We start from the raw sequence: 144,179 nt of genomic DNA, 5'->3' as shown, positions 1-144,179 counted from the left end.
AGAAACAACGGGGGAGAGAGAAACGTGGCAGGGGGACCGGGCACACACGGGGGTCAGGCACTCGGGTTACACTGGAGAAAACGGGGAGAAATCAATCACTCAAGCCAGTCACACGGGGCCAAGCACTCGGGTTACACGGAAGAAAACGGGGAGAGATCAATCACTCAAGCCAGTCGCACGGGGCCAAGCACTCAGGTGAAGGAGGCACCAGTGGGCAAGACGGCAGCTGGAGCGGAGCTGAGAGGTGGTGAGAGGAGGCAGACAGGCACTGGTGGCGCTGCGGAGGTGGGGGAGCGACCTACCCTGGGGTCAAGGGTCGCTACCTCCGCCTCGCAGCGGCGGCCATATATAGGGTAGCTGGGGGAAGAGGGGTCAGCTGGGAGGTGGGCAGCGGGAGGGTAGGCGGGGAAAAGCGAAAAACGGCGGGAAAAATCGGCGAGGCCGGAGAACGGCAAGGGGGCCAAAAGTGGACAAAAGCTGTGGAGAAAAGAGGCAAATAGCGAGGCGAGGGCCAGAGAACAGCGAGGGGGCCAGAGAGAAACAACGGGGGAGAGAGAAACGTGGCAGGGGGACCGGGCACACACGGGGGGTCAGGCACTCGGGTTACACAGGAGAAAACAGGGAGAAATCAATCACTCAAGCCAGTCACACGGGGCCAAGCACTCGGGTTACACGGAAGAAAACGGGGAGAGACACCACCTCCTTAGGGAACCCCACATGGATATTGATTCCCATCAGTGCACTGGCTACTGTGGGTGAGGTCACTGTCCTCAGAGAGATAGCCTCTGGGAACGGGGTGGCATGGTCCACCAAGACCAGGATGAACCTGTTGCCCATGGCTGTCTTGGGGGCCAGAGGCCCAATGATGTTGATGCCCACTCAGGGGTGCTGTAGTTGGCTTCACTGTATCTGTGTCTGCCCGCTCTGGGGAGTCGGCAAAGGCTAGGTGTGCAGCAGTGTGGCTGAGAGACCCCCAGTCAACCCTAGTGCCTGTTGAGGACAGAGAGAGGAGATCGCCACTAGACTTAAGCTAAAGATATTGGACCAATGGAAGGTAGGCACGATAATAATGTTTTAAAACTTGAATCAGACTTTGTTCCAGCCTGGGATCTTGTTTAAATAAATCTGCCTGTCTCCTAGTAGAGCCAAATTGATTGCCTGATATAGGTACTGAAAGACATTGCAAGGTATGCAGGCTTCTAATGGCCTAAACATTCAAATTAATGCAAGTAAATTGTAAAACATTCTGTGTTGGAAGTGGAAGCTGAAGTGAAATTGTCATGGTTCGTCTGCTGGCCCACCTTCCCCTCCCGTCTTTGTCACTGAGTGCCTGGAGCGCTTGTGTATTGCCTCATGCGGTATGCAATCCCCTCACTTCTGTCTCCAGACGGTTAGCGGTCCAGCACTCCTTGCCGGAACCCCCATGACGTCACCAGCGCTGCCAGGAGGAATCCGCATATCAGAAGCGGCTTCCCCCGGTGTGGCGCTTCGCATCGACACCAGTCCCGACGTCCGAAGCCTGTCTTGCGACCTGGGTACTTCAGGAAATCACTGCGCTGGAGCGCTTCTGGGTTCGTTGAATCGCCACGCTGGAGCGCTTCTGGGTTCGTAGAATTGCAGCACAGTAGCGCTTCCTGATCCATTGACCTACCGCGCTGGAGCGCTTCTGGGTTCATGGACTTGCCGCGTTGTAGCGCTTCCTGATTCATTGACTTGCCGCGCTGGAGCGTTTCTCTGCTGGTAGCCTTGGGTTGCTGCAATCCCCAGTGCTAGAGCGCATTTGTTTTATGTTCCTGACTTGTGTAGCCTAGTGGTACATCGCTGGAGCGCCTATAGGTGCCTGTGTCTCTGCCTGGATTACCTGTACGCCATTATTGATGCCAAGCCCCAAGCGCTGGGGTTCTTGTTATTTTCCTTTGTCCTTCACTTGCCATATTGCGCAGAAGCTCTTATTTGCTTTGGGTGTATTTTATGGAGAGCGCAGGAGCGCTGATGATTATGGCAAGACTATATTCGTGACTCTTAATGGGGACAGACCGTGATGTCCACGTTTGAGGTAATTGCTGGCTCCCGCATGAGTGTGTGATAGTGTGTGGTAATACGGGTGTTGTGCTGTGGGTAACAGGTGTTCCCTTGTTTCCCTATCCAGCTGGGGGCCCAAGGCGATTCCAACCAGAGCGACATCTGCTACCATCTTCCTGACATCGTCCAGCCATTTTCTAGGCTACCCTCCGCGCTTCCATCCCTATCCTGGCTTGTTGATCACTCCAGAGTGGGATAGGGTGGGCGTGGGGGTGATAGCTTATGTCGTCTCTGTGAGATCGCTCCGCAAGAAGCAGGTAACTTGTGGGGCACCCGACAGATCTTAAACTGGGGAAATGTAAAAATGTTGCAATTGTGGAAGAGTTGGACTATGTCATAGCACCCATCTCCGGAACCTTGAGTGAAACTAATTGGTGCCATCTGGTACTACACTGGTACTCTAGCCACTAAGTAGGGTAGCCGTTCACAAGAAAGTACACCCAATGATAAGGTGGTGAGGAGGGTGGATATTAATTCGGACAACCGGAAAAGAAGACTTACACTCCTGTTAATCTTACCTTAATTATTTTAGGTGGTCAGGATGCAGCTGAGCAAAACAGGAAGAACCGTAAGAACCGTTGTAGCTGGGAAGAAAAGGAAGGGTAAAGTGGCCAGACTCAGCTTGAAAAATCTTCACGGAATGGTATAGGAATAACAGTCTTAGAGGTATTAGGTGACACAAATAGAGTAATAGCTGTTGAAGCAGAACCATCTAAGGGCTTACCGCTAATAAAATCCATAAAATATGTTGTAGGAAAACACTTTAGGTGTAGAATGCCAAGGAATGAATGCTTAAATCTGTCACTCTCCATCCAAAAGGCTCAGGATGCATCTTTAACTTCACTGGATGTGGCAAGGGTACAAGCTATAATGGAGACAGGTGCACATTGCTTGGAGCCGAGATTATCATCCTTGCCCTGCTTATTTAGGGAGTTAATGGGGAATTAACCCTATGGTTATATACAGGACAGTAGGGTCAATAATTCATGCACAGCATAGGTGAATTTAAATCTATAAGAGGTTCTCTGAATGTGAAAGAAGGCCTCAAATACCACCCCAGTGAACTGAGTGAAAGTAACTATGTCACCATTAATTACTGAAAATACTTTCCACCAAGACGTGCCCCATAATTCTGATATCAACCTGGATAAGTAACCCAGTTAATCTTCTTCCATGCTGGACATAATGGTCCTGATGCAAAAAACATTGCAAGGCATCTTTGAAGCCATAGTTTTAAATACTGATACCCTAAACGCTCACATGTCCTACTTACAAACCAGGTATAGAAGTTGCAAGGGTTTTACTTTTTTTTAGGATTGGTCAGAGACACCTTACTTAAAGCTGAAAGACAACTGAAAATTCAAGGAATAAAATTATTGCCAAGAGAGGAGTTTGAACATAATGAAACCCCCATGAAGGGATTTTTACGATGCCAGGGCAGTCTGAAAAACAAGTCAAGTTAGACTGGATTACCATGGTGCTCAGAAAAGCAACATGTGCACATTAAATGATAGAGAGGATAACATGTGAATTACTTTTGCACAAATAGAATGCTGTAAGGGGGGACGTTTAGGTTAGGATCAAATAAGTATCCATTCCCGAGGCGGCAGGAGGAAGATAAGGAACAATTAACAATTCCATATCCTCACTAAACTTACAAGAGCAGCCGGCCCAGACAACCTATCAACAGTTATAGTGAGAAAAAAATTGGATTGGTTGTCTAGCTTGCTCTACCCAAAGTTCCAACACATTTTAATAACAGGAATCTTTCTGGACAGCTGGAAGGGGGCAGTGAATAAACTCCTATATAAAAAAGGAGACGCATCAGCCCCCCAAAACTATAGGCAAATAAATTTGCTAGATGCTGGTGGGAAAATCATCTTGAAAATCCTCTTGGGGATATTGTAAGATTGGGCAGAAAAAACAGACAATTCCTATTGATCAAGGCGGTTTTAAGGAGAGACACTCCACAGCAGATCATTGCTTAAGCTTGATGGCCAAACCGAAAAAATCATTAGAGCTAAGAGGGGAACTACATTGTTGTTTTGTGGACTTCCTCTTGACATTCAATACTGTTGATTGGGCCATACTGTATGACTACCATACAGTTTACTTCTGATCCTACAGGAAATACATAGAGAAAATTGGGCACAAATTAAATGAGATACGTATGGGTCTCCTTCACGGAGAATTTACATGAAGAACGGCCTCAGGCAAGGCTGCGTTTTGACACCACTGTTGTTCTCCTTATACCTAGCTGATCTGCCAAAAACCCTAGGCATACCAAATGGCCTTAGCCCCAAAATAAATAGTGCACACGTTAATTGCCTTCTTTATGAAGATCTAGTCAATATGGATCTGACCAAAATCCAACTCCAGAGAAAGCTAGTTGTCTTCTCAAACTACTGTAATATGAAAAGAGTTAGCAATGAATATAGAGAAACCTAAAGTACATACATTTCATTTGGGAAAAAGAAGGTAAGGTTTAACTGGTTCCTAGCCGCTATATATATCTGGGGGTGTAGTTTGTGAGGAACTTGTCATGAAAAGAGCACTTTGAAGCCTTGCAGGCAAAAGCATTATCATCTGTTGGGGGACTCAAGAAACTTGATACATTGTATGGAGGACCCTCTCAAAGACCCATATTGGCAGATCATCAGGGAATGATTCATCCATAGTTCCGATACGAAGCTGAAGGACTCTGTATAAATGGAAAAACAAAATGGGATCTCAAAGAGGGCAAATATTGAAAAAAGTTAATGTCGCTGCCGCCATCCACCTTGATCCAGGCTTTTAGGATGGAGACTGGCCTAACAGCATGGAACTATATGTTTTTGCAGGGACAATAAAATTCTGCATGAGAATAGGTAATGCGGATTCCCCTAAAATATCTACACTATATAAAAAGGAAATCGCAAACAGCAAATTAAGTTGGACAAGATCTGTTAGGCTAACAATGGATGACCTATGCAATAAACTAACAGTATGATAAAATGTCCCACACAAAATAAGAATAAGCAAAGCCGACCTTAGAATGTTGACAAAAAACACAGACAGGGAAGACAATTTAAGATACCTGAGAAACAAGAAATCTGAATATCCTCTGAATATCCTGAGATCATCCATCATGGGTGGAGGATTGATGTCGTTTGTGCTTAGGGGCAATTTATATGATCTGTGAATGAAGTATTAGCAAAGATCTGAGGCTCTTGATGTAATATATGTCTAGAGACATTTTATTTATGTACAGATTTCTGTTTTTTTTTATCTTGAATAATGGTTTTACAATATTTTTGCAATTTTTATTTGAGGTTTTTACTGTGCAGGTGTTTTAAAGACCGGGGTCTAAATAAATTTAATTTTGAATGACTCTTCCCTTCAATTACTGTTTCCCACTTTAACTTGTTTTTTTTCTTTCTTTTTAAACTTTATTTCGGCTATAAGCCATAAAAGCACATGGAATAAAACACCCATAAAATATTTGATATTTACAGTATAAATGTACAACATTGAATACGATAATATTACCAGTGAATAGCGTAAGAATTTAATGCAATTTGTTTGAGGGTGCTTAATACCTCCCTAGGCTTAAATTAATTGTTAACATAATTGCAAATCCAGCCATTCTAAAGCTAAGGGAATGTGGCTTTCTAGGCAATAAAATAGGTTATTCGCCTGCTAAAAGGTTAAAAGAAAATACAACTCTAATCTTAATCCTATTATACAACAAGTATTACCTTTCCTATTCTGCAACGATTGTACAGCTGCCATGTTACTGTTCACCACTTATACAAGTTTCTTATAAGGGATGCTTAACTTGTACCTTATTCTCCATAGACTCATCAGAAAACGAGAGAGAGCAAAGATTAACATTCTGCAAGTGTCATATCCCAGAATCCTTAGCACTTCCTTATGTTCCCCTAAACCCCACTTTCTGACAGAGCGGAATAATCCAACACTTCCTTTGCTACACATAGATTGGGCAGAAAAAGATAATGTGCTCAATGGTTTCTTTTTGATCCCCACAGGCCAGGCAATGCCACTTTTTTGCCCATAGTACACGCTCTCACTTTGAAGTAAAAGCCCGATCAGGTAAAGTTCCATACCAGAACTCCAAGTAGAGACATCCGGCTGGAGGAGGTTCTGTTTCGTCCAGGAAGTCCTCTATCTTGAAGGAATCCTTAACTGTGAGTTTTTTTTCCAATACTTTTGTTCTCCCTTAATCTCTTTAAAGCTGTTTTCTCTTTCTTCATTTTGTAATCTATCTGTTTCCAATCTTTCCTTACTTTCTCCAAATCTTGAATCACCATATCATGAAAAATACCAATGTTGTTTCTGATTGGAAGAGTTGGGCAACATTTTGCTTTGGAGTTCATCTGACTTAGTCCTACTCCCAACATCTGTGTTCCTTCATCCTCTAACAAATAGTGGCGGTTCCTTTATTACTTCAGATGATTCATTCATCATTATATCATTCAGTGTGCAAAATATTCCTTCATCATTGATTGGCAACTTACTGGTTGGTTTCTGTACTCCTAACTTCTGAGCTGGGCCTTTCTTTTTATCATAAAATGTTGCTAATTCAAATTTTCTGATGGATTTGAATATTTAAAATCATGTGTTGGCATAATCAAAATGCAAAGTTGGACAGAAGGGCATCCCTTCCTTGGTACTGGTTTCACCACATCGTCAAATTTGTGTGTTGATAAATGTATTATCTTCATTTTTCTTTTTTTGTCACTTCTTTCTCTGTTAGTTTGCTGTTCCTCTGTATCCGTCTGTATTCTAGTACAACCCTGCCCTTTGCTTCCTCAACTAGTTTCCCTCTTCTTCTGTCTTCCCTTGCCTCAAAATGTGTTTCCTTCTTTAAACCTGCCCCTCAAATGTTGATCTTGATTTGCTAACCTTATCTCATCCAAAAAAGACTGTTTTTATGTTTTCCTTAAGCTGTCTTTAGATATCCTTTCACCTTCTCTTGAATCTGTTTCTGATAATCTTCAATTTTTATCCATTCATCAGATAATATGATTTGATCTATAAATTTCAACAAAACAACATATATATGCAAAAAGATCAGAAAACAATCCTGCAACTTAATTTTAAATCTAATACGTGGCATTTATGCAGTTCCAGTAGTATACAACTGATACAGAAAAGCTAACCATAATACGTTTCCTCACTCTGGGAAGTTTGCATACACTTTTTTCTACTTGAGCTACTGCATTGCACACTGTATCTACCTACAAGTATATGAAGTTCAGTAATCAAACATCAGTATGTGGTTTACAATTGTGTTTGTCAATTCAAATACATAAAATATGGAGCACAGCTATGATTACTATTGACAGTGTTGCATTTCTTTGAGTACTATAGATTGCATCTATAAGCCTTGACTCAAGGAAAGACCCCAATATGGTCATCTAGCTGTATCAGTCATAACCGCATGAGTAAACAATTCATTAAAGTGCATCTACCTCAGCTCCTTTATGGAAAGCTTTGGGGTGTTCTAACATGCAGGGAGCTGTGAGAAAGGTCATTGTAAAGCTTCCATTTTGCTTCCATTGTTGTCCTCTTTTTTAACTTAGCATCTTTTTTCTAATGGTGGTTTGCATATGTTTTCTCCTAGTAGAAGAATGTGCAACACCCACATTTATTCCTGGTAGGCATTGTTGCTCTGTAGTCTACTCAATTAGTTTCAGGGTCACACGTTTAGAACACAATGCCCTTGCTATATTTTTATGCTCATGGGAGACAACTCTTTCTTCCCAGACTAGCTAAAGAGGCTGTTCTGCACCTCTGGCGCAGTAAGATAAGGATGATGCTTTTATTTAAACAGCATCCATGATGATTAGGTGAGAGACACTTCACTTCAAAGCTATTATGGAAACTGCTGTGAGCTTTGACCTAGATGCAGCCCTGGTGGCCCGACCTTCATCCTAAAAAGGAAGATAGCAATGCACACTTAGTTGGGTGCATTTGTTAATGTACTGAGGCTGGCTTCCTGACACGTGATACCAAGAGATGGGGTTAGTTCATTCCAATAGGTCTGGGAAAAGTGTCCTCTTGCTATGGTTAGGGGTTTCGATGTGGTACTGTGAGCTAACCAGAAACCAACATTAACAGATGATAGTAGAATACTCAGGGGCTAAATTAGAGTTTTCCTGTTCTGGAGTTCGCCGCCATGCCAGCCCCCTGCTCCTGGACTGTCAAACTCGACTGCCAGCCGCCTACCAGATTATCAGTAACCTTGTGGTGTGGTGGGTGGTCCTATAGCGCTCCACCGGCGATGCCTGTTAAAAAGGCAGTGCAATGGGAAAGTCAAAGCTCGTCCCTGCATGGCATGGACTGCAAAGTCCATGCTGTGAAGGAAAAGGCGTGCACAACATGTGCCCCCCTGCATGGACCCCTTGGTCATAAGGCAACTGGGGTCCTGTAGGACCCCCTTGTTTCTTCACCACCACAGTGTTAATGGCAGCCTCACTGCTATGAAAACTGTGGCAGTGAGAAAACTCCTAATATTCTAGGTGGTGCTGCAGACTTTAGTCTGGCTGGGGCCCTGCTATTAAGGACCCCAGACTAGCTGCTTCATCTCTAAATTGATTCCTAGTACCTTAGGTACACAACAGATTGGATTCTGAGGTGCCCTTATAAGTTCCTAGTATATGGTATACTATGTACCCAGAGCATAGGTACCCCAAAGGCCTACCTGGGGCTGCAGCATGTATTATGCCACCCCAGGGAAGCCCTCCAAAATGACACCACAGGTCTGCTACGGCAGCCTGAGTAAGGTGGTGCATGCACCCCATACAGAGATATAGGTTCACTATATCTCACCTATCACTGCACATATAAACCTATCAATCACTCCTACGGCAGGCCTTTTCAATCATGAAAGCAGGGTGCTTGGTTCTGTGTGAGAGGGTGCCCATGCATGAGCAGAACCCCTCTGCAGCCTTCGGAATCTCTTCTCCGGGGTTGTCTGTGATGCAGCCTGACCATATACTATTAAGTGCATTAAAACCAAACGGTAAATGCCAACTTTGGACTGGCTGCACGGAAACATGTTGTGTCTGGTGTCAAACACCTTGGAATCATCCCCCCCACCAGTAACTGGTGTGGGAGTATGATCCCACCCATCTAGAGGGAGAGACATGACAGCACCGGTATACCCGGTACCAGCTTAAAAGAGCCCTGGCATCACAAAATGGATGCTGCAGCAACAGACACGGGTCTGGCCTCCTACTGCTGACCGAAACTCCGGCAGGGGAGGCCTGGACAATAGGTTTCCTGTCACAGGGAGGTGTTACCACCTCCCAGACAGGCCTTAGTGGATTAGGGCTGGGTGGGAGCACTCCAAGAGTGCTTGGAAGTCCTGCACTGGGGGCACATTTGGTGTCCCTGTGCATAGTCCAGCTCAACCCGGTTGCAGGGGCTATCAGCCCCTGCTCTGGCATGAAACTGGACAAAGGAAATGGGTGTAGCCACCCCTCTTTCCAAACCCTCCCATAGGTGGGTCCCCTGAGTTAATCCAACCCCTTCCTTGGGTATAAAGAAGGAACCTCTGTAACCAGACCTTTAGATATCCCTGGACAAAACTCTGAAACTGAATCCTGGAACTTCGATGATTTGTTCAATGCCAGATGACTGAAGAATCTCCCTTGGGGTAAAGGAGTTACTTCCCTGCTTGGCAGGCACCAAAGACGCATCTGTTCAGTCTGCATCTCCAAAGCTCCTGCCGGATGCCGAAGACTTTGCAACACCAGAGTGGATTTTCAGACTTCCCAGAGGCTGTACCAAGTCCCCAGCAAAGCAGAGACCTGTAGCCCTCGTGGGTACCGTGGAACCGGAACCCCTGGATGCCGTGCACATTTGCAAGTGCATCAGCTTCCCAACAACTCTCAAGGCTGTGCATTGGTTTACTTGTAGCCCAGACACCGAGCACCTTTTGCACCAAAGATTGCGGGCCTACACTCCACGAGTGTTCCGTGTGCCCGCTCTTTGCATTCTCACTTGAGGTACCTTTGCGATCCCTGGTCCATCAACTGGTGGGTCCCTGTGAAGGCAACTCTTACTTTAATTGTTCTTTTCTGGCTGCTCCAGACATGCCATGACTCTCCATTGCTTGGGATGTCCCCAGGACCTTGCTGTTCTGCACCGAAGCATCTTTCTCCTTTCTGCGTGGGTTGCTGTTGCCAAGGCTTGTTGTGTCCAATTCGGACACCGACACTGCAGCACTCGACACCCTTTGTGGGACAGCTTGAATCCAGCTCCTGGTCATCCTAGATGCCTCCTGGTCTACGTGGCTGAAGAGTCAAGCTTCCCCTCTTCGCACCTGAAACACCCAACATTGGTGAGCATTCATCTATCATGCCCCTGGTCACTGGCAAGTGACCCAGACTCTGTCCCCTCTGCTTTCAGGTTCTTCACATTTCCTATCCAGGCTTGGATCCCTTGGGACACTTCGCATCTTCCCGGCAGCAGCACTTCTTCGCAAGCTGCCATTGAAAACGACGACTCGACCTGACACCATTTTACACTTATGCACCCGGCTTCCCTGGGTGAGGTAACTCGAGTACTCCGGTGCTCCCATGGGTGTTGACCCTAGAACTGTCTACTTCCAAGAGGGTCTGGTCCGAGTCCATTTCTAAGCGTCCTTTAACTTTAAAAATCTAACCGTGACTTTCCCCATAGAAGCTAACGGGAGCTCGCAGCTGTGTTCTCACACTGCACACGTCCCCCGTGGGTGCCCTGTGTCACTACCTTGGGTGGTTCCTTGGGGTCCCAGCAATTCTACAGGCTCTAGGTCTTGTGTCTAGTCAAGTTGAGGTCCTTATACCACTTTCTTAGTATATGGTTTGGTCCGACCCTAGGGCCTAACGTGTATTGTGCTATTTTACTGTAATATTTGAAGTGCAACTTATGTGCTTTTACCTCTAGCCTCATAAAGAGACTAGTAGGGTGTTTTTAGGAATAACTACATATATTTTATATATATACCTGGTGTGGTCTCCTTTCAGTTAGCCACTCAAGAGATTATAGACTGGTAAAACAAGCTGCTTTACATTACTTCAAGACTTAGCCTGAAGACTGCTCTCCATAGCTACCACTAGGATAGCTTTCAATAAAGGTTGTCTTTTACCTATTATCAATAAGGGGTTGTTTGGACTGGTGCAAGGTGCCCACTATAACTAGTGGACAGCATATACCAGGCCAACTTCTCACAACCATCAGCATATTAGGGCCTCTGACTGCCATGCCACCGCCTCGGGATCTATGATCCCCGACAGTTGCAGTGATCCTGTGGCTGTACCACCGCCATAATCTTAATATGGCGGACTGCCAATCTGGAGGTCCAGGAACTGCCACCACAGGTACTAGTAATTAGGCCTTTAGTCTCTATATAGTGAAATTGTGTTGTCCTGATACACCATCTCACTAAATTAGTAGGAATCATATAAGAAGATGAAGGGTTCCAAAATATGTGTTTCCCAAGCAAATTCCAGTGTGAAATTTAGGAAGCTCCGCCCCCTCTTAACAATAATAAATATGAAAGCACCATCAACAATGATAGCAACTAGCCCATTTCCCACTGTACATCTGCATAAATGATTTATGCCCTGATATTTTTTGAGGAAACAGGCTTTATAACAAAGGCTGAACAAGTAGATTCCTTTACCATGATGACATTACAACGGCAATGTTTTTATAATGCCTGCCTTAACAAAAAAAGATTTTACGTGTGAGACTTTCTCATTTTCTGTGGGATCGGCGGATCCCACCAAAAGTTTCAAACAAAACAAAGCGCAAGCTCCCATGCTTCATTAATTATCACCCGCTAGTGGGCTAGGTCCCAGGGGCATTTTTATAACAAGGGAGGAGTGGTGCACGGACTCCCCCTCCTGGGGCTTATTAATGCCCAGGGGACCATCACCTACCTGGGGCTTACTCATTTTTAAACGGGGGAGCTCTCAGACCACCCAAGGCACCAGAAACCACCACCTCCCCAGAGCCACATAAAAAAAGTAATCTGGGGCATCTTGGACCCCCCGTGCTCCAGGGACCACCACCTCCCCGGGGCTTATATATTATTATGGGGGGCCACTCAGATCACCCCTGATCCCGGGGGCAACCACCTTGCTGGGGCCATAAACAAGTTTTAGTGGGGGGTTTCAGGGACCCCCCCCCGGGCCCTGGCGACCACAACCTCCACAGGGCCAAGTAAATTGCCGCCTTTCACCACCACTTTGCAAACGAAGCCCTCTGATGCACAACTCATTGAGGAATGAAGTCCCATTGGCTTCAGAAGGTCTTTGGGGCCACAACCTCTCCTGTTACCTCCAGTGAGTCTCACACAGGGGGATTCCTGAGGTGTTATCAGAGGCCCCACCCCCTTTCTCCACCACTCTGCAAACATGTCTCATGGAGCACTACTGTTCGAGGGATGAGATCACCTTGGATTCTGTAGGTCCTTGGGGGCCAGGAACCCCTTCTGTTACATCAATACGTCCCACACAGCGGGATCGCTGAGAAGTCTTCGGAGGCTACATCCTCTTTCTCTATCACCCACCTCTTGGTGAACTACTGGTTGGGGGATGAAATCCACTTTACTCCTGAGGGTCCTTGGGGCCAACTATTGCTCCTGTTATCTCCAATAAGTTCCACACAGTTGGATTGCTGAGAGGTTGTCAGAGACAACACCCTCTTCAAACGTACTACCTGGCGCACTACTAAGTGGGGGAATAAGTCCCCATCGTTCTTGAGGGTCCTTGGGGGCCAACTGCCCCTCCTGTTACCTCCAGTAAGTTCCACGCAGTGGGATTAGTGAGAGATTGTGGAAGGTCATATGACTGGATTCATGAAAGCTGGCTAGAGGCTCGTCCCATTTCTCCACCACTATGTAAACGCAACTACTAGTTAAAAAACAATGGAAATTCACTTAAAAGACCAAAGGTTACAGGTATGCTATAGTTAGACTAGCATTTCACTCATAAACAGTGAAATTCAGCAGTTATTGTTATCTGAGCTAACTATGACTTACGTCCCCGCTATTCACTGCGTATGACCACACATATTACATCACTCATGACATGGTCAATGATATCACTGATGACATCTGAAATTACATCATTAATAACATAATCCATAAAACCACTCATGCACCCATACCCCCACTCACATACCCATACCAGTACTTACATACCCACTCACTCCTCCTTAGAGGCACTCACACACATACATACATCAAGACACATAAATACATTAAAAATGGTTTATACTTACTTGTAAAATACTTACAAATTTGTGGTAAAGGCATTCCTTGTAAAGGCATATTCATTGTAAAAAACATAGTTGAAAAGACTTTTGATGTAATGCCTTCGACGTTGTAAAAATTCAGTTATAAAGACATTAATTGTAATGCCATTTAGAATTCCGTCACACATCCCATTTTGTATGTGTAGATGACTTAACAAAGGGTTTTTAAAGAAAATCAGGCTACAAGGAGTTAGATTTGTGCATTTTTATTTATGTGCATGATGTATGTTATAGAATCTTTTCATGTGTATTTGATTTCTCAAAAGGTATTTAATCAAAATCAGGATATAAGTGGATACATTTGTACCATATGGTAAGCTTCCTGACTCTAAACAGAAATGTTTCCCTGTTCAATTTCTGCTACACACAATTAACGTTTTTCTCAACATATCACATTTCTGATGATAAGAAAAGCTATATTATTTCACATTAAAATATTTTTATGCAATAAATGTTAACAGATTTTGTGGCTGTTTCCCATTACGTGTGTGCTCAAAGTTTTTGTGTTAGAGTTTTTATCTTCCTTTGTCTAGTGCATACACTTGCTTCTTTTTTTGAATTTTCTAATTTTTGTCACTTATTCTGACTCTTGCTCTCCCTATGCTCATGTCCCATCCCCTGTTATTGTCTATTGTGGATTATCATTAAAAAAATCTATGTGGGCTTGGCAACATGTGTGTAGGGATGAGATGCGTGTTGTACTATTGGTTTATTGCTTGGCTCTGCATTTCAAGATAATGAGTTCCTTGATGGAAATTTGGAAGCCAATATTGTTAACAAATTCCTTCACATATTCATACCTTCTCTGTTCTTAAGATAATAATGGGGGGGAGGTGTATAAACTGTACATAATTGATTCTACAATATATTGTAATGCAAAACAAAACAATTTCTCCAATTAATATTGTGCAATGAAAAACAAGACAATTTATTAAATGCTGCTGTGCATTGTTTGAACGATTCTAGTTTAATAGTGAGAAAAGATAAGATAAAGGATGGTCTCTGCACCTATTAATCTAGGTGCAATCTAGAAACTGCACTATCTCCACACAGAGGGGTATTTTCTCGAACTGAGACTGAAATAACAAATTTCTTAGCATTTCACTGACAGTAGAGCAGATTTTTCCCTACAGTAACGGCAATTAGAAATAGATTGCAAACCATGAAGGTTTATCAACAAATCAGCAAACATAAATATATTCCAAGTGGTACAGTTGATAAGGCAGAGATGTTCACCAATTTAAGAGCAATATGTCCAAAGTGAAGCAAAGACTCACGTAAATTGTAAAACAAAGTTGTAAGTAGATCAAGCGACTTCAAAGCAGTTGATTTCAGCAAATATTTAATTGAAAGAGGACCCAGAAAAAGGTTCCTATCAGAATCAGAAAAAAGGCCCTTACTCTCGAAAATATCTCTGTGAGCAGAAAAATAAAGTACTTTGAGCCATGTGCACAAAATTATCTGTTTGCAGTTTCCAGATAGTGATTAAATGGAAATCGCTATTTCGAAATTGCATAATGATATGTATGAAGGTAAGCATTATACTATTAGCTATCACATCAAATTTGCAATCAAAATAGGAAATGTCCTATTTGTAAAGTGCAGTGATTCAATTTCCAAATAGCAAACTGCAATTTGGAAATGTTAGATTTTGGATACAGATTGATGATGTAAGAACCAGGAAGTTTAGAAATAGAGTGTGCGGCCACATCTCCGAAGCATAGGAAGATGCTGGAAGAAATGTGTGCTACAGTGTGATTGCTGAGAGTGACATTTACATTTCCTTAGAACACCATGTGGCATACTTACAAGAGTTTATCGCCACAGGAACACCACTTTTCCTGTGGCAATAAACCCTTCGCCTTATTTACAATGCAGCGTTAAGCCAGTTAATGTGGCTTGACGACGCCTTGTGAATAAGGTTCCCTTTCATCCATCATTTAGCGTGAAAGGGGCGAGCAATGGGTGTTGTGGTGGGCGTTGCGCTGCAACACCCATTACTTTCTTACGCTGCCCCCAATTTAAGAGAGAGACGTAAATATGGGTCAGCGCCACAATAAAGACCAAAAAAAACCTGGTATTAACATGGTGAAACAAGGAGAAATTATTAATGTCTCCTCATCTTTGCTGTTTCTATGTGCAATGCATTGTGCAGCACACATAGAAACAGCAAACCACCATGAATTATTGTTTATGTTCAGGAAGGGACACCTTTCTACACAGATACAATAATTCATGGCGATTTGCAACTTCACAGTGCAGCATACATAGGAGTGAAAAATCATCATTAGTGATTGTTTATGTGCAGGAAGGGACATCTTCCTGCACATTGCTGCGCATAAACAATCATTCCCTCAATGCAGGCACCCTTGCAATATGGTACAAGGGTGCCTGGGTTGGCGCAAGGCTGCTGAATTTAGCACCAGCAAAAACGCAGGGGTGCGCAATATCATTGTAAACATGGCACATCCCATGTGTTTTCAGAATGGCGGAGCGCAATTTTAGCAATTTTGGCTTAACTTTAAACTCCGCCAATCTCTTGTAAATATGCCCCTATATCTAAGGATGATAGGGATACAGACCTTGGCAGCAGAAAGAGGAAATTGAAATTTTCTAATAAAGAGCTGGAGGTGTTGACAGGGGGATGTGTGGCACACACAGAACAGCTGTTTGGCAAATCATCTTTTTCTGTACATAGGGACCAGTTAACAAAAATATGCAAGAGCATCCTTGAAAAAGTGAACTCACTTAATGTGACCCAGAGCACCAGAGGAGAAATAAGGAAACACTGGTATGACCTAAGATCCTGTACAAAGGAGAAGGTGGACAGCAGGATAGATGAGGCTCATGGCACAGGTGGTGGTCCCTCTAAACATCCTCCTCTCACTCCAATGGAATCACTTATTGAGAGTACATTAGAAGTGTGATGGGGTGTCCGGCATTGGCACCTCCAATCTTTCAGGCTCTAGCCAAGGTACATTTATTCTTGTAGTAAATTTTCTATAACATAATGTTTGTTAGTCTTCAAGTATAACACATAAGCTACAAAAAACCCATTTAAAAGTTTGCTGTAAATTGCCAATGAATTATGGGAGTTGTAGTACAACCAAGTTATATGGTGTACTGCGTGTTGCTGTATAAACTACATATAACTATGTATAATCTTCATGCCAAAAGCACATAAATCACATTGTAAACTATATTACGTGAACTTAGTAACCATTCATTTACAATACCTATATACATGCATGTCAACAGATCACACCAAGGACGTGTCTGAAAACATAGAACCTGATGAAGCATCTGACACACAAGTGGAAATTGATGAAAGCACAATTGCTACTCCTACACCCATAATTCAAACTCCAACAACTAGGAGAGCAAATGTGGCATTTGTACCAGTTTTTGAGGAAGGTGATGAAGAGCAATCAAAAGCAGGATCACAACTTCATCTTTGCGCAGGTCACACAGACAACATAGAGTTCAACAACATTCAGTTCACAATGATGATGTCTCTCATGGCATGTTACACAGTTCACTATTGCTTAGTGGGCTTGAGAAATCAATTGTTAAAGTACAGTGCCTGCAAGCCAATCAGATAAAAACCCTAACTTGGCATCTGCAAAGCAAGTCATTGCTGAAACTGCAGAAAGGTCAAGAGTGTTGGATTGCTGGCATGGAAAAGGAGCAACGTATGCAAACGCTACATGTTCAAGCAGCACATGGCATGCTACAATGCATTTACCAAACAAATAAACCAATTGGCAGTAGCCACCACAACACTATCCAGGAGAACTGTGAACATTCAAAATGACATGGGGCACTGCTGCCAAGATACAGCATGTGGTCTGGTCCACATGACCACTGCTCTAGATAACATACAGACACATAACCTGTCAGTCCCTAACATATTACCACCACCTGAAAGTGAAGATGGCTCTAGCTTCAGTGGCATATATGTCGCAGATGGATGCTGTACAAGGCGGACACGCCAACACACATCTGGCACAGGTATGTCCCCAACTCCACAGCCAAATCCTGCTGAGAAGGCAACCAACACCAGAGGTTGTAAACCAATAACTTTTGTATGCACTCAGATGTAACTAGATTGCTATGTTTGTGTTCTCAAACTTAATTCAATGTTTGAACAATGGCATCCTATAAGAATACATTTGAGGATACACAATTACAAAACATATTTACAACCTTAATAAAAGGTTATCTTTCAGTAATTAAAAACATTACTAACTTGTGTGTTGATTATTTTTTAGATGTGGTCATAATTCTTACTTTAAAAATAGTTGTTTGTGATCTCTGTGTGTTGTGCTCAACCCTCTGCTTTATGTGTTGGGTCCTGCTGAATCTCCAATGGCAGTAGTTTGTCATCTGAGTCCGATTCTGGCACCATTTTGACGTTGAGAATAGCACATGTACCAATGATTTTGCAACAGGTCTCTGGCCTGTGGAGTAGTGCTCCACCAGTTTTAGTTAGGTAGGTATCTAAAACATGATTTCAGCATTCCAAAAGTCAGTTCAATAATTGATTGCGTTGTAGTATGTGCCCTGTTGTACTGCCTTTCACTTCTGGCTCTTGGTGTCTGTACCCAAAGGCCCAAGGCATATGCACTGTCTCCTTAAATAGTATGAGAAGAAGAAACATTTAGATCATTTTACAAACGTGCTATTGAACACTGTATGAACTAATTTTTTAATCCTCTTACTTAGTAAAAACCATTGCCAATTTCTCCCTGAGACAGATGTTTATTTATTCCACTTTGTCGGAACAGAAAGGAGTAATGTGCGCTGTGGAGCTGGATTCTCTGCGAGGAGGATGGCAGCATCAGGCTGGATTTCAATCTCCTTCCGAACTTGCCGTGGCGAACCGCGTAGTCTGGGTTGGATCGAATTCTCCGGGAGCCGCCATTTACCAGGGCAAGTGCTGGTATATTTATACCTTGAAGGTGTCTAGGAATGCCAGTATTGACAATAAAGTCGGGCAGAGGAACGTCATGAATGAACCCCTAAGGAATAGATGTTCATGCATACTTAATGAGTTCTTGGAGAAATCAATATTCAAGCTGAGGGAAATTCCTAAAGGCTTAAGGGTCTGGTTTTCCAAGAATTCGTTGTGACGTGGATGGACGGATGTAGGTGGCCATGCCTGTATTTGGTTTGTACGGACAATGTCTCAATAAGGGCCGGATTTCTATGTCCAAATAAGGGAAATGTGAATTGTACCTATATAAGGGCATAAATCGGGAGACCTATATACGGAACCTAAATCTGCACACAACAGCTTCTGACTGTTGGGGTTTATAGATGAGGATGTAACTCACCAATTAAATCCACAATATCCTCACTACTCAGTCTACACTTCTCATAAATGCCCTCCTCAGTCTGTTTAAACAGGGTGACCCTCACCCTAAATGTCCTCTCCTGTCTCCTTCTCTGCCTACCAACCAAAATCCTCGTCCTCTTCACCAAGACAAACCGACCCCCATTCTGAAAGAGCTCAATGCATTTTGTGTGACGTTTTATAGTTTGCACCTGATTACCTCCTGAAACACGGAGAGCAAGATGGAATTGCCCTGAGCTCGCGCTGATTGGCTGCTCACAGTGGACGTGTAACGATCGACTAGCTGTCCTGCGGTTTTCACCGGGATGTTGGATTACCGCGCTCGCCATTCTCGGGATACAGGAAGAGTGTTAAGGCTGTTTTCAAGATTGCTACCTCACGAGGGATGTCCCATTCTGGATACGGTCGCCTGGGTTAAACGTGCCCTCTGTAAGACACCGGTGACCTTCTCGTGGGCTGTGCTGCATTTCCCCTCTTCGTACCTTTTTGCAGCGGCAATTCTCTCCCCGGCCTCTCTAGCAGCCTTAAAATCAGAAATCGAGTCCTGGAACCACCGGCTTCTTCCTCTTAACGGAAATCAGGGTGAGAGGCTACACGGACTTAGTAGAAACATTATGAGTGCCCGGGGGACACGGAGCGGCACTAAGCAAAAAATGCTTGCAGCTGCCAAGGACGCCAAAGATGTTAAAGGGGCCGCCTGTAATCCTTCAGAAGAAGCTTCAAAGACAAAGCCTGAGGTTAGTGGGGACAAAAAAGTGTTGGGCAAATTATGGAGTAAATCCGGGGTAGGGGGATACATCCGGAGAGCCTAAAAACATTAACACTGCACACCCCCTCCCGCAAAAAATTTCCTGGGATCTAAAAAAACTCCTTTAAACCCCAGCACTAAAACTCTTATTTCCTCCACTAACCACCCACGAGCAGAGAGCCCAAAGACAGGGGCAACCCAACAGGGGGGACACAAGAGAGGGCTGGCCCAGTTACACCATGCCTAACAGCTCAGACATCGACACTGTTAAGATCTCTGAACCCGCAAGAATTCAAGAGGGGGTCCCCCAAAACCCTGTTCTTGTACAACTTCGCACCGATGCCATGACCCTTTTGACTCAGCCTTCCCAACAAACACTGGGCTCAGACAATCTACACAGTGATACTAGCCTTGGGACTCCGCTGTTCACTCCTGACACTGGAGAAGCAGGGACTAATAAAGTCATTCAAAGTCTGGTAGTGCCCTCAGGCTCCCGGAACCCTTGGACCCCGGAGGCAGGAGCAGAACACTTCTACTCGGTCTCTGATGGTACACCTACTTCCTCTCTCGAGGATGGATTTGAGGATGCCAGTGAAGGGGACAGCGAGGATTCACACAAGGATACAGGCACGGTTTTGCACCACAAAATATCTCTCAGCAAACATAAACGTCGCAGCCAGCTTAAGTGGGACTACTCCGACTCCCAGATGTCATACTTACCTGACAAAGATGAGCTAAATGCTACTCAGTGGGGAAGCACAAAGAGTTTGCAAGCAGACTTCTCCGAGCCTTCTCTAGCCTCCATCCTAACATCCATCAAGGAGTTCCGTGAAGAGGTACGGACGGACAACCGTATAGCTAAGATCGCTGCTAAGAAACTACAGGGTGGGCTGAGGCGATTGAATAAGACTTTTGTTGACAATTGTGATAGAGTTACTATGATAGAAGCACGAACTGAACACCTTAAAACGGAAGCCCTGGCCACCAAACAACAGGGGGAGTCCAATACAGCTTGTATGATGGACATGATGGCAAAGATCTAGGAACAGGAAAATCGCCAGCGCCGGAACAACCTCCGCTTACTTGGCATTCCGGAGGGGAAGGAAGGGAGCGATCCAAGGCGCTTTATAGTTAAACTATTACAAGATTCCTTCCCCGACCATCCAGGCTGGGATTGGGACCATGAAGTACAGAGGGCGCATCGATTCCCCTTCCATCAAAAGCGACAACACAACAGTGGCAATTCATTAGGGGGACAACCAAGGGTGTTCCTCGTTTATTTCGGAAATTTCCTTCTCAGACAGATGATATATGACCAGGCCCGCTTCAATTCAAAGAAAGGAGCCAATGGGATAGTATTCTTTGCCAAACCTGACTTCTGCCATCAGACTGTTGAACGAAGATGGCGTATGAGGCAGCTAATTTTTCCTTTCCAACAGCAGGGTGCGGAAGTGTACCTTATGAATCCTTCAAGGCTCAAAGTGATCTCCAACGGAACTACCAATATTTTCCTTTCTGAGATCAAAGCTGGGGAATTTTTGGAGGAACTTAAAATCAGAAAGAAATAATATTTAACTATTTTGTTGATCACTAAACTAAGCATATGATGCGAACCCTTTTGACTGTATATGACTTCACTAGATAGTGACTTCTGTTTGCTTTCTTTTATCTGTTTCTTTTCAGCCTCTTTCCTTTCCACACTTTCTTTATTTTCTTTCTCTTTTTTTTTCCAGGGGGGGAAACGATTAACCCTCTTGGGGAAAGAGAGGGAGGGAAGGGGTGGGGAGGGAAAAGGCAGGGGGAAAAAAATGTAAGAGGGGGCTCCTGGCTGATTCATCAAACTAGAGTAAAAGTTTTTTTTTCTTAGTCCGTTGTGGCTGGCAGTCGAGCTTAGGCTGATTACCATCATTCAGGCCTTTCCTGATTGCTCAAAAAAGAGGGGGGGAGGGGGGAGGGCTAGGGATGGCACCTCAATGGGAAAGTTTGACACAGAAAATGTAAATTCTAGTTTCTTATCTCTTTCTGCGCACACACATATACACGTAAAATTCACATGTTCCAGATTAGGACAAGAATTTGAGAGTTTGATGTGGTATTACTTATTTTCTTCTTCTCATTTGTTTTCCTTTAAATGGCTAGCTTAGATGTATTAAGAATCGTGTCTGTTAACATATGCGGATTAAATGATCGCTCTAAAAGGCAAAATGTTGCACTGGGGCTTCGATCTCTGGGGGGGATATTTACTGTATACAAGAAACTCACATAGAGGGCTCCCAGAAGCATCTTCTAGACTCCTTGGGCTTCCAAGTCCTGGGGGCCACCACTCAAGGCTCTAAAACCAGGGGGGTTGGAATTCTCGCTGAGAGAAGACTCTCTATTTCTTCACCCCGGGTCAAGTCTGATCCCCTAGGCAGATGGGTTATCACTGAGTGCCACCTTTCTAATAATACCCCTTTTACCCTTTGTTCAATTTATGGAAGCAACATAGATGATCCTGGAATCATCAACCTGGTCCCAGGGGAATTAGCACACTGGCCCACCCCTATTGTTTTATGCGGCGATCTTAATCTGCATCTGCCTTGCAACTGGAAATCTGATAGCCATTGGAAATACAAAGGCAGAAAGCCCCTCGTGTTTCAGGCCTTGACAAATCTTGCACAGATACACGGTCTAAGAGATTGCTGGGCTAGACTGAATCCCTCTCAACCCGGCTACACCTTTTTTTCAGCCCCACATCACACCCTTGTGAGGTTAGTCTACTTTTTTCTTTCTTCCTCAATTATCAACAACTGCAACATTGAAATAGCCCCACGCTTCATGTCCGATCACAGTCCCCTCATTGTTAACATCAGAGGGCTAGGCAAGTGTAAAGAGGTCTCTGCTTGGAGCTTCGAGAAAGCTCTGCTTCAGGACCTATCATATCAGGCTCACATGCAGGGATGGCTAAAAGAATTCTGAGAAATTAACGTTGGGTCAGCCTCTCTTATGATGGTATGGGATACGTTAAAAGCAGGGATTAGGGGGGAACCCCTCGGCTTCTCAGTCCGCAAAAATAAAAAAGAGAAGATGTTGATAAATAATTTACAGGAGAAGCTAAGGATAGCTGAAACTAAATTAGTCTACTGTATTCAAACAGGGCAAGACATAGAGACCGTGCAAAAAGAGGTAGCGCTGGCCAGAGCTGAAATTGGGGCAATCTTCGCAGAAAAAAACGCTGCAAAATGGGCAAGCTCACGTGAAAAAAACAACGAGTATAGCGACAGTATTGGACATCATCTGGCTGTCAGGACTAGACAACAGGTTTCTAAAAGCAAGATACATACAATTAGACTTCCATCGGGAAATGAGACCAATGATATTTATCTCATACGAAAGGGATTCCAGGAGTTCTATTCTAAATTATATACCGAGGAGAACCAGGGCCCCAATGATTTAATCACAAGGGAGACTACTTGCTATCTTAGCAAGATGAATCTTAGATCTCTTCCCCCAGACAACAGGGTCTTATTAGACTTAACTACTACCTGGGACGAGATACTGGAATCTGTTAACAGTCTTCCCGACGGAAAAGCTACCGGTCTCGACGGCATCCCAGTAGAATTTTAAAAGATCTTTGCCCCACAAATCAAAACAATCTTTACAGAAGTAATAACCTCTATATTTAACGGGGTTCTGCCTCCTGCTTCCTGGTCTATGGCCAGAATAGCTATTTTTCCAAAGAAGGATAAATCCCCCCTAGAGATGGGCTCCTATCGACCCATCACGCTTATTAATTGCGATTCAAAAATCTACTCTAAGATATTAGCAAAGAGAATCTCCTCTGTGGTTGACTCCTTGGTCTCAGAGTGGCAGCACGGGTTCATCCCAAAAAAAGGAACAACGGAACACGTTAGACGAGCTATTACTCTTTTTGACGCCGCACAGGCCGCCGGAGACCCGCCGGAGACGCTGAAAAAGCTTTTGACCGGGTTTCCTGGCAATACTTATGGGCAGTCATGAGTAAAATGGGCTTCTGACCAAAAATCTTACAGGCGATACAAGCTCTTTATGTGAAGCCAACTGCGTGTGTTACTATTAATGGGCAATTAACTGGGCAATTTGAGATTTCCCGGGGCACCAGGCAGGGTTGCCCTTGTTCCCCTCTGTTGTTTGCCCTCTATTTGGATCCCTTTATCAAGCAAATTCAGGGAAATAATGAGATCACTGCAGTCAACTTTCAAGGCAGCTCTACTAAGATTATGGCCTACGCTGATGATCTGGCTATCACCTCACCCGATCCCTCAACTGCTATTGTGGCCATTGAAAACGAGGAGGCTAAATTTGGGAAGCTCTCTCGTTATGCCCTGAATCAAAACAAAACTCAAATAATAACAAACAGTCAAATACCTTGGATTGATTGCAGGGTGGTCTCTAAAGCTAAATATCTAGGAGTCTCTATCTCATCAAATATGGATGAGATTGTTGAAGACAACTTAGCTCCATTGGCCACACATACCAGGAAGGCTCTGAAACAAATTGACAATCTACACCTAACCCTTGTTGGCAGATGTAATGTCATAAAGATGACATATTTTCCTAAACTTTTATACTTCTTTCGAACCATACCTCTGGAATTTAACAAAAAAAGTCTACAAAAATTCCAACAAATATTTACTCAGTTTATTTGGTCATATTCTCAATCCAGGAGGGCTTTAAAGCAATTATGCCTACCTAAAGAACGAGGGGGGTGGTCTTTCCCTAATATTACTCTTTATTATTGGGCTTCGGTGCTTCAATATAGTTCAGTACTGTTAAAAGAAGCTCCATTTCCTCAATCAACTGGGCTTTCCTAGCCATTTCAGTTACTGTTGGGTGAACAATCCTGGGGCTGTCTCCTCCGAGAAACCACCTACGGATAATACAAACGGGTGAGATTTAAGACACTACTGAACTCTTTTAAAGTCTTCCGTAGTGTCAGTAAAGTTTTTGGGCTGGGCAGATTCAATCATTATACTCCCACGGTAAATAATGGCAATTTACCTGCCATTTTTGACTAGGCTTACTTTTCAAATTGGCATAAGGCCGGTATTTTGAAATTAGGAGATCTCTTGACCAGCGAAGGAGTAATACCCTTCTCTGATTTATTGACCAAATTTAAGCTCCAAAGTGAAGACGCTTTTAAATATATCTCTGTCTCTAACTTTTTGTCTAGGAAGGTCGGGGGCGCCTCAGGATTCAAGGAAATCGACTTGTTAAACATGCTACGTAATCCACTAACCCCTCGAATTGGCCTTCTATATGACACTATAAACAGACAGACCCCTGATGACTTACAAAAGATAGCTGACAAATGGCATAATAAACTTACTTCTCATAGCAGCTCTTTTTTTAATTCACTTACATTATCACAGAATATCTTAATCTCAGCCAAATTACAGGCGCAACACTTTAAAACTATCTTTTTCCTGTACTTTACTCCTAGTAAGATTGCAAAGTGGGGGACTGGTCAAGGCACATTTTGTCCTAGATGCTCTGAGTATGCGGCTGATTCAATTCATGTGTTTGCCACATGCCTAAAGCTTTCATACACAATAAACCGCATACAGGAATTTCTAAGGGAAGTCACACTTCAGCCTATAACCTTAAATCCTACTATCATAATGTTAGGCACACAGACTGAAACCTCTTGGTTGAAAAGAGATGGTCTAACATTCATTGCAATGACAGTCTGGAGGATCTGTGTGGCATCTGCCTGGCTTGATCCAGAGCCCCCTTCTTTCTCACAATGGTTAGCCAGATTTATTGCAATTTATCACCTAGAAATCGCTGTCTATGCCAGAAAGGGTAGTAAAGGCCGGAAAAAGGGGCTCGAGGTGTGGGACAATCTAACCTCTTGGTTGGCATAGACAGGATAATCACCACGTTTTTTCTTACCACTTGACTCTCAATAACTGCTAGTTTTTTTTATTTTTTATCTCCTGTTGTCTCTACAGTATATGTGTGTTGCTTCTGCTTTTGCTGTGTCTTCTATTCCTAATTTATACGTCGTTTTTTTCTGTCATTGAAGGGGTGGTTGGTGGTGGGGGGGGGGGCGCTCCAATGAATTGTTTCTTTTGCTGTTTTTTGTGGCTTTTGTATTTTCTAAAAAATAAAAAAATACAAAAAATACAAAAAATGATTACCTCCTGAAACACATTGATGTTGTATTTCCCAAAGAGCCATTTTGTAACCAATCGCAATTTATAAACCCTATGTAGATGGTGCTAGCAAATCCCTATTTGGTGAAACCAATTTGCAATTTGCAGTTTCGAAATTCAAAAAATGAGATCTCAATATAATGGAAAACACAAATTGCACCATCGAAAATTCCTTTTGTACATAAGCACACACCATTTTGCATTTCCAAATAACCTGAAAGAGCAAATCGTAACTCTTGGGAAATACAACATGACTTTGTACTTATAGCTCTTTGGTCTCAGATAATGAGAGAAGATGTCTGTAGTGATCCAACTAACTAGTTTTGCACTGTTAAAAACACAACATTCCATCCAAACAATACAATCTTCAGGTTTCTCACCATACAATGACCAATCGAAGCCTAACCTTCTCACTGTGCTTGGTGTCCATCTCCTCCTCACATCAATCAAAGCCCAATGTTCTCACTGTGTCTGGTGTCTTTCTCCTCCTCACATCATTCAAAGCCCAATGTTCTCACTGTGCCTGGTGTCGGTCTCCTCCTCACATCAATTAAAGCCCAATCTTCTCACTGTGCCTGGTGTTGGTCTCCTCCTCACATCAATCAAAGCCCAATGTTCTCACTGTGCCTGGTGTCGGTCTCCTCCTCTCATCAATCAAAGCCCAATGTTCTCACTGTGCCTGGTGTCGGTCTCCTCCTCACATCAATTAAAGCCCAATGTTCTCACTGTGCCTGGTGTCGGTCTCCTCCTCACATCAATCAAAGCCCAATGTTCTCACTGTGCCTGGTGTCGGTCTCCTCCTCTCATCAATTAAAGCCCAATGTTCTCACTGTGCCTGGTGTCGGTCTCCTACTCACATCAATCAAAGCCCAATGTTCTCACTGTGCCTGGTGTCGGTCTCCTACTCACATCAATAAAAGCCCAATGTTCAAAGCCCAGTGTTCTCACTGTGCCTGGTGTCGGTCTCCTCCTCACATCAATCAAAGCCCAATGTTCTCACTGTGCCTGGTGTCGGTCTCCTACTCACATCAATCAAAGCCCAATGTTCAAAGCCCAATGTTCTCACTGTGCCTGGTGTCGGTCTCCTCCTCACATCAATCAAAGCCCAATGTTCTCACTGTGCCTGATGTCAGTCTCCTCCTCACATCAATCAAAGCCCAATGTTCTCACTGTGCCTGGTGTCGGTCTCCTACTCACATCAATAAAAGCCCAATGTTCTCATTGTGCCTGGTGTCGGTCTCCTACTCACATCAATCAAAGCCCAATGTTCTCACTGTGCCTGGTGTCGGTCTCCTCCTCACATCAATCAAAGCCCAATGTTCTCACTGTGCCTGGTGTCGGTCTCCTCCTCACATCAATCAAAGCCCAATGTTCTCACTGTGCCTGGTGTCGGTCTCCTACTCACATCAATCAAAGCCCAATGTTCAAAGCCCAATGTTCTCACTGTGCCTGGTGTCGGTCTCCTCCTCACATCAATCAAAGCCCAATGTTCTCACTGTGCCTGATGTCAGTCTCCTCCTCACATCAATCAAAGCCCAATGTTCTCACTGTGCCTGGTGTCGGTCTCCTACTCACATCAATAAAAGCCCAATGTTCTCATTGTGCCTGGTGTCGGTCTCCTACTCACATCAATCAAAGCCCAATGTTCTCACTGTGCCTGGTGTCGGTCTCCTACTCACATCAATCAAAGCCCAATGTTCTCACTGTGCCTGGTGTCGGTCTCCTACTCACATCAATAAAAGCCCAATGTTCAAAGCCCAATGTTCTCACTGTGCCTGGTGTCGGTCTCCTCCTCACATCAATCAAAGCCCAATGTTCTCACTGTGCCTGGTGTCGGTCTCCTACTCACATCAATCAAAGCCCAATGTTCAAAGCCCAATGTTCTCACTGTGCCTGGTGTCGGTCTCCTACTCACATCAATTAAAGCCCAATGTTCTCACTGTACCTGGTGTGGGTCTCCTCCTCACCTCAATCAAAGCCCAATGTTCTCACTGTGCCTGGTGTCGGTCTCCTCCTCACATCAAATAAAGCCCAATGTTCTCACTGTGTCGGGTGTCGGCCTCCTTCTCATAGAATAACACAATGCCATTGCCAGCTCTTTCTCCCACCACAACCTATATGATATCACACGAAGCAGTATCTGCTCCTCAGCTTTCTCATCCACGGCAGGTGTGCTAGCTCTGAAACTCAGCATAATTGTCGCTGTCCTAGTTAGGCGTTATTTGACTATTTTTGTCAAGAGATGTGACAAGAGGGAGCTTAACAAGGATGTAGTAAATGTCATTGAGGCAGAGCTCTGCCTATTGCACTCAGGATTTGTGGGAGAACCACATCAACTCTTGCATGACCATGATATGAACGTGCACGCACACACATACACACATGCACAGACTTCTTGCTGATCATATCTAGTGATGGAGTAACATTGGGAGACTTGCCTCTTTTTAACATACGCTCCTATCAAAGACTTTGCAGTCCAATTGGGAATGAAGTAGTCTGCTCTTAATAACATAGCAGAAGGGCTACTATGGCAAAAAAAACGCATTCTTTTCCGACCAGGAATAAAGCAGGGAAAGCAAATAAAATGGCTATTGGACCTGTTTAAATGTTAGTAAACAATTACTTTTTGGAGAGGCGTCTTTGTCAGTACATAGATTCCCTGTTTACAGTTGAGAGTGAATTAAACTCCTTAGTGGCAGACAAGGGCATTTAAACCAGCACGCCCTGATGGATCGCTGACAGATTTTTTAATGCCTCTCTTCTGTTGGCACACACCAACTATTCATTTTTAATTAACAAGCCTCTTCTGGGATCTCCCGTCCTCCCCCTTCCTCCCCCTGTGTGCATTTTCCTGCACTGCAAGAGCATTTTTATATTGACACATTACAGGAATGAAAAGGACTAAGACCCTGTGGGTAGATTCATAATCATCAGCTCCTTCCAGGCACTTAAACAGCCTAAGCCCTGCCGCGTCCTACGGGCTGGGAATATAAAGGCCAAACAAGCAGGTCTCCAGCATCCCTTGGCCTGCGCGGCAACAGGAGCTCGAGCGTCGCCTCTGAATACAGAAAGGTCGGATTCCCTGCGCACTGCATTGCAGAATGACCATCTGGCTCATCCGTTCGGTGTCCTGCAGCTGATGCATGCCGAGTGTGTGAAGCTTGTCACACTCGTGGATAGAATATAGGCTAACTCTAACCCCTGTGCTAATTTCAGTAGTTTTTTCCAAATGTTTTATAAATAACTTGTTTTCATATACTGCCTCATACCACACTTCTGCTCTTTATGAACAGTCTGAATACGCATTTTTACTATTACAAAATTTAATTGTACTAAATTGTATGACATTTAGAAGGAGAGAAGGTTTAGGTGGCCTTGACAGTAATTGAACTCAGGCACTCTGGATTACAGGCAATTTTTTGAGGCAGCGCTACAGTGCCTTTCAACTAGGTTTACACAATGCAAATACTACATGCATACATTTATACTAACATGTTTCAGCAACACACTTTTAACTTTGTGAAACCAATGCACATTCCTAACCCTGGGCTCAGAGATTCCTGGCAGTACATCAGCAATGATTATGACAATGATGTTACCACAGGGTTGCCACTTTTCTGTGTTGTTATCTCCAGACTTTTGGTGATTGAATTTCTGAGATGTTATATGTTATTTTTACATTACTGAATATATATATATGTGTTAAAGCTGAAAAGGTGTATCAACGGTGTTGCTGCACTTTTCTGCCTTGTAGTGCTGGGTAGAATGAGCCTGCACTTGCTTAGGTACAGCAAATTGGCTTATTGAGGAAATACATAAACGTTGTAGCCTTATTTATGATTTTAAATTCATGCACTCATTGGTTCAAGGATTTCATATGATTCTAGTTCTTCATCCTGTCAAAGCCCAATCCTCGTTCTAGAGTTGGCAGATGGCTTTCTTCAGTTCATTGTGGTTAGGTACTTAGGTAAACCCCTCCAACACACAAGGAGTAAGGATCCTAAGGGTATATTTACAAGGGGATAGAGCTACCAGACTGTCTCTTTTCGGGACATTCTGGTGATGCTTCATATTTGCAAGGTGGCGTTAAGCGAATTTCTGTGGCTTAACACCACCTTGAAATAGGTCCCTTTACACACATCACTTTGCATGAAAGGGGCATGTAATGGGTGTTGCTGTGGGCGTTCCACCGCAACACCCTATATCGCCGACCATGTCTTTTCAGTGCATTTGGATCTATGGTTCCTGTCTTGTGGCTAGGGACTTCTAACTAGCAGGCATGCTCCTGTTTCTATTTTGGAGGGGTATGGCATGGTGACCAGACTTTGGAGATTTGAAAAACCCAAAAGAGAGAAAAGAAATGCCACTGGGATAATAAGAACATGGGGAGCCCAGGGCTAAGGCCAAGATCCCTCGCCATACTTTGCCTAGAGATGATGACCGGACTGGGACTGCCTCACGATTCTGGGATGTCTAGCTAACCTCACGAACATCCCGGTGGACTCGACGCCATGCGGGCACCTCACAACTTATTGGTTCTTGCATGTGTACTGCGGAGGTTATGGAATATTTACTATCTGAGTTGTATGGGAATCCTGGCTCCCGTCACATGAGGACAGCTCTGTTTTAGAACTGAAAGGGGGCCTCCTTTTGGCCGGAGGCTTGTACTTTTTTGGGGGTGCTGTTGGGGCTTCACACCATGAAGGAACCATGGGCCCCAGGCCAGATGCCCAAGAGTGGAGACCTTTTAATTTGCTGATTTGAACCCATCCCATTGGCTTGGAAATGGACACCTGAGTGCCTGGTTTTGAGTACTTCTGTCCCGCAGATTAAGTAGAACTTCCAAACAATTTTGGTGTCTGCTTACCTTTCTTGATGCACGACTATGAATCCATCTGTGTGGGATCTCCTTCTTTTACTGCAGTATTGTGTGAGGTACCAATCGCCTCTGATGTTGGCTCTCCAAAATGTTGCTTGACCATGAAACACCATGAAAAAACCTATGAATCAGCTTTAAAAAAAAATTATCAGCAGAGCGCAGTATTTTATTAATGTATTTCTTGATAATGATATACCTTGAAAAAACACGAGACAAGGGTCCTTTGGCAAAACAGGAGCAGTTTGTTTATCTAAACAGTGCTGCCTGTAGAACAATTACAGGCATAGGTCTGAGGAATGTCTCAACTTACAATCAATATGGAATGGGTTTTTATACAATTCATTGAATGCCGTAAAATAGTTCCGGTGTTCCTTTTTTGGTAAGGAATGTGAACTGCTGTATTTGGAAGCATAATTAATGTATTCAATGAGGACTCCAGGAATCCAGACTCAACCTTGTGTGGACGCAGTGTGGTCAGTGAGTAATAGGTCCAGATGTACAGCATAGGGAGTGCATGATCACTGCGTGGACTGTGTGTGCTGTGTCCTGATTGGCTATGTGTTTCTAACTTTATGTGGCATCTGACTTTCTGAACTTCGCCATCAAACAATTCTCCAACCTGACAGCCATAGAGTATACCATCCACCCCTCCCAAGGAAACTGCGACACCATCTCAGACTACTTCCACAGCAAGATGAGCAACATTCACAACAATTTCAACATTCAACCTGCTGACCTCAACCCCGATGACCTCAACCAACCAGCGAACACCAGCCAAACCATCATCACCTGGTCACCACTCACTGCCCTGACCACCTCAGCCACCATGTTTTCCATCCACTCTGGGGCACCCACCGACCCCTGACCCCATCACATCTACAACTTTGCAACAAACCCAATCAGCCTGCAACTCAGCAGCATCCTCAACACCTGCAGCTCCAAAGCAACCTTCCCGTACAGATGTAAAAACGCAGAAGTCAGACCCTTCCTAAAGAAAGCCTCAGCTGTTCCTAATGATATAAAAAATAATATATTGTCCAAGCTCACTGCTCCCCTACCCGGCCAAAGTTCTTGAGAAAGCCATCAACCAGCAGCTCACCAAATCCCTGGAAGAAAACCACTGACTAAATGTCTCTCTATCAGGATTCCATGTCAATCACAGCAATGAGACTACGCTGATTTCTGCCACAGATATCATCAAACCACTCCTCAACCGTGGAAAAACTGTGCCCCTGATCATCCTTGACCTCTCAGCGGTGTTCAACAGTCTTCCACAACACCCTCATCAACAGACTCTACAACATAAGCATACAGTTTGATGCCCTAAAGTGGATTGCCTCCTTCCTTACAAGACACACACAGAGCATCTGACTTCCCCCCTTCACCTTCGCAACCAAAGACATCATATGCGGCGTGCCACAAAGATCATCCCTCAGCCCCACCCTGTTTAACATCTACATGACCCCCCTCATAGACTTCTTCAAATCCCATGGACTCAAAATAATATCCTATGAGGTGACAGTCAACTGATCCTCTCGTTCACCGGGACCCCTCCATCGCCAAATCCAACTTCTGCAATGCCATGACCAATGTAGCCAATTGGATGAAAGATAACTGCCTACAACTCAACTCCAACAAAACTGAAGTTCTGATCTTCAGAGAGAAAGGCTCTCCACATGAGAATACAGCTGATGGCCTGCAGAGCTCAGACCCATGCCCACACTGACCGCCATGCACGGAACCTCAGCATCATCCTCGACAGCCAACTGACCATTAAACAACAAGTCAACGCAGTTGCCTCCATATACTTTGCATGTTCTGCAGAATCTTCAGATGGATCACAACCAACACCAGAAAGACTGTCACTCAGACCCTCATAACCAGCCACCTCGACTACAGAAATGCCCTCTATACCTGCATCTTCACCCAGCTCCTCACAAGACTCCAGACCATACAGATCACTGCAACAGACTCATCTTGGACCTACCCAAATGAACTCACATTGCCCCCCCACCTGAGAGACCTCCACTGGCTTCCCATCCAGAAAATATACCAGTTCAAGTTCCTCCTGCATGCCTACAAAGCCCTCCATGACCTAGGAACTGCCTATCTCAGTCATCGACTGAACTTCTACCAACCCACTAGACACCTGTGTTCCTCTTCACTTGCCCTCACACACACACCTGCAGCAGCCACAGCCTTGGCCGCTCCTTGTCCTACATCTTTGCCAAGACCTGGAACGACCTTCCCCCCAGCTCCATACAGCCCCCTTGCTGGCAAACTTCAGAAAGAGACTCAAGACCTGGCTCTTCGACCGAGATACAGCATCCATGTACCCCTAGGTGTGACAGTGTTGCACTTTAAAAATGCTGTTGGATTGATTGATTGATTGTGTTTTGGACATGCGTGTACCCCTCCGGCCATTTGTGCTTTATTGGGGCCAATCACCCTGGACGGTTGTGGTGTCACTGCTCCTATCTGTGGGATTGATCTGGGGTTTCCTGTCTGCGTGTTTGTCTGCCAGCTACGTGCCACCCCACTTGTGACCTGTCAATCAGTGACCTTGGGCCTGGGTCTCAGCGCATGCCTTACTATGCATTTTTGAGTCGGGTTGATGGGGAGCTCATTACAGACAAAAGCACTCAAAATTACCACCCATATTTCATTTGGTCACTACTGCCATTAGTTGCATACTTTGTGAAGCTTTATAAACGTATTTCAGCACCTCAGAAAACAAAAGCTAATACAGCACACCCTTAATCTGTGTACATAGGTCCCACTCGATAACCAGCAATAAGGACCGATATTAATTCAAGATCAAAGAGACAATCTCATAAATCATAAAATCATATATGGGAGTCCAAAATCCAACAAGAAATGATGAACAGACCACGTGGTTATAATACAAGATGTTCTTTTTATTGCTTTGAGAGACCAATTTCCAAAGTAGAACACAGCCAACACGTGTTTCGTCAGTACTTGTAGGTACTCAGACTTTCTCAAGGCTATCGAATAATTCTATAAGCTCCAGAATCAGACAAATAATCCTGGAAAGTTGGTACGTATTGGATAAGAAATCCACACCATGTAATAGACAATAGTCCGGATAGTCTACTATAACAGGCAAACACCCAAACAGTCAAAAAAAGCTTGTGGGCGAGCGTTATCACGCGCTGTGATTTTTTTGACTCTTTGGAAAATCACGAGGATTCAACGCATCATGATCGTGATGTTTGTGCTGTGACTCTTATTTCTTTTCAGTATATACTTGCCTGTTATAGTAGACTATCCGGACTATTGTCTATTACATGGTGTGGATTACTTATCCTATACGTACCGACTTTCCAGGATTTCTTGTCTGATTCTGGAGCTTATAGAATTATTCGATAGCCTTTGGAAAGTCTGAGTACCGACAAGTACTGACGAAACAAGTGTTGGCTGTGTTCTACTTTTTGAAATTGGTCTCTCAAAGCAATAAAAAGAACGTCTTCTATTATAACTACGTGGACTGTTCATCATGTCTTGTTGGATTTTGGATTGCCATATATGATTTTATGAGTTGTGAGATTGTCTCTTTGACCTTCAATTAATATCGGTCCTTATTACTGGTTATTGAGTGGGACCTATGTACACAGATTAAGGGTGTGCTGTATTAGCTTTTGTTTTCTGATATTGAAATTGGCAGGTTTTCTCTTTAACTTGCTTATTAAGCACTCTTGGGTGGTGGGTGCTTTTAGCTAGCTAAGCACCCCGCTGTACTTACAGCACTGTTTCATTTATTGTTTTACGCCATTGACTTTGTCCATATATTAACTTTTGTAATGATGTGCAGGTTTTTCCCTGTCAGGGAACACTACTACTCTCTTGTGTAAATTCTGTATTTCAGCACCTATTGTCAAATTTAAGTGCATTCGTCAGGACTAAAACACATTGAACTTGAAATGGCTCACACGTTTTTTTTATTTTACGGAGTTTTATATAGCACAAACTTGACTCGAAGGTATCGGGTATCAGAGTGCTTTACATAGCACCAATTACATTACATGAGGACACTTTCATTTTTTTTGTTAGGCACGGGGAGATAGTGTTTTGCCCTGAATCACAGGATGTTCAGTGTCATTGCCAAGACTCAAACCCGGTTCCCCAGATTCAAGGTTGACCGTCCTAGCCATTAGGCCAACTCCTCTCCCTTAATCCCACTTCACATCTGTATTTATTAAAGGAAATGTATATGATCCCCAATCAGAGATGTGTCTTAAAAACAAGTCAGAAAGATTTGGAGCCTGTTTCACAAAGGTAAACGTACACTTGTGTACGTTTACATTTGCTCTAACAACTTTTCCATTTTTTGTTATTCATAAACTACGAGCTTGATTCACAATGGTAAAGTTACACGTTTGTGTAAATTTATGTTTTTTTTGGTATTAACAGACTACAAATTAATAGCAAGTTTGCGACTGCAAAAACCTCACAGTCAGGGCAGGGAACTCCACACATAAAAAGATAAGACACGCCTAACTTTTTATGTGCAGTTCTAAGCCACTACTGCAGTGTCTCCTCACTACTAAACATACTAATAAATTGGAGCTTGTGAACAGCAAAAAATCGAAAACCTACACAAAAGTGTATGTTTACCTTTGTAAATCAGGCCTGTAGTTTGTGAATCTCAAAACAGCAGTAAATGTACTAAAGCAAGTGAAAATATACAATAAAATGTAAGTTTACCTTTATGAATCAGGCCAATAGGGTTTTGAGTAAGTTTACACTGTTTAGTAGGTTTTAGTACATTTTGGTATTCACAAACTGCAGTTTTGTAGTAACTTACAGTTTTGTAGTAACTTACACCTGTGTAGTAAGTAAAGCACTAAACATAGCCAATCACTGGTATTGAAACACCCTCCCAAGAACAATAATGGCTACAGAAGTCCAGTTTGTGAATACTGAAAACAAATAAACTTACTCAAATGTGTAAGTTACTATAAAAGTGCAGTTTGTGAACAGCACTGGGTAGTATCATTTGTAGTACTACTACTTAAGTACTACAAAACATACTGGACAGTTCAGTTTATGAATGAGGGCCATAGTTATTTAGCCCATGCATATTTGTAAAGTAAGTAGTTGTCTGCAATTTTCAAATGCTTACCAAAATATTAATTAACATAACTTATCCTGAATTTAAAGGCCCTCCCCTCTCCATTTTGATACCATCATTAAATGGATATGTGTATCTTTTACTTTCATTTCGTTTCAACTTGTTCACAGTGTTGCCTCACAAGTTGGCTATCGCTACCTGTAGAAACGTAAATAATTCAATGTTTCTGACATATTTTGTTCATTGCACTACACACATGAACCCTTTTTCAATGGACATGGATAATGAAGGGACTTTGCCTATTTTACCTCTTGCATGAATATGTAAAACCCATGCAGCAATGTTTTAAGTCATGAGGAAAGTGATCAATTGCACAGGGCCCACTCCTTCCAAGGGGACCTCTGGGAAAGTGAAGTTTATCACTTTCTAGCTCACTGCTGTCTATTTCTATATCTGAACCCCTCTTCATTTTTCTACCTACCTCTACTTCTGTCTAGCAATTAGCACAAAAGTAGGGGATAAAACAGTCCCAAACTATGTCTTGCCCAGGGGCCCAAAACTCCTTAAGACGACACTGAACTAATGATCCTCTGATCACGATTAGAACTTTTTTTCATGAGTGAAATGTCAACTGTGTCTGTGTCAACACATCTGGACTACATAATGCTGCTGCATAATCTTGTCCATATGATGACATAGCATCTCCCTATGTATCAACCTGATATATTATATTCTTTTGTCTATGGTTTAAGCTACTGTGTAGTCACATCCGCATACCTCCACTCTATCAGCCTGCGAAGAGCTAATCTTTTATTTTACCTATTGAGTTTTATATAGCACGAATATGATTCTTGCACGTATTGGAGCGCTGTACAACATGGAGGCAAACAGATGAGCATATACAAGTGAGCCTCTCTGGAATCACTGTACATCAGGCAAAATGAAGAGATTGGAGTATACAATTGCAGAAGCACAGCAAACGTGAGTATAAGGATGAACATAGGTTGATGTCTGTAGAGTTATGATTCGGGATGGTCATTAAAAAAACATATGTAGTGTCATCATAGAAAATAACAAAGGGTATGTAATGCGGCCCAGTAGTCTTGTCGGAGGGCAGGAGGGGGAAAAAAATAGAAAAGTCTGGGAAGGTTGCATCTTCATTGGGGAAAGAATCTGATCATTAGTACTTGTTTTACTCTACGTTTGAATAGGGCAGTTGAGAGGTCGGTTGTGGACTCAGGAGGAAGGTAATTCCAAAGTTTGGGGGTGATTACTGAGAAGGACCACTTGTAGGATTTCTTTTTTTTTATTTGTAGGGCTTCATCAAGTTCTATTCTCGATTGATAGGACGAGTTTCTTGGCCCTGTAAGTTTGAGTGTTGTGGTGAAGAGCTTTATGAGTCAAACAGCTAATTTTTAGGTGGATATTTGCCAGTTTTGTGTCTTGAGATCTGGAGTGATGTGATCACTTTTTTTTTGTATGTGATGAGTCGAGCTGCTGCATTAAAAGTTGTCTTCCTAGGTGCTAGTTTTGCTTTTGATAGATCCACGAGGGTTGCACTACCATAATCTAATTTCGAGATTACTAGTGCTTGTACTGCTGTGTTGAGATCTGCAGTCGGATTTAAAGGTTTTAAATTCCTTAGTACCTGCAGTTGGTAGTTGGTGCCTCTAGTGGTGGTGCTGATGTGATCCTGCATAGGTTTTGTCCAGGATTTTTCCTAGTGATTTTGCTTAGGGTATAATGTGTGGGGTACAGTTGAAGGCTGTTAGATCGGGGAGGCATTCTTTGATGTTCGAAGTGTGGCTCGATGGAGTATGGTTAGGTGGAGAGATTAAGAGAAATTACATCTTTTTATTCAGTTTGAGGGTGTTAAGTTTGAGGTGGTTATGTGTCAGTCCTAAGGAGTTTTTTGTCAGTATGTTGTTGAGGGTGCTGATGTCTTCTGGAGAGACAATTTTGGAGGTAGAGTTGCATGTCATCAGTGTACCTATGGTATAAGATGTTAGAGAGTTGAAGGGTTTCAGTCAGGGGTTTTCAAGAGCAGGTTGAAAAGGGTGGGAGAGAGTGAGGAGCCTTGAGGGACTCCAATTTTGAAGGTGTCTGGATGGATAGAGTGTGGCTGAACATACATCTTTGAGTTCTGTTATGTAAGAATGAAGAGAACCATTGTAACATGGTACATGATAGACCCATCTTGAATTCTAGGAGGTTCAGAAAGTTCTCATGTTTAATGGTGTCAAACCCAGCTGACAGCGCAAGCAGGATTAAAAGGCAGGATTCATTACGGTCGAGAAGTCTCAGGGCATCATCGACAATATGGACCAGGGCAGTTTCGGTACTGAGGCCCGGTTTGAAACCATATTGCCATTGGTAGAGGAGTTGATATTGTTCTATGTGCTTACATAGCTGTTGATGTATGCATTTTTTCAGGAGCTTAGCCAGAATTGGGATGTGAGAAATAGGGCGGTAGTTGTTGGGCTCAGAATGGTCATCATTGTTTTTTTTAAATATAGGTGCAACCTGGCCACTTTGTAGACAATCTGGTATGGAGCCTTGTGTTAGAGGAGTAAATAATGCTGGTCCATAAAGGAATTAGGGAGTGTTTGATCTCATTGCTACATATGTAGCAGTCACTTTCTTGCAACTTCTAGAAATACAGGCTCATCCAATTACATAAATCATATTATGTGTCTTGTAACATCCTAATTTTCCAAGGGCGTCCACCATTGTGTTTGGGCTAAAGCAATGTTTGTATCTATTGTGGGCATTTAAACATTTGAGTTTTGAACTGAGCATCCTAACATTCAGAACCTTACTTGTTCATTTCCATATCAGCTTCTTTTTGACTACCAGCTCAAAGATATTGAAATGATCAGCACTCCTAATGTGCATACTATTTGGTAAATTGACCCTTTAATTTCCAACTACTTCATGCCAATAGCAACCACTCATCTCCATCTTTTGGCCCAACTGAATTTGCCTAACCTTTTGAATGTTAGTCCATTTCAAGGATGTGTTAATAGCCTTGTTAAAAGGTCTGACCATATTGGTTGTCTTCTGGAAACCTGATTTAATACATGGGAGTCTGCCATTCCTGTATTAAAAGCCTGTTTCTAACTTCTTTATAATCAGCAAATTCTGACTCACTCAGCCACCGATTATATAGAAATGAGTTCAGAACCCAACTGTAATAACTTATTACAGTCCAGTTCCTACATTACAAGTCCTGCCGCCAGAGCCAGCAGATAAATGGAAAGGCATGTCAGGTCACAGAGTATAAAATGTAACAAGGTTTTCTTTCTTCTGCTCTGTTTTTATAACTCTACCTTGACAAGGTAACATATTTACTTTTTGTACCACAAAGGTAGGTATAGAAAAGTTAGAATCTTTCTGCATGATTTGAGCTACTGCACATTTTTTTTTTAAAACTGACTTGTATTAAACCAACTCTAATATCTTTTTCCAACAAATACTTATGAGCCTTTTTGATGTGTTTAGTTTTGCACTAAAAATCTATTTCTTTTTCTTCCTGTTTGCAAACAGGGTCCTTCTTTCTTACGAACAAGTTACACACCAAGGATTTAAGTTGTCTGTGGGAAAGGTGATGGTATGACCATATGTGATAAGGAATAAAGTATTCCCTGCAATACACGGTAAGGATATTGCAAGGCACCTCAGAGTTTCATAACTGTATAAAGGATGGTCATGGAACTCCTCTGTGACTTACAATATCCTTTTAATGAAATGTAGGGAGCACTTTATCCAATATATTATGCTCTGCAATTTGAATTGTAATTTTGCAGGATGTCAGATATACACACATTTAACTCATGTTTAAGACCAGTAGAAATCAAGATTAACAGGAGGGTGCCCACAATTCTTCTCACACTTTGTTGTCCCACTATCATTTGTTCAGATGTGCTTAAGGGATATTAGAGTTCAAAGCAAATCCCTTCTTTAATCAGAGTTATGTCTATTCTGACCTCTGCAAGTCATGCAGATTCTTCACACGCATACAGACATGGTCTCAGAAATCATGTACATATACTAAGTAGCAAGGTGGTAGGCATTTCAAAGGTATGCTAAATGAAAAAATAAAGCAAATGAACTGGCGAGAAAGACAGGAAGGTGGCCATTGCAGATGTGAGCTATCCACAATCTAGTCGTGAGTTGGCATTTTGTTGTCTGTTGAAGGTTGCAACTGTGTCAAGGGATAAAAATCTTCATGGTTATAACTGTACGTTTATGTGCTTTACAAATTGATGCTATATGTTACAAATGGGAAATCTGGTTGGCTAGGGTATACAACCAGGCCAGGGAGAATCCACCACTCTATTGAGGGTAAACAAGATGCACAACTAACTGTGCTGACCCTTTGGTAGCTTGGCCAGAGAAGTCAGGCTTATCTAAGGATGCAATGTGTACAGAATTTGTGCAACACACACACAATGAATACGCGACAAAAAGACTCCACACAGGTTTATAAAATAGGGTATTAAATTATAAACAAACCAAGACCAAACCGACAAAAATATAACGTATACTTTTCAAGTTATCACATGAAATGCCCACGGTAATCACAGGGCTAAACAAAACACTTTTCCCAGTCCTTAAGGTAAAGCCTGTGCTACTTGCACATAATATCGTGTGGTTAGGTTACTGAAGAGTATAACTTCCTCACCGTGGCGGCGCAAAGCAGTGCACAAATGGCACCAGAGGTTTGTTGTTTTACGGGCCCCTTGTGATTGGGGAAATTCAGCAAAAGGTGATCCATCGGCGAATGTTCAGGTTGGTGACTGCACCTTTGGGGATCTGAGACTTAGTACAATACCTTTCAATCAAGTTGTCGGCGGGCATCGTGATCTGGGTCACAACAGCATGCACACTGACGGCTGATGAACCTCATGCCCTTGGACACGCCCCAGGTCACCCAGGCAATGCATAGCAGTAGAACTGTGCCGGCAGGACTGCAGATGCTGGGAGTGCAACAGTGACATAGATGGGCACAAGCACAGCCGTAACAACTTCAGCCTCGTAGGTGCTGGTTGTAGAAAAGCGTCTCCAATGATCCTGAGACCCCCTGAACAGGGGCAAACAAGCAAGCCTGTGGAGGACATTTGTAGTTTAGCACAACACAGGGGTAGCAGGCAACACACCAGCACAGCCAGGCAGATCGCAACGTGTCATTACCTTCTGCAGCTCAGCAAGCAGCAGCCCAACCCACCAAAGCATTTAGCAACTTATCACTTCCTCCTGGCAGCCCAACAGTCCTTCTGGCAATGTGCAGATGTAGAGCCAGCAGTGTCTGTTTACAGGTCCCACGAAGAATCTTATTAGATGGAGTCTGAGACACAGTACTTATACTCAAAAGTGCCTTTGATGTGGGGTGACTTCAAAATACTCTCTGAAGTGCACAGGTTCCCTTTCAACCAGTCCTGTCTGCCAGAGTAGGTATGGGGTAAATAAGTTCATTGTGTGGAGACAGCACAATACCTATTCGATTGAAGTATTACCTCCTAACCTCCCTCCTGCCGAGGATGACCCATCAGTATGCAGATGAATGCGGATATAGTTGAGTGTCCTTTGTTGTGGCTCTCTAGAGAGAATGCACAAATGTAGCTGCACACCCAGCCCAAACGTGTATTTGAGACAGGCTGTCAGTGAAGAGCAGTAAGTGAAGAGAAATGTCCACTTTGTAAAAGTAGTTTTTCTACAATAGTAAAGTTAAATCCAACCGTACGAGTAAGTAGGAGTTATCAATACCATTCCAAACATATGAAACATTAAAAAGCTACTCCTCTCTGATCAGGAATTACAGCTTAACAGATTATTAAGAAATTCCCAATGCTACCATATGAGAGGAGTAGGCCTCCCAGTAGTGTTTGTCACTGCCGGGACATTCAAAACATAAAAGGTCCATGTCCTACCTTTTACTTACATAGCACCCTGCCCTTAGGGCTACCTAGGGCCTACCTTAGTGGTGATATATATGTAATGAACAGGAGATTTAAGGCTTGGTAAATAGGTTTCAAATGCCAAGTCAAAGTAGTAGTAAACTGCACACACAGGTCCGGCAATGGAAGGCCTGAGACAGGTTTGAAAGGCTACTTCTTTGGATCGCGCAATCAGTTCTGCAGCCTACTAGTAGCATTTAACTTACAGGCCCTGGGTTTCTGGTATAGCACCTTACAAGGGACTTAAAAGTAAATTTAATATGTCAATCAGGTATACACCAATTGCAAACTTGTTTAGGGAAGAAGCACATGCACTTTAGCACTGGTTAGCCGTGGTAAAGTGCTTAGAGACCTACTGTCAACATAATGGATTCAGCAAAAGAGGAGGAGGAGGAAGGCAAAATGTTTGTGGTGACTCTTCAGAGAGGGCTATTTTCCAACACCATGTATACTATAATTGCTACTTTCAAACAGTTTGCACCGTCTCTATTATCATAAGCAGACCGAAAAATGTGTAGTCTTCTGAGTGTATTTACTGACTGAACGTGCATGCTGCTGGCCTACATATATGGATGATAATGAAATAGGCATCAATGCTATGCTTATGGTTTATAGCGGGAAAGATAACGGTGGTGTTTGACTGCACTAACATTGTACAAACTTGAATATCCACTACGTGCACTGAAATGGACTTTTATCTCAAACTGAGGCTAAAATCTAAAATTCAGCAACATATCAATGATAGTGAAGCAGAATTTGCCCCACAGGAACAACAGAGAAGGGTCATTTTGAAAACCATTGTAGTTTAGTAACCCATTAGTAAAGTTAAAATCTCAAATCAAATCAGTTATGCATAAATCAGTAGTCACCTGAATGCAGAACCAAGAATTATGCACTTAAATTTGGCAAATGCAAGTACATGTTATTAAATATAGCACATCCAAAGTGAGATGAAATTCTGTTCCCATAATGTGAAACTTCCTAATAATAAGCTATGGTTAGGGTACATCAGAAAATTTTGCATCATAAGTAGAACCCGATTAAGGTTCCAAACAAGAAAAGGATAAATGTGTTTTCTCTAGAAAGTAAGTGTGTGAGCAGAAATATAAGGATCGTTGGGTCGAGAGGGAGAGAGGGAGAGAGAGAGAGAGAGAGAGAGAGAGAGAGGACGTCTGCCTACAATGTGGAAAGGGCGAAGTCTCTCTAACTAAAGTCAAAGCATACGATTTAATCAACAAATTCAACAGAAGATACATTTCCCACAGTTGTCGCCGTCATAAGAACCAATCAAAAACAAGCATTGGCATAGCCAATAGGTCTCGCCTTTGGGTCCTTATAAGTGTTTAGCCATGCAACAGTTGCATAACTAAATACTTATAAGGTCCCAAATGCGAGACCTATTGGCTATGTAAAGCGGCCGCAAAAGTGATCGCGATCAAACATCAAAGCGGTCGCTTGGCCGTGAAAGTAATCGCGGTAAAGCATGGCGCGCGTGCCCGCGCACATGCACTGTAGCTCTAGGCTGGCCTGGTAGCACTTTTTGGAGCCCTCTCAATAAAATGAGTGTTCCTGAAGTACTTGGTGTTAGCTTCCTTCTTGTGAATCATACAATCAATGCCAGATTCTTACATTTTTGCAGCCTTCGTGACATCTCACAAAAGAGTATTTACCTCCTCTGCCTCCCATCCTGTGTGGTTGCTGAGAATCATCCTCCGGCCAATTAACTGCAACAAATGTGACTTTCTCACAAGAAGATAACAGAACATTTTTAATGAGAATACAGTGACTCTGGTACCTCAAACAAAAAGAAAGTTATGCACACCAAGCAAAAATACAATGTTTACTTTAAAAAGGGGTCAGCCACCTAGATCCTCTCATGTCAATATTAAAAAGAATATATTCCAACTAAAACGAAAACATAAAAATCTACTGTTTCATAAAAACAAAGTGTAAAATAATGGACGTACACATATAAGTAATGTTTAAGTATGTTGCAAGTTAACATATTATTAAGTGCACATAAATGATGATAACTTTGCATCCCCATGCTAATGAGAGCCTGGCAGCAGCAAACATATAGAGCCAGGAAGATTGTGGGGAAACAGAGGAGAGATTGGCTATGGATAACCTTTCAGAAGCATAGGTGGAGAGAATTCTTTAGGCTGCTGAAGGAGAATGTATAGTAACAGCACTAAGTGGGCCAATAAGAGATCGCTTCATCAGTGGACAATGTGTAATTTGATTACATGAGCGTCTGAAAACAGCATGCCTGAACGAGGAAGGGATGGCTATGTTAACTTAGAAGCACATTTATCACCAGATGTAATAAAGGAGCCCATTAAGGTGCGAGAAGTGGTAAAAGGTTGTAGTGAGGGAAAACATGGCTATTTTAGGATTCTGGCACATGGAGAAGTTTTGACACTATCAAAAAGAGCAATTTGTGGTTGAAATTGTGAGATCTAAACCAGAACGTGAAAGGATGGCACAAGCACGAAGCAAAGATGTAGAGTGTCTGTCTCTTATAAGACCACAAGATGGAAACAATCAGGAGGGGCACAAAAAGGACAAATGGAGTTCCTATTATCGTAGAAAAAAAGTTGCATTTCTGCCGAAGGAAGGGTCAGAGGCAAGGAAAGTGAAAGAGAGTATATCGAGCCCATCCCAGTGCCAGGGATTAACAGGCTTTAAGATGGGTTGAATTGTACAGAGAAGGAGCGCCACAATCCACCACTAGTATAACAATCAGTTATTGAAGTCCTTCAAAATAATAAGTCCTCAGGCAGCTGGTTCTTTATAAGATTCTTCTTCTTTATTAAAGATCAAGAAAAGTTCATTTCGGGGAGGAGCCTAGCGCGCATCCAAGATGGTCGCGTGAGCACAGGGCTCCCCGGACCCTCTCTGCTCCTCGGAATTTATCCTGAGAATATCCTGACGTGGCTTATGGAATCTGGGAGATAACGACCAGCTGGGCGTATATCTCTTTTCAAAACTCAAATCGGACCTGGGAATCCTGAGTTGTTGTCGTCGGAACTTTTGGGACCCACCCGACGGAGGTGGCCGGGGTGAAGGAGACCCGAGGGACCGGGCTGCAATTGAACAACAGCGGCTTCAGCGCGGTGCCAGCTGCCGATCCACCACTTTCGGTTTCGGTTTTGCACTTCAGGAGACCGGCAGGGAGGTGCGCTCGGGGTGGAGAGGTGCTTCCTGGGCCTCTGCATGAGGTTTTCTTTCACCTGCCACTAGAGTGCCTATCGCCTCGGACCCCCTATACCGACAGTTTGTGGTTTTCTTGCTGGTGCCCTTACACCTCTTGATTGGAGGTCCCCTCGGGTGACCGTGTTCACATGGGGGGCAAAGGGGGTCCCGAGGGCCGCAAGACCAAGGCTTCCCTCCGCGGGGGAGCGGTCCAGAGCAATAACATGGATCGCTACACCCAGGGCAGGGGGCCTTCTGGCGCTGCTGGCCTCCCCTCGGACACTGCGGAGGGAGGCGCGACCGTCACTACGGAACTATCCCTGCAGGACATTATGGGCGCCATTGATGGCATCAGGGAAACCATCGCGACGCAATATGAGGCCCTGGCCCGTAAGATTGACACTGTCGCGATCGATGTCACCCTGATCCGGGCCGACCTCTCCAAAACTAACGAGAGGGTCCAGGCTCTCGACGCACGGACATCCACCCTCGGTGCGGAGGTGTCGGATCTGCGGGCCGCGCTTGGAGACATCAGGGTGGTTAACGATCATATGGCCCGGCGGCTTGAGGACTTCGAGGGACGGGCCCGACGCAACAACATCCGCGTCATAGGTGTACCGGAGTCCTCTGACGGCCGCCCGGTTGACCTCGTGGTCGAGGAACTTATCCTGAAACAGTTGTCCTCGGCTGGCCTAAGTAAGTTCTTTGCCGTGGAGCGGGCCCATCGAGTTCCGGGCGGTCGGCCACGGCCGGGGGCCCCTCCGAGGCCTATCGTGGCCAAACTGTTCTACTACAGGGACCGCGACGCTATTCTGCAGGCCTCACGGACCCACGGCCCGGTTCGACATGAGAACTCGACCATCAATTTTTACCCGGACTTCACGCAACTGGTCCAGAAACAACGTATGGGATTCCAAGGGGTGAAGCGTCGTCTCCGTGAGCTGGGCCTAAAGTATTCGATGCTCTACCCTGCAAAACTCCGAGTGGAACACGGGGATCGGACAGCCTTTTTTGACTCTCCTGTGGCTGCAAGTGACTGGCTGGACTCTCTGCCGGACGGAGGTGACCGTCCCGGACCCTCTGCGGGCACCGCAGGTGTTGGGTCCCCTTTAGAATGACTTTTGGTCCTTGATTTTGCCTTTTTGCACTGTACAGTCGGGTCTTATTTCATTTGCACATTGTGTTTTACCAGGACCAGTGAGGGGGGCGGGCGGGGACGGGTCCCTTACCTCCTCTGGGTTCTTTCCGTAGAATGGGGTTAGTGGGGCGACAGGCACACTGCAAGTTGGGGGGGTTTTTTGGCCCGCAGGGGTGCAGGGTGGGGGGAGTTGGTCATGGGGTGGGGTTGGGGGGGAGGAGGGTTTGTTTTGCTGTGTGTTTTTTGTTTACAGGGCGAGGTACTGATTTTTGTCCACATTTGGGAACTGTGCTGCAGGCTGGGGGACCCTTGATCTATTGGGGGGGATGGGGGGGGACGGGTTGAGGCTTATGTCATGGAACGTCAATGGGTTGGGGGACCGTATCAAGCGGGGTGTAGTACTGCAATATTTGCGTCGTTTGACTCCTGATGTGGTGTTTCTCCAGGAGACGCATCTGGTTGGCAATGTTTGTCATGCAATGAACAGGGGGGGATACCGCCTCGTGGCCCATTCTGGTTTCACAACTGGTTCCAGGGGGGTGGGCATTCTGCTGCGAACCTCACTTCCGGTGGAGATCACTAAGATAGTCTCGGATGACAGAGGGCGCTATGTGTGTTTGATTGGGAGGTGGGAGGGGCAGCCCCTTGCCCTGGTTTCAGTTTACGTCCCCCCGGGCCTCCAGAACTCCACCTTCACTGACTTGGGTCGAATGCTGCTTGACCTTCCGGACAGCCTCCTGCTCATGGGCGGGGACTTTAATTCTGTGGTTTCGGGTGAACTGGATCGTCACCCACCGAGGACCCTCCCCGCTGCCCAGGCATGGCTGGGTGGGATGCTGGAGACCTTCGGCCTGGTGGATAGTTGGAGATTAATGCATCCGACCCAATGTCAATTCACCTTTCACTCGGGGGCGCATGGGAGTCTCTCTAGGTTAGACTACTTCCTTATGCCCGCGGCGCAGACTGGTCGGATTCGAGAGGTCAGGCATCTGGCGCGGGGTATCTCCGACCATTCTCCGCTGTGGCTTCTTTTTGACACCGGGCCGCGGTCTGCAGGACGGATCGCTCCCATTAACCCATGGTACCTGCGAGACCCTACGACTCGTGACAGCCTGGTTAAGGCTATGGACCAATACTTCCTGGATAACGAGGGGTCGGTGTCTTCTGCAATGTCCCTGTGGGAAGCCTTTAAAACCGTGATCCGCGGACACGCCCTTTCCCAGATAGTGGTGACTAAGAGGGTCAGGAGTGAGGCAGTGGTGAGGCTGGAGACTGACATCTTGGGGCTGGAGTCGGCCTTGGAGGCGAATGTTACTCCGGACGGGCTCCATGCCCTCAGCCTGAAACAGTTTGAATATAGGTCCCTGGTCACTGACGCGGCCAAAACTATGTATAGGGAGCAGCAGGGTCGACTGTACGATGCCGGGGACAAGGCGGGAAAGTTGATCGCGTGGCTGGACAGGAAGGAGAGAGTGAATCGTGTGGTCCCGGAGTTGCGTGCGGCGGATGGTGTGTGTGTGACGGAGCCTGACGAGATTGTGGAATGTTTTGCCGACCACCTCCGGGCTGTGTACTCCCCAGTGACTGACAGGGATGAGGACGACTCTCGCCTTCTACTGAGGGATATCGCCTTGCCCTGCCTGTCCGTTGAGGACCGTGAGCGGCTGGACGCCCCCTTGTCGGCGGATGAAATAGCGACCGCGATCCGCTCCCTTCGCTCGGGCAAGGCTATGGGTCCCAACGGTCTGCCCATTGAGCTATATAAATTGCGCCCCGACAAGCTTGCGCCCTTCCTCAGTCGCATGTTCCGTGAGTCTCTGGCGGCGGGTTCCCTCCCGGCCGATCAGCGTTTGGCCACGATAGTCGTTATCCCCAAGGAGGACAAGCCGCGAGATCGCTGTACGTCTTCCCGGCCTATTTCATTGCTAAATGCGGAGCCTAAGATCCTGGCGAAAGTACTTGCCAATCGTCTGTTGAGCGTCGTGTGCGATCTGATTCATCCGGACCAATGCGGATTCATCCCGCATCGTAACACCGCTCTTAACTTGCGGCGTCTTCATGGCGCCCTTGCCAGGGCGGAGCTCCTCTCTGAACCGGCCGTGCTGGTTTCTTTGGATGCCACGATGGCCTTTGATACCATCGAATGGCCATTCCTCTGGGCTGTCTTGGCTCAATTTGGCTTTGGGGAAGGATTTATTGGCTGGGTGAGGCTTCTGTACACGGGACCCATGGCTCAGGTGGTGGTGAACGGGTGGGTCTCTCGGCCCTTTGCCCTCGGCAGGGGCACGAGGCAGGGATGCCCGTTGTCCCCTTTGCTCTTCGCTCTCGCCCTGGAGCCACTCGCGGCTTGGCTCCGCTGGGAGCCCTCGCTTAGGGGGATCCGGTGGGCCCCGGGCTTTGAAGACCGGGTTTCGCTGTATGCGGACGATATTCTCCTATATCTCACCTCACCGCGGCAGTCGCTCAACGTCCTCTTTGACGTTCTGACTTCCTTTGGGAATAACTCGGGTCTCACGATCAATTGGTCTAAATCCTGCGTCTATCCGATCTCCGGTGGTCCTCCACTCCTACCGCCTCGGCTTCCGATCCAGGCATCTCAGAGCGGCTTTAAGTACCTGGGGATATACGTTTCGCTGGACCCGGTGGCTCGCTATGAGCAGAATCTCCTGCGTCCGCTCCGGCGATTGCGAGAGGATACGGCCCGGTGGTGCAGGCTGCCCCTGTCCCCGCTGGGTCGGGCCGCGCTGTTCAAAATGATGTCCCTTCCCAGGTTCCTCTATGCACTCCAGAATTCCTTCGACGTCATCCCAGTGGCCTACTTTCGGGAGGTAGAGAGCCTGCAGAGGAGACTGGTGTGGGACGGGCGGGCGCGTATTGCTCTTGCTAAGCTTACTCTCCCCTGGTACGACGGGGGCATCGCGCTTCCTGACATTCGCAGGTATTATTGGGCCGCGCAGCTTTCGGCCATCAACCATGCCACGTATGCGCCTGGCCCGAACCCGGCGTATGAGATGGACAAGTTCCTGCTTCCCGGCGGGGACTATAACAGGGCGCTGTACTCCCGCTCGGCTGGCCGGACCCTTACGGGTCCTACTAAGATTGCGGTGCGGACCTGGAGGGCCGCCACTGCGGCCACGGGCTGGGGTGAGCGACTGACATGTGCTACTCCTTTGTTTGCCTCCGATCGCCTGGGGAGCCTTTGGACTACGAAGGGGTTTGACCAGTGGGACACGATTGGTATCAGCAAAGTGGGAGACCTGTGGCAAAAGGGCGCGGTTAAGACTTTTGCGGCTCTTCAGGCAGAATATGAGCTTACAGACAGGGAGTTCTTCCGCTATGCCCAGGTTCGACACGCCCTGCTCTCGGTCTTTGGAGAGGGGACCAAGATCCCGGTTTCCTCGCCCCTCGAGGACCGCATACTTGACGGACATGTCCCGGACAGTACTATTTCTTTAATTTATAAGAAACTGATTAATCATCGGGCTGACCTCTTGGTGCGCCTTCGGGAGGCTTGGACGGGGGATGGGGTGGAATTGGACGACGAGGACTGGCAGTCTGCACTGTCGTCCCCCAAGGAGGTCGCCATTCCAGCCCGTCTCCGGTTGGTACAGCTTAAGATTCTTCACCGGGTGTATGTGACGGGTCCTCGCTTGGTCTCGATGGGATATTCCGACGATGGGCTCTGTAAGCGGGGTTGTGGGCTCAGTGCCACCTTTCTCCATATCCTGTGGGAGTGCCGCGAGGTGGCGGACTACTGGCGCCGGGTGCATACGGTTATGGGACAGGTCACTGGGGTTGTGCTGCTGCCGGAGGTGCGTCGCTGTGTCCTGAATGTGTGGGAGCCCAATGATTATAGCGCGGCTCAGACTCAGTGGGCGGCCCTGGGGAACATGATTGCCAAGAGAGATATAGCGCAGCTTTGGGGTGCCCAGCGGCCGCCCGCCGTGTCAGTATGGAAGGAGAATATGGACTGGTGTATGTTCAGGGAGAAGACTGTGTATGTTGCCCGTGGTAAGCCGGGGGCATGGGGCAGAATCTGGGGGCAATGGAATGCATATCGCGGGGGTATCTGTACGCCCCCCCTGGTGGACACCGATATCGCCATGTCCCCCTGACCCTTGACAGTTCCGGGCACTTTTTGTAATGACTACATATGGACGTTCATTTCCCTTGGCCCCCCCCCCCCGTCCCCAGCCTCCCGGTACTCCTTCCTTTCATGTGCTGCTTAATGGTCTGACCTGGAGTTCCCCGGAGGAAGCCTGACCTGCGCCGTTAGTCTTTATGCCTCGCCTTTTGTTTTTCTTTTAGTTTTCTGTGTTTGTTGGATTTAAGTCTCCTGTGCCTCTAGAACGATCCGGGCTCACTACGGGGCCGAACCCCGGGAACCGACTGCAGCTTTGATAAATGTATATCGCACTCTGTACTTAGCGGCCGGCCCTGGTGGTTGTAGGCCCGTGCTTGTAATCGAATTATTGTTCAATAAAAACTTTAAAAAAAAAAAAAAAAAAAAAAAAAAAAAAAGAAAAGTTCATTTCATTTCTAGCAGCTGGACTGCCATGTTGGACTAGCCATGGCTGATTTAAATTGTGGAACTAAACTAAACTACAAGTCCAACTGCTAGAAATCAAATGAACTTGTGTTGATCTTTAATAAAGAAGAAGACTCTTATAAAGAACCATCTGCCTGAGGACATATTATTTTGAAGGACTTCAATAACTGATTGTTATACTAGTGGTGAATTGTGGTGCTCCTTCTCTGGACAATTCAGTTTTCTACAATTGTGGTAGATGAGCGGTGAACCACGAGGAGTGAGCACCAATACCTTACTAAATTTCCTGATCTACTAATCAACTAGTGCGCTAGTGTGCGAAGCCTTCACCACTTGCACTACATGATTTGATTTTAAGATGGAAGTGACTGAAGAATGCCCAGGAAGCAAGGTCCATTAGGAGCTGATGTTAACCAGCTGAAGAGTAGGCCCGCTACAGCCATAAAAGTCTCAGAAATTGAAAGGCCACAAAATGAATCTGCACAACACAGGAGGGAGCTGGGAGGTGGACGGATTTATGGAGAAACTGGAAATTAAAATTAGAGAAATCTAGAAAGGACAACCAGATGAGGGAAATCAAACCTGAAGTGAACAAAACTGTAAATTTCTCAAAAAAGGTAGCAGGAGTGTACCACTCCAAGGAATCTTAGTAGTAGTAAAGCAAGGTGGAAGTTCAAAACCATAAGATGGGGACAAAATGCACAAAGGTGACTACAAAGAAGACGTTAACATTGTCCTTATCAATTTATCTCTGACTTGAGCCAAACTAGAATTGTCTTTGCTAGTTTTACTGTTAGTGACTGAAAGATGTAGCAATACCTGCATTGGATAGCATACCCAAAACCGAATTGTTGGACTTGGGGGAAATGGGGTTCATCTTCTGGCCAATCAAATGCATCCTTCAAAGCAGCACCATGCGTGAAAGCTTTTCTTGAGGATGCATGGAAATTTAGTCAGAAGGCCAATAAAACCATAAGAAACGCACCAGAGGTGGGGGCATTTGCACATCATTAAACATTGCGGGGCAGATTTATGAGGTTTTGCCGTAGGGAAGCGCAGCAGGCCTTCCTGCTGCGCTTTCCTACGGCAAAAGAAAAGGGCAGGGATGCGCCGTATCTAAAAAATGCGGCGCATTCCTGTCCTTTTCCCCTGCGCCGGCGCACAATGGGCTGCCTGCGCCAACGCAGGCACCTCTGCCCCATGGTGCAAGGGTGCCTGCGTTGCGGAGATGAATATTTTTGTACAGGAAGGGAAACCTTTCTGTACAAAAATAATCACAAGAGGTTTTTCCTCTTTGTATGGGTGATGCAGAATGCAGCACACATAGAAAAAGGAAAAACGAGGAGAAATAAAGATATTTCTCCCCGTTGCGCCTCCCTTACGCCTTCCCTGGGGAGGCGTAAGCTTTTGGCGCTGCCTCAGATTTACGATTTCTCGTAAATCTGGGGCAGTGTCAACAGGCCATGGATGTTGCTGGGAACGCCCCCAGCAACACCCATTGCACGCCCCTTTAACGCAGAACACTGCGTCAAAGGGACTGATATTTATGAGGCAGCATTAAGCCACAAAAAGTGGCTCAGTGCTGCCTGATAAATATCACGCAGGCTTCTGCGCCACGGAACGTCACAAAAAGTGACGTTCCGATGGCGCAACGGGCCTCATAAATCTGCCTCTGCGTTTGAAAAAAATTCAATTATCATGAAGTGACAGACTAAGCAACTAAAACAACATTCAATTAAAAATGAAACTGTCATTTGTCTCTTTCGATGATGAATACAGCTGTGCAGTGCCTCAGAAAATGACAAAGGAAACCATGATGACCAGTCATCGACACAGCCTTGTTTCCAAAATCTTGACAGGCCACAAGTGGTCAATGAATAAATGTTTGTGTTCCTGCTACAACATAAGGACATTCCAACCTTCCCTTGAGTAGGAACTTTCTGCAACTGATTACTGCCTCGGCCAGATCCTTCCTTACTAGGTGAGCATGGATCAGAAAAAATGCAGAATTTTTTTAAAGGCATAAGTTATGTTATGTTAAAAATATATGTAGAGCGTGCATGGCTGCGCCAGCGACGGGCGTCCTAGCGCTAAAAGCCAGGTACGTTTTAGAACATTAAACTCCGTTTCATGTACTCATGGCTCATCTACCGCACTTTGAAATATAAGCATCGTAGCAGGTGTGCCATTACAAATTCATGGAGGGTTGAAAGTCGAGCTGACATCCATTTTAGAAAGCAGCTCTCGATCTCATCTGCCGGAAAACATCAACAGGTCACCGTACTACATGTGCTTGACTAGCAGGCAAATTACGCCAGCTGATTCTGAGAACATATCTATGCTTCAAAATAATTTCCTTCCTCTGTCATCAGCTTTTCCCCTACCTCCCCATGGCTACCAGTTTCCAAGTATAAAACCCCGTGCGCCACAGAAAGCCAGTAATGGGCGCGCCGCTGGGCCGAGTCCCGCTCGGTGCCTATGGGGCAGGAGGACGCGCCGCTCCACTCTTTTTCTGGCAGCCTTCAGGAAGTCTGCGATAAAGGCACAGAGTAATTTCAAAGTCATTTCTCCTACCTGCATGTTTCCGGGAGGCTCTAATCAAAACCTTATATTTATGTGATCAAAACGAGAGGCGAGCAATCTGTCGAGCTGTGTGAGCTCGCGGAGAAATTCACCTGACTGAAAATCTCACCGAGAAGCTCCAAATCGTTTCCACTTAATCTTGAGACATTGTGCCGTTCATCTCCCTACCTGCATGGGCTCAATGGCTGAAATATAGAACATGCTGTAAAAGAAGGGCAGCATCCTTTAGACCACGAGGCGCCAGAAGGTTAGAGTCGTCACGCGCTCTTAAATTGACCAGGAAATACTATATACAGTCCATCACTGTGGGGCACTTTGCTCTGGGTCCGTTGGGGCCTGTGTTTTTCATGTTTTCATCAAATCTCCAAGTATAGGCATGGATAAATGCGATGCAATTCCACACGCGTTGAATTTTTTGTTTTGTTTTAAGTTTTGTGATCCGAAGAATAATATGGCTACCACAATGCAGTTGAGAAAGTGAGGGAACTAATATACTGAGGGGCAGATTTACAAGCTCCTTGCGTCACTTTTGCACCGTTGTTGCGTCACTTTTGTGACGCAGTGGCAGCGTAAAAGTTGCGGCCCATTTACAACGTGACGCATCTAGTGAGATGCGTCACGTTGTGAAGCCCTGCGCCAAATTAAACCTGCGTCAGGTTTAATGTATGCAGGGTGGGCGTTCTGTCGCAGGAAGCCCCGCAAAAGTGACGCAGTGAAATCTACAAGATTTCACTGAGTCACTTTTACATCCATGATGCGTCAAAACCCTGCGCCTGCTTGAAGCAGGCGTAAGAATTGACGCAGCATGTTAAGCATAGGGCGGCCCTGAGCATTGCTGGAGTTGCATCGTGCTTACGACACGACTCCAGCAATGCGTGACTTTTCCGTCAACAGATGCGTCAGAATTTCTGACGCATCTGTCAATCCTTGCGCCTTGATGCGCCGTATTGTAAATAGGGCGCATCCATGGTGACGCAAGGATTTGGCAAGTTGGCGCAGGGAAAGTGACGCATCTCTACAGATGCGTCACTTTCTTGTAAATCTGCCCCTGAGTTTGTGGGGGGGTGTAGGTTAGATATCAGGTTGTACATCTTATCATGCCGTCCTTCCAGGGAGCATGCCTGTCAACTTTTCACCACCCAATTCAGAGTGAAAGTTCAGCAGGATTGAACATGTCCTTGGCAAGCAGTGGCTTTGTGTGGATCACCTAAATTTCAACTACCCACAATTTACCTCAGTACCTTGCCAACGTATTGATGAATCAGAGATGATGTCAAACTTCAGTTTCACGAGGCAGTGAGTTCCCAAGTTCAAACACCTCCCAACATATGAAAAATTCAATAAATCAAGTAAGGGACCACTCAATGATTGAACTCTATACCAAGAGAACACATTAAAAAAATGTATTATAATAATTCAAAAGATATGGTAAAATATAAAACTGGATGCAGTTCATCAAGCGTGTGTACTTGCACAAAAGTTCTTTCGAGTTTTTCACCAGGTTGGTGCAGATCAATGCTGGCCATCTCTAAACACGTGTTTCTGGATTATTATCCGTCATCAGTAGAGATTAGGCATGAAAATATTTGGGGCAAGTACACACGCTTGATGAACTGCAGCCACCATAATGCTTAGGGGCGAACCCGCTGGGCGGTGAAGCAGTGTGATCTCACATTTGTTTCCCGTTTAAAAGGCTCCCTCGTGCCATTTGAGCTGACAAGCTCGTGGAGAGGCACCTGCGCGCCTGGAGAGGTACTGTGACCTGAGAATACTCTGGCAGCCTGCTCAGCAACCCAAAATATTTTCATGCCTAATCTCTACTGATGACGGATAATAATCCAGAAACACGTGTTTAGAGATGGCCAGCATTGATCTGCACCAACCTGGTGAAACACTCGAAAGAACTTTTGTGCAAGTACACACGCTCGATGAACTGCATCCACCATAATGCTTAGGGGCGAACCCGCTGGGAGGTGAAGCAGTGTGATCCCACATTTGTTTCCAAATTGTACAGTGCTTCAACTTCAGGCCCTTTAAAGTGGGTGCTTGCCCAGTGTCTTGCACTGCATGCAGCATCAATTTTGGAAGAAAATGTTACAGTCAGCCTTTAGGAAGCACCCACAGCTGCTGCCTGCTATCAGTTATGTAGGAATTTGTGCAGACAGGTCTTTAAGTGAGATGAGAAAGTAAGGGGTCTCTAAAAGAGAACATGTCAAATACAGTTCTGTGATTCCCATAGTGTGCCATCCGACTAGTATTTTGTTTCTCTCTGACGCGTTATTGCATCCAGATATATAATGCAACTGACATACACCTAAAACGTGCCAGTACATTTGGCTTTGTCATTGGTTGTTATCTGTTTACAATAAATGAGTAAAAACAATTATTTGTTATGAGTTATTAACATTTCATTCTGAAATTGTGAGACTGTAAACTAAATATTACTGAGGCCTGTGGAAGGAGTATTAGCCTTCAGTTATAAGTGCATTATGTCAGCCATGTATGCTCAATTCTCTGCACATCTTGTCCATCTGCACATATTCAACCTCATCTCTTTTCTCTGTGTCTGTATGCCCATTGTCCAATTCGGGTAGTTTCGGATTGGAAGTAGAAGGTGGGTAAAAAAACAACAGTCTAAGAACTCATGCCGGCGTCCCCCCTTACTGCCTGTTGGTCTGTCAGTGCTGCAATAGATTCTACCCCTCTTTTAATCATGCAGGCAAAAAAGTAATGTTCTCCCGCCACAATTTTTAGGGGTAGAAAATGAGTGGGCGCTCAGTGTGACTGCGAGTGAGAGCCGATTTGTGCAGGTGTGCGGGTGCTCAACCGTGAATGCAGGGCACAGTGACACCCACACATATTACAGGTGACTGGACAAGTATTCAGGGAGCCAAGTGTACGTTTTTGATCCTGACTGCCAAATTCAGTTTGCTTGACATGAGAGAAAAGGCAGATTGGAAAACTGAGAGCAAAAAGGAAAGTAGTAATTAATATGTGCTCAACTGTTGCTTGAGCTCGTCATCAGACCACAGCTCAAGGTATCTATGACACTTGAGAAATTCCAAGGTGGAAAACTGCTGCTTGTTTATGGTGTGGACACCGGAATCCATACATGACAGACAGCACAGAGAAAGCCAGACTAAGTAACATTGCACGGGTGGATTCAAGAGCATTTTTTTCACTAGCATTTGCATCAGCCAACCAGTGTCAAAAGAACATTGGCACCAACAGATGTGAAAAGTCAGTTTTCAAACTGACCAGAGAGTTAATTTGAAATGTAATTCTGAACTGGTATTTCTGTGCAAATTGTTAGGTTGGTGACATTTTGCTTATGCTCTGGTCGGTCAATTTATGTCTCGGTCCAAACTTACACTGTTACTCAGAAAGCACAAAGGGGCATATTATCAAGGCCAGGCGATAATTATCACTCAGCGCTCTTAGCACGAGCATAATTATCGCTGGCCAACTCAGAATTTTATCGCGGAGATAGCGTGCTATCAGCAATGCTTATCTCCAAAGCGATAAAATTCAGAGTGCAAGCTGCCAACTGTGCGATTAACGCTGGAAATACAGCGATAATCGCACTGGGTTTGGCGATAGCTTGCTGATAGGGCAAGGCATACTTAGCCCTCATATCCACCTTCCATAGGATATCATGGCTAAGTCAGTTTCAAAGCAGGCATAAGGAAAGTAGCGATAACAGAGGTTATCGCTACTTTTCTTGCCGCTATGCTTCTTAGCGTGAGGCTTGATAATAGGAGAAATGTCGCTTAGCGACATTTCTCCCGTTATTCTGAGGAGGAACGCCCACTTTGCATCTCATTAGCGATGCAAAGCTGGGCGTTATGGGAAAGGACGAAGGAGCATGAATTCACGCCTTAGCGTGTCCTTGCTAATAGGACGTTCAAATTATCGCCACTTTTCGTCCAAAAACAGGCGCAAAAGCAGCGATCATTTTTTATCGCCTCGTTGATGATATGCCCCAAAGTGTGTGTAATCTGATCCCCTTTGCTCCCTCCACCTCCTTTCTTTTTTGGAACACAAAGAGAAAGCTTACTGTCCCCCTCGGTTCTCCTTTGTCAACATCATCGATCACATGATCCAACACATGGAACAACCTAGGGCTCCATATAGGAAAAGGCTAAATGACAGAAATGAGCAAAGATGGAAACACCATGACAGATATAGACACATTTCTGTATTGGTCTATGTAACTCAGTCTACGTGCCAAACAAACATGGCAGCACAGAAACCCGCTAGCTCCTAGAACCCCACGCCTCCCGTTCCCCCCTCCGTACTTTGCGGAGTTTCTCTTGTGATTACAATTTATGTACAGCTGTCGGCTGTGGGAACGTAATTAGGGGTACTTTTTCCTAAGGATAGGGTGTAGTTCTGAGTCATATATTTTTCTGACCAGAACAAGAGGACAGACCTTTCTGTGCCTGCCCCTCAAACTTAAACAGTTTTTTCTAAGTGTGGTAAATATCACACTTTCCTTACCCAACTTGCACCATGGACACTGAACTTTCGTTCGGGGACGTGATCCTAGCGGAGATTCTCAACACACCATCCCTATTAGCAGAAACTATAGTCACCAACACGGTAAAAAACTCGGATGAATGGGAAGCTCTCTCTTTTAAGAAAAAGGAACAAATACGCACAGCACTTCATGGGGCATTTATGACGGAGTACCTCCGGAAAAATACGGCCCCGAGAGGCCTTATTGTCACCAACGAACCAAGACTGTTCCTTAATAATAAGGAGTTCAGAATCAATTGGTCGAGCATCGCCTGGAAGTGCACAAAAGACTGGCTCATTCTTTTTATTAACACCGCCAGACAACTGGCAGATGCCCTCCTTATCGAGATACAACAGAGCGAGGGCAGACTCAAGACAACGGTCCAGCTTTCAGCCTTTAAGAAGAAACTTGAGGAAATTAACAAAGACCACTCTGATTACAAGGAGTATCTTACACAGTCTAAACTTACGAAACTCCGGAAGGATGTCCAAAAATTCAGTAAAGAAACGGTTTACCCATATGTTACGGACGAACACTACGACAAACCAGCCCCCCCACAGTCAGGAAGAAGACAACGATTCAGACCCACCCCCCAGAACTGGACATTCAGTTCTGGAGAGAAAAGAAGTGACAGCAGCAGTGATGAGGGCTCAGGACCACAGCTTCGGAACCCTTTGGGCTACCACCATCCGATGATGCAAGCGCCACAACCCCAACCCCCTCCCTTCGGTTTCTGGCCACAACCATATTACCAACCAGGGTTTGGATTTCCACAAGGCCAGCCGCCTTTTTCATTCCAGGGCCGTGGCAGAGGAAGAGGCCGACAAAAACGAAGAAACACGAGGGTCCAATGGGAAGATCAACCACAACCACCCCATGTAGTAGTAATCAGGAGCAGAGGGAGAGTGGAAATGCCCTCAACGAGCAGGGAACAACCAATATAGTAAATATCAGCAAACACACACTCTCAAATGATGAGACGACAGTCCTCTCCAAGGGTCTGGGATTTGTCCCCACACCGAAAAATGACCCCTTTGTCCTGCATACGGAGTTAGCCCAATTTTTCCGGAAGATCAAACTCCGTGATTATTTCGGAGATACGGAAGAGGGCTTGGAAGAAAAGAAATCAACTGGGCTGCGAACAAAGTCCACTTTTCAACCACCCAACCAAAACGTTGCATGTCACATACTTGCATTCGAACAAGCGGTGCTAAAAGATATTGGTGATATCAACTTCCGGAACAACTGTGGGTTTGATAACCTCACTAGGAAAGAGCGTACAGCCCTTAAAAATCTAAGTAGCAACAAAGACCTGATCATCAAACCAGCTGATAAAGGGGGTGCCATAGTCATCATGGACAGCGATATGTACCGAGAGGAATGCCTGAGACTTCTCTCTGACTCCAACAGCTACACCATACATAGAACTGACCCTACAGGCCCATTGATGACAAGAATCAGAAGTATGGTCACAGAAGCACTTGGCAACAACTGGATCACCAAACAAGAGGCCAATTTCCTCATAAATGAGGAACCTAGAATGCCTAAATTCTACGCACTCCCGAAGATTCATAAAAACCGAATGCCTCCTCCTGGGAGACCTATTGTGTCCGGTATAGGATCAGCATTAGAGCCATTGTCACAATTCTGCGACTGGTTCCTTCGTCCCATTGTTAAAGAATCTTCGTCTTACCTCAGGGACACGAAGGATGTCCTTTGCCTCCTCAGAGACCTTACGGTGGATACAACCAATGATTGGTTGATAACCATGGACATAGAAGCCCTATATACGAGCATACCACAGAGACGTACATTGGAAGTGGTGGAAAATATCATCCTTAATAGAGAGTGGGATTTTTTAACCCCACAGCATTTCGTGATGGAATGTGCGGAACTTGCACTCACTGAGAACTACTTTGAATTCGAGAAAATCATCTACCACCAGATCACGGGTACTTCAATGGGGAGCACCTTTGCCCCCAGTATGGCCTGTTTGTATGTTCAACAATTTGAAGACGACTTCATCCACAACCCAAACAACCCATTCCTGCAACACCTCAGGATCTGGAAGCGTTACATAGATGATGTGCTGATAGTATGGAATGGGACCGAAGAAGAAGCACTCAGATTTGTCCAGTGGGTTAACACCAAAGATATACACCTCAGATTCACCCACACAATCAATAAGAACCATGCTATCTTCCTCGATCTAGACATTTCTATGACTAACGAAGGGATTGTGACCAAGGTCCACAACATGCCCACCGACAAGAACAGCCTTCTATTATATGAGAGCTACCACCCTAAGGCCCTGAGACAGAACCTCCCGGTTGGTCAATTCCTTCGCGTAAGGAGGAACTGCTCTGATACCACTACATACGAAGAACAAGCATCCCACCTAGAAACAAAACTTGTTGATCGCCACTATCCTAAGAAGATGGTACGTAGGGCTAGGAAACGAGCAAGAAATAATCCTAGGGAAGCACTTCTGGAGGATGTAGTAAAAGAGAAAACCGAAAGAACAGTATGTGTTACCACATTCACCCCCGTTTCTAACACAGTGCAGAAGATTATTAAGAAAAGATGGAACATTCTGAACAGTGCAGGAAAACAGTGGGATCCCCCACTGTTTGCATTTAAACGGAACAAGAACCTGCGAGACCAACTTGTCCACGCCGGCATGCCAATGACCGATGGCACTGAACAACAGAGGCTTTGGGATCAACCACGGGTGATGGGACACTTCACATGTGGTGGATGCACCTCCTGTAAACTTACCACCAACACTAAAGAAGTCAACATAGGCACAGACAAACCGTGGCAACTCCGTAAATTTAGTAACTGTAACACCGAGAATGTTGTTTATCTTCTAACATGCCCGTGCGGTCTCCAGTACGTTGGCATGACGACCAGAAAAATCAAGATACGCATCAACGAACACTGTAGCACCATAAGATGCAAAAAAACTAATACCAAACTCACACGCCACTTTCTCGAGAAAAATCACAAAGATACCGACCTCCGTTGGACCATCCTGGAAGTCATGAACAAAAGCAGATTTGACCTTTCTAAAGCCCTACACGTAAGAGAACAACGTTGGGTGTTCCGTCTGAGATCCCACGAGAGGGGCCTTAACGACGACATCCCGTGGCTCCAACTGAGCAGATAATCCCTCTCTTTCAGCTTCCCTACCATTACGGCCTGAACCTGGCCACTTCCCCCATACCAGTATCCACTGTTTCACACCATTGCCAACATCTTCAATGGCTACTCCAACCAACCATACCACCGCCTCCTTGTTGGCATTCATTGTGCCTTCATGGCACTACAAGATTGCCCCTTTCACCATAAATTTAAACCATGAGATAGGACACTCTACCACCATGGGTGTTTCGTTGGCACCTTCATCTTTTGCCAGCCTTATCCTGCCGATCTTCGGCTCAGCCGATCACAGCTTTTTACCTTTACATGAATTGCTGCGTATCTTTTTCTCCGCGTCTCCCAGGTTAATCCCCGACACTTTTCCCATTTCCGTCCTAAACACACAAGCATTTCTGTCGTTGCATGGTTGCCCCTGCACACCTCGCTGTAGTTCATGGTGAATTCACTAGTTCCTTGTTTACTTCGTCAGCACGCGTCACCTTGACGATCAGTGACACGCCCGCATAGTTCCACTCCTCGTATTGGTCTACAGCGCATGTATTAGTTTCCACCTTCACTACGCTTGCCCCGCGTTACCTAGACGACTCAGGACGCGCAGGCTCACACGTCACTCCTCCTTTGGGCGGGTCCGTCGACTGGCCTCCCTTATTTGGGCATACATCACCACTGGGTCGATACTATTGGCCGATTATAGCGGCCATTCCTTGTCCAGGCACGGCGCTGCATGTTCTTATCCTCCCGTCCGTTCCGGACTCCGGAAATAACACACCTGGAACCCCTCATAGCCGTAACCTGACAACACTGATTTTAATTGAACTCTTCAGCACACTATTTAAACCCGACCCCACGGCTTCACTCCCACATTCGGGAGGACGAGGAGCAACACTATAGGCGAAACGCGGGACACTTTGCCTGAGACAGTAAGAGCGTGAATGCGATTTTAACGTAACTAAACCTCTCAGGTTGGTTGCAGTATGAATGACACGTTTTCTGTTCTTGTGTGTAGAATTTCATGGTCCCTGACTCAGGATCGTGACATTCTGATGAACACCACATTTTACCCTCTCTCCCTCCAGAATGAACAGGAGCGTTCCCTCCCTTCCCCCCATGTGGCAAGTAGTTGTTTCAACTAGGGTAAGATCTTTGAGAGCAATTTTCTCTCAATCTGTTTGTATTCACACATAGAGTGGCACAAGTCACGTAATTAGGCACTCACCTTAAGGAACTTACGCATGCGATGTTTCCTTTTTGTTTTTAAATGTTTGTGTGTTTTGACCCTTTTCTACAGCTTCTACACAATTGTTTGTTCATACATATGTTTGTTCACTCCTCCCTTTTAGGCTTGACGTTTGGAAGCCAAGCAGAAAGCGGAGTTTGGCTCTCGCCACACCCGCGCAGTGGTATCTTCTTGCCACCTGTTGGTAAGAACGGAGCCCCATTTTGAAAACTTAGGTCCTGATGAATGCCCTGGACCCATTCGGGCCAACTAGGCAGAAACATGTCGACCTTCCACAAGACGGCTAGGGGACACTAAATACCCCACCCACCGTCCTTTGTTTTTAGCATCATATAGTTATTGGTCTCATTAAAAACATTTCTAGTAACTATAATGGTTTTTAACTTCACATTCCACTCCACGGGCCCCCACTCTTTAGTTTAGAAGTGCATCCCTGTCTCCAGGTGTAAGCCCGCCCTCCATCAAACGAAGGTTTTGGAGGGCGAGGACTGGCCGATGATGAAGCATGACACCAGGTGGTGTGTGAGTCCAGTCCGTCACTTTTTGTGAGATGTCCCAACTCACAACAGTTCTAGAACTGTAGTAGGGTCACACTACTCTAGGAGCAGCTTTCTGTGGTTAATAGCACATGATGACACACAATCTTCACTAACAATTGCAGCAATTAGTTGCCATTATTGTTAATGGTATATTTTCATGTTCTCAGTAAACCATGTAAGTAGTCAAAATAATTAGAGTAAACTATACATGTCCTAAAACGCACTAACAATGGAAACCCATATCTAACGGCACATTAGATTGAACACTTGCAATATATAAATTGCAACAAAAAAGCCTTCAAGAATGCCTTTCACCAAAACACAAACACCCACCGTGTGATTCACAGTGAAAAGTTATGTAAGCCTACACACACACACAGATGAGTGAAATATAGCATTTTTTTCAAAATGCAGAAACCAAAATCCCAAATGAAAACTGCAAGAAAGGAAGAAACAATTCTTAAAGATAGATATCAGTGATTATAGACTATTGTGGCACTACAATCACCCATTCCATGTCACTAGTGGTAAACAATTGCACAGCCAATCAAAGCACAATCACTGACACCCAAGGCACTCCCTCCCTTCAACACATAACAAAGCTTCACTCCGAAGATCAATAGTGGCCAATGTAAGCCCAGCAGGGTCGAATCCATGGCAAGTTTGAATAACAATCAATGAATTTCCAAATAATTTTTTTGATGAACAACTTTATTGAAATGTTACAAGCGACAAACTGAACATAGCGTCAGTGTGACATTTTAATCATTTCAGCACAATCACGTAACCTTTCCCCGTCAGGGCAGGCCTGGATAAAATCTAGCTTGTTCCCCAGCCCCCCCCTCCCGTCCATGATTGATCATCCTGACAGGTTGTTAGAAATTGGATTTCTGGTTGGCTAGGGCATGCGCCTAAGCCAGGCAGAAACCGCCACTCTAGTGAGGGCAAGGGAGTTACACACTGAAGATAACCCCTGCTCACCCCCTTGGTAGCTTGGCACAAGCAGTTAGGTTTATCCCAGAGGAAATGTGTAAAGCATTTGCGCAACACACTCACACACCAGCAACACACTAGGCGCACTACAAAAGAAACTCCACACCAGGTCATATAAAAAATAGTCCTTGTATTATCATAAACACATTAGAAAATAATCACAAATGTACGCTGTGCCATCTGGCACTAGGTTATACTTCACAAGGGGGTTATATACATGACAGGGCCAATCGGGCCACTGTCAGAACCACTAGAAAGCCCAAGTATCAAATAGAAAACAACCAGCAACTACTGGTAAAATACCGTACTCAGCATCAACACATTATGCATCACATTAGGGCCTTACGCCCTCCCAGCACATCAGGTGCTTCAAAGACCACTGGCCTTTCTCGGGGGCCCGTCCGGGACTTCCCCACAATGCCCTATGTCCCACACAGTAAGGGCTCTAAATGGGGCGAGGGAGCAACTCACTCTTGTTCCTCTGCAGCCAACAAGAAATGCCCCTGTCGTTGCAGCTGCCCGCAATTTCGCGGTGCAGCTGTGAAACCCAACACCACAGTGCCACTCAAGCCCCACTCACTGGGACCCTCAAAATGCAATGCCCCCACATTGTAGCGGGCCTGCACTCTGGCGGTGTAACTGGAAGAATGGACTCCGGCACCAATAGTGCTCTGGACAGGTCCCACTCACTGGGACTCTTCTCTGACTCTTCCTTTGTCTTGGGAGGCAGTCGGCGGTTTGGCAGCAAGGAGTCTGCGAGTTTCCAGTCCCCCTTCTGGGTGCTCTGTGAGCCTGCGACGCTCCAATTCCAACCCGGCTGCCTTGCTCATTTTCCCCACACGCGGGGCTCCCTTCTCTGCCACAGGAGTCCCCGCCTCCAACTATGCCCGGACCTGGCCTGACTTCCGGCCGCCAACTTACTCTTCCTGGCCCTGCCTACAACCAGGCAAGCTCTGCCTGGCCTTCCCCGATTACGAAGCAAAAGTCTCCATAGTGCCTTGGTACCGGCGGGGGCAGCTCGACACGTGCTGCCCGGCCACACGTTCAGGGCACAGCTGGGACACCCGACTATAGGGCAGCCCTCCACTCGGGCTGCTAGGCAAATCGGTGGGTGGACACAGCGCTCGGCCAGTCTCTTCCATGGAACACAGAGCAGGGAGCTGGCAGCGCTCCTCTCGAGCTGGAAGGCAGGAGCCCCCTCCTCGGGCTCCAAGGGGGCAAGGTAGATGTGGCACTCATGGGGCGCTACGTCCAGAACCCCACAGGCAAAGCTAGGCCCAGGCAGGCCAGCTCACAGGGCTCTCCAGCAGAGAGGCAGTCCCACGTGGCAGATCCTCCTGGGGCCCAGCAGGTACAAGCAAGCACCAAAACAGCACACAGATATGGGGTCACAGCCCCAATATTTATACTAGGTTGGTCATTGTTCTGCCCTGGCACAGGGCTTGGGGATCCAGTCCCAACTGGATGTGGGGGGTTTGGGAGCATTTTCTTTACAGTGCTCACACCCTCCTTTGTCAGGTTGGGCTCTGTCCTCAGACACACCACAGGGGGCGGAGCCAGCATTGAACCAGACAGGCACAGACCCATTCAGGGTCAGGGGCTACTCCTCCCACTACTCTAAATGAAGATCTGCCTATTCAGCCTAGCGCTGACTCACCCTGCTGCCCCTCTGGAGCCACACACCTCACCAGCCCCTGTCATTCCAGAGCCAGACATGCAATACACATCAGGCAGGCAAAGACACATAGCACACAGAAATGCCAACTTCTAAAAGTGGCATTTCTAAAATAGTGATCATAAATATGCGCACACCATTATGCAGCATTTATTATCACTATTCCAAACTTGACCACGCAGCTCCTCTCATATCAGGAATTACCCCTGAAACACTTATCAGGGAATCCCCAATGCATTCCTATGAGAGGGCAGTCTCGCAGCAGTGAGAAACCAAAATGGCTGTTTGTCACTACCAGGACATGTCACACACTTAAGGTACACGTCCTATCTTTTACCTACAATGCACCCAGCCCATAGGGCTAGCTAGGGCCTACCTTAGGGGTGACTGTCATACAGTAAAAGAGGGATCACAGGCCTGGCAACCACTTTGTGTGCCACATCACAGCAGCAGTAAACTGCGCCCACAGACCCTGCCATGGCAGAGACAGGGTTGGAAGGCTACTTTGGTGGGTGGCGCAATCAGCGCTACAAGCCCACCAGTAGCATTTAATTTACTGGCTGTGAGTATCTGAGATACCACTTTACAAGGGACTGACAGGTGAATTAAATATGCCAAACAGGTGTAGACCAATCTTACCCGGTTTACCACAGAGCAGAGAGCACACACACTTTACACTGGACAGCAGTGCTAAAGTCCTCAGAATTCTAAAACCACCAATACCAGGTCAGGAAAAAAGGACTAGGAGGAAGGCAAAAAGTTCAGGGATGACCCTGCAAAGAGGGCCAAGTCCAACACAGGTCTAACCACTTGCCCCATATTCACCCGTGTTTCACCAGACAACCTCGTGCCTTATAAACAGTTTTTTCTTGGATGGAACACCAGTACACTCCCTTGCACCATTTTGTGAGAGAGGGAACTGCTGAGTCTTTCCACGCTGCTGCATTGTCTCATTTGGCCACCAATGTGGCTGTCCCCAGAAGTACCTTATCTGTGCGGGAACCATCCAACCCATCCATCACCCCTACTCATTTCTGCGACAATCGACCTCCAATATTTGGAGAGGATGACGCAGAACCCGACCACATTGTAAAAATCGTCTGGTTCCACCTCACAACATGCACATTTAGGGTATGGGATGAAGCCCGCTTTATGAAGCCTCACCGGGGTAAGATGTGTCAATAATCATAGTGGCTTGTCATAATTCTCTCCAATTTATTGCGCTGGAAACCGTCAGAGTTTTCAAAGGCATAGTAAGGTCTGCAGGCGAAAACCGTCCAGATGCTTGTATCGTCCACCTGTAAGAAATATGAAAAGCCACTTCTTGATACACCTTCATGACTTTATAAGCCCTGATGAAGTTCTCCTAGCGGGAACGAAACGCGTTGGCTGAGCTTTGTTTGCTACTGAACTATAGAGAAAAGCATTTTGAAATAAAGGCTTTTTTGAAACTACAACTAGTGTATTGGACTTCATTGCCTGGTGCACCCCCACTAGTAGTAATCGATCTGGATCGGGAACAACGAGGCTTCATGCAATGGCTGGCGTTGGGGGGCATTGCGCAAGACCTAAGAATTGACAGAACTAGCCTGAGGTGCAGAGCTATAAGTCCGCCGTTGAAATCGTGGCTGTACTTATCTCTACAAGAGCAGATGAGGAGTGACACCGCTTTGCTAGCAGATTCCCTCTTTGCATCACCTTTAATTTTTTTGTTCTTCAGTTGATGCTGAGGTTCATGCAGTTACTAGCACCCGGATGGCTTGCCATCTTGCCAGAAATAGACATCTCTGTGTGGTTTGAGAGAAGACATTTAAGCTTGGGGTTTACAGCCATTGTTGTTGATCAGCCATAGGTCTACCCATCATCATCAAAGTGTTGCTCCCCCCCACCCTAATTTCCCCTCTCCAATTGAGGTGAGGAGGTGCTGGTCAGCAGTCTGTTTGCCTCCCAGCTACCTGGAGGCTACCTGGGCCTCACGTCGCAGGTAATCTATTTATTAGAGATAAACTTCACAAACCTTAAACACAGGAGGTATGCTAGCCTTCCTTACAATAGTAAACACATATTCAGAGAATCTACCCTTGACACAGTGTGTCTTCTCAATGACCCACAGCACAGAATACAGTTCACAGCTTCCTGCACTGCTGTACCAAATGTCCCACCATGGAATCCAGGTGGATAGACGCTGCAGGAGAGGTTGTGCAGCAGAGCGTAGGAAAGCAGTTTCACTTTCAGTCCTGTCGCTTGACCTGTTCCAAATACTGGAAGAAGAGAAAGGAGCAAAGTTCAGCCTAGAGGGGGGTGAGCCAACAGATTACAAGGAGAGTCAAGGGCCAGAACTGGCTGTAAGAGCCCATGCACGACCGAGTATGATAAGGTGTTTTAGCAGCATTTCACCTTATTACATCAGATTATTTGGGAAATATTTGTTAACCATAAGAGTTTTTAAAGATGAACAGAGAGACATTCTTGCCCTGCCCTGATGACAGAGCTAATAACGAACTAAGAGGTAAGTCAGTTGTCATGCAACATTATAGGCTATTAACTCAAACACAAGAAGGATTTTTGTACAACGCACATCCTGAACTCACACGCTTGAAGATGCTCTGATATGCGATAATGAATAAAAAATGAGAATTGGGGCAATAAATTGTTTGCCTATGATCACACAATTTGATCAGGCAGAGAGTGACCCTAGCTCTTCCAGCGTCACGCTGTGCAAATCATCTGCTGGATGGGTACGTCTTTCTGATATAAAAAATTAATGCTTTATCATGAAGGATGAGATTGCAGAGTGGGTGACAGGCAAAATTCACAGTTTATTTTTGACAGTTATATGTAGTGCGAACTTTCTCAAGGACTTAAGAGTGCTTCACAACTGACACAGGCTGCAGATTACATGCACCTGTTTGTGATGGCCAGAACACTAACATAACCCTGTGTACGTCAGGGCTTGGACCTGTGAATGCTGGTTAATTAAGCACCTCAGCAAATACCACACTGACTCGCCAAACCTTCATCCTTGCATATAAATCAATGACCTGCAGGTTACGCTAAGTAATGCACAGTAGACACATTAATAGTGTAAGCTATTTCATGGTTTTCAAATGTGTTATTTGCAGCTCACACAAATGGATCTTTACAGCAAATGCACTAACCACCATTGTTTATTGGGAATATACCCTGATACCTGATGGATACAATACTTTAGGCTATCTTAGAATATGGCCTGTTTTTGACTAAAAACGTTTATTGGACCAGCTGTGCTATGCAGAATGACTCAGTGAGTTAAATGATTGCTGCTAACTTATGTTGTAATAACAGGACATACGTGTAAATACCAGCAAAGAAAACACTGCTTCTCCTTGTTTCTGAAGTTCTTAAACTACCATGAGATTTGGTAATTGCAGTGCCTGTCATTTTAGCGTGCACAGCAAAATGTGTGTGTGTGGGGAGAGGGTTGAAGCACTATATAATAAGTACCAATCAATTATTGCCTTTATCCTTATTGTCTAAGTTTGGAGGCACAATTTAAAAACAATGATGCATATTTACTTGCAAATCATAAACGAACCCTGACTTACTCCACCACTGCCTTCCTAATTTGTGGCATCCTGGGGTATTTGTTTCAGTTTCCAACAATGCACTAAATTGTTCCACAAAAGAAATGTCACAAGTACCAACTGCTGTTAATAGAGGCATTCTTTCATGGTTGAGGACATTGCTGAAGGAAGATAATTGTACTCAGTAGCTAAAGCAGCATACATTAGTTTGTGTTGTAATTAACCTCTTCCTAATGCTTCAAACATTCAAAGACAAGTTTGACAGCCAGTGCACTTACCGCGCTAAACTCTGTACTCTGCAGCTAGCTCAAATAAAGAAGGATATTTTGAGTCTGTAGGCCAGTCCGACAATTTTTGCTACCCTGGGCAAAGAAATTGTGTTGCCTAAAACCCCTGTATGTAGGCATAGTTGCCAAGTGGCCCCATATAATGTTTTAATCTGTGAACTTACTCTTTGGTCTCTCTGTTGTGTGCTACTTACAGCCCTCGCTTTTGCCTCGCGTTCCTCCTCCACCCCTCCTCTCTTTCCTGCCCTCATCATTTACACTTCCACGCCATCTCACCCCTGACTCTCTCTTCCTTGCTGGTATTATTATTTCTATTGTCCATGTATTGCTAAATTCTTTTTGAGGCACTAGTGAATTGCACAAAGCCCTTGATCAGTGGGGCCATGGAGGGCATAGGTCATAAGCATTTGATATAGTTTGTGAAACTATTGCTTTTGGTCATTTAATTTAATTTAATTATTAACTAGTGGCTATGTTTTATTTAATTCTATGGGGAGAGCCCCCCAAAAGCCCCCTCAAGGATAGCCGTTCTTGCTCACTGCGCTTGCTCACTCAGGCAAGTCATGCTTTTATTTTACACCCTAACCCTTTCAAACTTCCCCAGCTGCCACAGGCTCCACCACATCACCTTCCCAGCTTGCAAGATGTCTGCATTCTACGATGCCCCATTTGCAGTATAAATTTCTTCCTTAATATCCTTCTCACCCACTCTTACGGCCATCGCCTTTCCAGTCTCTTTGGCATACATCGCAGCGGCAGATCCGTATTCTGCCATGGTTGTCCTTGGCCTCCTTTCAACTGACATGATGTTGGGAACATGGTAGTCATTCTTTGTAGAAACATCTAGCTTGAATCTCGATGCATTTTCAACTGTGGAAAGCTAAAACTCTGCACAACATTATGTATAAGTGTATGCGAACAAAGCGTGTTGGAGGGCTTTAATAAATACTAATGAACACAGCCATTCAGAGCTTAGAACTTAGTCCCTTATAAATGTTTCAGGTGGCATAGTAATACACATCAGGAGTAGACATCATGTCCATAGAATGAAGTAGCCGCATTTTCTGCACTGTGCCCATGCCATGATTACAGATGGGAGAGAATGGGTGTATTGATGTGCCCACCAGCAACTAACTGGGAGTCTTTCAATGTTGAAGCTTATCAATGAACAATGTTTGCAAAGTGACAAGTATTCATAAACTATGGGTGGCTTCTTTCTCTCACAGCTCCACCATAGTTAGAGGTGGATGAACTACAACCGTTTTCTTTATCAAGGTAGGATGAATATGGAAGAATGGAAGAAGGTGAAAGGAGCATGTCAATTTTTCGACACTTCCATGTGGAATCACAGTCACATCTCACATCTAAGACAGTGCCAGCCTGGTACATGGCCCACTTGTATGCACTGGAGTATCAACACAATGAGTGCTCATTTTCACAGATGGAGTGTATAGACCTCGTGCCCTTCACACATCTTTTTTACCTGGAATCCCTCCTCTAAGGGCCTCCGAATGAAGTATCAATTTTACCCACCCATTTCCCTGAGCAGTGAATGACTCAGTTGTTGCAAACTTCAAGGGGATATAAAGAAAAAACACTAACGGTTGCTCTGTCATGCTTTGCTTCTTTATGTATGTTGGGCCTGGACCTCTCTGCCGGGTCTCCTTCAAACCTTTTGCCTTCACCCCTCCACTGTTTTCTGAAACCATGTTTGTAGGCTTTTAGGACTCTGAGCACTTTACCAGTGCTGACCAGTTCTAAAGTGCTTCTGCTCTCACCTTTGAACATGTAGAATTGGGTTACACTCAATTGGCAAATTTTATTTACTTGTAAGTCACGAATCACTGACAGAATATCGAGGAGCAAAATGTCGAGCTGCCAGAATATCGATGAGAAAATATAGAGTGACAGAATATCGAATTCCTATCTACAAACAGGTAAGTACTAAAATATCGAATCCTAAATATCGTTGTAAATAATATAGTTTGCTAAATATAGTTTGCTAAAATATCAACTTTTAAAAATGTCTTAAAATTAATTAAATAATAAATATAATTAAGTATAACATACTTGAAAATAATTTAAAAATGTTAAAATTAATAAATAATATCGATTTGGCTATAGGGTGTTCGGACCCCTTGGCCGTCGTGGCTCTCGACGCGGCCAAGGCTTTCGACAGAGTCTGCTGGGTATACCTCTGGGAGGTACTTAGAGTGATGGGTTTCATCCTGTCTTTGTTCCGATATTAATGAAGTGCTACCAAGGAGTCTCAGCAAAAATTCTGCTGAATGGCATGTTAACTTCTAGTTCTAAAATACATAGAGGAACAGACAGGGGTGTCCCATTTCCCCGCTGCTATTTGATTTTTACATTGAGCCATTAGCACAAGCAATAAGATTGGACGACCAGATTTCCCCCTTTAAATCTCAGCAATATACCAGCAAATTGGCACTTTATGTTGATGATTTGCTGCTAAATACCAATGATCCAGGGGCAGTTATTCCTAGGTTTGAGGCTTTATTGGAAGAATTTGGTTCCCTTTCAGGTTATCTAGCCAACACCTCTAAAACAGAGGTGATGTGTTGGAACATCGACAACTGGGCGGGTACCATGAGCAACGAGTTGAGATACCTGGGTATCACCATTGTTAATGATCTATATAAAATTCCCCAGCTTAACCTGAATAGGACTATTAAAGAGGTTGAAAGGTTATTTGCTAGATGGACAAATCTCCTCTTAACTATTTACGGGTCAACTTGTTAAAATTTTTTATTTTGCCAAACTTGACGTATCTGCTTAACGCAATCTCTCTTGAATTCCCAAGTAAAGACATTAGTAGAATACAAAGTAAGACTGGAAGTTTTATCTAGGCAAATAAAGGGGCCAGACTGTTGTGGAAAAATCTGAGACATAGAGGCCCATTAGAATGCCGGGCGGATCGCCACCGCCCCCATGGCGGTGGCGATCTGCCCGACATTCTTTCCCGCCCGCATGCCAATTCTCCCCCGTTGTAGTACTATGGCGGGGGGGGGACCCCGGCGGACGGAAAGACTGTCCGCCGGTTTTCTGCCGGTAGGCAATCCGCCCGATTGCCTACCGGGCGGAAAAGCTGTTAACATGGGGGAGGTGTCTGGTAGACACCGCCATCCATATTAATATGCAGGTGGGGACATGCCTGTTGCACAAAGGCATGCGGACTTCAACATTGGGGGCCCATAGCGGGCCCCCAGGGATTCGGGAGGGTGGGGGTGGGGGTGCACATGGGGGTACCTATGGTACCCCCCTGCATTTCAATGTACAACGTGGCAGGCACCGCGCGGTGTCTGTCACGTTGTGCATTGAAAGGCACAACATGCTTTTGTGGCATTGCGGCGGACGGTGCTGAAAGCACCGCCCGCCGCAATGTCATGAATACAGGATGCGCACGCCAGTGTGGCGTGCGCATCCTAATTGTAGTTGCGGGACTGCCGCATGCATTGCAGGTGGTCCCGTTTCCCGGGGGTGCCCGCCATACTAATGACCCCCATAGGCTTATGAAAGGCAGGCTAGCCCTCCCGGATATTAACTTGTATTCAGTCGCTTTCCAATTTAAAAATATAAGGATGCTAATTGTTAAACCAGAAGAAACAACATGGGGGAGGTTACTGTGGGAAATGGTGAAGGCAGAGGTGCGGTGGTATGGGGGAAGGATTTCTCTACAAATTTGGGGCACCTGGGTTCTTCGAAAGGGTGCGTCTGAAAGTCCTGAGGGCTGCCCTTAGTGTTTGGTACAAGGTTTGATGCAGATGGAGGATTGGGTATTACTCAGACTATGCCCCGATCTGGGATTCCCCGGACACTCTGGCCTGTTTGAAGGATAGCCTAGCAATTTCCATTAAAAGGGCGGGCATTAACATCTGGTCAGAGCTTGTTTCTACTGACGGAGTGCACCCCTGGGAGGTCCTAAGAGCGAAGGTTGGCAGTAGCTTTTCAAGATTTAAATTCTTGCAACTAGTTTGCTGGTTTACAGCAGAAAAGGAGGACATAAGAGGAGATTGGGAGACAGAACGAACCTTGCAAAACATATGTCCTAAAAGAAAGGAGGTTTCCATCTGGTACAAAAAGCTACTGGAGGTGGAAGATAGGGAACAACCTCCGCAGCATGTAGGGTGGAATCTGTCTCCATTCGAGTCAGAGAGTAAAGACCTTTATGAACCCTCTTTGAAGCATCTCTACAAATTTGTTAAACCAGCTAGCCTTAAAAAGAACCATTTCTTTGTCATCAATAGGCTCTATACACCTGCAAAGATTGCTAAATTCGCTCCACTATCCTCCCCTAAGTGCCCTAGATGTAGCCGTCCTAATGCTAACGATATACACATCTTTTATGAGTGCCCAGAACTTAGGGTCTTTTGGGAGGGAGTGGGGGAAGTTATAAGCGTTATTTTTAAGATCAGAATTAAGGTAAATGCACCCATGGTAATATTTGGAGATGATGTTGTGATTGGAATGAACCTTCAGCAAGATCAAAAAGGTTTATTACTATACTTGGTCTTAGTAGCACAAAGGGAAATTTGTTTAAAATGGAAAAAGCCTCGCCCCCCCCAATAATGAGGAATGGTTGAAAGCCGCTTTTGCCATGGCTCGTTTGGACCAGGGTGACGAGATCGAAAATGTGGTGAATATTTGGTCTGCCATGGTCTCCTGGGGTAAGGAGCGTAACTTGATGTAGTCCCCCGTTGGTTCAATTGGGTCCTATGATTATACCAAGCTTTCAACAAAGGAGGCTGGCTTGGTTTGGCTAAGCGAATGCAGTAAGAATTATCAAAGGTAGGGATGCACACCTTTTCATATTGTTTATTTCAAGACTTGTCCAATGTTAAATCTAAATGCGTGCAGTCTGTATTGGTGCCATGCCCAACAGGCACTTTAGTAAAATACATTTTCACATTCTGAGTGAATTAACACCCCAACCAAACGCACAGCTGAACTTGCCTGTTTAGGCCGTTATCCTGTTTTCCAATACATCCATGTATTCCATTGTAATCGAATCTTTAACCACTTTTATCCAACATTTTAAGCCAATTTTTTTTAACGTTTTGTCTCCACACGCGGAATGGATTTGCCAATTTACAAGTTTTTACATGCTTAAGCTGGGCCATCCGAACCTCTTGCATAAAACACGAAAGAAACAATTTAGTCTGGGGCAGTGTTGTTTATTTTAAAATACCCAATGCATTTCGGGCCACTGGTGCCCTTCTTCGGGGGTTACTGAAATAACAAATAAAATGACCAGTATTACCGTTAGCATCTATGACAACATCAATGCTACTACATTAATGTGTAATCAAATTAGAAGCTCATGTGAATTAACATGCTTTTCGATGATTCAAACGTTACAAATAAACATCTTTAAACTGACGGGATTCTAACTCATTAACACACTTTTTTTCACCCACAATACTCTCTGAATGAAGCATCTAACTAATCCCCAGTCCCTTCTGTGAATTTTCCTGCTTTTAAAACATTTCATATTTCGGTAAAGCGCAATTACGCTGTTCAACCTGCCTTCCCCTCGGATCTTTAATTTACTTGTGCCCCATTCTCACACAACATCAACTACCGGACACTCCCACTTCTATCCATTCCCCTTCCTCCCTTTCAATCCCCTCTTCTACTACGTACTTTTCTTTCTTTCTCCAGAACCCTGAGGAGCTCACCTTCGTTAGCCATAAATCTCACTACCTGATCATACCGCCCTGCTCCTAAACCCGATCGTGACCGTCACACTTGTTCTTCAACAATGAATACATTCATTCTCCAATCTCTCCACCTACTCATCCATAAAACCTACATCCCCATCTTCTCACGCTCCTCTTCTTACATCATTTCACATGCGGCTGAACATTCAACATTACCCTTGTATTTACATTACATTCCATACCTGCCACTGCCGTTACAGAACAACCATCTTCATTTCTTGACTGGCGAATAGTAATACCCTTCCTGTTCCCACCCCTTATTTAAACCCATTCCCTCCTTCCTCATTGGTCTAATGCATTCCCATTTCCCGCCAGTAAAACTCTATGAAAACCCTTTTTCAAACAAAAAACTACATTTCCCGCAACCCATTACGGTTGTAGGAACGTGCTTCAAATATTATAATCACATGGCTTTCTAAAACTCCAAATAGTCATAATTTGTGTAGACGAAAAACATATGTCATTTATTAATCATGAAGGTCTTCCAGTTCGTATAACTCCAACACCGTCTTGTGAGATGAACCACGGTGTCTCGCCAGAGGTGTTGACTCGCACAATGTTCGTACTCCATCTTTACTTAGACTTTTTTAATTTGACTTCTCTTGCGGGTGCTATCCCGAAGTAGGGCATCAATTTCAACAAGAATTATCAAAGGTAGGGATGCACACCTTTTCATATTGTTTATTTCAAGACTTGTCCAATGTTAAATCTAAATGGGTGCAGTCTGGATTGGTGCCATTCCTAACTCCTAACTGTACTACTCCTAAACTGAGAAAAATCCTAACTTTAAGACTTTCGGTATTCACAGAAGGCATTTAGGAGTCCTAAAGTTAGGAGTCCTAACTTTACTACTCCTAAACTGAGAAAAATCCTAACTTTAAGACTTTCGGTATTCACAGAAGGCATTTAGGAGTCCTAAAGTTAGGACTCCTAACTTCTGTGAATACCAAAATGAGTAAGTGCCTTCTGCGAATACCAAAATGAGTAAGTGCCTTGTGAATACCAAAATGGTAGTAAGTTTAGGATTTTTTCCTAAGTTAGTTCTGTGAATCGGGCCCTATATTTTTGCAAGTCGATATCCCGTCCACTCGATATTAAAAACTCGATGTTTTGTCCATTCGATATTTTGAATTCGATATTATGACTAGTTACTGTAAGTCACAAGTAAGGTGGTGCTACATGTACACAGAGCCTGTAAATTAAATGTTACTACTGGGCCTGCAAGACTTATTTTTCCACCCACTTCAGTAGCCCTTTTAACATGTCTCAGGCCTGCCATTTCAGCCTGTTTGTGTATTTTTAAATTGGCATTTCGATCTGGCAAAATAAACTTTTAGCCAGGCTAAAACCTTCTATTTCAATATATATGCGACCCCTAGGACATGCGATAAGCAGCTAATAGGGCAGGGTGTGTTGCATTTAAAAAGTTGTATATGTACGTTTAAGGTTTATATGTCGTAGTAGTGAAAAACTCTCAAATTTGTTTTTTACTATTGCAAGGCCTACCTCTCCAATATTGAAACATTGGGTTACTTTATTACATTTAATAAGAGCTAACATTTGTTTGGGAGCAGGTAAAAAATTTCATATTTGGTGCCTGATAAAATGTAATTCAAAACCTTCTTTAATGGTAAAGTCAGATTTTAATTCACAGTCCTCAAAATGGCACTTTTAGAAAGTTAGCATTTTCTTGTCCTAAATATTTGGTGCCTGCAACCTGTTTCCTGGGACAAATTACTTGATGTAGTGCGAAGTTGACCTTTGTGTATTCCTTCTTGACAGCCACACAATAGAGGGTCTTGGTGTTGGCATGATAGGTCATCCTGACTTGATAAAGGGGATAAAGATGTCACCTGTTGCACTTGCACTTTAAAGTCACCCCCTCAGCTCATACACAAAAGAATTAACATTAACCTATTGTGCCTGCAGACAGACTGGGATCTGGCCAGGCAGGCAAGTCATTCCAGACACTTATGTAGGGGGAAGACTCTAGAAGTTTCTCCTACTTCAAAGTAGGCACCAGACATAAAAAGAGGACCCTCAGATCCACTTATCAGTAGAATCATGGACCTGTGGATACTAGAGAAGATGGACTGCCCAACTTGACCTGCTGCACTGGGCCTGCCTGGTCCTGCAACTGGACCTGCTCTGCTGTCTCAGAAGGAGGACTGCCCACAGACAGACTGGGACTAGGCCTAGGTGGAGTTTGCAGAGGTCCGCAATGCAGGAAACTGAGTACTTATCAAAAACTCTGCCACGCTACGCGGATATCCGCAATGACGGAGTGCAATATGTCGCACTGCCTGCGCTGATTTATAGCTCCGGCTGTTTTTCCTGTGCTGTAAAATCACACAAACAGAACCACGTGCAGCGCAAGAGGGCACTACATTCTGCCACTCGAGTAGATGTTCTACTCGAGCGGCAGCTTCCTCAACATGAGTGGAAGGTTTCTCAATGCATGTGGTAGCGACCAGCCCGACCGCCCGTGTTGAGCAATCTTGTCTGGGGGTGGTCTGGAGTAAGACTTTCCTCGCTTGCGCTCGCCAACTTAATGTTGGTGAGCCTCAGGAGAGGAAAAACTCCACTCCGCACCACTATGCAGAGTTTTTGGGATCTTCGTACTCTATGCGTAATTGGAAAAACTCTGCAAACTCCGTGAGTGGAGCAGAATTTCACACCCAGGCCTAACTGGCACCAGAGCAGGGAGGCAATAAATTATAAACGCTTATAATGCGGGGAGTCTCTAGAAGTTTCTTCTACTTCAAAGCAGACACCAGGTATAAAAAGGGGCCCGTTAGATCCACTCTTCAGTAAAATCCTGGGCCTGTGGATACTAAAAAGAAGGACTGCCCAACGTGACCTGCTTCACTGGGTCTGCCTGGTCCTGCAACTGGACCTGCTGGGGACCTGTCCTGCTGCCTGAGAAGGAAGACTGGACCTGCTCCCTTCGTTCCAGACTAAAGTGACTTCAAAGGTCAACTGACTGACCTCCTGTTCTGAGCTACAGGGACACAACAAGCTCCAGGGGCCTCCCTGCAACTGCCTAGCTGACCTGCTGGACTGAACCTATCTGGACCTGCATGTGGACCTACCTGACACTGTTGGACTCTGCTGGAGTAAGCTCTTGATCCCTAAGATGTGCCTCCCAGGTCCTGGAGCCTTGGTGTGTCATCAGTTGGGCTCCTCCTTGAAGAAAAGGAGAAATGCTGAAGTTTTGGGGTCTTTGCGACCATGAGCGGGCCCGTTCATGCAAAGATCCTGCCGCTTCCGATGACTGCCAAAGCTAAGCTCTGGTGAACTCGACCCTTCACGCTGCAGAAAACAGCACCGAGGGCTGGCAAAACGAGATCTGCACTTCATGGTACAGCATCAAAAACCTGCAGGGACCACCAATGCGAAGTTCTAACGAAACGACCGCCCATGACACCTGACAGGATCTTCGCACTATAGCGATTACCTTCCGAGACAGCCAGCCTGCTCTTCGGGAACAACAACGACCATCCGCTACGCCTTCTCTACTCCTCATGGCCTCCTCAACAGTGAATAGACCTCCTTGTGCTCAACTTTAGAAGGTAACTTTTTCAGCATGACTAACCTGGTCCCTGTATCTGGCCCACACTCTATCGAGGTCAGCCTGCACCTGTAACTTTCACCTGGTCTCCAACGACCAGATAACTGGAAGGGGCGCTTTGTGCTTTTAGATGCTATACGTACTGTACATATTTGAACTTGCATATTTCTGATTCAACTGATTGGAATTTTGTTGTTTTGGTTTCAAACAATTTATTACATTTTATTCTATTTTTGTAAAATTGGTGTGGGATTTTTTCTGTGTTGTGTTTCACTTTTTTTCTGTTTGTGTGCTGTATAAATACTTTACACATGAACCTGACTGCTTTTGTGCCAAGTACCAGAGGGTTAGGCACAGGTTAATTTAGTGACATTTTTTGGGTGTTGTTTAAGAAAGGCTAACGCTGCCCTCAACCAACAACCCAATTTCTTATAATGTATATTCATGGCTTTGTCTGTCCATGCTCATCTATAGAAGTGACACCTTCTCCCCCTGGTTTTTTGCCCTCTTTCACTCATTTATTCAGACGCCTAGCTTGTTGATGCACCTACACTCTAAGTATCGCTCCAGTTACTTCTAAAGTGAGTGTGATGACCATGATTGTGATCATGATGTAGGACTCTGGTGCAGACTCACTGACAATCATTCACTCTCTTCTCTGTTTCTTATGTAGGTCTCATTTTGTGGAACTGCCGATACTGGTCATGTCATATGAGTGTTTGAAGGGTCTTGTGATGTTTCAGTAATGATATATATTATACACTTAAACAGTTTTACAGTGAACTCTTCTCTTTCATTTATGTTCAACCAATGTCTTGTTCGCTTACTGTATATCACTATTCACATCATTCTGTCAAAGATATGTTTTAAATTGAAGGTCTTCCAGATCATCAGATAATAGATTTCCTCACTGAGGAATGGGTTTCTGTGACCTCAAAAGAAAACATGAAAAAGTTATTTTTTAAGGAAGCTAAGACTCTAAGTGAACCATGTCATTACTGTGTTTTAATGTACCTTGGCCATCCTCCAGGTTTGGTAACTTTAATTTGTCTTCACACCAGTTGTAAGAATGTATCACTCTGTTTCTCTTTTGTAGTCCTGCTGTGTACTGAAGTTCCTTCTAGTGATGAGGGAAAGATGCCCTCTATCTTTCACTATTAGGCATGGTGGTTTGTACTTATAGAGAAGATATGGAATTCTATACCTCATAGTAATACATATTTAAGATATCCTGTTTGTAAATCCATCTGCCCTAGCCCACACTTAAATTTACTGATTCATGACTAAACTAAGTTGGCATTTACTGTGTGAAGGAGCTGGAGGCTACCTTTTCTTTCTTGTTTATGGATACAAGAGGTTATATTACCGGGTGAGTCAGCAGCAGCTTATCATGAGATAGGCACACTAACTCTCAGTGACTGTCATCTCGTTGTCTTACTTTTTAGTTCACAATTACCTTTACTGAGGCATTCAACTGTTCATGCTTTCAGGAGCTCTAGAGACAGTAGTAGTCGTGGATGTGAATGGTCAGACTGTACTGCTGGGTTTACTGTGCACTTGAGGTGTGATGTTGTAAGGAGCAAAGACGGATGCTTTACTGGCAGGGCGAAATTTATTAACTACCAATTGTTATGAATGGGGATAGTTTGACCTAGAGATTTAGGGGCACATTTACAAGCCCCTCTTGCCACAGGAACGTCACTCTCAGTGACGTTGTGATGACAATTTGTGGTTCGCCTTATTTACAAGGCAGCGTTAAGCAACTTAACGTGGCTTTACGCTGCCTTGTGAATAAGGCACCCCTTCGCGCTGTACTCAGCGTGAAAGTGGAGGGCATTGGGTGTTGCGGCCGGCATTACAAAGCAACACCCATTGATTTTGAATCTGCCCCCTATTTACAAGGGCAACATAAATAGGAAGCAGCGCCAAAATTAAGACCCGCGAAAACCTGGTCTTAAACAGGCGAAACAAGGAGAAATGCTTTATTTCACCTCGTTTTTGCTGTTTCCATGTGTGCTGCATTGTGCTGCACACATAGAAACACCAACAGGCCATTGATTGTTTATGTACAGACAGGTGACCCTTCCTGCACATAAACAATCTTTAAAAAAAAAAGACATTTTGTAACTTCTATGTGTGCTGCATTAAGCTGTGGAGAAGTGTGGCTCAATGATTAGAGTATCAACAGTCACAGTGACCTGAAGCACACCCTCTTCTATCCATGATTATTTATAAGTCAAGTTCATCAAATTCGGCGTGCATACTCTTGTTAGGCGCTCCATTCCTTTAGTGCCTTATGAAATTTCGTCAAAAAAGTGACACGCGCATCTGCGTGTCAAAAGAGTTGCACAGCCTGATACACATTTGTAATCCATTGAAACACGTACTCCGTATTTTTTCAAAGTTAATCCCATTTATTTTCCATTTTAAATCCATTTTTATCCGTCACGTCAAGGATGTAAAGTTATTTTTTCAAGCATTTTCATTAGCGCAGGAATTGCCCATCCAGGCCTATTCACAGGCACGTATAAACTTCATTCCTCTGTATTATACAAGTTAACCCAATGCATTTCGGTCATATGAGACCTTCTTCAGGGGTATCTAAAAAGTCGTTAAAAAACATTTGTTAAATGAGAACTTTTTGATCTCACCCAAAATAAAGACTGAATACTATATTTATAACTGTACCATACTTTGTGTCTCTCCCTCATCCCTCAAAACCTTAACATAAAACATAAAACACTCCCCCTTCAACCTCCCATTCCCTATCCAAAGCGTCTACAAACATAAGAGCCACGATGTTCCTCTCGCCTTTCAATTGATAAAGTTTTCCATTCTAAGCCGCCCGTACTTCAAACCTTCTAACCCTTCTTCTCACAATTCTATCGAATTCTTTTTCACTTCAAACTTTACTGTACGGTCAATACCCTCCCCGATGTTTACCTCTCGACAACTTGCATTCTGCTCGGTCGTTTTCTCTCCTAATGTTTAGCGCGTTGGCATCGGAGTGATTTTATTCAAAAACGTTTATCCGCTACACCTGTAGTCACCTCGTGTCACATGGTACACCTACCCCTCCTTCCCCCAAATACACCTCCCACTGAAAACCAAACTACCCACGTTACCCAACCTTACTATTTGACTACATCACCCACAATACCTCATAATACAAAGAAAACTCAAAGAGAACAAACTACGTGGAAAGCAAACATAACAACCCTGTGTACTTCAGTTCTTCACCGTGACGGTTCACATTGCACAAATGTTCTTGTATTATTATATGACACAGAGAGTCCTTGGCGTGACATCGTTGCTTCGTGAAATTTGTACTTATTTCTTCCTTCTTTGGGGTGCTGCCAGGGTTGGAATGGCATTCAATATATCAACAGTCACAGTGACCTGAAGCACACCCTCTTCTATCCATGATTATTTATAAGTCAAGTTCATCAGATTCGGCGTGCATACTCTTGTTAGGCGCTCCATTCCTTTAGTGCCTTATGAAATTTCGTCAAAAAAGTGACACGCGCATCTGCGTGTCAAAAGAGTTGCACAGCCTGATACACATTTGTAATCCATTGAAACACGTACTCCGTATTTTTTCAAAGTTAATCCCATTTATTTTCCATTTTAAATCCATTTTTATCCGTCACGTCAAGGATGTAAAGTTATTTTTTCAAGCATTTTCATTAGCGCAGGAATTGCCCATCCAGGCCTATTCACAGGCACGTATAAACTTCATTCCTCTGTATTATACAAGTTAACCCAATGCATTTCGGTCATATGAGACCTTCTTCAGGGGTATCTAAAAAGTAGTTAAAAAACATTTGTTAAATGAGAACTTTTTGATCTCACCCAAAATAAAGACTGAATACTATATTTATAACTGTACCATACTTTGTGTCTCTCCCTCATCCCTCAAAACCTTAACATAAAACATAAAACACTCCCCCTTCAACCTCCCATTCCCTATCCAAAGCATCTACAAACATAAGAGCCACGATGTTCCTCTCGCCTTTCAATTGATAAAGTTTTCCATTCTAAGCCGCCCGTACTTCAAACCTTCTAACCCTTCTTCTCACAATTCTATCGAATTCTTTTTCACTTCAAACTTTACTGTACGGTCAATACCCTCCCCGATGTTTACCTCTCGACAACTTGCATTCTGCTCGGTCGTTTTCTCTCCTAATGTTTAGCGCGTTGGCATCGGAGTGATTTTATTCAAAAACGTTTATCCGCTACACCTGTAGTCACCTCGTGTCACATGGTACACCTACCCCTCCTTCCCCCAAATGCACCTCCCACTGAAAACCAAACTACCCACGTTACCCAACCTTACTATTTGACTACATCACCCACAATACCTCATAATACAAAGAAAACTCAAAGAGAACAAACTACGTGGAAAGCAAACATAACAACCCTGTGTACTTCAGTTCTTCACCGTGACGGTTCACATTGCACAAATGTTCTTGTATTATTATATGACACAGAGAGTCCTTGGCGTGACATCGTTGCTTCGTGAAATTTGTACTTATTTCTTCCTTCTTTGGGGTGCTGCCAGGGTTGGAATGGCATTCAATATATCAACAGTCACAGTGACCTGAAGCACACCCTCTTCTATCCATGATTATTTATAAGTCAAGTTCATCAGATTCGGCGTGCATACTCTTGTTAGGCGCTCCATTCCTTTAGTGCCTTATGAAATTTCGTCAAAAAAGTGACACGCGCATCTGCGTGTCAAAAGAGTTGCACAGCCTGATACACATTTGTAATCCATTGAAACACGTACTCCGTATTTTTTCAAAGTTAATCCCATTTATTTTCCATTTTAAATCCATTTTTATCCGTCACGTCAAGGATGTAAAGTTATTTTTTCAAGCATTTTCATTAGCGCAGGAATTGCCCATCCAGGCCTATTCACAGGCACGTATAAACTTCATTCCTCTGTATTATACAAGTTAACCCAATGCATTTCGGTCATATGAGACCTTCTTCAGGGGTATCTAAAAAGTAGTTAAAAAACATTTGTTAAATGAGAACTTTTTGATCTCACCCAAAATAAAGACTGAATACTATATTTATAACTGTACCATACTTTGTGTCTCTCCCTCATCCCTCAAAACCTTAACATAAAACATAAAACACTCCCCCTTCAACCTCCCATTCCCTATCCAAAGCGTCTACAAACATAAGAGCCACGATGTTCCTCTCGCCTTTCAATTGATAAAGTTTTCCATTCTAAGCCGCCCGTACTTCAAACCTTCTAACCCTTCTTCTCACAATTCTATCGAATTCTTTTTCACTTCAAACTTTACTGTACGGTCAATACCCTCCCCGATGTTTACCTCTCGACAACTTGCATTCTGCTCGGTCGTTTTCTCTCCTAATGTTTAGCGCGTTGGCATCGGAGTGATTTTATTCAAAAACGTTTATCCGCTACACCTGTAGTCACCTCGTGTCACATGGTACACCTACCCCTCCTTCCCCCAAATACACCTCCCACTGAAAACCAAACTACCCACGTTACCCAACCTTACTATTTGACTACATCACCCACAATACCTCATAATACAAAGAAAACTCAAAGAGAACAAACTACGTGGAAAGCAAACATAACAACCCTGTGTACTTCAGTTCTTCACCGTGACGGTTCACATTGCACAAATGTTCTTGTATTATTATATGACACAGAGAGTCCTTGGCGTGACATCGTTGCTTCGTGAAATTTGTACTTATTTCTTCCTTCTTTGGGGTGCTGCCAGGGTTGGAATGGCATTCAATATATCAACAGTCAATGATTAGAGTGGCAGACCCTGATGCAGAGGTCTAGCCCGGGACCAGGGTTCAATTCCCTGCCTTGACGGGTCTTGGGCTCAAAAATTCCACGGACCTGATAATTCTCGCCTCGGTGCCATTCCAATCATGGAGTCCCACTCTGCAACTCTGGGCAATAGCTTGCTTAATCTTCACAACGGCCCCCACAACGCTAAGGATGCCTGGCCTCCACCTTGGGGGTGCCCAGGAGTGGATGCCTCACAGGGAAAGCCAGGATGGGTTCCACAGTGGTATTTGTACGAGCGCCTTGAGACTCTTGCGGGTGAGTAGTGCGCAATACAAGTATCAATTTACAATTTACAGCAGCACAGATAGAAGTGACAAAACGTCATTTAAAGATTGTTTATGTGCAGGAATGGAGACCTTCTTGTACATAAACAATCTTCCCCTCAAGACAGACACCCTTGCACTATGGTGCAAGGGTGTCTGTGTTGGCGCTAGAATGCTAAATATAGCGCCAGCGCAGGGGGAAAATGCAGGGGTGCACCATATTGTTGTAAATATGGTGCAGCCCTGTGTTTCAAAAGTGGCGGAGCGTGGTGTTAAGCCCAGGAGGCTAACACCACGCTCTGCCACTTCGTTGGTAATATGCCCCTCAGGGGCTTATTTACAAGCCCCTTGCACCACTGGTGCCTCACTTCTAATATGGGAAAAAGTGACGTACTGGTGGCGCAAGGAACTTGTAAATAAGCCCCTTAGTATTTTCATTTGTTCATCTGCAAGGTTTTAACTGATTTGAAATGACTATGACTTCTCTGTTCTTTGTGTTGGTTCTCCCAGAGTACTAAAAGCCTTTTGAGCAGTGGCATATATAAATGTATTAATTGTATTATATTGCAGCCTGCAGGATTTAGGTAATGCATTATAACCTTGGTGAGGCCATTAAACGTTTTTAATCGAATAGGACTATGGCATCCTCCTTTCCGAGTGTGTGGATGGATGTGAGTGGGATGTCGTTTGTCCTATGTGGAGGCGTTGAGTAGAGTGCACGAGGTTCAACGATGTACTAGGAAGCTGCGCATAAACATGCTGTGTTGCATTAATCTCTTCAAACTTTGAGAATTATCAAGGCCACTTTTATAATTATTGCTTATGATTTGTATCCTATTAATGTGTGAGAGGCAAAGCCAGTCATGCATACTGTTCGAGCTCCTTTCCTTTCATTCTTGCCCTCCGTTTTTATCCTGAGCTAGGCTATCCCTGGAAACCTGATGGGATTGGGAATTCCATTTAAGCCAATGTAGGTACAAGGCCCCCTCTTCCTTCCGTCCCTTCAAAAATGTAATCTCTTTGTTCTAATTTACACAGTTTGATCAAGGAAAACTCAACTGGGACACCCAAGGACTTTAGTCTCACTCATCTCCTTCCCTCTGTGCCTGACACAGGAGAATGGTGAATACATGATTGGTACCCACAGAATGCACTAGTCCTCTTTCGTATTTCCTTCTTTAGATTTTGGTAGACTGGAATGCAAGCAGAATCCATTAGGAAGATGTCATTGTGACTCGTATCCTTGTAGAAGAGTTGAAATAGTTTTTCATGGAGCATTTGCAGCTTCTCTAGGCCTCTCGTCTATGCCTAAAGCCGAGGAATCTGATTTTAGAAGGTGTGTGTCTTGTGCTTAGAGCATTCTTGTAGCTGATTTTTGGTAAGGGAAACATAGCCTTTCTGGGGCAAAGACTATGGTCCTAACTGCAGCTCCTGAGCTCTGTCAAAAAGGAATCCCAGCACAACACTAGGATCTTTGGGAAAGCATTTTTCTCCTCACTGGTTAGTTCAGGCAAGTAATGAATTAAGAGATTTAGCTGCCAGAAAGACAACATTAGGCCTCCACTCCAAATAGAACCTGCATTTGAATCTGAAACACCAGTGGACCTAGGCAGATCAGAGATGCTACTTTCTACGCTTTGCTCATCCAGCGGTCAGAAGAAAATAAGTCCGTTAGACTTGACAACATGGTGGACATCAGCACTATGAAAATAATTACATGATCTGAGTTCTAGTGTGTTCTAGTCTTAAACTTTGTCATGCTCTGTCTTAAAATTTGTAGAACTGCATGGCCCATTGTGTGAAGTCCAGGAAATGTTATTGAACTTTTCTATTTCACAAGCTGTGCAGTGGTCTGCCCTCCGATGGTGATCAACATTCCATACTGTCTTTAGTTTGGAGACTTGTAATAGTCTACCACAGAGCTATGCCATACTTTACCTTTACAGCGGGCGATGGGTTATGTTTTACACTCTAGTTGTGTGGTGGAGTCACATCACGCAAACATTATTCTACACATTACGTTATAATAACCAGATAGAGAAATGATGGAATCTGTTTGTACTCTGAATTGCTATTTGAAAATTCCCATTAGCAAAACTGACTAATGGAATCATTATCCTAGTATCCAGGAGCTCAAACGTCACACTGCCTGCAATGCTAGATTTATAACCCTTGGTTTTCATTGCATTAATGCGGTGGTCCTTCGAGCTCAGAGCTTAGAGGCAGAAATACTTTAACACTTTCACATCAGTTGGTCTCTACATCTTCTGAAATCATAAACCAGCTCTTGATGGAGAAGAGGCTGGAGCACTGCAGGAGTGCTGGACCATCAGCCAGGGCACTTGGATGCTCATCAACCCATACAGTAACAGAGGGCTCTAAAAGTGTAGATATTCAACGGACCATTAACTTAATGGGCATACCCATGGAGGTACAAGTCATGACAGAGATACATGGAATGACGCTTTGGAGTGATGGCTCAAAAGGAGCTTTCAGCTGCAATTGGATTTGAACAAACAGATCTTGTTAGCGAGATGCCATAAGGCTCCATGAAAGGAAAATATATGAGTAAACCTTTGTGAATTTCACGAAGTCTGGCATGAAAAGATGTGTCGTTTCCAGACACAATGAATTGAAAAACAGTAATTGAATAGTTCTTTGAACCAGCATGTGGGTTACAGGTAAATGTCCTGTGAAAATATGCCACAGTTTTGTTTGATTTCTAGGATCTTGAGGGGAGAGGGGGTGAACTCATTGTCAAATGTGTAAATCTTGTGGGACTAAGACCCCCACTGTGACCAGCCTACATGTTCCAAAAGGCCCGGATTCTGTGTTTTTCACTTAGAGATGTGACCTGCTGAAAGCAGCTAAAATATGTGGGACAATATGCAGGAATTGGCATGTAATCATTGATTCCCATGTTATTCTCAAAAATCTTCTGGGCTCTCCTGACAAGAGGGTAAGATAGATACCACCTAATTACGAGTTTGTGGAAATAACATGCAAATGTTGGTGGTTCCAGAAGCAAAATTCACATGCTCCGGTAAATTCACTGCATTTTTTCCTGCATAAAAATTCTTCAGCAGATAAGTATCCCAAAGTTCATAATTGTGATATGTTCTGTAACAGGAATTTCCACAAATATCACAATTAAGCTGCTCACAATCAGGCGTGTAATCTCCTTTATTTACCCATCCCCAGGATTACAGGACCACTGGACTTTAACGAGCCACTCATAATGCGGGCTTTAATGGTGCTTCACAAACACAAAAATGTCTGTAGTTACAGATATGAAGGTGCCAACTAAAGGTTTTGAATTTACGCGAAGAATGCATAGATTTTGGGTGCATAAATGGGAACTTGGGGGCATATTATCAAGCCAGGCGTTAAAATTATCGCCGCTTTAGCGGCAGAAAACTGCCGCTAAAACGGCGATAATGGGCTTGATAATATGCTCTATGGAATTCCAATTGAAGTCCATGTTAGATGTCCTTCACATCTAACATGGGCTTCAATTGGAATTCCATAGAGCATATTATCAAGCCCATTATCGCCGTTTTAGCGGCAGTTTTCTGCCGCTAAAGCGGCATTAATTTTATCGCCTGGCTTGATAATATGCCCCTTGATGTGTTGAAGTGAGTCTACCCTGAGCTGTGTCTAACTGTCAGGGAAAATGAATCCCATATTGTGGTACAGTGTAGGAAGCTGGCTCTCTATATAGCGCACCAAAATGAGGTACACCGTGCACAGAGTCCAGGCAAACCCCAAAGGAATTACAGAGGCACAAATGACAACCCAAATGCTGTCTTTTGTGGCAGTGCGGGTGAGCATTTAGGCATATCAGAGGGTGGTGCTAAGCATTTATTACACACACAAAGATAGTAAATGAGACACACACTCTATAAAGAAACACAACACCAATTTATGAAAATAAGACATACTTTTATATAAATTTAGATACCAAGATTATTGGAATTGGGTAAGTACTTTTCCAAGTATGAATTGTTACATTTTTCAGAAATGGACACAGTGCATTTTCTGGGTGTTATCCTATGGAGGAAAAACATGCATTGTATTCAAACACTTGTCAGCGACTTACAGAACTGTTCTTCTGGACTTGAGGTGAGCATGGGCAAGGTCCAAGGCCACACCAACAGGTCACCTCAGAAGGCTTTGGGGCCAGAGGCGGTCAGCACGGGTCATGGGTGGAGGGGATGCGCTGGGGAGTCATGGGCTGCTTTAATAAATAAATGAAAAAATAAAACTTACCTTGCCGTCTTCTCTCCTGCTCGCCTGTGTCCGACTCCTGGTCAGAACAGGAAGCAGGCAGCCAGGCTCCCAGTCCTAAGCCAATCACAACACTGCCTGTAGCGTTGTGATTGGTCTGTGTGCCATGACACGGTGCTCATCAAGGGGCTGGAGGGGTTGGCATGTTCTCCATGCAGGCTGTAATGCAGCCGACATGGAGAACAGGGGAGTGTGAATGACTGTTTTGGGCGGCACGATAGGGCAGACCAAACAGTCATTGTGCACAGGAGTGTTCTACCACTCTTCCCCTGCAGCTCCGCCCCTCCCCTCAGGCACTGCCACAGCAGGAGGCCAAAGAAAATGATAATAACATTCCGTTATTATAATTTATTTTTTTCCTTTCTTTGCTGCTCCTGGCAGTGAGACAATGCTCCTCCGCCTTAGCAGGGGAGCCGCCACTGTCTAGGGAGTCCGGAAGCAAAGGTGTGTCATGGCGTCGGGTGACCCCTTCACTTCAATGGGAGAACAGTTCGATTACATAGAGGCTGGAAGCGGGGACTGGGGCACCAGTCCAGGGGAACCCGCAGAGGGGTTTAACTCTTGAGATCCACGGGCACACAAGGACACCCTTGGTTCACTTCTCCTCGGGCTGTGGGGCTCAGTGCAGTGATATCTTTTGGCGTCCGATCCAGTGCTGGAGTTTCTCGCGGCTAGAGGAGGCCTGCAGAAAGAGGCTGCAGGCAGTGACTGGAAGTTCAGTCTGGGCAAACCCAGGTGCGGGCTTGGCTCTTGTGGGATTGGAGACCCCATCGGCGCAATCACTTCCTTTGGACTCGAGCTCTGGAGCGTGGGTGGATAGGTGCGTTGAGGCATCGGGTGGCAGTGATCACAGACTCACTCTTGGTCTTTTTATCTGCTGTAGAGGGGAAAACAGGACAGCAGGCCACTATGGATGTGGTTCTCACTGTCCCTGAAGTCCCTCAACATGCAGGGTGGTCTTCTTTGGCATTGGTGTCCAGTCTGGGCCCAACAAGTCTTGGCTGCTGCAAGGGGTTCAGTACCCCAGGGATTGGTACTGTGCATCTTCGGTCAGTTCTGTTGTCCCCACACTTGGATGTAGGACAGATCTGACCTGTGGAAACACTGCTACCTCTTCCTGGGAGGTTGATGCATCGGTAGACTCCGTAGATGGCAGACCGGTGTACCAGGTCTTGCTTCTTTGGTGCCTGCGGCTGCAGGAGATTGGCACCTCTACTCCAAAGGTGTTTCTTTGGCAATTTACAAAGCGTTAGCAGCCCTCTGGGTTTCTTGAGGTCTGCATAGTGGCAGGACGAATCAGTTTTGCTCCACAAAGGTCCGGTGAATCAGACAGGCCAGCAGGGTTGGCACGTCGGTCGTGCTCCTCGGTTCTCAGTTCAGCAGTCTTCTTTTTCCTCTCTTTCTTTTGTGACTAATGAAATCTCACGGTCTGTTATCAGGGAGTCCCCTAAATTCTCATTTTAGAGGTGTTAAGGGAAGTGGAGGGGTAGTATCCAATGGGTTACTTACCTCTAAGTTCACTACACTCCCTATATGACCACTTCCTGTGGGAAGTGGGCATAACCTGGTCCCAGAATCCCTAGGTTTGCCATCATCAAGATGGCAAAATCTGAAATGTTGTGTCCACTTTAGGTAGCCTATCGTAGGGGTGGTGTTAGCCTGGGGTTGAGCACGCCTCCCTGACTAGCTAATTTTCCCACCTGTTCAGGTGCCAAAAGGCTATGGACAAAGGGGGTCAGCTTCCTCTCCAGTGAGGGAAGCCAGACTTGCACATTAAAGGCAATGGCTTCATTGAAGCTCCCCTGCTTTGGAATGCTAATCAGCAGGTCATCCTGTGGGTGGGCATGTGAACACACTCCACCAAACCAGGCTTTGTTTCTGATCTCCTGAGGTCAGTGGTCCTCACCCATGAACCAGCCTGTCACCGGAGACACATTTCTGATCCTATACCTTCCTTCCACTGTTTATGTTTAGCACAAGCACACTTTTTTATCACATTACTCACTCTCACTGCACTGTCACTTTGTAGGAGCACCTTGTCTTTCAAATCATGCAATAATGTGTCATATTATCATGAACCATTTCTGCACTATTTGAGTGTAATCTGCAAAAATAAATGCATATATTTCATAACTAAGTAAACTTATAGAAAAGCTTCTTTACAATACTGTTGCCATGGAAGTCTAAGGCTACACATTCCCCACAGGGACCACCTTTTTGATAATAATTGTGCAGCTCTGGTGCCTGGGTTAAGGGGTTGCCCTATTTTTTGGATATTACAAGCATTTGTAGCAGCAGCTTAGCAGATAAAGCTCTTCATTTTAGGGGGAGACTTACAACCTTTTTTTCTGAAGAAAGTATGCCATTTTTTAACTGTCAGTAGAATATTTCAATCTATATGATTAAAACACACTATATAAACACTGATTGAGCTGCATGCCATTTAGAAGTAGTGTTCATATTATACATGGGCTCGGTCATGCTTCACACTTAGCCTACCTGAGACTCTACGACCAGCATGCTGAAGGAATAGCCAAATGAGTTGAAAGTTCTGATTTTAAAAAGAGGGCTGGTGGGTAGGTAGAAAGTTGAAATCCTGACAAATCCCACTCAGCCTTCTGTCGTTCAAAGCTCCATAAGTTATGTCAGATTTCTTTTTTTAGCATCAGTTATTTCCAGGACATGATGCAATATATAAAAGGCAAGTTATTATTATATGCACATTAAGAGTTGGTTCTGTTCATTATCTGACACTGCATTCCAGAGTCTGTTTCGCCCATTAATAAGGTGGGTGAAGAAGGGAGGTGGGTAGCTGAGAAGGTTTAGGAGGTATGCCTTATGCTTTCTCTCATCCACGAGAGCACAGAGCTACATGTCACCATGGCAACCGACCTGCGTTACTATGGTAACATAGACGCTCTTCTCATTGCCAGCATTGTTAGTCTGCTTCTGATGTCAGGTGGCCTCAATATGCTTGCCTCTTTATTCTTCCCATTTCTCCTGGTTAAGAAATCGTTGAGCTACGTTTTATTTTTTTAATGAATTATTTTGCTAAATTGTCCATGTTGCTTTATGCCAAACAAGTCAGTTTGTTACAAAGTAGGAACATGTGTATACTAACCATCCCTCCTACAACATTGATGAAGTGATCCTTACAATTGTAATTTTTTGCTTGCTCTAAATGGCTGCTTTTGTTACTAAGAAGCCACAAGACTCTTACGAATTGAATTTTCCAGTTCCTTCATGACAGTCTTTTTTTTTTTACTATATTACCATCTTTCCTACTAAACAGATAGAGTAGATCATGGTAATTGCAGTTTTTCATTTCAACCAGCCAGAAATATTATCCAATTTGAGCCCCATTTTCTAGTCCTGAGGGTTTATCCTACTGTCTGCCCATAACATATAGGTTAACCCCTTTTTAAACTCCTTGTGTCTCCTGTTTTTTTAAAGGAGTACCGTATTTGTGGTTCTCCAAATTTTATCATTGAACCACATCTGTGTTCTTTGGTTATGATTTGGGATAATAAACTAAAGCTGTCTAGCTCCTGGTACTCAGTTTGAAACACCTCCTCACTTGTACTGTATGGTTCCTCCTGCAACATTTTCTGTTGTACCTGCAATGTATGCATTATTCTGTAGTTCTGACATCTCATTCAGTGCGTTTTGGATCATACTTTGCTGTAGAATCACTCTTTTTTCCTCTTCTAAGAGGAATACTTTCTTTGTTACATCCTTTTACTCTAGCCTTAACAAGTCCTAATATGTTTCACATTTATTCTTTTCTGAATGGCCTTCTTTTGAATAATGTACATCCACAAAAGTTGATCTTTTTAAAGACTGCATTCTTTCATAAAATGTTCAAACATGGGAGCTAATGGCATTAATGGAGTCAATTCACAAAGTGCATTTTTAGTACATTTAATTGTATCACAATACTCCTACAAAAGTACTACAAGTTGCTATTCACAAACCGGAGTTAGAAGGTTCTGCCAGCCCTATGTTTTTCTGTGCTGAGTTCTCCGCTCTTACTGCTCAGTGTCTGCATGTGTAAACGTATACATTTTAGTAGCAAATATGAGAAGGACAATGGGGAGTGGCGGTAAAATGGGGAATGCTTACTACAAAATGGGAAGGAATAGAGGAGTATGGAGGGGTTAAGAGAAGGACGGGAGGGGTTTTGGGAGAGACATAAACCCAGTCACCCAAAGAGGTAGCCAGTTCCTGTTCACAAACTGCATTTCTAAAGGTAGTACTTAGAAAGAGGACCCTAAACAGTCATAAATATACTCTAGCTCAGAGGTGAAGTACGTCCAGAACCACAAATAGTCAACCACAGACACTGGCACAGCCGACGTAAGGACAATAATGGAGGTAGGACTTAAAATAAAAACCCAAAGAAATAATTTTAAGCTGAATTAACTCATTTAAACTAGATAGAAATATAAATTGATGTAATGTTAAAAAAAATTATCACAAATAAAACATGCCTTTTAATTTAAATTCAACAGTTTAATAATATTAAATGAATGCAAATATTAATGTAATGTAAATTTTTTCTTCCAGTAAGATTTTATTTGATAATTTCAACTTCAGAAAAAGAATCTCCATTTACATTAATATATTTAAAATGCTTTTAATTTAATTTAACTTTTGTTATCAATTTTGTAAGATTGTATTATCCTAAAATCAAAATAAATGTATGAAATATTTTAACATTGATATTATGAATTGAATATGTTTTTCAATTTCCTACTGAAGATTAATACATTTTGACATTTTTCCTATACTGTGCCATATAGAGATCTCCATCTTTGTGGAAAGTTCCTAATAGTAACTATAAACAATTATATTTTTTTTACATCATTATTAATTGAATTTGAATATATTACATTAAATAAAAACTAACTTTTAAAAAGTTTTTTTTTTTAAAACCCACCTGAAGTAAAATGTTTTTTTCTCATTATGTGCTAAAAGTTAGAACACTTTATTTATAGAATTATTTGAAGTAAATTAAATTGTTTCTTGAAAAAAATTAAGATTCATTACTACTTGAGTGAAAAGAGCTATTAAAATATTTTTTTCTGAAACAATATACATAATTTTTAAACTTTTAATTTAATTGATATACAGTTATAAAAAGTCGATATAAATCATTTTAATTTAACCTTATTTACTGCGGGACTGTATTTTAAGTCCCTGACTCATTTATTTTCAATGGGAGGGAGTTAAAGTATCATGTGTGGTGCGGAACTTCCTACAGTTCCTTTTTGGCTGTGGTAACTTACACTCATAAATTTGGCCACACTCCCTGTTTCTTGGGGTGGAGGCAGGCAAGCCTAGACTTTTGAGAACATTTACACTCACAAATGGAGAGTAACCAAAGTAGTAAAGCACTCAAAAGAGAAAGAGTAAACTTACATGTGCAGATTTATTCACATGTAAGTTTACCTTCAAGCACATGCCCCAATGTGTCTAGTTGGAGTTGCTGCACTACTGTTTGTAATTGAAATGACTTCCATTAGTATGTGGTTGAAGCTATTTCCACTAATGGAACTGTTTAGAACCATTGCCACCTTTGTGCTTGGTGAAGCTCGTCATTAGCGTGATTGCTATTCTGTCTGGTTGGAGCTATTGGAATTAGTGTGTCTGGTTGGATCTGGTATCAGTATTGTTATCTGGAAAAGTTGCAATTAATGTATCTGGGTGTAGATGCTGCTGTTACTGTGGGCCCGACAGAACCCAAGCAATTATTAGGACAATCGTGCAACATTTTTGACCTCTTGTAATAATTAGATGGGAGTCACCACCTGTTGACTTACAGAAACATACTTTTTGCTATTTGACGCTATTGGATCAGGCTGTATTTGCAGGGTCACCACCAGATTTTTGCCTTCTGTTGCTGGCATTAGGACTTTTTCTCTGCTAACCAGTGGTGAAGTGTTTGTGTTATTCCCCTAAAACATGGTGCAATTGGCATAAACCTGGCGTTAACCTGATGCTACATTTAGTTTACTTGCAAGTCCCTAGTGAGTAGTACTGAATATAGCTAGGGCCTGCAAATTAAATGCTAATAGTGGATTGCAGCACTCATTATGCAACACACTAAAGTAGCCTGTTGTGCATGACTTCGGGCAGTTGCTCAAGAATTCAGTTTTTATCTGCAGGACTATTCTTATGTAAACAGCATTTTTTGCAGACATTTTTAGTGCACAGGAGAAAATTTGCAATTTTAACAAACTTAAAGAAATTCACAGTTTGTTAAGAAGGACTATTCACTCTATAGAAATGCCACATGTACACATAAATGTAGAAGCATGGGCCTACAAAGTTGCAGCAATATCCAAATTCACAAATTTAGCAGTATGATTTGAATGCTTGCCATTGACTTGGCTGTCCTAATGTAAATATATGATACTAGTTTTATAAGGTCCAGAGGATCCCAATACTGGATAGTATTGCCCAATATGAAAATGAATAGTTTCGGAGGAGGTTCTCTTGAGGCACTGGACCTCTCTGGCTTCAAAAGTAATTCATTTAGAGCGTTTCTTGAGTTAGTGCTCCTCCATTTTTTTTAAATTGGGATTATCAAAGAGAAAACTCGAGTTCTTTTATGAAACGACTTGTTTTGTATATTTTCAATAAATATTCTTGGGAAAATACACCACAAAGGTTACATCCTTATTTGGATGAAATGTTGTTGCAAAATCACATTGATCAAGAACTATCAGCCGACACGTGTTTTGCCCACAAGGTCGAGTAGACCAGGGCTTTTTCAAGGCTTATATTTTAGAAAAGTTATGCATCTCCCAGGTATATTTCGTAACCTCACAATTTTGTGTTTAGTCAGTCTTCACGTGTGTGGATGGTATTGGTATTTGCGGTTTAGGTTAGAAAAACATTGTCCAAGGTCAATCCCACGTCAGTGCCTCTCACTGGGCTGTGAGAGGCACTGGCATGGGATTGACCCTGGGCCATGTTTTTCTGACATAAACCACAAATATAAGCCTTGTAAAAGAACTCAAGTTTTCTCTTTGATTATCTTAAGTTTAAAAAAAATGGAGGAGCACTAACTCAAGAAACGCTCTACACTAATGTAAATATATGATTAATTACATAGTATTAATATAGTGTGAACCTAGCCAGGGACAACATAGCGCTATAAAGGGCCAAAGCAAAAGAAAATATAACTAGAAACATTTCCACAGGGTAGCGAGACTGCAGAGTTCTTGAAGGGAAAGGATTCTACCTAGGAGTTGAAGTGCAGTGTTCTTTCAAATGTGTCATCAACCCTTTCCTGAACTCAAAGATGGTTAGAGTTTTCCAGATGTTGTTCTAGATTCTTGATGCTTACTTGATAATGAAATGAAATACCAGCATTTGTAAAGCGCACAGCTACCTCCGTAGAGGTGTCCCAGCGCTGGGGGCTGTCAGGAAGATTAAGCGAGCTATTGCCCAGAGTCACAAGGTGCTGGGCTAACCTGCCACCGGCACCGGGGAGCGAACCGTGAGCTCCCGTATTCCGGAGTCAACTGCCCTGGCCGCTGCACTGTTGCCTGCACTGTTGCCTGTTTTTTTTAACTCTTAATCTCCAGATCTCCAGAAGGGGGCAGGACATGTGGGGCGTCCTGTGTCAGGAGCCATAGGACATTACGATCTAAGATGTTAGCTGTCACTGTATTTATATTGTTTCCTCTGCCACATATTCATAATAAACAAATGTATTAATGAAAGAAAATGCTTGCTGCAACTTAAATTTTGTGGTCTAACCAGGACTTACCACATTTAAATTCCTCAGTGGTTACTAAATTTCCCAATGTCGGTTGCACAATGATGTAACAATAGCCCCCGCTGCCCCCGCAGTGCGGGAGGCCCCCCAAACGAGCTCCAGCGGGCCTCCTCAGGCCCTGTGCATGGGTACCTCCATGTACTTTTGCAGGGTGCCCCTCTCAAGTTTCGTTACTCCACTGGTGGTGCTCCAGCAATCTATTCTTAGTGGCATCCTTAGGCATCAGGAGCAGAGATCGTGAACTCCTGTCAGATTACCTTGCATAACACATATGGGTAACCTGGATATATTGTCAGTTATTGATCAGTACCTGTAGCAGCAGAGGTCCTGTGACCAATGGGTTTCATATCAGTATTAATTTATGTTTGCAGCTAGTCATGCAAACGTCTGTACCTGATGTGTTTTCTGGTTGTAATTTTACCACTCTGTGTGTCATATGCCCCCCCTAATTTTAAAAAGAATATAAGTGATGGCCCCTTATTGAAACTTCTTTTGGCACTTAGAAAGTTGTCCTGGAGAGTGCACCGCACTGGCCTATCTTTTTGCCTTTATAACGTCACTGATGTACTAAGATCTTTTTTCATCCTATCCTGCCCTGAGCTCCGCGCAGCCCTAGAAAGAAATACTGGTCAGGCCTCACCAAACACAATAGAAAAGAAAGATCCTGGAAGACCAAGGACTAGCTTTCTGAGTCCCACTCAGCGATGCTAAAATACATTCTGGGGCATAGCCGGGTGTCTCCCTACTCTCTGGAGTTCAGTGGAACAGACGCCCCCTATAGGTATGCCCTACCTTATCAGGCAGTCGGGTTGCCTAGTCATTGTATCCTATCCTCACTTCCTGCTTTTTTCATCTCTTCATGCTACTGCTGCAACTGTGTTAAGGGAGCGAGATTCGTTTTCCACATCTTTAGACTTCGATCTTACAAGAAAAGTTTTTTATTATTCAGAAGTGAGGGCTTTTATCCAGTTGAGGACTGCCAAGGCTCCTTGCCTCTGTGCAAGGCACTACTTTCAGGCACTGCCTAACATCTTTGGAAATTAGATTTCATATTTCCAATTAAGGACGAATCATGTTTTCATTTGATGCAAATGGCTGCTAGTCAGACTTTTCTGAAAACTGTGTGCACTAGCCAAACCTCACTCCAGCTTAAAAGAAACACTGACCAGAAAGCCCAGTGTTTCAAGTAACCCAAAGGCTTCTGAATGGTATATGTTCTTCCAAAGCGTACATTTGCTAGTTCTTTTCTTTCCCGGAGTGCTTCATTCTCAGATTTATCTCTATACTAACTCCCTGCTTCACCTATGTCTTCATCACTTCTCTCTTAATACACCTCTTTCATCTCCACCATTCTCCACTTTTATCTCAAGATCTCATCGTTCTCTCTAACACTATCTCCTGCTACCTCTATAGCTCAACCTCATTACCGCAACTCTCTACCTCCGCTCTCTACCCAAGTCATCAATCTATCTTCTGGGCTGGACTGAGACTGAGAAAGTAGATTTTTTTTAAAAACAATTTACATCCCATTAACATAGAAAGGTACACTTACGTTAAAATAAAATGCATGATAAAATATTTCATTAGTAAAATGTGCCTTTATTAAAAGTGCAAAAGTGAAAATGCAGCTTATTTCTGCAGAATGTTCTCATTTCTATTGTTCTAGCACTTTTAGGCCTCACTATTCTTTTATTCTCCTCTATTCCTTTAAGAATATAAATGCTTTTTCTAAAAGATTATCTAACTTATAGCTGAACTATAGAGCCAGACTTCTTGCTGTTTCCTGAAAATCGTGTTTTTCTTTTTCTTCACACCATATAAGTCACTATATTTAGATTATTTCCTCTGCCACATCATTCATAATAAACAAGTGTATTAATGATAGAAAATGCTTGCTGTAACTTACATTTTGTGATCTAACCAGGACATACCAGATTTAAATGTTTTATTTCATGGAACAACTCATTGTTACGTGACGGGACACTAAGCAGCTAATAGAGTAGACTTGCAAAAAGGTTCTCATGAGAACCTCCGTGAATGAATCTTTTTTATAATAAGCTGTAGCCACATCTGAATGACTTCATGATAACATGGACGTTTACTGTGGGAATCGAGGACGAAGACGAAAGACCATCGGAAGATCTTCCTCCATTAGACGTTGATGATATATTCCCCTATTTTTGCAACATGTTTAGTGGCTTTTCTATATAGTACATAATCCTAGCTAGTGAATCAAGGCATTCTATGCCCTCCTACCCTGCCACGCCCCTTGGCACATTATGGTGCAAGTGAAAATAACCCTAAGCAGCTGCTAACCGTGATTTTCTATGATTATCCTTTCTATCCCCATGTCAAACATAGCTACTGCTGTGGTTCTTTCCTTCTACCTGTCTTAACGGTTGGTACTGCAGGTATTTGGAGATCTCGGCTGAGTCTCCCGAACTAACCTTTATGGGGAGTTCTACCTTTGTAGTTATCTGTCTTTGCTCCAGAATTTACTTGCTCTTTTCCAAAGAGAACTCTTCATGGGCTCTCATTAGGATTGGATTGGTCATTTAGTTTAGAATAGGGGCTGAAATACTGAATGGAACACGCTAATATTTTCTATGCTTGTTCTAACCAAACTTGTTTTTGATAATTTCTGTACTTGGACTTATTTTGACTAATCTGAATAAAAGAGCAAAAATACTGACTAATCTCTTAAAGAGAAAATACACTATGGAAACTTAACCAAACCTTTCCTTATTGGCTGACTATAAAATGCAAATAACGATGCCTATTTTGCGTGATGCTTCATTCTAATATGGTAGCAAAGATTCATTGACTTAGGAAGGCGTGGAACTTCCAGGTTCTCTAAGTAAGTTTTAAGGTAATGTTACTTCTGATAATTGTTATACAATTTCCACGCTCGCAAGACTAGAAGCAGCCCTGGCAAAAATGTTCAAATTATCCCACTCACTTCTTCCACTTTCTCTCATTACATCTATCAATGTTTTGTCTCTCTCTCTCTCTCTCTCTCTTTTTCATCTCTCTCCATCACCTCTCTTTCACATTCTCCCTTTTTTTCTCTCTGGCTATGTCTCCTCTCTCTTTTTCTCCTCCTCTCGCTCTCTGCTTGTGCCCTGTTGTATCTGCTTAAACAATTTCCGGGGAACTGAAGAGAATGACGGAGGCACCAATGGCAGCTGTCAGCCTTTACAAATCAGCCTCTAGTGCTTTCATTTCAATGAGGTAAATGGCTAATCTGCCAATGTCTCTCTGCTGTTAGTTACTGTCCACCAGGTATTCCACTTCTCTCAGCCTCTTTGTACCTCCTGACGTCCCTCTTTCTCAATATCTCTACACCTCACCTCTCCCTAACTTTCTCGTACCACCCTCTTTACATCTGTTGCAATCTATCTCATCTCTCTTCCTACTTGATTTGTCATTTGACCTCATATCTCTCTTACTACATGCACTCTCTCTACACAATCTAACTCTCTCACTACCTAAACTCACAGTATACCTCATCATTTGTTCGCTATTTCACATATCCATCTCCAACCCCTCCCTCTTTCTTCCTCTGTTCTCTCTACTATATCTCTCTCACTACTTTACAATGTTCTGTACTATAACTCTCTCACTACTATCTCTTTTCTCTATCATTACTTCTCTTAGCTCTCTCTGTCTCTCTGTGCACCTCATCTCCTCAACTCACCTTCTCTCCCTCATATCTCTCTCCCTCTTACCTGTCTATTTCTATCTCACGCCACTCTCTTTACCTCACCATCTATTTTTACCTTTGTATTAACCTCAGCTCTTTCTCTGTCTCTCCATTTCAAACATTTTCTCACTACACCTCTTCTCTTTCTACCCTTCCCTCCTCTCTTGTTACCTTTCTTTCTGCTTCACAATTCTCTTTAACTTACCTGCCTTTCCATAATTCTTCTCATGTTACTCCTCTGTCTAGCTCACTGCTACACCTATTGCATCTCTTTATACTTCTCTGACAACCTCATCTCTTTAGATCACAAGCTATATGCCTTTTAATGCCTAACCGTCCCTAACTACTCGTTGGACATTGCCCTCTCTGTACGGTCATCCCCAAACTTTTTGCCTTCACCCTCCTGTTTTCTGAACCTGTTTTGTTGGCTTTTAGAACTCTGTGCACTTTACCACAGCTAACCAATGCTAAAGTGCTTGTAGTCTGTTCTTAAAACATAGAGAAATTGGCTTATTTAATTAATTTGTATGTCCCTAGTTGAGTGGTACTGTGTGTACCAGGCACTGTAAGTTGAATGCTGCTAGTGGGCTGGAGCACTGATTGTGCCATTCACTTATGTAGCCTTCTAAGCATGTCTTAGGCCAACCATTTCAGCCAGTGTGTGCAGTTTTAAACTGTTATTTCAAGCTGGCAAAATTAACCTTTTTCAAGGCCTAAATCCTCCTTTTTAATGCATATAAGTCACCCCTATTGTGTAGCAATTATTTTTATTTATGTCATCATAAAGTTGTAACACAGCTAAGCACCTACAACCCCAAGGGGCCAGCACCATATGAAAGTTTAATGTAAATTTATCCACAGCTGTTTGCCTACACCCTGGGGCAGGCAGCGAAACTGAGGCAAATAATCATAGGAATACATAGGAAACCCCAAACCCAACCCCCCACCCGATTACTTCATAAGATGTAGAGAAGTGGAAGATGGTAGAATATGTTCATGTCTAGAGTCAACAGTTGATAGGGTCAGTGTCTCTGGGCATTTAGATTAGGGTAATCAGTAAAAGGAGGGGCTGATGTGGGCAACAGCCGAAGTAGCCTCATTTAGGTAGGGCAGGTCAATTTGTTAAATTCAGTAGATTGAAGATGGAAGTCCAATCTAGCGCATAGTCATTGGGTCTCTGATCATCTTTGAACGACATCTTTTCCATACCCAGTATAAACAAGAGTTTGTACAACCAACTTTTGTAATGGGGGATCTTGTCAGTTCCCCACAAAGTAAGAATGACCTGATGTGCTGCGCCTTAAGCTAATGCCGTGTGCTTCCCCTAGCTAGAACGGAGAGGGAATGTCTCAGGGTTAAGGAGACCAACAATAGTGTAGGCTGGAAATCTAGGTATAGAGGTCTCGAATGCCCAATCAATGTCATCTAGCACCTGTTCCCAGAAAAAAGTCAGTTTAGGGTAATGGCAAAAAAGATGACATAATGACCTTGTCCCACCACATCCCCTCAAGCACTCTTTGGGTCATTCAGAAATCCATGACCCGAGTTGTGCCGGAGTCAAATACTAGTAAGACATGATGTTGTATGCTGTCTCTATACTGGACGTGTTGTGTGCAGTGTAGCGGACTCTATGGTAAATGTCAGTCCACTCCGTATCAGAGAGAGGCCTGCCAATCTCCTCCTCTCAACACCTCTGCCCACGGAACGAGTGTTAGTCTCCTCTCTACAAAGGATAGCGTATAACTTAGTGATGAGTCACCTGGAATTCTGTTTCCTTCAGGCCATACTCAGGGGCTGATTTACAAGCCCCTTGCGTCATTTTTGCGCCGCTGTTGCATCACTTTTTGTGACGCAGCGGAGGGGTAAAAAAGCGTCCCATTTACAGCAGAACGCAACTAGAGAGATGCGTCACGTTGTAAAGCCCTGCGTTACATTATACCTGCGTCAGGTATAATGTATGCAGGGTGGGCGTTCACACGCAAAAAAACCTCGTAGAAGTGGCGCAGTGAAATCTACAAGATTTCACTGTGCCACTTCTAGGATCCCATTGCTTGGAGCAGACGTAACGGGTGATGCAGCACAATCAGGATAGGCATCCCCATGCATTGCTGGAGTTGCGTTGTGCTTGCGACAAAACTCCAGTAATGTGTGACTTTTGCACCAACAGACGCATCTGTCAATCCTTGCACCATGGTGCGCCGTATTGTAAATGCGGCCATCTATGGTGGCGCAAGGGTTTCTCATGGTGCCGCAGGGAAAGTGCTGCATCTCTACAGATGCACCACTTTCTTGTAAATCTGCACTTCTGTTTTTAGTTGGTCAAAGAGAATTATCCCTTGAGGATCAAAAAGGAAGCCAATTCGCTTACAGCCGCAATCGAGCCAGTGTTGAAACCAATTAGACTGAAGCCCTGGAGTGAAATCTGGGTTAGTGAAGATAGGTGTCATCGGGGAAGGGAAGGTTGTTAATACTGCCTTGAGTGCCACCGCATCCCATACATGAAAGATAGAGCTTATGACTGAGAAGAGTAGAGTCCCTGTATCTCTGAGGAAGCTATGGTCCCTTCCAGATATGGGAACCTGCCACCACCCGATCCATAAAGCACCAGTGCTTCTCAGTGAGAGATCTTCTCCATTCCACTAATAATCGTAACTATGAGGCCTATGAGTTCCGCAGTAAGGAAGGTAGCACAAGGCCACCTTTGCGTGTTGGGTGGTGCATAAGATGTTTGAAGAGGCGAGGTTTCTTCCCCCCAAATAAACCTGTTGACATCTACCTCCATTGAGTGAAGTGAATGTTTAGACAGGGTCAGCAGTAGAGCCTGGAAGAGGTAAAGTATGCGTGGTAGTGTAGTCATTTTAATGGCCACAAGTCTGGCCAGTGAGTTATAATTGAGTGTAATGGTTTTAGGAATAGAGTGAGCTAGTTTGATCCCAAGATAAGTAATAGAGTCAGAGGCCCATTCAAAGGAAAATTGGGTCCGAAGAAAAATCTCAGTCCTTCCTAAGAGAGAAAGATTAAGAATTTGGTATTTTTGCATGCTGACTTTGAAGCCAGAACAGTTCTGAAAGTCTGGAACTCTCTGACCAGGGCAGGGGGAGAGGTCAGTGAGTTGGAGATGGCAAGGATCATGTCACCAGCTTAAAGGCTGATGAGGTACTGCTCTCCTCTGAACGGGACACCCATGATATCCCGGTTTGCTTGTATGTGTTTGGAGACGGGCTTCATAAACAGGGCACAGAAGAGGGGGAGAGGGGGCAGCCCTATTTTGTTCTGCGGTGGATGGAAAAAGGTGAGGCTAAAAGCCCATTTACATGTACCGCTGCTCTAGGATAGCTGTAGATGCTTTTGATCCATCCGAGGAACCAGTCGCCTAAGACAAAAATCTCCAGAGCCCTGAAAAGATAGGGCCAGAGGAATCTGTTGAACGCTTTCTCTCCGTCGATTGAGAGGAGAAGGGCCTTCTTTTGAGCACTCAACACTTTGTCAAGTATGTGATAGAAGCGTCTAGTGTTGTCCCCACATTGGTGCGTTGGTATGAAGCCAGCCTGATCTGGGGAGATCAGTCCTAGCTTAAAAGGATTGAGCTGGTGGGCCTATTATGCTAGAAAATAGCAAATAGCTTGAAGTTGACATTTGGAAGAGATATAGGTTTATAAGACCCACATAATGCTGGGTCTTTGCCTGGCTTGGGATGACTGAGGTTGAAGCTTCGAGCATGGAGTCCATAAGAGAACCTGTAGATGCGAAGGAATTGAAAAGTCATGTGAGGATTGGGGGCAGTTCTTGACAAAAGGTTTTGTAAAATTTAGAAGGAAGCCATCAGGCCAGAGGATTTTATAAGTTTAAGGAGAGATATGGCAGAGACTACTGTTTGGGACATAAGTGGGGTTGGGGTTGAAAGATAGGCTGAGGGATACTCAGGACTCCCCGCTGACTCTGTATAAAGAGTCTGATAGTTATTGTTAAAAGCATCTCCAATGTGTGGGCCTGAAAGTACCACTGCAGGCATGGTGGGGAGGAACACTTGAATGGACTCAGAATGGATCTTGGCCAGTAGGCGATGTTCTAGTAGTCTCCTACAGCGGTAGCTACCAAGATAAAACTTATGTTCGAGATGAACTAATGTGAATTCTGTGCTGTCTAAATCTAAAAGTTTAAGGTGCAAGCACATTTGTTCCAGTTCTGTCCAGACCCGTGGGGCTCTGGTGCATTTGTGCATTGCCTCTAGCTCCAAGACTTTCAGCTTAAGGGTCCACTGTTTCTCTTTCCAGGTTCAATTTTCAGAAGAGGAGATAGCAATGAATTCCCCTCTGACTACTAATTTCAGGGCTTCCCAAAGTGAAGCTAGTGCAACCTGATCTATTTAGTTGGTCTGTAGGTAGTCGTTGAGCATCTTGCGTATGGCTGTGACCCCTGAGGGAGACTGAAGTAGAGAGTCCTGAAGACGTCAGCATGAAGTGTTCCCTTGCTCGACAGCAATGTGTACCACAAGAGTTAAAGGTGCGTGGTCAGCAATTGGGGAGCTATAGATGTGTCTCATCTATATATTTGCCTGATCTCTATCTCTACCTCCCTACACCATCTACTTCACCTCTCTCACTTTCCCATTCTGTTTACCTCTCTGCTCTTCTTCTGTCTTTCCCCCATTCCAGATTGCTGTTGCTCAGCAAAGGCAATCAAAGGCACTATTTCAACAGAGTAGTGTAGTACACAGTGAAAGAAGTGCCAAGGCAAGGGAAGAGAATTAGGGTAAAACATCAGATTTTACTGATGGAATGGTGAAACTCTCCAGAGCAGTGTTTGAGTTGCATGGTTGAAGTGAGAATGCCAGTTGTGAAGGATTTATTTTTGATAATAATAATAATAATACTATAACAATAATATCACTTAGAATGAGTATGCCTATTTCCACCAAATTGTTGCAGCACTAGAAGGCTTGTTGCAGAAATAAATAGTTGTCCATACATAGGTACTTAGCTAGATCCAAATAACCAAGTTTCCACTTTTTTCCTAAATAACCCCTCGGACAGGGCCTGTGCGCGTTCCAACGGTAGTGAGTTCCAGATTTAAGGGACCAAATAACCAAAAGCGTAACCTCCAATCCTTGTGATTTTAAAATCTTGGAACAATGGGCAGTTTAGCAGCATCCAACCTGAGATTATGCATTGGAGGATAAGGAGTAACCATAGTCTGTAAATAGGCTTGACTGGACAGCCCCTCAAAACATTAACAGAGAGCCTTGAGCCTCTGTTTCCCCCGGCAGCCAGTGTAACTTCTTTAGTGCGGTGCTAATAAAAGCTCATTTTGAAAGACTAAGCAGTGTCCCCGCCTCTACATTCTTTACCCATTGGAGCCTGTTCATCGTGTTTAAGTGACCCACAAATAAAGAACATTGCAGTTATCCAAACGGGACATGACCAGAGCCTGAATGACTGTTTTCTGAGCAGACTCTGGGAGAAAATGAAGAACTTTTTTCAGAGATCTAAACATCCCAGAGCACTTTCCTGCAAAAACAGTGATTTGGGTATCAAAGGAGAGTTAATCATCAAACTAGATACCCAAATTCTTCACCTTGGGTTAAGGAGCTGGTAAAAGGCCAAACCTATCTGGCCACCAAGCATTGGACCAGATATTAAGATGTTTGCTGGATACCAGAACTTTGGTTATTCCCGTGTTATATTTTAAGTAATTATGGTCGATCTACAGAGCAACGTCTGTTAGAAACATGTGTAGGAAGGAGGTTGCTTGTTTACTACTGTGATTATAAGCTGAATGTCATCCGCATATGAAACGATTGGGAAACCATGCTGCTCAATAATTAAAGCCAAGGGGCACATTTAAATATTAAAAAGTGCCAGGCTCAAAGATGATCCCTGAGGCACTCCCTGCTGTAGGGAATGAATTATGACTGAAACGGTTTTTGTATCACCTGGAATGTACATTCCTGCAAAAAGGAAGACAGCCATAGCAGCGCATTCTCACTAATGCCACTGCTCCCCAGCCGCTTAATTAAAATATTATGAGATACAGTATCAAATGCGGAACTGAAGTTCAGCATAAGAATGGCTACCGTATTGCCCTCATCCATTATCTGCCTAGCAGATTCAGAGGCAAGCAACACAGCAGGCCCTGTGCTGTCAAATGGACGAAAACCTTATTGAGTTTTGTGCAGGATCATATTATCTTCCAAAACACTGGAGAGTTTACTATTAACATGCTTTTCTGCTAATTTGTTGAAGAAAGGCAGCAATGATATAGATCAATAATTATCTGGCCTAGATGGGTCCAATAATGTTTTTTTCAACATGTTTCAATTGTTGAGGAGAATAGCCAGAGGACAGCAAGAGATTAATCACTTCATGAACAGAAGATTGGATAATCTCACAATCCTGCTCCAGAATGCTCGGGGAGATAACATCAGTCGGTGATTTTAACTATAGAGCAGAGAGAAGTCAATTCTGAAGAGGATAAGGGACAAAATTGTTCCAGCTTATTGCTAGTGACTGGTGAATCAGCCCACATCTTCAACTGGGGGTGACATCTGGCTTCTATAGGAAAGGAGAGGTAGATTTCATTTAACTTTATCCACAAAAAAGTAAGCAAGTGCATTGCAACTCTCTGCAGAGGGCAAAGAAGAGGGTGCCACAGAAGATAATGACATAAGAGTTTTTTCAGTCTGGAAGACTTCCCCAAGTGAGTTATTAGAAGGTGAGATCTTCTGCATATAATGCATCCACGTTGTCTGAGCAATAAGCAGACGGTATGTCTTTATAGCCATTTTGTAGTTCGCTCTACTGCAGGGGTCATAGTTTTTGCACCACAGGCGCTCAAGCCTCTTGCAATTGTTTTTCTTTTGCTAAAAAGAGTTCATCATTTAACCACTCTGCAGAGAGGTTTTGTCTCCAGGCAGCTTTTTTGACCAGGGGGCAATCTGGTCAAGAGCCTTTCTTAACCAGCTATTCAGCTGGAGACTAGCTTTATGAATATTATAATACAGGGGCAATCTGTTATTTCCAAAACCTGCTTGAGCCTTTTAAGAGTGACTTTAGACCATTTACTGGACCATATGTGGGCTGGAATAGGGATCACTGGAGTCCTGGCACCAAGTGAATTTATAGAGATGTCCAGATGACCTGACCACACTAATGAAATGGGCATACAGACTTCCATTGCTCTCATATTGGTAAATAGAGGGTCAAGAAAATGACCTAATTTACGTGTGGGATTAGATAATCGCTGATAAAGCTGTAAATGGTCTAGATCACCCCGTAGAATACTGGCTATGTGGCAATCGGGGTCATTGAAATGAATATTAAAATCACCTACTACCATCAGGTTGGAGTACCGAATTATGAGGGTGGAATAGTATGTCTGCTAGTGAGGTAGCAAAAGCTAGATGCCGACTCGCCTGGCAAAAATGCAGAGCTTCTAGTTTTCACCAATGTTACTGGGTTTATAAGCTTAAAAATTCGTGATTTATCAAACATTTCACTGAAAATGAGTCTAACAAGAGTAACCAAACAGTGATGTATGATCCATGATTGTGGGCCACTTTTTTGAGAGTGCTTGGGCCTAATTCAGATCCCAATCGGACCGTGTTAGATAGTAGATAATTCTACGTTTACACCTGAGTCTCGTCCAGTGGTTTATTTCCAGCTGCCACACTATTTACTCTCGAGAGTTCTGGGCTACCCTAAAACCACTTTGTGTTGCAAAAAATAAACCCGAAGCTGTTAAGACCCGCAGAGTTCACCTATCAACTAAGAGCAGTGGTGGATTGGCCCACAACGATGTTGAGAAATGCCACATTACTCAGAGGTATGATCAAAAATGTTTCGTGCTGGTGGGCGCATACTACAACACAAAGCAAACTACACCAATGATTTTCCATGCACTATAAAGGCACACAAACTCCTATGCATGCAAACCTAAGTAATATACACGAGTATCACAAGCATGTCAGGAAATCTCACATTTTTGTAGACCCAAGTCCACATCCGAATTGGAATGTTTGCATGCCTAATTCCACTTCCCATCGTGGAACTGTATAAAAATGACTAGTGTGTTGAAATAAGTGCTACTCTGTGTAATTAGGTCATTTGCATTGACACAGAAATATAGGCAGAACCACTGGATTTTTGTGATTCTGCAGCCGCACCGTTTTCCACACAATTATGGAATTCCTACATTTGCCATATATTCCATCTTCTGTTGCAAAAGTTGTTTCAAGCGCAAGGGAATTAAAAGTAATTAAATAAGTAACAACCAGTATTGCCGCACAGTAGAAGGCTCATTACAAAGGTTTACTGTTTTTTTTTAGTAGCATATTGCTGTATTTGGGTGTTAAACTGGTCCTAATGAAGTGGAACCATAGCTATGGAAGTGTTTACATGGGTTCAAATGAGATAATAATGAAGTAATACAATTACAAAATGCACCACATTATGTAGCATAATTAATTAGCCATTGGTGCTAAAATGTGCTGCCGGACATAATATATTTCACCTACAGAATTACAGCTGCTGCAGCACAAACCCTCCTCCATTACAACCTGACTGAATAGGGTCCAAGTCAACATGGCGCTGCTGGTTACTGGATTTGTTTTTTGTAAGACCTGATCAAACTTCAGCTAAATTATCAATTTTGTAACAATATTTTGTATTTTGAAGGGGGTAAAATATATATCAATAAGGAAATTACCAATGTTAGTAATGTATTTACCATTATCAGTAGGTAATTTTACCATCCGTGGCAATCCTGCAGCGGGAATTCCACTGACTAGTAGCATTTCCCCATTCTGTAACGAGCGTCTGTGGTAAAACCAAATACTGCTGGTGACATTATCACTTACCCATCACTATTGAAGTATCAGTGCGCTATACATAAGTAAATATTTTGCATATAACTGAGAAACTTACTGTATCTTACTGTGAATTTAGCCCACCTAGGGCTCATTAGAAAATGCTTAAGGTCTATATATTATAACCAGTACATAATTTGTGTAAAAAAGTGAAGTGGCCTAAACATTTTCTTTAGGTGCACGCTACTGATTCTGACAAACGTCAGGGTTAAAGTATACTACACTTCATGTTTCTTTGCTTCACTCTTGCAGGTCATTTTCAGGTTTCACCTGCACAGCACATGTACTGTGCTTGTGAAATCTTTTGTAGTTATTATACATTTTTAAAGGGCCTTACATCCCACCCTTACTTTTAGTTGGTTATGGTGCTTGTCACTTCGTCTTCCTCTGTTTCTACTGACTGTGGCATACTATTTCCTGTTGTTCCTCTTGTGTGTTTCTCTTATCAGTGTCCCATAGCCCAAGTACTGTTTTCATCTGCTTTTGTGGAACTCTTGTTTTAAACATTTTGCCTGCACAGAACTTTCATTTCTTCCATGAGGCTTGGAAAGCATGTTCTACAAGCCTCGCTTTCAACTCTGAGCCCTGTCCCCGGGTTTTGCATGCTGCGGTGCCACCAGAGAGACAACCATCACTGTTTAATTCCACCTTTTTTTAGGCTAATTCCAGGCTAATATCATGTCAAAACCATTGCAGTACCCCTGGGCACTTTCAAGCCCCTAACCTCTTTTTCTCTAGTCATGGTCTACACTTTTTACAAGAGAGATGTCCTGGGTCCTCCTGATATACTGCCAGCTGCTGGCTCCTCGCACTCCTCCGGATTGACTGTGATTGCAAGCCTGTGGGAATTTTAAAGATTTCATCCATTTAACTGATGTTTCAAGGATGTGTTGGCTGGTTGTGTATAAGCAGGGTAAATTCTCCCTGTAGGTCCTTCTACCTATCCACCACCATCTTTTAATAACAACACAGAATTGATGTTGCATATGGATTTAACCCCTTCGATGCTGCGCAGATTCCGCCGCTGTGCTGGCGGAATCTTGCGCGGGCGTGGTCATGACGGAATGGTTCCGTCATGAGCACAGCTCAACCGTGGGTCATGACGGAACCATTCCGTCATGAGCACCGAAGGGGTTAAAAAATATATTTTAATAAATGTAGTTATTATTTCCATTAGGGGTGAAGGTAATTGTGTTACATTCAGTTTGAAACTTCTTTATTACTAAATTTCATATTGTTCGAAGAAGAAATAGAGTTGGAGCAAACTTAGTACTGCAACAAAAAATTTAATAACATAACTGCAGAATTGTGTCAAGCACAGCACTTGAACAGGCTGGTTTGGGGACGTGATCGCTATTGAGTCAACTGACTTCAATGTTCAAGAGCCCCGGACCCCGTGGATTCAGGGTCGTCAATGGGAAGGACTTTAACCAGCCTCTCGACATCTCCAGGGTAAGTGCACAATACACCCTTTCTCCTGGGCTCTGTCTTTTTGGAAGTTTTCCTTTGGCCATCGTCAGTAAGTAAATCACGTCCCTTTAAATACCGACAGTGACCACTTTAGCTCACCAATTTTCTTCTAATTTGTTTCAGTTAAAAATTATTTAAAACATTTTAACCTACAGATATGCTTAAATACTTGTGTTCTAGAAGGTTGAGAGCGTATGTTTGATAGAAATTGCACCGCTGCTGTAGGGGCTTACAGGTTGATCATTTTCAGGCATTGGTTGCTCCTCACAAGGATGCTCCGGTGAGATGCAGTATGCTAAGCTCCCACTGCTGCAGTGCATGTGCCTCGTTACTTTTTTTCATACATACTGGAAATCTGGAGCTGTTTTGAAAGCCACTTTTCCCATTCCAGCGCGCGGTGGGCCTGAACGGGTAGTAGTATTTCTGTCTCCTTCCTTGTTAGGGTCTTCGAACCACCATGTCTCCAATTTTCCCATCTGAGCTCCTAAACTGTCTGTGCATCTCCCCAGGGAGGGGCAGAAAATATTCTCCCCTCCCTAGTCTCTTGCTTTCATTTCCTACGAAGTTGATCCCTGCTCATGTTGGATTTTCAATGGTTCCCCACAAGTTTCTTTTACATTTTCGTGCTGCACTTCCCAGAGCCACACTTCCAACCCCATCTACAACCACATTGCTGCTAACCCTTGTTTAACAAACTATCAAGAATAACGTAGTGCTTCACAAAACTATTTATTTGTTCATTCATTCATAGAAGACTTTGAAATTATCACGGAACTGCCCCCTTGCACACCTAGGTTTTATAAAGTAGGCCTAGGTGGAGTTACGCCCCAAAACTCTGCTGTACTGCGCGTTCCACAAGCAGCGTAGTGCATTACGTTGCACCATTTGCGCTGATTTTTTGTGCTGGGTGTTTGCACTGTGCTGTAAAATCAACGCAAATGGCACCTGTTTTTTTCTGCTGCTCGAGTAGATGTTCTACTAGAGTGGCAGCTTCCTGAAGGGGAAAGGTAGGTTTCTCAATACAAGCGATAGCGATCATCCATGACTGCCCATGTTGAGAAATCTCGCCGAGAGGTGGCCTGGAATAGGATTTTCCTCACTTGCGCTTGCCAGCTCCACTGAGTTTTTCGGAACTCCACGTGCTATGCGGAGTGGAAAAACTCTGCAAACGAGGCTGAATTTCACTCCCAGGCCTACTGTAAAGTTTAGTCAATGTAGTGGGGCTCTACTGTCACAGCTGTTCAGTTTAATGTTTACAACTAGACACAAAGTGTAGGGGAGCCCTGTTCTGTAGAAAGAGCTCTATCAATGTATATCTGCAGTCCCATGTGTGGGTCCAACTGGTGTAAAAGTATGGTCTTCTGTTGGCTAGGTTGTATTTACTCTAACATTGCTTGTTTTTTAGTAAAGGTTGTCCTGTTCCCACCAGTATTCTCCTTTGGGTGGTGAGCGGGGTGTGATTTGTAGTCATCTTGAAGAATGAGGGAGCTGCATGTCAAAACTGGTTCATCAAAGAACCTGAAATGCTGCAGAAACAGTAATGTGTTTTTTTCATAGTGATATTTGTTGTTCGCCACACTAAGAGGGAACGTCTCATTTCTCAAAGTGAAAACTTTAAAATGGGATTCTTCAGAGTGCAAGTGACAGAGGCGTGTGCCATGAATGTACGAACTGCGCCTGCTTGCTGGAAGAGGTATGGTGCCGCGGCCAGGGTGACTGACTCCAGAATCTGGGGATCACAGTTCGATCCCCAGCGCTGGTGCCAGATTAGCCCAGCACCATGTGACTCTGGGCAATAGCTTGCTGAATCTACATGACGGCCCCCAGCGCCTAGAGACCCTTACAGGTGATTGCTCGTGCTTTACAAATGTGGATTATTATTATTATATTATTTCAATGGTAAGCAAGTGCCTGTGAGCAATCAAAGGTTTGGGGCACCTCGTAGAAAGCACCCTGACAAGCCCTAAAGGCTGTTGCCTTTCATCTTCATCAGATTGATTTTTTGTGATAGGGCTGCTATGCATATATCTATATATATTTGTTCTCCTCTCAACTTCGTCATAGGCAATTTGAGTCCCCACTTACATAACATGCTACCCACTTGTTTAAATCGGTCTCCATGAGCTATGCTTTAAATAACTTAAACAAGAAATGAAAATCGGGACTCTTAAGGAGAAATATTACCCTACAAGCACCAATTTTTAGTTGCAGGGGTTAGCTGCCCTTTGCTAGCAAGGTCCTGCCTGTCCACAATGGTTCTCCCCCTTCTACCTGCAGCTAATTGGAAACTGCAAACTATGAATGACAGAATGCACATCAGTAGCTGGTTTCGTGAATGGTAAGGCAAAAAGGGAGTAGCAGAATTCTTAATCTCTTGAAAGCAAATAAAATAATGAGTTTATAAGGCTGGTTTAGGATCAAACTTCTTTAGTAATGATCTCGCAAAATTGTTAAACTGGTTACTTTTTGCATTTCTAGAGCACACTCATTTCATTTATGTGAACTAACATTTTTGGCAGCTTCTATTAGGGAATCTTTAAACTATGGATACATCGTTGAATTAATTAATTTATACTTTGACACTTGCCTTTGATTTGCAGTAGTACTCATAACATGAAAAAACACGTTACTAAAATTGAAAACTATACTTGATATTCTCCAAAACGAATAACCTGCCCCCATCTAAAGCAAGCATTGGCAAAGTGAATAGCTTTCACCTATGCAAAATCTACTGGCTTTGTAAATTTTTTTTTTTTTTTTTGCATATTGCACAGCAGTTGAGCTTCTGTGCATCATGGCTTAAAGGGGAAAAAAACGCTGTGATGATGTCACTGCTGTCTGCGTCATAGCGCTTTTTTAAATATTATGCTCCATTTTGGGGTTTGTTCCACACTTTTAATTTAATCTCCTTATGTCAGCATGCATTTCAAGAGTACTTGTGAGCTGTGTGATTTGTATTTTCTCCGACACCTTTCAACTCATCTTCTCGGACTTCATACAAAGGCCCTTTCCACCCCGTAAATCACAACTGTACTATAACATGTTTCTCACATTTTTATTTGGAAAACGTTTTCGGATGCATTTCATTTTTGTTAATTGCCCCGCCCTTCACCTAATTTCCCCACTTGGTACTGCACACTATATTGCCTTTCTCAATAAATAACTCCTGCCACTTTTACACAGCTTCAGTAACTTATATTGCAGAACTATTCACCAAGCTAAAACTTACAACAACAAAAAACTTATTATTAATCACACAGGCAAAACGTATTGCATTTACCAAATCTTGTTCATTCATGCTTTCTCCCTCTGTCCCTTTGCTTTCATTATTTTCCGTTTTCGTCCTCCTTTTTATGCTTTTCTCTCTCTTGTTCTGGGTCTCCAAAAATGTGTGACGTGCTCACTACACCAGCCACCGCACAAATTAAGCTCTTGGTAAATATTGTTCTGAATACAGCCCAAGTATCATGTCGGAAAGGCTTGCATGTGTGCTCCTCGAGATCTGCGGTCAAATCTAGATAAAAAGGGCGTTAAAGTAGAAAATAGCCTCTGTAAAAAGCCCTTTGAACCTTTTCAAATGCCCGAGAGAGGCCATCCAACGCCATCCCCGAGTGCTGTGCTTAAAGTTCATTGAAGACTCGCTGCCCCAGAGCGCCACACTGATAGTTGTTTATGAAAACATGAGTTCGGAGAGAGCGGGCTCCTCTGGGAGGAAAGGAAGCTCCTTCCTCAGTAATATTGCATGAAGGTTTTTTTCCCAGCAGGAAGCCTGCTGCCAACTACCTGAAAAGTCAAACCGAGGGATTTATTAGAAGTGGGAAGAGCGACAGTCATTGTTCTATTGTCTCCAAGCTGCTGCAGTCTTCACAGGAGGTCAGAATGAATTAAAAGGAATGGATTGCACCTCGGAGCACCCACATAGTATATAAACCACCCATCAATCAAACTACAGGCCTGCCTTCCTCTTACATACTGCTCGCATCCGTCTAATTTGCTACCTGCTCTCTACCTTTGCTCTCCCAAGCAATGCTTATTTTTTAAATAAATACGAGCAAGGTACTCTTTTTTAGGTGTAGGCGAATGACAGCTTCAGCTGTTAGTTGATGAGCACACCTATTGTATCCAATATAGGCTTGAGGCCTGATTTAGAGTTCGGCAGACTGGTCTTCATCAGAAATACCACTAATGTGACGGATATCCTGTCGCCTTATTATATGTGCATTATATCCCGTGGCGCATGTAATAAAGCGGACAGAATATCCACCAGATGATGGAGTACCCCTCCAACAGACTCTAAATCAGACCCCTAGAGTGGTCTTTATGTCTGTCTCTTGCGCTTCATTTGATGGCTTTCTTGTCTATCTCAGTTTCCTCCTCTGATTCGATAGCTTCCCACTCTATTATTGTTTGCAGCACCCATAAATCAATTCAGTCTTAGTTATGAATGGATGAGTTGCATTCTTCCACTGCTGATGTTCATATCCATATGGTGGTATAAGGTACTATCATCTCCCCCTTTATGCGTCTCCCTGCTCCTTCCCTCCACATTTTGTCCCCTTCTCCATAATTTATTAGCCCCACTAGTGTTTGCAGGGTCTCCTTACTCTTGCCCCTCCCCAACATCCATCACTTTGCTGGGGGCTAGCCATCTTTAAATTGATTTTAAGCCATTAAAAGATGGACCTTCATGTGGACACATGCATTCACAGTGGCCATCTAGGAGTGTTTTTTTGTTTCACAAATCATTCAGAGATGGCTGCCATATGTATGCATATGCACAGCATTCATTTCGAATATTATTTTTCACCAACCAAATAAAAACAAAACATTTCAAGATAGCTGCTGCTAGTGGAATAGATTTTCGTTTTCTGTGGCATCCATCTTTGACTACTTTTTATGATAGAAAAACCCTGTCCCAGAATCCCCATTGTATATGTGTGGCTACAAATAGCGACTACCTGGGGGAACAACACAGCATGTCAAAGCCAATAGGTGACACTGTACACAACCTATTGTCTTTGACAATGCTTGTGTTTCTTTATGGCACTCAAGCAAGGTGATGCAAAATTCAAAGGTTTTCAAATACTCTTGCAGGTTCCTTCTCTGCCTATATTTGTCCTTTTGTCCATTTTTCCTACCTATCGCCTCATCCTTCTTTTTCCCTTTGCAAGTCTAATGATGAAAAATAAGCCCTAGTCTCCAAAAATGAATGGAGGTGCCAACCACTAACAAACACTTGCACAAATTAAGCACTGCTCTTAAAAAAGTCTCCTCTGGCCTTACTCCTACAGCTGGAATCAATGCTCAAATTGTATGCATGTATGGATGAATGTAAGGGAAGATATTTGTAATGCTCAAACCTAGCTGGAGATCAGCAGAGCTATGATCAAGGGCGAAAGTCTAAAGAAATGAGGATTGCTTACAAGGAGGCACTGCATTTGTGGGAGTACTTTCCTAATTTTTTGTGATGTAATGCCTAATTTATAATGCAATGCATAATGTACAAAGCAGTTTCTCTGTTTTCATTATGATTGGTTTGCATCCAGTGGCTTATTATTCTCTGCAACAGATATACTGATCCTTTGCAACGCAATATTAACATTTGGTAGGATTTACAGTTTTTCATCTGATTTATATTAATAAGGTAGGACTCCACTTGTGAATCCTATCGAAAGGACTTAGAAGGCAGGGATGGAGCTCTCCTAGAGGCATCAGAGATCTTTTAGTGGGGTATGGCCTCCAATTGGATGATATGATGGTTGTTAGTGGGATCATACAGTGGACCACTGCATTCTACCACCAACGCTCACAGTCCAAATTAACAAAGCTGCCACTTTGCAAATTGATACCACCCCTTTTCAGGAGATGGCATCTAATGGTTTGTAAACACAATTTTGTTTGTAAACCATTGTTTCATTCTGTTGGGAATCATCATGAGGGGTGGATGACTTTTGTATGCCCTGTTTCTTAACATTTTACAAAGGGTCGTAGTGTCCTATGTGACTCACAAAGATATTCATGGATCACAATGTGCCTTTGATAATTTGTGATTTGAAACTTTGCCTTCAAAGTGCCTGTGATTTTGTGAGTTGCAGGGTTTGTGGCAACAAAGTCCATTAGTACTTTATGCCCATAATGATCTCTGAAAATATGGTTTTTCAGCTCCTTCCTGAAATGCAAAAGGACCTGTGCTGAACTCTTATTTTGTGTCAGTCTCTTACACAAAAGTTTGCCTGGTCCATCCAGCCCCAGCCAATTATTTTTGAAGCTGCTTCTTTCTTCAAATTCTGGTTTAGACGATTTCACAACTTGGGAAGCAGACATCTCAAAAATCTGTGAATATGTAGGGTATTCTTAAGGTAAAGTACACAATGCAATATTTAACAGTAATTGTTGGACCTAGCCCTTTCTGAAGGGTTACCCCCAAACCTTTTGCCTTCCTCATCCCATTTTTGCTGAATTCCTTTTTGTTGGCTTTAGGACTCTCAACACTTTACCAATGCTAACCAGTGCTAAAGTGCATGTGCACTCTATTTTAAACATGATAACATTGGTTTTTGATAATTGGCATATTTAAAGTGCACTACATGTGCCCAGGGCCTGTAAATTAAATGCTGCTAATTGGCCTGCAGCACTGATTGTGCCACCCATTTAAGTAGCCCTTTAATCATTTCTCAGGCCTGCAATTGCCAAGCCTACGTTTGCAGTTTTAAACTGCCATGTCGACTTGGCAAGTTAACCCTCTTGCCAGGTCTAAACCTTCCTTTTTAATACACGTAAGACACCCCTAAGGTAGGGCCTAGACAGCCTAAGGGGAGGGTGCAGTGTATGTAAAAAGTGGGACATTAACATTTAAGTTTTACCTATCCTGGTAGTGAAAAACCTCCTAAATTTGTTTTCACTATTTGCAGGGCCTATCCCTCCCATAGGTTAAAATTGGGTTTCCTTCTTACATCCTATAAGTGTAATTTGCAATTGGGAAGAGATGGCACTCCCAGGTTTGGTGTCTCCGGCATCACAATTTAAATCCTAACTTATGGTGCAGTTAGATTTTAAATTCTGAAAATGCCACTTTTAGAAAGTTCAAATTTTCTTACTTTAGCCATTGGTGACTAAACCGGGCGGAAGGAACAGGGGAGACGGAAGGTAGTTTTGGCTTAGGATTTATTGCAATGAGTCTCTTCTTACGAGATGTCAAAGTCATTGGGTATAGTATCTGGGCTTCAGAGTCGTATCCTGTTCTGGTCACAGGAGGCGATGTTGTCTTTTTCTCTACACGTTCTGGTCCGGTCCCCGTCTTGGTAGGAGCTCGGGAAACAAAAGAGAAATATAGCAGACATGAGGGCCCAGTATTAAGAATTAGCAAGGGGAAAGGGAGTGAGTGACACCCATGCTCTTCTCACACTTCAGTCACGTGAAAGTGGATCCGGGGAAAACAGAGGGGCGCTCTACGCACTATCGCTCCCCCTCCTGGAGCGTGGCTTCGGCGATAAGCAGGAACGTAGGCCCCCTGACTTCTCCAATCCTTCTTCCTCCATCTGGGTGGATACACGAGGGGCACTCCCATTCGACAGAGTATCTTGGTCACTTCTCTCCTGCTTCCACAGTGCACTTCTCCAGCATCTTCCGCATTCCTTTTTCTCCTACTCCGGGATGACGACGCTGTCCTGGGCGTGGCTTGTGTAAGCGCTCTCCCAGTTAAAGGGACCAGTTCTGAAAGGCACTGAATCAGAATCTTGTGGGTTTGTCCTTACTGCATTCCACTCATCAGTCTGTGGAGAAAGGAGAGGGGGCGTTTCAGGGGGTGCAGTCCACCACTCACTCTCCGGTTCCTGTTCCTCATGACGTGCCACGGAACCGTGACAGTGTCTTCTGCCTGTCTCTGAAAACATGTACGGGAAGGGTGCCAGCTGGGCTTTGTGCATTCCCTCCAGACAGCTACACACAAAGGGAGCTTAGATGTGATTGATGGGCCATCCACATCCTGATGGACTATCTTGGGCAGGATGGGGGGAGGAGCGGACAGTTATATCTGAAAGGGCGGTGTCCTGTCACCACCACAGGAGTGCTTAACCCTCGTAGTGAGACTGGAAGGGCAGGGACTCTGTGCACTTCAAAGGCCTTTTTATGAAGTCTCCTCCACTTTAAATGTTCAACTGGGTAAAATTACTGGACCCGTCATACCACCAACTTAATACACTTCTGGACCTGTGGATGCTCTGCCAGAAAGAAGGACTGCTGTGCTACTGAAAGGACTGTTACTCTCTTGGACTCTGCTGGACTCCTGCTCTACTGTGTTAACCTGCTGCTTGCTGTCCTCCTGCCTGGTAGTGAGAAGGACCGGACCTGCATCTCTCCACTACGTGAACCAAGAGTTGCTTAAAGAGCTTACCTGCTTGCCTCCTGTTGAAAGCCTCAGGAACATCAAAGACTTCAACTCACTCATCAACCGCACCTGGACTCTGCCATCGGAGAGTCTTGCCCTGCCAAGTGGTGCCAATCTAGTCCTGGGCCCTTGGAAGTGGGTTTAAAGGGCTACAACTGCAAATACTCACACAGCACCATTATTGTGTGGCTCAGAACAGCACATCTCCTTCAACACATCGCTGCTGCCAAGAACAAGGACATCGCATCGCCGACTGCACAGCTCAACAGCACTGCATCGCTTACATCACAGGGGTTCAACAATGATGCATCACCTATTTGCACAGCTCGGAACTGATGCAACACCTACAGATTTCCAGGATAAATGTCGATGCATTGCCTCCTTGGCTCCTTGCGTCTCGTCTTCGACACAACCCCGAAACAAGGTACTGTTTCAGTGGGCTAAGGCTGGTCCCTGTATCTGACATGCACTTCAGCGCGGTCGGCCTGAACTTTTGGATTTGATCCAGTCTAGCACGATCAGATAACACTGTTTGGCGCTTTTTGCTTTTAGCACTATATTTCAAGATATTTAAAAAAAATGTATGTACAGTTCTACTCATTGAAATGTTGTCATTTTGGTCTTGTTTTGTTCAATAAATAAAGCTCCATTGTTCTAACCAGGTGTGCTATATTTGTGTGTGGTATTTGTACTGTATGAATTGTTGCACAAATACTTTACACATTGCCTCTTAAATTAAGCTTGACTGCTCTGTGCCAAGATACCTGAGGGTGAGCAGAGGTTAATTTAGGATGTGTATCTGACTTTATTGGTATAGGATTGTTGTTCCTGTGTGGACAGGGTGCATACTTCTGCCAACCAGAAACCCAATTTCTAAAAAAATTATTAATAGAAAAATATGCGTTAAAGTTTTATTAAAAAAGGAAATCAACATGTCTGGGTATCATTCTTTTAACATTGTTTTTATGATATCATTTGGTGGGCTGAAAAATCTTGGAAGAAAAACTCAGACTTTTTTTTAAACAAACATGTCTCTGTCTCCTAAATATTATATAGCGCCACCCCCTCCCAGGTGCTTGCCCACCCCGGGGCGGGGTAGTTTATTAATGCAGTTTGTGACTCCTCTACAATTTGTGCCAGTTTTTTTAAAATTATGTTTTTATTTATCAGACCAAATTATCCTTATCTCCCTTTACCTCTACCCACCCCTAAACCTTCATATCACCCTTACCTCTCTTTACTCCTACCCCAAACCCTAAAATCAGCCTTTCCTTCCTTATGTCTACCCTTCCCTAAACCTTAAATTTAACATTACCTCCATTTATCTATACCCAATCAAAACCATAATTTTAACCTTACCTCCTTTTACCTCTACCCACACCAAACCCTAAAAGCAGCCTTACCTCCCTTTACCTCTAACCACCCCTATACACTGAAATCACCCTTACCTTTCTTTATCGCTACAGAGACCTAGATCACTCTTTTAGATACATGAAAAGTATTGTTCCCTAAAAACATATACTTACCTGTGTGGTTCCTACTTGTGTGGTAAGGGCTGCATGATAAAGGCTATATCACATTACAGATACTGTATCATGACTCCCCCATTATGCTATTATATATTCACTTGAGCCTCCATCTATTTCATACTTACTAGAATTCCATAAAAATCACCTAGCGAGTTATAGGTAGCATGATGGTCTATATATATCAAATCTTTTTTTCTATAATGATTATTTAATTACCAGTTATAGCTTCTGATACACATGATTGTGATTAGTAATTGATATCTATGCCCCTGCTTTACGTTAACTGCGTTTATTTTGTATAATTTATTTAATCTTCACCTACACACTTCAATTGGAGAGTTGGTTACAAGAGTCAATATGGTGTCTCTTTGAAGGTTAGGTTTAATTTAACATTTAGGTTCAAAGGATCTCCACGGTTCTATATAATTGCTAGAGTTTAAGTATCCTGTAAATGACAAAAGAACAATTATCAATTGCAGGTGGCTCTGCAGACAGGTCAGAAGCTTTTCTGAAGCTAGAGAATTTTACAGCAACTTCTTTGCTTTCTGGTCTCAGCACCAGCTTGTAAGTAAGGAAACTTGTGTGCCTGCGTTAGGGAACACGCACTATCTGACGATGCATAATAGTGTTACTTCAATAGCTGCATCACAAAAGAATAGGTCTGTCCTGCTTTTTCTTTTGTAAATACATGTTTCAACAAAAAGGGTAAAAAAAAGCCCCAGCTTCCCTTCCCCTGTGACTGCCAGGGTGGCACTCTTCTCCGATTGATAGCCGATTGTGTTTTGAACATTTGCAAGGCACTTGACAGCCATTCCACTTGATATATACTCGACCCACCCCCAACAGCCTTATCAAAAGCACTTGCTTGATATGTGGTTGACATTGTGCAGCTTTACTGACTTTTCAGGGAGCCTGACCTCCTCGTAATAAGTGAGTTGATAGCAATTGCACTAGCTTCCTTGTGTGGGATGTCCCATCCAAGAACAACTGACAACATGATAGTGTGGAAAAGACGGCGTTAATGAAACATGTACACAATGTTTATACATACAACCTTGGTCTTCCCCCTTGCATACTAACCATCAAAAGCCGGCCTCACTATACATCTTAATAACTATCCATCCTCCTCCCTCCTCCCCTTAGTAGCCCTTTACAAACCAAAATCTTATTCACAACTCTCCTCACTCAAACTCTTCACATCCAACAATCATGCATACACAACTATTGCCATCTTATTCTATTCAGAAACTCCCCTGCCCCTGAGACTCAACATGACCAAAGTTTCTTCCAATAACTTTGAACTTGTGCAATTAACTGCCACCAGAATAACCGCTAGAGTTTTTCTGTTTCCCCCACCGGTATGAAAGCAATCTACAACCCCACTGGCAGATGCAGCAGTCCGCCCAACACGTTCCTCACCTGCATCAGATATAACTCAACCACACAGACCGACAGATGCACCTCATCATCACAAAATACTACTTTTCATAATTGATGTCCCCATGCTCCAGAAAAAACAGCCCTTCTGCAATGCAAAGCTTCTTGAGTGCCCTGTTCTCTTTCCATTTCACCCTGTCAATAGCACCTGTTTTTTATTTTGCTCCGCCCCTCCCCCACCCATAAGGCTCTCCTCGTCATGAACTCAGTCCACACTATGGTGGTATCAGACCATAAACCTTTTATCTCCTGCAAGTCTGCTTTGATGCACTTTAAAAGTGTGCAAGAAATGGGATTCCTGGTTGGCTGAGGTATGCACCAAGGTCAGGCAGGAACCACCACTCAAATCAGGGTAAGATAGATACATACAAAAACATAACCTGTGCTCACCCTCTGGTAGCTCAGCACAGAGCAGTCAGGCTTATCTAAAGAGGAAATGTGTAAAGTATTTGTGCAACACACAAATACATTAATACAATGAATGGACCACAAAAAGACTCCACTGGTTTAGAAAATTGAGTTCATCTGAGAACAATGAGACACAAAATCCAAACAGTAGAAGTCGAAATGTAGATTTTTAAAGATTATATGCAAAAATAATGCTTGGAAGAAACTAGCGGTCAAAAGGTTACTTGAGGTCGTGACGGACTGGTGCACATCCAAGGTTCAGGCCGACCGCAATAGATGGCAGGCCAGCTACAGGACCCATTTACGGCACCCTAAGAAAGTACCTTGGATGGAGCAAAGCATTGATGCAGAGGCCACGATGCATTGTTCTTTTCCATGCAATAGGGTCACAGCGTCAAGGTCAAGCATTGCTGAGGTGAAGGCAATGCAAAATCGTCGAGCCATGCAGAGCCTCATCGTTGGGCCATGCAGGCTGTAGAATTGTTGCCGTTAAACAGCCTCTGCGTTGGCATCAAAGGGCAATGCGTCAGTTACCATCTGTGCAAAGGTGACGACATGTCGGTTTTGTAGAAAAACAGCTGCATATCCCATGTCTGAGGACCAGACAAATCAGAGGGCACCACATGCAAGGGTTGAACTAACGGAAGGAACAGTCCAGCAGCACCAGCAGAATTGAAGGAAGTCTTTTGGGTCCCTGAGACTTCACAAAATAGGAAGCAAGTCATTGGATATCACTTGAAGGGAAGGAAGAGTTCAGGCTTCTGATCATGCCTTTCAAGGTCTTGTTGAACCTCTAAAAAATTGGTTTGTGGAAAGTAAGGGGTGGAAAACCTGTGTGTTACCCCACACTCCTTCCACATTAACTACATATCGGCAGACATGACGTTTGTAACCCGGTCAGGCACAACTTCCTTGGGAAACCCACTAGGGAAAAAATCCTCATCAGGGTCTTTACCACTGCGGGTGCAGTAGTAGACCTCAGAGCGATTGCCTCTGGATACCTAGTGGCATGACTCACAAGGATGAATCTGTTGTCTGATTAGTCTGGGGATCCATACACCCTACAAAGTTCAAAAGTTGTGCTAATGACAGGCCAGAGATTAAGGGGGCTCAGTTATACTCCAATGTCATCATGTTTAGGGGATGAAGTACACACACTTTACCACTGGTTAACAGTGGTAAAGTACTCAAAGTCCTAAGGCCAACAAAAAGAATCAGCAAAGATGGGAGGCAAAAAGTCCAGGGGAAGACCACCGTAAGGATGCTAAATCTAACAAATCACTAGTCCTTTCATCTGCACTAAATTGTTCTCATCCAAATGCAGCAGAAACAATTTAGCATCCCCTTGTAAAAAAAATTCAATTTGGGCAATAATTCATGGAATCGAATGTCCCCTTTGCAAAACCATTACAGCTGAACCCCCATCTTCATAAATCCAAGCTGCTTTCCACCTCTCCTGGTTTTAGCCGACTAGGCCCCCAATCTGCCAAAGGAATGCCCACATATCCACACCTCTATGTGTCCTCTTCCCAGGCCCACAATGTAACCTTAGGATGAAAACCAGCAACATTAATCCAAATTGTGGAACTTACCCCAATCGCAAATAGCGCTGGTAACAATCTGACTTCCATCTACCTATATGCCTGATTTCTGCCATCATCCACACTCGCCTCAGTCAACATCCCAATCCGGAAGGAATGCATACAAAACTCCTGAGCCCAGTATCCCATCGCATCCAAAGCCTTCCTCAACACCCCCAATACCTACAACACAGTGAACTTGCCCACATCTGCATGCTTATAAACTTCGCTAGCTCCCACAACTTGCCTAATCAACGCCAACCACCATTCACAGGGGCAGACTTGTGCATCCTATTAAGCCCTCAGCTTAATGCAGGTGCCTCTGCCTTAATGATCTGACTTGGACTTGGGAAGCCACACTTGTACTGCCCCAGGAAGCATCCACACATCGTGCCATCAAACTCCCAAACTGGCCTCAGAACCGACTACCTCTTTAACCCAAACATCCCCCAAAAACTTCCATACTATGATCAATGAAAAATGGAGAGTCTCAAAATTCTCTGTACAAATGCTTGCTTGCATCAGTATAACCTACTTCAAAATGTTCAGATTGTTAGGAAAGCTGCCCTAACAGTGCCCCACTCCCTTGCCCAAACCTCCAAAATATCCCCACCCATTTCCCTGCTGTAGGCTCATATCTCCATACCAGCTTCCCGTAGAAAGCTACACCTGACAACTTACCAGCTATAGTGACAGCCAACAAACCCTTGTCAAAATGAAATGTACCACCTTGTTTCTTCTGGCCACTTCTCCTTCAGTGCTGCTCCATCGCACAGCCTTACACTGCACAAATTCCTCCCATGCGGAGCCGTACGCTTTGTGGATAGACTGGAAAGTAACTGAGAATAAGGAATAAGTTGCATCATTTGCTCTCGTACACAGACCCCCAATGAACCGGCATCACTGTCTTCCTCTTGTCAACCCATGGTGCAATCCCATGGAGCCTCATCCACTGCAAATGACAAAGAGCATCAGCAATTTCAGAGTTTACTCCTCCAATGTGTCTGGCCTTGTAAGTAACATTTGTGTGCAGGCACTCCAACACAAAAATTCGCAGCGACTGCTAAACCTTCAGAACTTGATCTGATTGTCCACATTGAATATGACAGATTTGTTAGCAAAATAGCGTCCCCAGAGACAAACTGCCACAACCAATGGAAAATACTCTAGGGAGGCTATGCTTCACCCCCTGTGCTTCCATTTCTTAGGCCACTTCTCCGCACACCACCGACCTTGCCATATAATTAGGAAACTGTGGCCACCGGTTGCATCAGAAAACAGCTTGACTTACTACTCTGCCTACTCTCCCACTACAGCCAGGAGGATTTCATTGAATTCACTCAATAAAACTCACCACACTAACAAATTCTCCTGCACCCCTGCCTTGAGGCGAACTCTGTAGTGTGGGAATGATGTCCCTGCCAATGACCAACCCAACCAGCAACAAAAGGTTCTGCCTGCTCTCACTGCCCTGCAAGCAAAATTCAGATGACTTAGAAGGACCTGAATCTCTTTCACCTGCACCTTGCCCTTCGCCAACAGCCTGTCCAACAAATTCAAATACTTCTGCTTCTTGTCCTGGAACAGCAACAAAACTTCCTGACATTCTTGAGATTCTGGGTCATCCACCAAGAAAAATTAGTCCAAATAATGAGTCATGACATCTTTTCCCACCGCATGCATGTAAACTTCGGCAGAAAGGAACTGAAAACCTTAAACAATGAATATGAAAACAAACACCCCATGGGCAAAGCTTTGTTCATGAAAAACTTTCCCTCAAAACGTATTTACAATAACTCATAGTCCTCAGGGTGAATGGGTAGCAACCAAAAAGCTGATTTTGCATTGCATTTTTCCATCAACATGCCCGGGCTATATTTGTTCACCAACTGCATGACCGCATCAACTGAGGCATAGTGCACTTTACTTCATGCCTCCAGAATGAAATCATTGACCGACAGGCCCTCTGGCCACGAGAAATACTGAATCAGCTGGAACTCACCTCGCTCCAACTTGGTGACCACCACAATTGGCGAGACATACAGATTTGTCAAAGGCCAATCTTCAAACGGCCCCTCCATCCTCCCTTCTCTCACCTCCTTCAACAACTTGATCCACACCAAATCTTCATGCCCTTTGATTTTCTGTAAATTGTCCACCCATCGCCGCACCCTGGGACCCTCATGGCACAAAGGAAAGCTGAATTCAAAACGGTGCAACAACAAATCCCTCTCCCTGTGCATCCTCAACTGTCCAAGACAGTGTCTTTCCACCTTACCTAGTGTATGTGCCCTTGCCTATGGGATTCTGTCCACCTATGCCCCTTCCGCTGCTGCCCTGCCACTGACCTCCCATGCTACCCTCCTGGCCAAAAGCGCTTTGTTGGGGCCCACACTGTGTTAGCATGTGCTTCCCGCCACATTTGGAGCATTCATGTGGATCGTTGCTTTACTCCTGCAAGCATTGGCCTCTTTTATAGGACTAGCAAGCTCCCCAGCTTCCTGTCTGTCCTGTCCCTACTGCACCCACTTCTGCAAGGTGGGATGCCATCAAAAGGACTTATACATCACTGTCCAACCACTTACAGTGCGGGTAGATGGGGCTGGCTGCTCAGGTGTCATTGTCTGGAGGAACAGCTCATTTTCCAGCTGACCCCAAGCACCATTTGCATCTTTGTCCAGCCTGGCCCAGAACTCCTCATCGTGTTGCACCCAGGCCCACCCCTGAATGCAATTTTAGCCTTCTGCATGACATCAAGGTACTTGAACAATGCCATGCACCAGTCAGGATATTTCTCACAATACATGCTCCAATAGATAAAAAAAATGTAGCTGTCCAATTCTCAATTTTAACCTCCACCTTAGACCTTTGGGCAACTCATATTCTTTCTCCTTCGATCCCTCTTTTGCCCATGTCAGCATAAGCAATAGCTTTAAAATCTCTATGTATTCCCCCTTTCAAATGCGTTCTTTCATCACTAATATCAAATGACCACCCAGCTGCATAGTAATACCCATGTATGGGAGCTTCTTGTATTTTATTTCCTTTCTCTCCTTCTTATTCACCTCACTCTTCTACTCAGCCTTGTCTCCAGATTTCAGTTCTATCACCTGCGGTTTCTCATTCACCCCCTTCTTGTCTTTATAGCTCTCAAGTGCTGCCCCCTCCATGTCCGTATCCTGAACCTGAACTACTGCACACACATACTCTTCAATAGGCAAAAGCCAGGCTCTGTGTGGTCCCTTGCTTCAAACCCCACAGCCTGCAACCCCACCTGAACACCCTAGCACTGCTCACTGAGCACAGCTTATTACCTGGCCTTAAGGTTGGTTCCCACACCAAAGCTGTCCGTCGTGATGCTTGCCTCACCTCCGTTTGTCTGGACACTGCCCTTGTGGATGCTGAAACAGGTAATGGGTGCTGAAAAACTCCAAGACTTCTCCGGTTACATTCACTGCACTCATGATGCACCTCATGAGGGACCGCCCACCAGGTACTTTCATGCACCTCATCCTCCACAATTTCCCCTCTTCTAGTTAATCCTCTTCATAGTCCAATACCAGCTCATCCCCCCAAGCATCACCACCAGGACCCTCACTCCACCATCACCAATACCACCATCTCCAAATTGTCCATTATTAAGTTCCTGATAATAATCCTGTTCAGGCATGGCAAATGCAGATCCCAATGCCTGCCACTCTGATGCGCTGTACAATGCCCCCCCACATCCAGATGCAAAGACGCAAGCTCTGACTTAGGGCTGGGACTACCAGTTAGTTACTACTAGACACTCCTGGCTGTCTGGAAGCTCCCACCATCGCATGCACACTATGGGGCCTTTCATGGCACCACACCCATCTCTAAGCCCCCCTCCTTGAGCTTCTCTCCCCCACTCCACTATCAGACCACGCTTTAGGGTCAGGGAATATCTCATGGCTACTGCTGCCAAATGGGGCCCTGACACTCCCCGGGCTCATAAACCCATGCCACCCCCCCCCTACCTGGGACAGGGTCTACCCAACCTGGTTCCCAACCCTGTTACCAAATTCCACTATTTCCATTCCAGCCTGCCTCCTCTGAGTGTGGACAATTGTTTCAGCGCTGGTCAGATGTTCCAAGGCTGCCCTTCCTGCCTTTCTCACCTCCCCACTTTGCAATCACTGATAAGGGCTATATACTCTGCCCTACACAGTGCTCCCAGGGCCTCTCCCATTCGTTATTTAGTGCCTACCTGTGTGGACTAGACAACTCCAATGGCAGCACTGTGCTTCGTAAGCCCCTCCCCTGATGTCACCATTGCCGACTCTCCGTGTGGCCGAGAGGTGTCAATGCACTCTCTAGCCTGGCACACACCCACAAGAATGAAAACACACTGAAGACAAGAGCTACCAGACCATCTCTCTGCTTCCATTTCCCACAAAAGCCCTCGAAAAGGCCATTAACTGCCAACTTATGGAATACCTAGAGAGCAACAATCTTCTGGACTCATCCCAACCCGGATTCTGCATGAACCAAACCAGCGAAACTGCAATGATCGCAGCCACCAATGAAATCAGAACCCTCCTAGACCGGGGAGTAACAGTCACCCCAATACTCCTTGACCTCTCAGCAGCTTTCGACACAGTGTCCCACCACTCCCTGATCAAGACACTTCATCAGATTGAAATCCAAGAGAACGCCTTCATATGGACCGCATCCCTCCTCAAGGGAAGAAGACAGAGAATACTCCTTCCACCTTTCACCTCCTAACTCAAGTGCATCATCTGCTGTGACCCTCAAGTTTCATCCCTCAGCCCTACACTGTTCAGTGCCTACATGAGACCCCCAGCCAACATTGTCAGAACCCATGGACTGAACATCATCTCCTATGCAGATGACACCCAGCTCATTCTATCTCTTTCAGAAGACCCATCCACCAAAAGGACCAACTTCCACTTGTGCATGACCAGCATCGCTAGCTGGAAGCAAAACACCTGCCTCAAACTCAACACAGACAAAACAGAAGTACTGATCTTTGGGAACAAAACCTCCCTGTGGAACGACTTCTGATGGCCTGCCGAACTGTGACCTTCACCCACTTCTACAGACCACGTCCTGACCCCTAGCATCATCCTGGACAGCAAATTCACCATGAAAAACTAGATCATCACAGTCTCCTCTGCCTGCTTCCTCACTTGCATGCTCCATAAGATCTTCAAATGGCTCACAGTCACCTCCATATGCACCGCCACTCAAGCCGTCATCACCAGCCGCTTGGACTATGGCAATGCACTCTATGTAGGGATTACCACACACCTCTTGAAAAGACTGCAGACCATACAGAACTCAGGGGTGAGACCCACCCTTGTCCTCCCCAAACAGACCCACATTACCACCCACCTAAAGAAACTCCACAGGCTACCCATCCACAAGAGATGCTAATTCAAGATGATGACTGATGCCTACAAAGCCCTGGAAAATCAAGGGTCAGCATACATCAACCACCGCCTTAGCTTCCTTGAACCCTCTAGACACCTGTGCTTTGCCTCCCTCTCCCTCACAGACACACACCCCGCATCTGCCAAAGCAACAGTGGTTGATGCACCATCTCCTACCTCGCAGCTAAGTCCTGGAACGCACTCTTCCTCCACCTCCAGACTGCACTCTCTCTCAGAAATTAAGAAGGGGACTCAAGACCCGATTGTTAAACTGAGTCCACCTGAGCAGCTTGACTCCCAGCACCTGCATACCCTAGCGGGTGATTAGCAGTGTTTCACAAATCCTGTTTGATTGATAGGTAAGAGCACCCCATGTGCCGGCTCCCCAACGTGCTCCGCTCCCTGCAGGACAGAAGCCACTAGAGCCCTCCCACGCCAACCCCTCTGAGATACAGAGATAGATTCTAGAGCCCAAACGGGCTCTAGAACTGCGGTCACTCAGAGGTACTTAGGGACCTCCATTCCGCACTCGCCTGATTAATGCATTGGGTACAAGCTCCGCTGGTGGGGGGGGGCCACTCGACTTGGCAAGACACTTTCCCCCCGTGGGGGTAGTATGGCAACTGCGAGACATGTTGGTCCACAAAGGCCAGTCTGCTGCGCTTGGCGCCGCTACTCCTCCCTTCCCAAGTCGATTTTGCTTGGGAATTCGGGGGTGGCAAGCCATCACTGCTGCTACTATCCTCCCCCCCACGCCGGTCTCCATCTCCATGTGAGACACTTCTGCAGGAACCCTGCAGACAGCAGATCGGCCCGCCTTCTTGCTGCAGGGTGATTAAGGCCTGCCTCAGACTATCACTAAGGGCCATAACCGCATGCTACCCATACTAACACATGGAAAGGAAACTGTGAGAAAAAGCCATACTGACCCTGTCAGCCGGTGTGTACCTATAGCACCTGGTGCCACGTGGCATTCGCCTAAAAAGCATGTTGGCCGCACGCCCACCGGTCAATCCACCCACAGATCCCAGGGGTAGGGCATTCTGCCCAACCCCACAAAACACCCATTGGGCAAAGCATGACCTGACTGACTGACCTACGCCTTTGGCCTTTGACAGATGCTGGCCTGCAATGTTACGTTATACGTTCTTTATCATCACCACCGTGATTTGAAAAGAGCCAGACTGCATGTGACTGACTCCGCCCCAGCTCAGCGCTCTTAAGCAGGTCTTGAATGACACGTGACTTTCCTTCCCATCCCAACTGTTAATTCAGAGTCACTGAGCTATCCTGCAGGATATATAGATATATCTGTAGCAAGCCTATTACATCTCTGAGCTTTTTTAACTGACTGCAGCTCTAAACGTCTTTGGAAAAAATGTTCTTGGCATGAGAAGGACTTGGTGTTCTCGTAGTTAGGCAGGTGCAAGTTACAGACGTCTCTTCATCTAACAGGGAGTTTGTTTAAAAAACAAATTCATGAAAGACTTCACAGAAAGTGTGTTCTTGAGAAAACAAAGCATACGTTCTATAAGCGGAATCGTTCTTAAAATAAAGGATTTGCATAAAGAATCTTCTGCAAAAAACTTGTTTTTCTGGAAATGTATTCTGCAGACAAAGTTAATAAGCTTAAGAACTTCATAAAGTTGAAGAACTATCATCTTTGCACATCTCTGGATGTTGGATTTTAACTGTGCACAGTCATAGCATCGTCACAGTAGCCCTATGGCCTGACATGTTGCTAACTATCACCCACCCCTACTAACCTTTCTGTAAGCGCGGCTAACAATTGAAAATGAAGAGATGGAATGGAGAGAAAGAAAGCGAGAACATAATATGCGCCCTCCGCAAAGAAACAGAAAGCGAAAAGTAGAAAAACTGTTTCTGCTTTAGGGCAAAAAGCAGAACTAATACAATGTGGCTGTGAAACAACATTGCTGGCTTCAGGTTAACGAGGCCAAAGACAGGAGGGGCATGGAAACAGAACTCCACCCTCCCAAAGAGATGAATCTGCTAAAGAAAGGCGAAGGGATTAAAAGAAACTGGATTTTCCCTTCAACACAGAAGTTGTGTTAGTACAATGGTGTGCAGGACTCTGAATGTATTCCTTTGTGAATCCCTCCACAGAAAGACCTGGGTAGGACTCCCAAGGAATCTGTATTGTCCTTCTACGTGATGTAGCCTGTAGCTTTCAGTTCATTCAATGCTACAGTCTCTAGCTTTTAGTTTATTTAATACTATACTAACCAGCATGTTACTGAACAAACACATTTACAGCTAGTGATTTGTCTGTTTGTTCTGTATCGGTCCCCGTCCTGAATGAGGTCTGAGCCTGTCTGTACTGGTCCCTGTACTGTAGGAGGTTTGAGCCTGTTGTTCTGTTTGGGTCCCTATACTGTAGGACATTTGAACCTTCTGTTCTGGTCCCTGTACTATAAGAGGTCTCAGCCTGTTGTTCTGTATTGGTCCCTATAAAGTAGAAGGTTTGAGCTTGTTGTTCTGTATTGCTCAATGTTTTAGAGGAGGTTTCCGCCTGTTGTTCTGTATGGGTCACTATACTATAATAGGTTTTGGTATGTTGTTCTGTATTAGTCCTTGTACTGTAAGAGATCTGAGCCTGTTCTGTATAGGTACCTATACTGTAGCAGTTTTGAGCATGTTGTTCTTTATTGGTCCCTTCACTATAGGACATTTGAACCTTCTGTTCTGGTCCCTGTTATATAGGAGGTCTCAGCCTGTAGTTCTGTATAGGTCCCTGTTCTGTAGGAGGTTTGAGCCTGTTGTTCTGTTTAGGTCCCTATACTGTAGGAGATTTGAACCGTCTGTTCTGGTCCCTGTACTATAGGAGGTCTCAGCCTGTTGTTCTGTATTGGTCCCTATAAAGTAGAAGGTTTGAGCTTGTTGTTCTGTATTGCTCAATGTTTTAGAGGAGGTTTCAGCCTGTTGTTCTGTATGGGTCACTATACTATAATAGGTTTTGGTATGTTGTTCTGTATTAGTCCTTGTACTGTAAGAGATCTGAGCCTGTTCTGTATTGGTACCTATACTGTAGCAGTTTTGAGCATGTTGTTCTTTATTGGTCCCTTCACTATAGGACATTTGAACCTTCTGTTCTGGTCCCTGTTATATATGAGGTCTCAGCCTGTAGTTCTGTATAGGTCCCTGTACTGTAGGAGGTTTGAGCCTGTTGTTCTGTTTAGGTCCCTATACTGTAGGAGATTTGAACCTTCTGTTCTGGTCCCTGAACTATAGGAGGTCTCAGCCTGTTGTTCTGTATTGGTCCCTATACAGTAGAAGGTTTGAGCTTGTTGTTCTGTATTGCTCAATGTTTTAGAGGAGGTTAAAGCCTGTTGTTCAGTATGGGTCCCTATACTATAATAGGTTTTGGTATGTTGTTCTGTATTAGTCGGTGTACTGTAGGAGATCTGAGCCTGTTCTCTATTGGTACCTATACTGTAGCAGGTTTGAGCATGTTGTTCGTTATTGGTCCCTTTACTGTAGGACATTTGAACCTTCTGTTCTGGTCCCTGTTATATAGGAGGGCTCAGCCTGTTGTTCTGTATTGGTCCCTATACAGTAGATGGTTTGAGCTTGTTGTTCTGCATTACTCCATGTTGTGTAGGAGGTTTCAGCCTGTTGCTCTGTATGGGTCCCTATACTATAATAGGTTTGAGTATGTTGTTCTGTATTAGTCCTTGTACTGTAAGAGGTCTGAGCCTGTCTGTACTGGTCCCTATACTGTAGCAGGTTTGAGCATGTTGTTCTGTATTGGTCCCTATACTGTAGCAGGTTTGAGCATGCTGTTCTGTATTGGTCCCTGTTAAGTTATGTTGTGTTAGAGTTATTTGTAGAGCGCACATACAGCTGTCGGTTTCATGGTGCTGGGATGAGGCCAGTGAGGTAAGTGTGCTGTGGGCAAAGTTTAGTTGTATGCTTGGATGAATAACTAGGCTTTTAACCATATACTGTAGGACATTTGAGCCTGTCCTTTTGTAGTGGTCCCTGTACTATAGGAGGGCTCCGCTTGTGCTGTATTGGTCCCTATACTGTAGAAGGTTTGAGCTTGTTGTTCTGTATTGCTCCCAGTACTATATAGTAGGTTTCAGCCTGTTGTTCTGAATGGGTCCCTATACTGTAGGAGGTTAGAACCTGTTGTTATGAATTGGTCACTGTACTGTAGGAGGCTTGAGACTGTTGTTCTGTATTGGTCCCTATTTCGTAGGAGGTTTGAGCCTGTTGTTCTGTATTGGTCACTGTACTGTAGGAGGATTGAGCCTGTTGTTCTGTATTGACCCCTGTACTTTAGGAGGTTGGAGAATTGTTCTGTATTGGTCCCCATATTGTAGGAGGCTTGAGACTGTTGTTCTGTATTGATCCTTATTTTGTAGGAGGTTTGAGCCTGGTGTTCTGTATTGGTCTCTATACTGTAGGATGTTTGAATCTGTTCTGAGTTGGTCTTTGAACTGCAAGAAATCTGCACCTGTTCTGTATTGGTCCCTATACTGTAGGAAGTTTGAGTATGTTGTTCTTTATTGCTCCCTGTACAATAGGAGGTTTCAACCTGTTCTGAATGTGCCTGATACTGTAGAAGGTTTGCGCCTGTTGTTCTGTATTAGTCCCAGTACTGTAGGAAGGTTGAGTCTGTTCTGAGCTGATACCTATACTGTAGGATGTTTGAGTCTGTTGCTCTGTATTAATCCCTGTACTGAAGGATGTTTGAGCCTGTTCTGAGTTGGTCCCTGTACTGTAAGAGGTCTGTGTCTGCTCTGTATTGGTCCCTGTACTATGGGATGTTTGAGCCTGTTCTGAGTTGGTGCCTGTACTGAAAGAGGTCTGCGTCTGGTCTGTTTTGGTCCCTATACAGTAGGAGGTTTCAGTGTGTTGATCTTTATTGGTTCTTGTACTGTTGGAGGTCTAAGCATGTTGTTCTGTGTCGGTCACTGTATTATGAGAAGCTCTCAGCCTGTTGTTCTGTAAGGGTCCCTATACTATAGCAGGTGTGAGTCTGTAGTACTCTAGTAGTCCCATCATGGAAGCAGGTTTGCACCTGTTGTTCTGTTTAGATCCATGTACTGTAAGAGGTCTGAGCCTGTTCTGTACTGGTCCATATACTGTAGGCGGTTTGAGTATGTTGTTCTTTATTGCTCCCTGTACATTAGGAGGTTTCAGCCTGTTGTTCTGAAAGCGCCTGATACTGTAGAAGGTTTGCGCCTGTTGTTCTGTATTAGTCCCAGTACTGTAGGAGGGTTGAGTCTGTTCTGAGCTGATACCTATACTGTAGGATGTTTGAGTCTGTTTCTCTGTATTAATCCCTGTACTGTAGGATGTTTGAGCCTGTTCTGAGTTGGTCCCTGTACTGTAAGAGGTCTGTGTCTGCCCTGTATTGGTCCCTGAACTGTGGGGTGTTTGAGCCTGTTCTGAGTTGGTGCCTGTACTGTAAGAGGTCTGCGTCTGGTCTGTATTGGTCCCTATACAGTAGGAGGTTTCAGTGTGTTGATCTTTATTGGTTCTTCTACTGTCGGAGGTCTAAGCTTGTTGTTCTGTGTCGGTCCCTGTACAACAGCAAGTCAGCGAATCAGCAAGTGAACCAAGGCGAGAAACTTGTCATATTCCGAAAAACACAACCATGGACAGTCAGCAGGCATCACATATCTCCGATTGGAATATATTGGATATGCAGTTCTTTGTCCCAAGGGCGGGCTCTTCTGTGCCTGTCAGAGACAGTAAGAGGCTGAGCTGGGCCATTTCCCTAATATTTTCTTCCTATGCTTAGTTTTTCTTAATTGGACCAATGCTGCATTTAGTGTAATTGCCCTGTTAATTTTTATTATTGAGGCTAGTGACCGTTTAACATGAGTAAGTTCAAACATGTTAAAGGTTCAAATGTTACTGGGACACTAGATGCCTTTCTCCGAAGGGCAGAATCATGTTTGATAATTGAAATAAAACTGACCAAACAAAGGCTTTCCTTAACACCTCAACCTTTCCGGAGCAGACTTTCCACTACACCGGTACTTACAGACCTTGTCACGACAATCAATAATGAGACATTACTTTCACCGCCTAGTACTTCGGCCCAAGCAACAGTAGATATAATACCAGACTCTGCTTCTATTTCACCCCCGGATTGTGCATTAAGCCCTGTTAGCTCCAAAGTCATCGCTAGAAATTAAAGGAAAGGCAAAACCACCTCAAAACAGAGTAAATCCGCACAAAGGGTAGATGGGAATAAGGGGAAACCTGCCATTGACACGGGTGAATCTGATAAAGGTCCCCTGATTATTGCAAAACAGAGCAAGACTGTTAAACCTGCTGACAACGTACTTGACGGGAACTTTTGGGGTAGACTTGAGACAATGTTGTCAACTTTTTTAGAACCTATTATGCTAAAAGTAACCACAGCAGAAGCCAGACTATTAAAAATAGAGGAGCTGGTTGGTTGTACATTATCAGTAGCATCGATTGTTAACAATAATTCAAACGAATGCAACCCACCTAATAGGGGGGTGGGTACAGTTGCTGCTCCAAGTACCAATTTGAAAGGTACTGAACAAACATTAAATAAGAGTAATAACTCCCATAAGACTTCCTATAATGTAGAGAGTTCATCTGCCCACGCTGGCCAACACCTTAGCATAGATAGACCCACTATGATAGCTCCCAGTGACCCCGTAGGCCCAGAAAGGGGAGTACAGGTTGAAGGGGTGATAGGTGGAAAAAAAGCAATTAGGAAGGGCAGAGAGCCGCAAGAACAAAAAAATCAGTTCCATAGTCCTTCATTTAATTTACATCTGCACCCAGAAGCGACTCCGTATACGGTAGTCTTGGTGAATGTCCCTCCTTTAAATAACAATGCTTTTGAACACTGGTCGACTTTAATTGAACAAGTCCCTCCACTTTTTAACCAGAAGGACTGGTCTAAATGAGCCCCTTTTCTCTGATTTTAAAGTGGCACGTAGGATTGGGTAGGTCGGTCCCTCAGCCAAATCCTTTTGTGGGGACTGTGTTGTACTATCCTTTAAATCACCTTCATTGGTGCACACAATCCTAGAAAGGAGCAACAGGGGACCTCCCGATCCCAATGATATAAACATAGTACCATTGGGATACTTTTACCGCCCATCATATTTACCAACACAACAGGGTTTTCTCCCTTAGAAAGATAACTACTCTAGACTGAGGCAGCCTAGATATCATGTCCCAGTTTATAATCGTTTCGATCCCCTGAATTCCTTGGAAGATATTGATTGACTGGACTCCAGGATTCATGTATCATATAATCATGCAACCAGCAGATCAGAACACAGGAGTCATTTTGGGTTGAATTTAACGAGAAATGACGACACTATACGTGATCATTATGTTAGTAATGATAGTGGATTGGCTCAAAGGCCCCTGAAAATGTTTGTGGAGATACAGGGTGATTCGCATGATATCCCAAATGTCTCTTTTTCAACTAGTGACCCAAATGTATGTTTGGTTGTTAACAGTAGTCCTGAGGCATATGGATTTTTGGGCCCACAGACCGAGGTTCAAACTACCATACAGGGCATTTTAACTGCCACCTTTCCATCCACACATGTAAACGATGACTCTTCCGGGCCTGCAACACACCCCTGTAACCGCCCTTCCAATGCTAACCCCCCCCCCTCTGTAACATAGTATCATGGAACATTGCTGGGATTCGTTTTAAGTTAAATATCCAATTGCGGTGGGAATACATTTTACAATTTGAGGTCCTATGCTTTCAGGAGACTTAGTCCAAGAAAGCAATCCACCTGAATGGATATAGGACCTACCACACCCCAGCAGTTAATGCTCAGAGTGGAAGGGCTAAGGGTGGCTTATGCACCTACATATCCAGTGGTCTGAATATAAAAAATATCACGATGCTTGCTACTGATGATCACTATCACTTAGTTAGACTGGATCTCAATAAATTTTCATCTATAGTCCTGATCAACTTTTATGACAATATTCCCCTTGGGAAAGCGGGTACCGTTGTAAGATATATGATCAAAGAATTGTGATCTGTGGGCAAAATTATGAGCAAAGACACAACACTTATATTAGCAGGGGATTTCAACTGTGCGCTATGCGAGAATGCTGAAGATAACTTGTGTCGAGGTTTACGAGAAGTAGGGGTATGTTCATCTCATTTTAGGCATACTAGTTTGGGGGAGCAGTTAAATGAACTTATTTTCAGCCTCGATTTGGGATTTGTTAATTAAATTTGCCCAACATCAGCCCCAATGCCATGGACATTCAATGGTAGGGGCCTCTGCTTCACCATAGATTATATTTTAGTTTCAAACAACCACGAACATAGTTTACATTCTTTTCCTGTTTCAGAGAACTCACTTAGCGACCATTTTCCCCTCTGCCTGACCATTATGCTACCCTCTAGCAAAACTCCTATACTTGACATTAACAATGATCGGCTGTTAGAAACTATCTCCATTGGTAGTACCAACAGGTACTCCCTTTGCTGGGCTATGGTTGATCAAGCCGCCGTGACTAAAGCAGTGGTGGTTAAATGCAAACCACACATAGAGGTGTGCTTGACTGAAACAGCGCCCCCTGATATAATTCTAAGCTCCTTTATGGCAATAACCACCGCGATAAGAGAGTCTCTCATAAGGCGCAAAAAGAGTAATAGCTCTCAGAAAGGGTGGTTTGACACAAGTTGTCTTAAAGCTTACTCCCAGCTAAAGAAGGTACTCCATAAAACCCAGAGAAATACACTGGTAATAAGGCTAGCTAGAGGGGTATATAAACAATCAATAAGGGACAGAAAAAATTCTCTGAAGAAGGAGGTATGGGAGGCTCTACATGCGGCCTCACTATCTAGAGATTTGGCGCCTTTCTGGAAGGTAATTCGGGCACCTTTTTTTCAACTACTGAGATTGGCCCGTCGATCGAGATAGCCATAACTGAAGAACAGTGGATTGGGCATTTTGCCCAAGTGTATAAGGGTGAGGGAAGCCTTGAGGGAAAAGGTTCCACTGACATAGAGGATACCCAAGCTTGCTGAGCGCAGGGTCCAAATCATCCCTCAATTCACAAGGAACTAATGTTTACTCTAGAGGAAGTGGAGCGAGCCTTAGATGCAAGTCAAGGCGGTAAAGCGCCCGGTTCGGCTGGGTTCCCCGTGGATATGTTTAAATCAAATGTTTCTCTATGGGGGCCCCTACTGGTGCAGGTGCTTAATGCTAGTTGTAGTACCAATTTTCTACCCACTTGGGTAGAGTCTACTATCGTGCCTATCTTTAAGAAGGAGGACAGACATAATCCAGGATGTTACAGACCAATCTTTCTGTTGGATGCCATAACAAAGGTGGTGGGTAGAATTGTCTTGGAACGTCTACAGGACTGGGCTGATGAGAATTCTATCCTGTCTGACCTTCAGTATGGCTTTCGGATTGGTGTGGGGACTGTTAAACAGGGCATAAACCTTTCCCTTTTAGTGGGGAAGTATACCAGAGCAAAAAAAAGGGCATCTTTTTTTAGCATACGTTGACCTCACATCCGCATTTGATTGTTTGTGCCACACTATGCTTTGGTCAATATTAGAAGACTTGGGGGTTGATTTAAATATTATTTATTTTCTTAAACGTTTTTATAGCGATGCTGAGGCCCGCGTCAGCTGCGGACTGACGGGCAAGCGCACGGTTACATTTCCAATTAGGAGTGGAGTCAGGCAGGGCTGTGTTCTGGCTCCGTTCCTTTTTAATCTGTATATAAATGGACTGGGGGAGTCTCTTATTAAAGGCAACCAGGACTTCCCCCAGGTAGCCAACCGCCCCATTCCAGCCCTTCTGTACGCAGACGACGCAGTGCTGATGTCCCATACACAAGTAAGCCTACAGGACGTTTTGGATAGTTTGTCCCTTTTTATGAAAGATCTAGGTTTACGGGTCAACTCTTCCAAAACTTTTAGTATGCGCTGCGGCACCGGAATAAAGAAACACAAAGATATGTATGTGGCAGGACAATAGATTGGGGTTACAAAGAACTTTTCTTATTTGGGCATTCTTTTTGCCCACAACAACACCTGGGTGCAGGCCACTGCAGCAAAACAAAACTGGTTCTTTTACGCACTACATCTGCTCTTACTGCCTTTGCAAAAAAACTAGGTAAAAAAAACCCAAAGGAGCTTATTACAATTTATAAGGCCAAGTGTGTTTCAGCTGCAATGTATGGGAGCTGGGTTTGGGGGCATGTTGATCCGCTACCAATCCAGAAAGTAGAGAATTCCTTCCTACGGTACATCTTATCGGTCCCGAGTAGTACCTCAGCATGTATTTGTCGTGCCGAGCTAGGACTACCTTTTATTTCAGATCTAATTAGGCTTGAGCTTGTCCTGTTATGGCACAGGCTCTGGACTAAAGTAGAGGCCAAACTGAACAGAGATATCCTCATTGACATTTTGAAATTGGAAGGTGCAATGAGGATCCCTTGGCTAAACTACGTTCAAAATTTTCTAAAGGATCTTGGCCACTTAGATTGTTTTATCAACCCTACTACAATCAGGGCAATAACAAGGAAGGAACTAAAGCATGAGGGCATTCTCCATCTGGACTCTCAGAATGTCATCTGAGATTTTAAAACCCACAATCCAGCGCATTCAGATGGTTTTAACTACTTTTAATATTCAACCCTACTTAACCTTTGTACATAGTGCCCACAATAGATTTCTATTAACTCGTTTCTGGTTGTGTTTTTTTCACAGACTGGTTACTTTCCCTACAACTATGTCCCTGCGATAATAATTCCCCAAAATCCACGTTACATGTCACTTTTTTCTGCAGGTTTTATTCTGTACCTAGGAGTTCTCTTCTTGTTCCTGTTCTGAAACACTGCGGGCTAGGTCAATGCCGTCCTGCTTTCCTGGCTCTTCTAAATTTGGAAAATGAGCACATTGTTTTCAGAATAACAACCTTCCTGAAAAAGGTTTTGAGTTTAAGGAAACAAAGGTGCACTTTACTGTTTTCAATTAGTTATGGACTTTTAAATTTACTGCATGAGGGCTTTGTAAATGTAATATTTTTTTTAACTTTATGTATATAATTAATAATAAACTATGTTTGTACGAATTGTAAGATAGTTTTTAACACTGAGCTTTTATGATTGTCTGTTCATTCACTCGATTAAAGCCTTATTTGACTTTGACTTGAGTATATTGGAAATGCAGTTCTTTGTCCCAAGGCATTCCACATACAGACAGGCTTTACCTGAGATATTTTTTTATACCCAGATCGCAACTAGTCTCCCATGTGACTTTAAGCAATTTAAATGATGCTTGCCCCCTCATAAATGAGTTTTATATGGTGATCATCTACCAGCATAAAGTGCTATTTACATTGTGAAACAATGCTGTGTTGCCACCCTGGAACACTATTCGCGTACTTCAATCAAGCATGTTAAGGAAGAGTTTATCTGCCCAGGATACCATTGTTTTAATATTCCTACCTGTCTGAGGTGTTGCTGGGCAAGTAAAAGTGGATGGTTCTGTTTCTGTGTCCGATGTTACAAAAAAACATCCTCATTCTTCTCTGCGGTGCGCGGCAGATCCAGTAAGTGTGGCCAATTAGCACTGCAGAGTCCTCTGAGTGCAAATCCCACGATGCATTGCAAGAACTTTAAAGGTGATGTGAGTCACAAAACCAGGACCCCCCAAATGATGTAACTTCAGACTTACTCTCACAACAAAAAGCTTCCACTGGGCAGGGAATTTGGCCACTTCTGCAGCTTCCCCTGTGGGTCAATTAGCTTTCCTTACACCATCTGCCTGGCTATCTTGGCTGCTGTCTGGTCTGAGTGGCTCGGGCAACCTTTGACATTACAGGGACTTTAGAAACCTTTCAGCGCAGCGGGATAGATATCAGGTAGCCGAGAGGATGGTTGCTGTGGTGCTTGCAGTTCGATATATCGAGTTCACACTAGCGTCAAAGATTTAGAATACATTGGGGCTTATTTACAATCCCCTTGCACTGCCGTCACTTTTAAAATGGGAAAAAGTGATGCATCAGCGGCGAAGAGAGCTTGTAAATACACCCCTTTATTTCTTTACACTGGATAGGAGCTGGATCCAGGGCCATACTAGAAACAAAAGGAAGCCTTTCAAATTTTGTCAGACCGACCCCCCCATACGGTTCAAAGCGAGTACAGGGAGCAAGCTTGACCACTACATATGGGGGTTTTGGGAGTGGGTATTCTCCCCCCAAGAAAATTTGAGGACAAATGGTGCATTCTACAACACATTTGTCAATATATTTTCAACTCCATTAGCTTTTTAAGAATAGTAAATTATGACCTTGCTGTGCACCAGGACACGGCAATCTTTAGGCCCGATTCACAAAGGTAAACTTAGAGGTTTGGTCAACACTTAGACCAAACATCTACGTTTGCGACTTTGGGAATTCACAAAGGGCATTTACGAGTATTATCTTCATGTTCGCACTTGGGGCGTAGATCCGGCTCGAGTGAAGACATAAAGATAGTACTCATAAATGCACTCTGTGAACTCCCAAAGTCGTAAACTTTAACATTTGGTCTAAGTTTACACGAAACCTCTAAGTTTACCATTGTGAATCAGGCCCTTTGTTGGAGCTCTTCAATGATTCCCTCACTATCACCCTCCACTAGTGCCTCTCATTGCTGCATAGCCTCTCTCTCAAATGTATTTTGCTTGTTTTATAGTACCTCTCATAACAGTGTAGTGTGTTGGAGCACTTGACATTACATATGCATACTGAGACAATGAATCATACGTGTGTAAATCAGTGTATAGAAAATGTTACATAAGACAAAGAGGACCACAAGGTGTTGGATTCACATATCATCTGTATTGGTAGACATTTTTTAAGAGTGCTTGGTCTGGAGAAGGACAAACTCCGGATTCAGAACAAACACTGTGGTTAGGTAGAACTTTAATAATAGGAATTTATTTCTACCCAAACAAACCTTTTTAGCAACATCAAGATAATGAAAGACTCGGAAAAAACATAACTTTCTAACCAGTATCATGTCGCTTGCATGCACCTCTTTGATTGCAGTTCAAAGATCACTGCGCTAGTTTACGATTGTAGTTTATGAACTGCACAGTAACAAAAGAATCTCTGAGCTATGCACATAAAATATTATTCTTTGATAGGCATGGTACACATTATTTGCAACAGGCATTATGTACCCTCTGCACTACCTTAGATGTGTCATAACTGCCACTAGGCAAAACTCCCATCTCTCTCCAGGAGGTCCATTAATCACCAGAGTTATCTTGACACTTGTATTGTTGTTGTTGTATTGACACTGAATATAAAAGGAACTTTGCAGTGTTTTTAAAACTGCTGCACTGCTACAAAACGCCCCCAAATGAAAAAAACTGGCCACCTACCCTTCCTGGCTCCCTGGGAAAAGTCAGAAGGCTAGTACAGCCAGTCCGTTCTTGGCTGGATCCCAAAATTCAGGAACGTTGAAAGAACATGCATGGTGGCCAGGAGTCGAGGTGGAAGAAAGCTTAACATTTCCTTGGGCTGTGATGTGATCTGGGAGACTGTTTGCCTGATTCACAAAGGTAACTTACACTTTTGATCAACTTACATATGTAATTTACTCAAACATCTTTACGGAACTTTACTACTTTTGGCTATTAACAAATTTAGAGTGTAAAGCTACTCAAAAGTGTAAGCAAAAGTTACACGTTTAAGTTACGTAAACGTGTAGGTCACCTTCGTGAATACACCCTGAAAGGAGAGAAAATAATCGAGAATGACTCATAAGGGAAACTGAAGAAATGGAAGGACCTATCCTGGTGAAATTACAACATAAGAAAGTCATTTCTGAGGCGAAAATGTTATAGTTGGAATCAGCAACAGGTGTCCACAGCAACATCTAGATTAGCCCTCCTTAATACATTGGGACTCAGCAACAATGTGACATCCATACTGAGAACAGCTTTCAGGCGCAAACCAGAGCCATGAACCCCTTCAGAAGTGTGGCCCCACATTTCTGTGTTTGTGTCCTGCACAAAAACCCTCTTATCAAAAGGAATTACATTTCTGACTTAGTAACCAAATATTATAAGCTTCTGCTTTCTGGCTGCTGCAAAACATTGTGCGAGATATCGGACAGCCAGTCTAAAGGCCTGTGCCAGGAACAGAAGAAGAAGCAGACAATTTACACCTCTGATTGTCTGGTGAGCATACACTCACTGGTCTACAGTCAGCAAAATATTCCACAGTGTACCTCTGGCACCTAAGCAGATTCTCTCTTCTCTTCTTCTTTCCTGAGTTTTGTCCATTCTGTGAAAAATATAAAAAACTATTTTAACATTGAAGCCAGCCTCCATAACTGGTAATATACTCATAGGACACTGGCACCTCTGCCACCACCTTACTCCTAACAGTATTTGTCCCTTACCATGGCTGTGCACCTTTAAAGGCAGCATGACACAATGCAGCACAATATCCAAATATATGATCATAGAAGTCCCCAGAAACATCCAATGCCTAGTATTCCAAAACTCTTACTCCAGCCCCAAAATACAATTCTATAGTTAGCATCTTGCACTCAAACTCAACCACCAAAACAACTCTAGTGTGAAATGGGGTTATTGGTTGACTGTGATGTGATCTTTGGTGAAGCAACAGCCACAATCCCTGGGAGGGTGAAGCACAAAAAGTCACTAAATTAACCAGTGCTTAACCATGGGTAGCTTGGCACAAAAAGCAATCAGGCCTAACTTAGAGGCAATGTTTAAAGTATTTATGCAGCACACAAACAGTAATAAAGTAAAAACACAACTCAAGAGAAACCCTATACCAATTAAAAATAATAGAGTACAATTGA

Source organism: Triturus cristatus, chromosome 11 (genome assembly GCF_964204655.1).
Source record: "Triturus cristatus chromosome 11, aTriCri1.1, whole genome shotgun sequence".
NCBI classification, from domain to species: domain Eukaryota; kingdom Metazoa; phylum Chordata; class Amphibia; order Caudata; family Salamandridae; genus Triturus; species Triturus cristatus.
The sequence above is the reverse complement of the archived record's forward strand: the minus strand, read 5'-3'. Positions refer to the sequence as shown.